The sequence below is a fragment of the Lotus japonicus genome, chromosome 4 (assembly GCF_012489685.1).
Source record: "Lotus japonicus ecotype B-129 chromosome 4, LjGifu_v1.2".
Taxonomy (NCBI): domain Eukaryota; kingdom Viridiplantae; phylum Streptophyta; class Magnoliopsida; order Fabales; family Fabaceae; genus Lotus; species Lotus japonicus.
Genome location: NC_080044.1, coordinates 68568481 through 68690376, shown reverse-complemented (window position 1 = coordinate 68690376; position 121896 = coordinate 68568481). Strand labels below are relative to the sequence as shown.

The window sequence follows — 121896 nt, the reverse complement described above, 5'->3', positions numbered from 1 at the left end:
GGCTAGCTCCACGTGTCCAGCTCCATCCGTGAATTTCGTAGTGCACGGCATGCTGCATTGCTGCCCTTACCTTTTGAAAAATGATTTAACCTCCAAAAACCTCTTCTTAATTATTTCATACTAGTGTTTTTTACCCGCGCGTTGCACGGGAAATATGTTTATTGTATTTGATACATTAATTAATACTTTGATTATTAAAAATATATTAAACAACGAATGAAATAGAAAAGTCAGAATTGATGAGTAAAGTGGACATAAAGACTTCTCTTCTAAGCCCGATTGAGACCAAGAGGAACTCCTTTCACATTCTTCGTAAATATGAAGACGATAACACAAATCATAGATATCAGAAATTATCAACATATTAATCTTAAAAAAAATTAATGTGATAGTAGCACAAATCAGGATTGTGTAAGATATATCATAAAGTATAATATTATTGTGTTTATTCCAACTAAGTAGGGATGACAATAAGTAGGTACTATAGTACCATCTCCATACCCGCGTTTTTAAAAATTACATGTACCCGTCTCCATACTCACGTGGGTAGCAACTCGAAGCTCTCCACCTTTAGACAATTCAATGTCATTACATGAAGCTATCCATCTTTACCAAAATCTAAATCTATGGATGACAATGGGTCTCAAAATCATAGGGTACCCGCAAAAAATATCCACTATGGGTAGGGTAAAAAACCGCTAAATGGGTATGAGGTTGAGTATAGATAATTACCCGCAAAAAATAAAGGGTATGGGTGCGGGTATGGGCACCATAGTACCCAACCGGCCCATATCCGCACACACATGTTATTATTATTATTATTATTATTATTATTATTATTATTATTATTATTATTATTATTATTATTTGGGAATATATTAACAAATTAACTTAAGCTATAGCTTTCAAACTCACTCTTTTTAAAAAAAAAGATTGGGATATATTAATTAATACTCTAAAAATAAATAATAAATAAATTAAGATAAAATCAAGAAATAAATCACCCAAATCCTAATCAAATCTAAAATTTAAAAATGTATTTTTTTTACTCTAAAAATAAATCAAAAATAAATTAAGATAAAATCAAGAAATAAATAACATAAATCCTAATCAAATCTAAAATTTTAAAATGTATTTTTTTATGAGAATTAATCTGAGAATGACACGTATTATTTTTTTTCCAATTAGTGAATATTCTGCACCCTAGAAGATTTTATTTTCCTCAATCCTTTTGCTTTTGATTAAGAAGAGAAAAGCAGGAATCCTTGAAGCATATGACATCTTACAATTAGTTGAAGAACAAAATCAATTCATGAAGAAGATTGAAACAGAAACCCAAAATGAAGTCTTGAAGAACAAAATACCCTCCTTCACCAATTTGAAAGGACTGTGGTGAAAGAATTGTATTTAGTGTATTTGTGAATCTTGGGGTGGAACCCTTGTGAAACAAAAAATCAAAGGAACATTTCAGTCAAGAGAAACAAAAAATGGTGTATTGCCCCATATGTGCGCACCCCAGCAAATTATCTATATAAGTGAGAAAAAATAAAATAATTCTCCCACCCAAAATAATTGTGGGTACTTCACCAATAAACTTATACTAACAATCAATTTAAATTGAACTTAAGAAAATATATAGAGCAAAGTAAGATAAGTCACCCAATTGACATACTAAAACATGAGTATATGCAAAACTAATGAGTTTGAGGAAAACATGAACCAACCTTAAGAATGGGCTAAACATACTCATGAAGATTAAATGTGAGCTCTTCATATGCTTTCATCAATTTGACTGACCTGTGCATCATTACAAAAAAAAATTAGTAAGTTGTGCATCATTCACATACAGTGCAAATAGTATGCTTATACACACAGCTCAAACATGATGAATAAAAACGTACAAAATTTGAGAAATGAATATAAATTCAGGCTATCCTAAGTTTCGTAAATTTCTATAAATTATACCAAAATCTGGTTTAGAATGGCTTCACACGCATGGATTTCTACAAACTATACTAAAATCTGGTTTAAAAAAAATACAAAAGCGGAAGAAGAACAATAGAAAAAACATTACATCAGAATCAAAACATTACGTCTTCAACAATGATTCGTTAAAGGGTCTATGCAAAAATTTGTAAACTTTTGGATCAAAACACACAAAATATGTGAAATTTAAGAATCCAGGATTGAATTACGAACAAAGGATAAACTGAAATGGCACAAACCATCAATCACAACATGATAAACTCTTCTTCACGTAACATCATCTTACGGCATACCTCTGTCGTGATCGCGACATGTGGCAGAGGTAGAAATAGCAGCTATCAAATCTCTGTGTGTCCATGGTAGCTTTGTGGACCTTTAGCACCAAATCAACTCCATTTTCTTAGAATTAGCATTAAATAAATAATAAGATACAATAAGATAAAATCAAGAAATAAACAACCTAAATCCTAATCAAATCTAAACATTAAAAAGGTACTAAATAAAGATAGATAAAAACTACCAAAATCTAGCAAATCACAATAAAAAACTCATAAAATCCTGAATTAAATAAAAATATGAAAATTCAATAAAAATACCATAAAAATTCATTTATACTCTAAATGTAACTCAAAAATAAAATAAAATATTTCATGAAATTAAAATTAAATAAATAATAAATAAGGATAGATAAAAACTATCAAAATCTAGCAAATCACAATAAAAACTCATAAAATACTGCATTAATTAAAAATCCGAAATTTCAATAAAAATTAATTATTATACTCTATAAATAAATGTAAAATAAAATAAAATATTTCCTGGAAGTAAAATTAAATAAATAATAAGATAAAATTAAGAAATAAACAACCTAAATTCTAATCAAATCTAAAATTTAAAAAAGTACTAAATAAAGATAGATAAAAACTACCAAGTCTAGCAAATCACAATAAAAACTCATAAAATCCTTAATTAATTAAAAATCTGAAAATTTAAGAAAATTTAATTAATATACTCTAAAAGTAAATCTAAAATAAAATAAAGTATTTTCTGGATTTAAAATAAATAATAAGATAAATTAAAATAAAATTAAGAAATAAACAACCTAAATCCCAATCAAATCTAATATTAAAAATGGTATTAAATAAAGATAGATAAAAACTAACAAAATCTAGCAAATCACAATAAAAACTCATAAAATCCCGAATTAATAAAAAATTCGAAAATTCAATAAAAATTAATCAATATATTCTAAAAATAAATTTCAAATAAATTAAAAGACCAAATCTTATCTTTTAAAATAATATCAATCAATTATTTTAGAATATATAATATTAAAACATATATCAATTGAAAATTATATCTTCTAAAATAATATCAATTAATTAGGTTAGAATATATAAAATTAAAACATATATCAATTGAAAATTATATCCTCTAACAAATTGACACGTGGAATAATTTTTATGAGAATTAATCTGGGAGCGACACGTCACTAACTTGGCCTGTGGGAGCGACACGTCATGCTAGAAGTTGTTCTTTTGTAATATATATTGATTGATATTGATATTGATAGCATCTCCAATACAAGGTTCTTAGTTCTTATTTTAGAGTTAAGAACTAAGAACTAAGAACTTTATCATTGGAGGTGCTGACATGAACTTCTTAGTTCTTAAAAATAAGAACTCAGTTCTTATATAAGGAGTTTTGCTTTTTAAGTTCTTAGCTTACCATTGGAGGTGCTGACATGGACTCCTTACTTTATTATTTTATGAGTTTTGTTTTATTACTTTATGAAAATAAAAGTATAAATAATGTGGTTGGTGGGACCAAATGAATAGTAGTAAGAATTAAGAACTAAGAACTAAAAGAACTCATGGTTGAAGTAAAATTGCTTGAGAGTTGCTTAAACACATGTGGCAATACGGACCCACATAAATAGTGCTAAGAACTAAGAAATAAAAACTAGCATTGGAGATGCTCTTATAGCTATATTTAATTGTCTGAATTACATTTTCCATAACATGTAGCATGTATTGTTTCTTTTATATATATATATATATATATATATATATATATATTTAATTGTATCTTATTGATAAGTCGGAGAAAGCTCATAATTTAGAAAAATCTAGATTTTGAAAACCAAACTTCACATACACAGTAAAAATGTTAACACCACCAAAATGATGTTGAGTTTGAAAAAATAAAGAATTAACAAAAGAATAAGTATATAAAAACTGAATAAAAACTAAGTTGAAATGTGAATTTGATTAAAACGAAAGTTGCAAAAAGCGAAAGGAGATCTTTTACACAATTATATGTGTGGTCGGATGTTGTGCCTAAAACTTTAATTCTAAATCCTAAACTCTATGATGATAAAAGTATTATATATCCAAGTTTTTTTTTTCTCAGAATTATAAGGATATATTTATAGTATTTACATGATAATATCTAATCCTAAGGATAAGAATGGGAATGGAAGAAACAGTTTAATTTAAGCCCATCATTCAACATAACATTAGATCTCCAAACTTAGCTTTCGAACCATCGCGTGCTAATCCCTGTGTCCTCATGTCTAATAACCACTCTAGTCTTCGAACTTTAAGCTCACTCAACTACCTCGAAATCAGCCTCTACTGCTGACCAATTCTCAATGACTTAAGCAAAATTGTGTCTATGCAAGTATACATTGCGCTCATATTTTCAAACTAAGCATTTTCCACGCTGCTATGTATCTCGAATACCTTCGGTCCATATCTATATTAAAGCTTTTATGAATTCCTTCCTTGATATGTCATAATTTAGTCATGTTAGACTTTCATCTTAGTTAGGTCGAAGCTCTTGGCAGTATAATGTGTTTTTGAGTTGTCAATATTTCATCTAAACTAAAATGAAAAGTTGTGTCCTCCCCTAATGCTCTAGGTTTGAACACGAGCTTTGACTCTTTTCCGTTCACATACATTTTCTTCTACTTTTCTCGAATTCTAAAGTTTGATATTAACATGCATGTGCTCTTTAAAATAATGTTTCACCACAAGAGAATGAGCAACTCGCGACAATGTGACCAATAAGCAAAGGGGTGACGGTTGTTACGACATATTTTGTAATCGTCACGTATTAATTTCTTTCACGACGATTAGTATTCTTTTTTCCCTTTTGTGGTGATCCCTTAACCACCTATATTTTCCTATTTTCCCCTCCGTTTTGCATCGGCTCAACCACCTCATGTTCCTTTTTAATCCCCTTGTGAATTCCACTCACATTTCACCCTAACATTTCATTCTCTCCGAACCTCTATTCATCGTGCTCAATCCCTCTCAACCTAAACCCTTGCTCAACCTCACCCTTAGTTATCGTGACACTCTCGACCTTCAAAATGTGATCCTCTCCGCTCCCATCCCCCGCTAAACCGTTGGTTAACCTTGTCATCGTTGGTGGTTTCGCATTGCCCCTGTTCGTGGCCTCATTGCTTGCTCGTCGGATTTCGTGCTTCGCCTATTCGCGCGTGGCCCCGTTCTTGTTCATTGGATTCCATTCACCTCATTGTTCATGTCATGACCATGTTGCCATGATCGAGTACAACATCATCACCTTTTGTTGGAGTTCGACGTCGCTGCCCTGTTTGGGTTCAACATCATCACTTTGTTTCGTAGCCTTCCTCTCTCTCACATCACCTTGTTGCTGCTGTAGGTACATTTATTTTGGTCTAACTCCTCACTCATGAGAATTGTTTAGGGGATTAAGTTCATGTGTGCCAGTAGTTTTATTTTTTTTGGACAGGTTTATATGAGTTGGGCCAAGTTTGTTGAAAGTGCAAGCAGGCTAACTTGAGGGTTTCATAGTTTGATATTCACATTGTACTGGGTTCACGTTAGCCAGGGATGGTCTGGAAAGAATACAATTTTGATACTCAAATGATAATTCATACGCCGTATCTTTTAATTTGTAATGTTTCGGGATAGTCATTTTTGCTTCTCATCTATTCTGTCAGTTAAGCTAATTTTCCTAATGTTAATAGTAATTCTGAATAAATATATAAAAAGTTGTTTGGAAAGGAAAAAGAAACAGGTTAGACAGGTTTGGCCCCCCCCATAAAACATCCATGGACACGTCTTTATCAAAACAAAAAAATTCACATGTTTTCTTTTTGGTACGTACATCGGAAAATACATATGCTTACATATTCTATTTGAATTATATTGTCTGAAGGAAATACTTATCTTACAAAGTATACATGATTATCATAAAAGGTTGGAAACTAATATTTTAATGTGCAGGGAAGAAATTTAAATCTAGCCTAGTGTCCCGCCAAGTAAAAAACCGATTAAACCCAATTAAATTAAAGTATAAACCTTAAACCACACAATACCTCCATTTATAAATAAAGTAAAATTAGCATGTAGGTTATTTTCATTACCATCAGAGGGCCTCACCACCTCCTTGGCGTGGGTGGTGGCAAGAACAAGAACCACGAGAGCTTTGCTTCATGCAGGTGGGTCATGGGTGGAGAGTGTGAGAGAATAAGATCCAAGAGAGACGAGTATATGAGAAAAAAAGTCGGTGGTTGAGTACACCCAAGAGAAGTGGGAAAAAATGAACTTGCTTCGTCGATTAGGTACATGAGCAAAGTGCGCGCGTGATGAAAGAAGAAATCAACAATGGGGAAAAGGGAGAAAGACGAAGACACGTCGACCATCACATGTTAGCTTTAATGCGCGCGTGATGAGAGAAGAAATCAACAATGAAAAAAAGGGAGAAAGACGAAGACACATCGACCATCACATGTTAGCTTTAATGAATGAATCCATCAGAACTGTTAATAGTTATTCCTCTCGTCTTTTACATTAAGACCTATATATTTTGTCAAGTATTTCTTTGGACAAAGAGGGTCAAAGTAAGTATTGAATACATACATAATTTTTTGTTTTGGTTAAAAACATGAAGGAGGTTAGGCTGATTGGGCCCCCATAAAACATTCCAGGGACAAGTCTTCTTCCTGAAAACAAAAAAAATTCAGAAACCATGAAAAAGGAAGTAGCCCTTTCTTTTCTTCAAAATAAAAAAAGAGGAAAACCTAGGCAATAAATAGAGAAGGTGTCACGCATTACGAAAAGGAGGGAGAGATAGAAGAGCATACAAAAACCCTCTTTACTCTTTTCTCTTCTTCTCATCCTTCTAGGGTTTTAGCTTCATCCTCTTCGTTCTCTTTCTCTCGTATCCGCAATGAGCAACGACAGAGACACCTTCAACATTTCTGATCTCACCTCTGGTACTCAATTACTGCGTTTTTCATCTTCAATTTCATTGTTGATTCATTGTTTATATATTGATTTTGATTTTTTGTTTCTTCTGGTGTAGCTCTCAATGAGGAGAACAAAGCAGACCTTGTCAATGCTCTCAAGGTCAGTATCTTCTTCACTATTACTCTACTTTGATCTTCAATTTGTGTTTATTTTCAATGAATTTTAGATTAAGATTTGGATTTCTCATGTTTTATTTGCTATTTGCTTCATTGATTTGATTTGTTGCTGTTTTTTTTTTTGAATGCGTAATTTGATCAGAGCAAGATTCAAAGTCTTGCTGGGCAGCACTCTGATATTCTAGAGTCCCTTTCACCAGTTGTCAGAAAGAGAGTTGACATTCTCAGAGAGATCCAGGTATATTTTAAGTTCCTTGGATCTCTTCAATTTTTTGTGTTGTGATTATATTTTCTATGTTTTGTGTCTTTTTTTCTCATTTTAATTTGGATGATACTATTTGTATTTGTAAAATGTTGTCATATACATACATATAATATAAGTAATTGATACATGTCAATTTATTACATATAGATGAAGATAACATTGTTATGTTTTGGACCGTCGTCCTTCGTATTCGTATTTGTTGTGTGTTTGTTTTTGTCTATTAGCTCTTCATTTTTTTTCCTGATCTTACAGGGTCAACATGATGAATTAGAGGCAAGTTTTTTTGAGGAGAGAGCAGCACTTGAGGCAAAATACCAAAAGCTGTATCAACCTCTTTACAGCAAGGTAATATTAGCTAGTTGGTCTTTCAATGTCATAAGCTATGGCTGGAATGTGTAGCATGGTTTAGTTGCATATTTTTCTCCTTCCAGCATGCTTTATTCTTTTAATCAGTTTTATGACTTAAAAATCATGACCGTGTATTTTGTTTTATACTAATGTATACGTAATATCTTCGCCTTTAAGTTTTAACTTATCATGACTGGATGCAGCGCTATGACATTGTCACTGGTGTTGCGGAAGTTGAAGGAGTGGAAAAGGAAACCTCCCCTGATACAGAAGAGAGTAAAGGTAATATTTGGAAATATCTCTTCTTCCCTTTGTCAGCTTTTGCTTTTTTTTTTTTATAGCTAATTCAACTCTCTACTTGTATAGAGAAAGGAGTGCCTGACTTTTGGCTCACTGCAATGAAGAATAATGAAGTGTTAGCTGAGGAGGTTCGTCAACTTGTGTTCAACAATTAACTTTTTTTCATCTATGTTTATATAAATTTTGCAACCTAGTTTCATGTTGAGTTATCCTCTCATTGCTTCCTGACAAAATAGATTTCGGAGCGTGATGAAGCTGCTCTCAAGTATCTCAAAGATATCAAGTGGTTCAGGGTAGAAGACCCGAAAGGATTCAAGCTTGAGTTTTACTTTGATACCAATCCTTATTTCACAAATACTGTCTTGACTAAAACATACCACATGATTGATGAGGATGAACCTATATTGGAGAAGGCAATTGGGTATGCTGTTCTTTTTTGCCATTGATGTTACCACTGTTTGTTGTCATGTTAGTTTACAATCATGTTAATAGGGGTTGTTTTTTTCTTGAATAAATTGTTTGCTGCTTTTTTCTTGTAGGACCGACATTCAATGGCACCCAGGCAAATGTTTGACACAGAAGATTCTTAAGAAAAAACCTAAGAAAGGTTCAAAGAATGCTAAGCCAATTACCAAAACTGAAGACTGTGAAAGTTTCTTCAATTTTTTCAGTCCACCACAAGTTCCTGAAGAAGATGAAGACATCGATGAAGATATGGTATTGATGACCTTTTTTATGAACATAATAGTAGAAACAAAATTATGGAAGTAGTTATTTAGGATTTTTATACTACTGCTGTACAGAAAACAAGTTGTTTGCAAAAAGTAATTAATTTTTTTTAACAGGCTGAGGAACTTCAGAATCAGATGGAGCAAGACTATGATATTGGGTGAGTGTTGTTCTTCTTATTTTTGTTAAACACTCCATCCTTGACTTTTGAATGTATTTTGATGGATTGTCTGATACTTGTTTAGGTCGACAATAAAAGACAAGATAATTCCCCATGCTGTATCATGGTTTACTGGGGAGGCCAATCAGGGAGAGGAGTTTGGAGAATTGGATGAGGATGAAGATGACGATGATGATGATGAAGAGGAGGACGATGAAGAAGATGAGGATGATGATGAGGAGGATGAGGAAGATGAGGAAGAAAGCAAGCCTAAAACGGAGGTATAGTATCTTAGTTGCCTTGCAGTGCTGAAACTCTAATTTTTTTCTGAGGTTTGAATCTGAATGAATCTTTTTCCTTTTTTTCGGTTCTTGACCTCTCCTATGGCGACAATTTCAAATTTTGCTCCAGTCATCTGCACATAAGGTAAGATATTCTGATTTGTGATCTAAGTGTAGTGGTATATGTTACTGATACATAGATATGTGATCTTACTCTTGATATTATTTTTCTTTTTAATTTGTTGGACTGAAATTGACATGCATGATTGATTTCTATGTATATCTTCAGAAGGGTGGAAGAGCTCAGCTTGGTGATGGTCCTCAGGGTGAGCGACCTCCAGAGTGCAAGCAGCAGTAGAAGTTCATTAACGCAGAGGGTGAACCATGCAATTGAGTTTCATTTGTGTTGGAGAATGTCTGAAGAGAAAGTGGGATTCATGTGGTTTTTGTTTGCTCAATTCAATTTTTTTTACCAAAATCTTAGTAGTCTAAAATTTAAATCCCTTTTCTCCTATTTTGCGCCAGTTTGGGGAGAATGTCGTTATTTATATAGGTAGGATGCTGTGTTTGCCATTTTGCTTGAATTTGTATGTGGTCTCGTATACTTGAAATATATATTTGGTGGTGCCTCTTCACTTGGTGCTTTCTCATTGCTGTTATCGGCTTCATCAAAGCTGTCCTATTAAGAAATCACGGATCAGCTTTGTTTTGTAAGTCTATTAAATTAAATTTGAAGTATTTAAGCGAATTGACATTAATTCTTTAATTTATAATGTTCCAGGCTTTATTTATCCAGTTGCGTAATATCTAGTCATGTCATGCTATGGTGTTATTTGATTTGGTGAAGGGTGTAAGTAAGTAGGTTGTATGGGGTTACAAGTTTTAAGTAACTTCCTTTTATTTTCTTGTAACCCCATACATGGGCATGAAACTAATGAAATTAATTTGCTTATTGACTGACGTGTTATTTATTCAACGTGTAGAAACGTTGATAATTTGTAATTTTATTTTTTGTCTACGGTATTGGTATATTGTAAATTTGTTATCATATTTACTTGTTAATTAACAAGTGATGGATTCTGTAAAAAAAAAACAAATGATGGATGCTTCAGTTTTAGGTTTTGTGCAGGAACTATTCATGTAACTAAAGAAGCTTCAAATAAATAAATTTATGTCCTGAATGAAAACAGTTTAGAATCTAGTGATAACTTTTTTTTTCTCTATGAATGTTCTAACTTTTTTTTTGATGAAAGTTGTGAAGTGTAACTAAAGCAAGTACTAATCAAACTGTTGATAGATTTCAAAAATAGAGATTAATGGATATGCATGTTCCGTGTAAAGAAGTTTTACACTGACGTTCAATCACATTATGTCACATAGGATTAAGTTGTTACAAATCTTTTTAATTTTAATTAGTAAATTAATAAATTACGGAAAGAAGTTTTACACTGACGTCCAATCACATTATGTCGCATAGGATTAAGTTGTTACAAATCTTTTTAATTTTAATTAGTAAATTTATAAATTGCTGATGTTGCGGAAATCAATTGAGTGGATGTGTAAAATAAATTTACATTTTCAGTGCACCTCTCATTTTCTCTCAAAAATATTATACTGTTTTTTTTGGGTACATAAAATATTATACTGTTGATATAACTATTTAATATTTTAACGGCTAAAATTGTAATATGTCATTAAAAATACTTTGTTTACACCAACCTTTATTTCAGCAACCTCTTCTCCCACCAAATAGTAGTGTCTTTACCGCCACCACTTCTCTTTATCTCCGATCCAACTCATTTTTCAACTATTCTGTGCAATAACTTGTTCTACTTATTGTTGTTTTGGGTTGTTCTTGAATGTGAGAGCTATTGAATAAACAACAATGAGGGTGATTGCGCATTGTCAAGCCTAGCACGAGTCATACATGACCTTAGGCTTCTCCACAACAAAAGCTTGTTTGCGTTACTTCGAGATCTTCATTGATTTGTCATTGCCTGACAACTTTCATTGTTGTAAGTTGTAACCACCATCAAACATGTTTTTGTTCGACACTTTCCGCTACAACCACTATTGCCTAAAACTTCCATCATCTCATCGCATTGACGCTCGCCATCGTCATTGTCTACCTACACCTCCATTTCGCCATCGCCACACAAGACCTCGATGGTGGAACATGTTAAGTGGTGGTAGAGGGCGAAATAGCGATGGTGATTGCGGGGTGTATAACAATGATGAAGGGTTTAATAAAAAGAGTTAAATATCTATAAAAAAAAGCCTAAAGTAAAGGATTAATTCTTTCCTATGTAACAAAAAAGAGAGAGTAAAGGACTAAAGTCAGATTATTCAACAACATAATTTATTTTTGGTCAAAGAGATCAATACAATACATTGATTAAAAGGCCATAAACCCAAACTTTACAAAGACTGTGTGTGTGACAGTATTGGGTTGGAAACTGAAAAGGGAGGGAAATGAAACACCCTATGAGATCGAAACCCTAATAAACAAAACCAAAACCAAAACCAAAACCCACCAAGTTCAGTGCAGTGCAGTGCAGTGCAGAACTGTGTAGTTCACTCCTCCATGACTGGCATGCATCCACATAAATTCAATTCCATTTTCCTTCACACTTCACTGTATAAATAAGTATTCAGGTGACAACTTTCAAGCTTGGAACGCGCTCTGCTTGCTTCTATGGCGAGGCTGTTTCGGAACACTATCCTTCTCAGTCGCTCCCTGTTCGTCCCTCAGGTGAATACAACACAACACGTGCTTTCTTTATTTGCAATCTCCTCTTTTATTCAATTAGTTGATTGATTATGTTTATGCACGCACAGTGATCACTTTTGGTTACCAAACATGTCTTCACTGAAATGAAATTGGTACATACTCAACCATTCATTGACATATTTTTTGCCTTCATTTTCAGGGCTTTAAACTAGGAATATGTGGCACTTCACAGGCTTTGAGCTTTTCATCTAAAGGTGGTTTAATGAAACTCTCTTGCTTTATTCCCTTCTCTTTATACCTGAAATTGAAAGATGATATAGTTTGGAGGAGTTAATTTATACTGAATGGTCATTTATGCGAATCAACATGCAAAACGATTATCATATGCTTTTGAAAAATGTGAATTACTAGCTAAAACCCAAGTTTTAAACTGTTGGTTGCATGATTGTTGTGTATTTGAATGCCTGCCACTAAGCCTGGTCACATTTGACTTAGGAGTTTCTGCCGTTTCTTGTCGCAAATTTATCTCGCTTTTCTTTTTTATACTTGTAGTCCTACTATGACTAATGTGAAAAAGGTAGAAACAAATGAGTAATAAGAGATTGGGGAGAAACATGTGGGGAGTAGCATGAGAGGATGAATCAGCACAGGCAATTGTGTAACCTCATGCCTACGTGGCAGGATGGGAGGGAAATCAGGAAGGGGGTTGGTTATATGGTTAGGAATGAGGAAAGAAATGGAGTAATAGAAGGGGGAAGAGGCAAAAGAGAGAGGGAGGAAAAATGGATGGAGGAACCAGGACTGGTACAGGCCTATTATGTGTGAGAAAATGAAAGAAAATGTTCAGATTGAGTTTACTTTTGCTGGAAATGACTTCATGAATTAAGTATTTTACAATACAGACCAGAGATAAATTTGTAGTTTGAGAATGAGGGGGCTAACTTTTTAACTACTTAACTATCTCCCAGCTTAGCTGATTCAGCAAAAGTTTGGTTATAACAAACTTTAGTCACTACCACATATGCATAGTTACTCTAGTAAGGACTCTTGAATTGCCTACGGGCTACGGTATTTGTATTTACTTGTTCAGAGATTTCATACCAGTTTGATTTCTTGCCTACCTCTGCTATTGATTTCAGTAGCAGATTTGTTGTAAATATTGCACTATTTCAAATCATTCTGCTCTAGTTTCCTATGTTCTTTCAGTTTTTATTGGAGTTTGTACCAATTTGAAGTTAACAAGATGTTGACAACATTTTCATTTCTACATACCTGAAGGTAGAAGGCGCTCTAAATCTGATGGAAGTGACTCAGGTGAAGAGAACATGTCTAAGAAAGACTTGGCCCTTCAACAAGCTCTTGATCAGATTACTTCCGCATTTGGAAAAGGATCTATTATGTGGCTTGGTCGCTCTGTCTCACCAAAAAATGTACCTGTTGTGCCTACTGGTTCTTTTGCTCTAGATTTAGCACTAGGAATTGGTGGCCTTCCAAAGGTATACCTAGATCCCTGCATGAAGAAGTTTCTTGCTCACTTGTCACATGTGGATAAACTAGAACCTTTTTTAATGTATCTAATGGTTACTACTTACTGGTGATAAAGTTTCTATTTTTCCCACCCTTTTTTGTTTTCCTTTTACATTGAGTTTTGTCTATTTCCTTGCAGTCGATTCTATCTGCTACGATGAAGAAATAGTCTATATCAGTTGTTTATAGTTGTTATCATTGGTTAATATTCACGACTCATTATTTTGGTTGACAGTTTCTTACAGATAAAAATGTTTCTGGGTAAAGAGTCATTGTTTGGCTTTCATTTTCCTCATGCATGACACCCACACACCCACACGCATGCACACGTACCGCACACGTACTCATGCTAACTATTATATGTAATTGTTTGATGTTTGTAGGGACGTGTTGTGGAAATATATGGTCCAGAGGCTTCTGGAAAAACTACTCTTGCTTTGCATGTGATTGCGGAGGCACAGAAGCAAGGAGGTTATCTCTATATGCTACTTGACAATGATAATTGTGATGTGTAATGCCTTTTGGTTGTATTGGATATAGGATCTAACTTATTTAGATGTGAGATTGAGTCATGTGCCATAACCTTAACAACTATCATTCTTTTAGTAGTCATGGACTCGTGATTGATTAAATCCCCCCCCCCCCCTACTTAGTTGGGGACTTGGGGTAATACTTTGCATGGACTTCTTAACGAATGCTAAACCCTGGTTCTGAGGAGGACCTTTAACTAATATTATTTGGAAGTGGCAAAGTTGCGATTTAATTCTATAAGAGTTCTCATTTTCTATATCCTTATTTCTACGATGTGCCAGTAATTTGTAGGTGCTACGCTGCAAGCTGATTTCCAGTAGTAAATAGGGTTATGTCCTGTTCTTCACTTCTCGTTACTTTACTAGAGAATGAGAAAAGCATATTTTTTCTAATTTAGGTGTTGACTTTTGCAAAAACTAACCAACCGCATGAAGTGTGTGTGAGCGTGATGCTAGCATTTCTCATGTTTTAAAAGTGAGTTTAGACTTTTCAAGAATTGATTTTATTTGAAAGGTAAAGTAGAGTCACTCTTTAAGTGTAAATATAAAAATATTTTGTCAAAAAATTATTCTTCATACACCCACAACCTATTCTATTTTCCTTGAAAGCTAAACATTTTCACTTCTTTCAAAATCAATTCTACCCAGCACAAAATTGATTTTATTAGTCAAAATTAATGCCAAACGAATTCATTTACTTTGGGACCCCATTTTATTTGCCGCAGATGGGAATTGGGGAGTAAACAAACATGCACTTCAGCACTTGTGGATAATCTCTTCAAGGGTTTTGTAGTTGCTCTATGTGGATATTGATTTGTTTGTTTCATGCAGGCTATTGTGCCTTTGTTGATGCTGAGCATGCCCTAGATAGGACACTTGCAGAGTCTATTGGTGTGAATACCAACAACTTGCTTCTCTCACAACCAGATTGTGGTGAACAAGCTCTTAGTCTTGTGGATACCTTAATCCGTAGTGGTTCAGTTGATGTAATTGTTGTTGACAGTGTAAGAGTATGGAGCTCCTTTTCTTTTGTTTATGTTTATACTTTTTTGGCTGTCATTTGTTTATTATTGTACTGGTAGGTGTATTAATACCCTTGTCTGTTGAAAGACTGAGTAAACCAGGTTATGAATTTCACACTTTCAGCTAGACTGATTTCAGCCAATCACCATTTACCATTGAATTTTACCTAGTTTTTTAAAATACTCATCCACTCATCCTACAAAAGGTATTCAATTTGATATAAGCATGTGTTGGTGGATTCATATATCTAATTCTTGTATTTCCTTATGCTTATCACCTGTATATATAAAGTTAAGGGAGCATGAGATATGTGATTTAGAAACTGAAATCTTGTTCTAGAATGTTCGCATTTTTTTACCAGACTTGGGGTTAACTTTTGTTCATTCTTTAATTAAATAGTTATATTTTGCATTTTGTCTTCTTGAACCCACATTTGCACAGACTTGAGTTTTATATAAAGGTGGAAACTGGAAAGAATGAGTAAAATTTTAGTCTTCCTCTTTTACCTTTCTTCGTACTTCTCCCATTTGTTTTTATTTTAACTCCATGCGGTTTACATTCTGTCATTTAAATCTTGTTTCATTGGTTTAAATATCTCTTATGCTCTAGGTCTTTGTCTACTAACTTTTTGCAGTCTTTTCTCTAATAGGTGGCTGCTCTTGTTCCTAAAGGTGAGCTTGATGGTGAGATGGGTGATGCTCACATGGCAATGCAGGCTAGGTTGATGAGTCAGGCACTTCGAAAATTGAGCCACTCTTTGTCGCTTTCTCAAAGTATATTGATTTTCATAAACCAGGTACCAACTAAAGTTGTTAATTGCAGTATTGCAAGTTTTCATTTGGTCACATTGTGAATATCATTTGATATTAACCTGAGCTATTTAGCACGTATAGGAAATTTTTGTGTTAGTCTGTCCTCCACTAATTTCATCTTGGTCTATGACTATGTTTCCTTGACTTATGCTGAGCAAAGTTGTTTTCACTTATCATCTATTGGTTGAGCCAATTTTGTGTTCATTATTACAAGTTCCTCTATTGTCATTCATATGTTCTTTGTGGATAACTGGATAATATTGAGCTTCTTCTCCAATTCTGTTCTGCTTCTCTACTCTTGCTAATGTAATTGCTTGTTCCAGTTCATCCTTTTTTATGCCAGTAAATGCAGAATTTAAAGCATGACTTTAATGTTTAACCTTAGATGCCAAAAGATATATTCTACATCCGTCTATTTTTTTTTAAATATGAAATTATTTAAAAAAATATAAGGAACAAAATAGTTGGAGTTCATTGCTAATGTAGTCATGCAAATATCAGAGCCTCAAACTCTAAAACTGAGGTGGGATTGTGTGTTTTTTATTTTCCAGATTATCTGAATTGCTTATATATAGTAATTGTTTACTGGCCATATGCCAGTGAACCTAGCTTGTAAACTTATGTTAAGTTGCACTTGGTCTGCCAGGTATAGATCTGATTAGATGTTTTTTCGAGAGCTCTTTGATCCCAAGGCATGTTAATAACTTGCATGATATAATCCTTCACTGTTGTGTGTATCATCTGTAAGAATATATATTCTTTTGTGTATTTATCTATTTTCTTTTGGATATGAGTACTCTTGTTCAGATTACCAGAAATATGTTATTGTCTTCTCATAAACGAAAATCATTTTTACAGGTGAGGTCTAAGATTTCTACTTTTGGGGGATTTGGTGGGCCTACTGAAGTTACTTGTGGTGGTAATGCCTTGAAATTCTATGCTTCTGTGCGACTTAATATCAAGAGAATAGGATTTGTCAAGAAAGGCGAAGAGGTATTAATCTATTTATTCTTCTACTGTCATCCTTCCTGCTTTGGTATTGGCATGTACGTCCAAATGTGAACTTAGTTGACTGGAATCAGCAATGTTCTGTTCTGAAACAGGCTTTCTTTTTTAATCTACAGATCAGGTTGCATCATTTGGTTGGTATGTTTTGGACAAAACCATTTTACATGTGTTTGTTCATTGGTTATTGATCTAATGATGTCCTGTGTAGAAACTTGAGTTTTTCCCTGTTTATCTAGGGTTGAACTTTTTCCCCTTTATCTTTTTTATGTGATCCCTGCTTGTTCAATACTAGGGTGAAACCCGTGCGATGCACCGGTCCTTAATTAATTGGACAATTCTGTGGTTGATCATGTAAAAATTGATCAACCCATGAACTTCGTTTAATCTTTTATGGTTTTTGTTTCCATAGATTATAGGAAGCCAGGTTGTTGTCAAGGTTGTGAAGAACAAGCTTGCACCTCCATTTAAAACTGCTGAGTTTGAGCTTCAATTTGGCAAGGGTATATCTAGGAAAGCCGAGATTATAAAGTTGAGCTTAAAATACAAACTCATCACCAAAGCTGGTTCAATGTATTACTACAACGAGCAGAGTTTCCGCGGCGGGGATGCTCTCAAGGATTTTCTGGCTGAGAATCCTACTGCATTGGAAGAACTTGAAATGAAGCTCAGGGAGAAGCTTCTCAATCCTGAAACAGAAAAGGTGCCAGAGTCAGATAGCGGAGAAGTCCTGGAAGAAATTGCAACCCTTGATTCTACTGACGAAGAAACCGCAGTTGTTGTAGAAGCATGATTTAGTGAAGTATGACTCTTTTCCCTGCCTCAATCTGGAACCACATGATTGATGTAAATGAAGAAAGCCCTTAGAAGGGAATAGGGATGCTTACATGATACCTCAGATGCTTCACTCCTGGAATCTCATAATTGAATTTGGTTCATCTAAAGAGGTTGGTGCACATTAGAGGGTAATGTATGGAGTTATAACTATTGATTGGGAAATTAATAGATGAGACTGACAAAGTTGTTCTGATTTTCCAACCCTTAGTGGAGTCAAATTCTTCATCATTCTAGCTTGTTATTAAATGTTTAGGTCACTGCACCCACCTGTAAATTAATTTTTTGTGTCATTTTATATACGCCTGAGTCATATGGCACGTGTATGGTGACAGTAAAGGACTAACTGGTTAGAAAGTAATGTCCTTGCTCCAGAGTATAGTAATCATCAAATTTTTGTAAGGATTTTGCTGTGCAAGATTGCAAGCTGTGCACATGTATCTCATTGGAATCTTTGATATCTGTGATGTGCTTCCTTTTATCCCTCCGTTCTAGTTTATTGTGACCATAATTTCATAACAGGAGCGATATGAACTGGATTGGATTTTTCATGTTGTGAATCGAACGATTTAAAGGCACTTCATTATTTTTCATACAAGATTTGATTTAAATGCTCAATTGATGGTTAGGATAAGCTATATATTGTAAGTTATTCTATCAATCTATACTAATTTAATTATATGTTTGCCAAGTGTTCACGAAAAAAGCCTCAAAAACAAACTTAGGAAGTCAAATGTATTGTTTTGCCTTAAGAACTCTCAAATGAACATTAAGGATGGAGGAGCCTGAGGTCTCCTTCAATTGGTCTCACAATCATGGAGGCAGTTGGGCAACATGGTTGATGTATGTTGTAGCTTTAAATTACATTTGTGAGCGTGCATGGCGGATGAATCTGGGCGCCTCTTTCTACAAGTGGCTAACTCTCATCAATGTGTGTTTTTCCGACTCGGATTGGGCTGGACCTGCTTAGGTCATCTTCGTGCAATCTGGTTGACCGAGTAATCCATAACTATTCACATCCCCTAAGGTTGAGTCAAGAAATGATGAAGAAACCTTAGAATTATGCTTAAAACTCAGTCAGCTAGTGCTGATCTCGGCTGCAACTACAACTAACTATGGTGACGAACCATGACGGTCCACTACATGATAGTTTATTCTTAACCTGTCTAGCCTATCAGTGTGGGTTTTATTTTAACGAGTAGTAGAGTTAAAAACAAATAGGATAATATATACATTTTTTCCTTTTTTTTAACTCCCTCATCACATCCTTTATCACTAACACAAAGGCTCGGTATTATCGACCACTATACCATCGCTATGAAGTCAGCTACCACTCTTCTGACTGCATCCATGAAGGCAGATTCATCCCATTCACTTCCCTGCAAACATCAACCGTTGGTTGGCTTTTCTTTTTTTCCAACATGTTACTACGTACGCAGTACTATTTTATGAACTTAATTTTCTTTGGGGGTTACATTACATACCTGAATACTCCTTAGCCTGAAGGTTAATCGATTTATGGTTGTCCCTTGTATAATATATGTATTTGTATCCATGGAAATTAAGGTCACATTCTGAACTAGCTTTAAGAATTCCAATAATCGAATTAATAAATCAACTTGAGAACTATCTCCTCTCAAAGTCACTTGCAAGTCTATCATTCGTCCCTCTTGTGATGAGCTCGCTTCTGTCACATCTGAAACCTGAACATGCAATCTTTCCTTTGCGGATAAAAGTTTCATCAACTTCTGATTTCTTAAGTTAAGCTTCACAATATCAGCTAACAAGGCCCTCATTGTCTCCTTTGCTGCTGTAATGATCGATGCTTTGTCTCTCTAAATTAAACCATCCAATTGTTAATTACAGTCTCTCAGTCAATATTGTTTGGAAAAACATGTAAAAGAATTGTTCTTAGTAACTAATTATCGTAAAATAATTCAGATGTGTAGGCCCTAAAACAGTAACGACATCCCACATATACTTCACATTTTTTTAGCACTATCTGTTTTTATCGGTAATCACATCATCTATCACTTATTTTTGTTCTATTTCTGTCTCATTCCTTTTTTAGGTAGCTACAACCATTTGCACATCCAACATTTTTCATATTAAAAACACTTAAGCATGAATTTTAATAACTTAATATTGTTTAATATTCCTGAGCTTCTCATTATTAGTTGTCACTGAATGATTTGTAGACATTTGCATAATGCAGACATCCAACAGATACGGTAAGTTGGAAAAAAAGAGAAGAGAAAAGTAATGAATGTGATATGTAATACATGATAAAGATAAAGAGAAAACTATATGATGTATATTGGATGCGCGCACTGGCTATTTATATGTCTAAATATCATTACACCACCACCATACACTCATGCAAGTATGTATTTTAGGGGTTGAAATATTATGTACATGTTCCCAAAGTATATTTCATTTCTATAGCATCAATTAAATCTTATCATATCAATTAAAACAACTTGTTTGTTACTGTGATACACCGACACTCTTATCTTTTTAATTGAAATGACAAAATTTTATTGATGATGCAGAAAATTAAAATATTATTAGAGAGATATAGAAAAAGAAAGTAAGTAAAAATGTGATAGAAGAAAATATGAAGTGTGTCCCGAGATCGATTCCTGACGGGTGCAATTTATATTTTCGATGTAAAAAAAAAAAAGAATAACATCTCTTCATAAAAAGCTGTCTTTTGACGAACAAAAAAAAACTATGTACATGCATAATGCATTGCTTATGAGAAAATAATATATTGAAGCTTGATATACCTTAGTTCCTGGAGGAAGGAGTGCTCTAAGTGCCTGGAAATTCTTATTGAGATTTTCACGCCTTCTTCGCTCTGATATCACATGATCCAAATGGGTTCTAGTGGAACGTGCTGCTTGCACGCGTTCTCTCATTCTCATTAAATTTAAGCTTCTACAGAATGCAAATGATCTATTCAGCAGGCTCTGCCCCCGAAAGTTGGAACCTGTTTGGGATGTTCTATTTGGAACTATTGTATCTGGTCTATTATATCTCTTGAAAGCCGCAGTAGCTTCTGGATGTACCAATGAAGTACAAGGAGAATTTTGCTGATTATGAGAAGTTGAAGAAGAGGAAGGTGGGGACATAACATGGAGGAATGCTCTTACTATTGCATCATGTTCACCCTCTGGTGTTGAGATTGTTTGACTAGGAACTGTTTGAGTTGATGCTTGAATGGTTTGTTGGTATGGGCTAGTTTGTGTGAGTGGCACTTTGGAAACCATAGAAAGGGTTTCATTTCTGAACAACATGGATGGATATTCATGGCTACCTGACGTAGATAAAGGTATTAAAGAAGATGAAGATGATGAAAGTGGATTCTGATCAATTGATTGGGATTGTAGACAGAGAACTTCTGGAAATAAATTCCCAAGTGCTGTCCGAATGTCAGCCTGCAGGACAAAATTCATGATGTAATTTGTAACATCTTTGATTTAGTATAGGTTTGGATACACGTGAAACAAACATTATGGTGGATAGCTGCAAAAACAGAAGGAATTAACTTGCTTCTGTGCACTGTCCGTAATTTTGGCTCATCGTGTATCCAAAACATACACTTAGTTAACTGTAATGATAATTGGAAATCCAAACAATGCAGACACTTACATTAATTAGACCTTAATTTTCTCTCTATTTTTCTCTTTTGTCACATCTTTCATATATTACATTCATTACTTATCTCTCAGTTTAAGTGTCTGCTGGGTGTAATGCGTGGATGTCTACAAGTGATTATTTTGGTTAATGAAATAGAATTGCATTTGCTTACTTGACATGTACTGGAGAACCCAAGCTCAATTTCTCCTTTGTTGCACCCCATGAAGATTGTAGTCTGCAAATGATAGCAACAACCGCACATTTTTTTTTTCTGGTTCATTGTAAATTTTCAGAAATCAACAAACTATAAAAGAAGTTACTTTAATCAAATCAGCTATATATCCTTGACAGACATATTTTTCTTTGTTGTAGACTAATTAATTCTCTTGCATTGGTAATTAAGGTGATAATTACTTGATAGAATTGTGTCTGCATATCTGTGGATGTGAGTCTTAGAAGGTCCAATTGTTGCAGCTCAAGGTAGGGAAGTCGGTACTTAAAAGCTAGTCCAGGAACACAGCTATAAAGACAAAAAAGCAAAACATGCATTAGAATTTAAAAAGTAGATGAAGAAGAAAACATCTAGTAACTTAAATCACAAAAGAATGATCATAGATAATTTGCTTTGTAATGATATAATCAACATGGAACAGGAATTTGAGCCTTACTCATTATTGACATCAAAAGTTAAACGCTGATATTGGTTAAAACCCCTTTCAGCTACACTACAACTACCCAAAGAAGAGCTTGGTTGGTCACTTGTTACATTGTAAAAACCATCCAAAAAGAACAAACGACTGCAAAGAAAAAAAGATCCAAGTGTAAGTGCAAGTCTTAGAAATTCTCAAACAGCAATGATATATCATACTTGGATAAATTGGAATGTTGATATCGCCACAAACAAATGTAAGTGCAGTGAAAAGACCGGACCAGAGAGCGAAGGAAATCAATTCTTGCTGGTTCAGGAAGGGAAAAGACACCATCCATGTTGTGTCAAGGCTTTTGCATTATGATAATGAGATCAGTGTGTGTATGTTTATTGTTGTTCTATACTAGTATCGATTTGATTGATGGTTAATGCATGTAATATAGCATCTAGTTCTATATATATATGTGATTGTGTTGGAGAGATTTGATGGAAGAATTAGTTATGTGCTGGATTGAGACAGCTTCCTCTTGTCATAGTTCATACTTCATACTATATAATATAGGTGGTAATTATGTGTGAACGTACAGAAAGAATAGATCAAACAGAGAAATTTTAATGGTTTTGGAAAAGTCTACATGACTTCAAGAAAATGGAAGTGTGAAAGTGAAACCCAATCAGAGAAGGGGAACACAAAAAAAAGGCCACACTTGCTTAGGTTTGAATGAGCTAGCTGACAGAATTGTCTGCCTCATCAACTAATTATACGTTGAAAAGTAGTATCACCAAGCAAAACATTTAATCTTAATAATATATAAAGCCCATCCACCAAAGTGGGCCATAATTCTTTCTAATTTCCACATGTCATGTTTTTATTGGGTGTTTTCATTGAATTTCCACATGTCTATTTCTCATTGGTCCAAATCCTTAATTTTTTATTGGTCGACATTAATTACAACATTAAACAATAAATAAGTAAATACATAAATCAATCAATTTGAAATTTGGTCCACATTAATTCGCCAGTAAACATTTATTTTGATTGTTTGACTATTTCAAGCATTGAATGTCGATTACATTTTAAAAAAAAATTAATTTACATTGCAATTAAGCCAAACAAGAAACTTGATTTCTTATTTTCCTCCTGTAACCAAAAAAGAAACTTGATTTCTAGAAAGAAATCCTTCCAATTGATCCCTCGGGCATTCAATCTTGAAGCATCAGGACATCAGTACTTGGTCATAACTTTTTTCGAATTTGAAGCATCAGATTGATTCTTCCCTATTTTATAACTCATAGTCACCTCATCTTCTAAACTGATACATCTAGAAACCCTTCAATTCATGAAGCTTTTCCTATATACTCATTGCCATGTACATGTTGCAAGATTATGAGCTTATGGGGAGCCAAGTAAGCACTACTCTTTGTGGAATTATTAATTACTCTAAATATTCCATATGATTTTGATAAATGATAACTAGGTGTCACTTACATATGTATACCCCTGTTTCATGTGTCTTTAAGAAACCTCCAACAACTGGTGCAATGCATTATGCAACTATTGGCAAATCCTTTGAGAATGATTGTGTGTTTTTAGTTGAGGTTCTGATTTGAGTTTTCATATTTTTTATATGAAAATATTAGGGGTTTATGGCTAAGTGATTCTGTTGCACTAGATTGTGTTTTGCATTGCATCTGGGTGTTCATGTGAAAAATTATTGAGGTGGACTTTGTTGGAATCGAAAGATTGTACTCTTAAATGAAATAAGCTCCCAAAGTCTGCATTTTTGTCTGTCTTGGTTTAATTTGTATAGAACTATTTTAGTTCATTTTCATTTTTGCCTATATGAAATTAAGTGTGGGATGTAGTGTGTTTTTGGGAGGACCATTTTGTGTCCCAAAATAATTTTACCAGAGTTAGCAGCTTCGGTGAAATGGATCAGTTTTTTAATATTATATTGACATACAAAACTTGTGATATAATTTGACCTTTATGAAACTTTATTCATCAAGGAGGCTTTTGTAAACATCCCAAAGGTCGCAATCCGTGAAGCACTAAAAGTTGTTATTGGTATGCTATATCTCTTTACTCTAACCTTAACTGCAATTTCAACACAACTCAATTTTCAAGCAATCACTTTTGTTGATCAATAATGCAGATGTCAGGAACCACCTGTCATAATTCACTTTAAGCGGGCAAACAATTATCAAATCTAGAAACTACTTACATAATTTTCGCTCCAGAATTACAAAATCAATTATAGAAGAACTTCCAAAATATGCACCAACATCTACCTGACAAGAGATTTTCTTATTCTAGCATATAATTTCTTCCTTTGTTTACATTTGTTGCACCGAACATGTTGTTTAGTAGGATGCTATAGAAAACTGCAGAAGTGGTGTTTGACATCAGTCTGGTGAATACCAGCGTTTTGCAGCCGCGAAAGCAAGAGTTTCAGATCAGAGGTTTGTAGAGTTATTTGATAATGAAGCAATTATCCTTATAACTTTCATGTCTGCTTTTTTTTTCTCCTTTTTTTACTAAAATATGGTGCAACGCAATAATCATTATTATTTTTTAGAAAGCAGAAGAATATATTAATCACAGCTTTGATAACAAAGTAAAAAAAGGAGACAAAAAAAGCAGACAATGATGATTAGTAACATAAAAAGGCTAATCACCCACAGTAAAATATAGTCCCCAAAGAAGACGAGAGGCCTACAACCAACTAAAAAGTAAGGAACCCACCACAATTCAAAAGATAAAAAAGCTAAAGACTAGAAGATCATGAAAGCTCAAAGACATACCACCGCACCCACACCAAAAGAAAAAACAACCGAATTTGATCAGAAACACCAAGCCACCAACCATCACCCCTTAGGGAGGTCTCAGCGCAAGGATCTGGGCCGCAATTTGATTCATAGCAACCTCATCTATACACTCATAACCCAATAATCATCATAAGTGACATATAAGATTTATGAAAAAATATACATGTTAATTAATTTGGTCATATATAAAAAAACTACTATCTAAATTATTGTGCAACGCAAGATTCATCATAACTAACATATAAGATATATTACAAAAAAGTATAGATCTTAATAAATTTATTCATATTAAAAAAATTAAAACTAAATTACCGTGCAAAGCACGGGTCATCATACTAGTCAAGACTAATGATTCATTGGTACTCATATTTCTGCTTCATCTAATTTCTACTCATTTTTGTTTAAATTTTTATTTATATTATCTATCACATCATCTATTATATCACTTATTTCTCTTTTTTTTCTTTATATTTCACTCTTTATGTAAGTTGAAGAAAAATGTGCACAAGATATTATTCTTTAATAAACTTATACTTAACTCCGTGTTTGGATATAACTAATTATGGTAAAAATTAGTTAAATTTACTTGAAAGGGTAATTATTTATGTTTGGAAAAATAATTTGTGTAATGTTTGTAGGGTGGTGGTTGTCGAGGTTGGGTGAGAGGAGCAAGAGGAAGAGGACGAAGGGAAAATAGGAGAAGAATGATTAAAAGTGACTAAAGAAATTTTAGAAGGACTAAAAGTGAGGTAAAATGTTTGCATAGACCGGTCATGTAACTATCATTACTTTATTTGTACTCATTTGCAAATAATGCCTATCCAATGCAAAAATCCTTCATTTTTGTAGTTAACATAAGCTGGTCAAATTTCACATTGCATTGCATTACACATCGACTAGAAGGGCTTTTGTTCTGACCAGCCCAAATGCCCACTAGGCTTCAATATCGGTATAAACGACCCAAATATTTCACAACCATATGAACATCATGTTAGCCGATCGGGACGACTAAAACAAGACTCATCTCATCATATAGTCAATCGATCGGAGCAAAGCCAACATAATACTAAATAACTGCAAGGTGACTCAAGTGTAACATCATCACGAAATTCGATCATAATTGCTTTATTTAGGCCCAGTGTCTCGACTACAAATCTTACCATGCCTATAAATAAAGATTTGCTCGTTCGTTGACATAAGTATTACTTATTTTGCTACTCGAATATTCTTCTAAGACTTTAAGATTTTCTCTGTGCTTATAAGAAAACATTTTCTCTCTGTTCTATAAGTTGATTTAAACGTTAAAGTGTCTTTTGCAAGTACACTCATTTCGACATTTCGTGCCTCACTGTGCTCCGCCATGAAGATTGCTACCGCGCACAGGGGCATTCATTCCACGTGCCCCACACTTAGATTAGAGGTGCTCATCGTTCCACTTCAAGAAGAACACTAGTTAAATATAAAATAATTTAAATAATAATTGAATATTTTATTATATTTAATGTTGATTGATGAAATTTGATTATTTATTACAATTTTTTTTTCCTTGATTGATTATTCAGTTCAGGAGAAAGTTATTATTAATTTACTTTATATGCTAGATACAACTTTTTCATATGCTAGACACAACTTTTTTAGAATGAAAATGTAAAAATATTATAATTCAAAAACGAAAAAAAGAATTTTGATATCTACAATAAATAGATGCATAAATTCATATTAAAAATTCGTGCCTAGAATGAAGAGAAAAAAAAAGCCGAGTCCACGTTCATGCGTGAAAGGATTTTCAAACTGGTCAAGACACGCGCTACTTCTCTGCTTGACTCTTGCATAATTTGTTTGGTTCCGATGTTAGGAACCTTTCTTTATAAAGAACCGATAGTACTTATTTTTAATTCATTATATATCGTCAAATATTATAATGTGAACATACAATATTGTTAGGGGCATAATCATGTGCAATATTAGAACATGGTCTTAGAGTCTCAACCTTGATTAATCTGAGTGTGGTTTTGCTCTAATGTCAGTGCGTATAAAATGTTACAATATCTAGGCTTAAATAAGTTTTTCGTCCCTAACCTTTCCATAATACCTGGTTTTCGTCCCTCGCCGGAGCAAAGGTGGGGTTTAGTCCCTAACATTTGCCAAAACGTTTGGTTTTAGTCCCTCCGGAGCTCTGGGTCAACGCCGGAGCTCCGGTGGCCCATGTGGCATGGCCACGTGGATTAATGAGGTCATGTGTTATTTTTTTTTCTTTTAAATTCTAAAAAAAATTAACTATTTCTTAACACCATAATTAAAACTCTTCATTCTAATCAATATCTTCTTCTTCAACTGAGTTATCATCTTCAGTTTTGTACTTGACCAGAATCAAATCTGTTGTACACCCCAAGCCCCTTCCCATTCCACACAGACAGCACGCATCAAGCCACCACTCCTCACCACCACATCAACACCCAAAGAAAAAAAAGGGGGAAACATTCAAGAGAGAAGAATATCCGAAATTGCAACCCAAAATGGCACCACGGATCTGAGCATCGAGTAAGAGAGAAAGAGAGAGACCGCGAGCAGAGGGAGAAGGAGACTTGAACATAGTAGATTGGAACCCTAATTTCTGGGTATTGTTTGAGGTGAGAAGGATCTTCTCTGTTGTGTCTTGAAACCCTAATTTATGGGTATTGTTTGAGGTCCAGATGAGGTAGGAGATGAAGGCCTCGAAGGAGAGTGGTCTTCGGTTTCTGGGTCTACGTTTCCTCTTCTCCTTGTCGTTCTTCTGAATCTGGCGCTCGCGGCGGCAAGATCTAGTGCGATCACCATGCCGCTGTTGAAGATAGATTCGAGGATCCTCATGCTTGTGTAGATTGCTTGTTGGAGACGAGATATTTCAATTGATTTGAACTGTATAGAAGTTGTGTAGCAGAGTTATTGTGGAAAAGGGTAGCTCTTGGTGGTGGATGTGTTTATGCGTGTTCTGTGGTGGCTATTGTATCATGGATTTGGTGTCCTTAGCATATGAAAGTATACTTGAATTGGTAGAGTTGGTGATGAAAGTCCTGACACAATGGAGCGAGATTGGGTTTTGGTGTGTTTGCTGGAATGTATATTGTTGCAGAATATAGGCTGGTGATAGTGAGTTAAAACCTAGATTTGGGTTATTTTTTAATTTGGATTCTGGAGATGGTTGTATTAATTTACTTGTTTCTGGAAATTTTTAGTTTGCTAATTTTTTTTTGTTTCTCCTTTAACAAAGATCTTGAATGAAGGATTGCTAATTTTCCTTCCTTCCAACGTGAGTCCTTTTCATTTTCATTTTTCTGGGTTTAAATGAAAGCTTTGTGCCTATGCTGTTAAGAAATGGTTGAAGATGATGATTTAATTATGGTGTTAAGAAATAGTTCATTTTTTTTTAGAATTTAAAATAAATTTTTTTTCCACCTGGCCTCATTAAACTGACGTGGCCATGCCACATGGGCCACCGGAGCTCCGGCGTTGACCCAGAGCTCCGGAGGGACTAAAACCAAACGTTTTGGCAAAGGTTAGGGACTAAACCCCACCTTTGCTCCGGCGAGGGACGAAAACCAAGTATTATGAAAAGGTTAGGGACGAAAAACTTATTTAAGCCCAATATCTAATATTGTGCAATGATTTATGTTTTCCCTGCTTCAACCTTCTGAGCTAGCGTATCAGAAGTTTTTTCGCAATTCTGTACCGGTGACGAAGTGGTGGAGGAATTGTGTAGCTTGTTATTGGTGTAAATATAAAAATTAGAGAAACTCTAATTTCATAGAACATTTCTTTTGTGAGCTGATATGAAGAATAGAAGTGTCATAATTAAAGTCTCAGCTCATGAGTTGAAGATTGCGGATCTTTCATCGTCCTCTTTCAATGCAATTGTCAGTGCTGCAACATCACTCATGCTTGGTCTATCAGTTGGAGAAGGATTTACACATTGTAATGCAACATGCAACAAGTTCATCATCCTCTTCACAAGACCTTGTGAAATCAATGAGTTGTCAAACTTCAACAGTCCATTCGTTCTGATCACTGAATTCACCCATTTCGGCCAGATTGAACCCATTGTTCTGAACTATAGTTTTCCTGTCTGTCAGAAGCTCCACAAGGATCACACCATAGGCATATGTATCAACTTTTAAGGTGCTATTGCTATCTGCATGAGAAGTTGCTAGACTCTTGTTTTTTAGCCTCCTAATTCTGTGAGAAATTGCACTTTGAACTTTTTTCTTCAACAACCATCAAACCATATCCGCTTATGCATGGATCCATATTCTTTCCAAACAAAATGTTACTTGGTTTTTAAGTTACCATGAACTATTCCACTTCCATGAAGCTCCTCATGCATATAAGCCGAAGCCTCAGCTACTTTAGCACCAACCTTAAATTTAAATCTGCTTCCCCACTCAATAGGGACCCTGACATATCAATCAAAATGTAGCTCTGAAGAAAAAAAGCAAGAAGACTTTGGATCACAAGAGGCAAAAGAGCATCATAATGTAAAAACACCAACACAATGCTTTGGATTCATTATTTAGCTCATGTTTGGAAACTCTTCTGCAATTATTCTGAAGTCAGTCAATTCAGCGAAGAAGCTTCTGTGAGTAGTTTCCAGGTTTTATAATTGATTCTGATGAAGAAAAAACCAAACATGCTATTAGTATTTGGTATGTATGCAAATTTTGGTTTTTATCCTCATGGTATGTTCTGGTTTTAAAGGACAACCATTTGGTTAAGACTACTTACCTGATTGCGTTCGGAAGAGACACCCATTCTCCAAGTATTCATATACCAGTAGCTACTCTTGTGGCGAGCAATAATATGCAACAAGTGCAACTACATATGGATGCTTCATTTGACTAATCTTATTCATCCTTCTCTAAAAATCTTGTTTTGAAATTCCCCAGTCATTGGTCCTCTTGGCTGCCAAAAGCAGTCATTGGTCCTCTTGGCTGCCAAAAGCACTCCATTGTCTGGCATCACCTTGAAGAGGCTTCCATGATTTCCTCTCCCAATCAATTCAGCAGGAGCTCTGAGCAAGTCCTCAATTTGCAAGTGCTTCAACGCAGGGCTTGAGAAAACAACAAGAGTTGACGACGATGATGACAAGGACGATGACATGTTCATCATCCCACTTTCAAGGGATGCCATTGAACTCTTGGAACTTTTTTTGGTAACATCAAGGAAAAACAACAGAACAAAAAAACTAAGCTACTACATCCTAGGAAAGCAGGGGAACCACAACGGAAGGCGGAATCGCCCAAACCTTCCAACTCCAATTCTCACGGACAGCCATTTTAGCCAAGGCATCTGCAATCTGGTTTCTCTCCCTTGGAACGTGAACAATTGTTACACTCCAATTTCTTGCCATTATAGTTCGACCTGCCATGATCTCATCACTATGCCAGAAATTGCTCACATCCCCGCTGCCCATCAGGACCTCCTGCACCTGGACACAATCAACGAAACACATAATGTTTCGATATCCAAGCTCCCAAGTGTGTTCTAATCCACGCAACACCGCCATTAGCTCAGCCTTGAACGCGTCACCCGCTCCAAAAGCTGCTGCGAATCCGGAAATCCATCTACCATTGTTATCTCTGATAACTCCTCCTCCACCCATCTTATCCTCTTCCCGGAACCAGATACCATCAGTATGAAGCATGATTTCCTGGGCACCTTAACTCACGGTGGGCTCGGCCTGAGGGACGCCACCTCCCCAACGCTGGAAATCCCCAACATCCAGAGCAATTCGTCGTAGGACATCACCTGGCTGCCCAGTTCCCCTCTTAATTTTCAAAGGAAATTTCTCTTCCCACTTCCTTCTTTTCAACAATTAATTTTTGTTCACGCAACAAAATTCATTCTTTTCACTCTACTTCACTGTTAACTTCTATAGAATGAAAACATATTAAACCCTGCAACTTATCTGTTTCGTTGGATAGTTTTAATTTAATTGTGCAATTAACAAACAGAACTCAAATAGTTTATAAATTCCCAACTCACTTACCCAGATAATCTTGGGCATTGGAATATGGAAAATGAAATAACGGATGCAAGTAGAACAAGACCTTTATGTTAAACTGCTGCTCATGGAAGTTTGCAACTGTTCTTTTTTATGTTGACAAATAGAAATGGCAACTCATGCTAGAAAAAACAAATACACCCCTGCATAGGTTAGACATAGGAATTCTGAAGCCGTAGGGAGACACAATTACAACTGATTGTCACACAATGCAAAATATCTTATTGAAGTATATACACCTTCAAAACCATCTGCTCTAGCCCTGCTGATTGTATTACAAGTAGCAGCACCATTATGCACTAGACCAACTATGGGTACTACAGTTTCTAAGATGCACCTGTATTATCATGCCTCAGAGAGTCTTGAAGCCGGGCATTCTTTCTTGCACATTCCAAGATAGTTTTATCAGCAACAATGAAGTATGAGGCAATGGATGCTGTTCACCAACGAGATACAATGCTAAATTCAATATGTACTCAAAACACATTGCAATATGTTTAAAGCTAATTGACTAAGTGTTACATTCATTTTTTATTGAATTGTGAAAACGGAGCAATATTTGTTGAAATCATACCAGCAGATATGATGAGTGCCTGAGCAGTATAATTGAGGTTTGCCTTCGCCCATGGAATCATGCGAACTGCAGCCAACTGCAAATTTGAACAATGCAACATGAAATGAACTCTAACCATTAATGGCATAGAATGACATGATAGTGAAGTGAATGTATATTAGGTTTGATCTTTCAACATGATTTATCATCATCAACAAACGCCCAACGTTTACAATTTGCCAGATAGTTGGATACCGTTAAAAGCAGTAACCAAAAAAGTAATTTGGTCTTGAACTCAAACCAGTCAAATTGAAGTTGAATGTATCATCATTATTTTTAAGACAATAAAACAAGTGTATCTGTACTAGAGCAAGAGACGATTAACATTCTTTATTCTAGCATTATACTTGTACAATATAATTTATTGATATTGGCAAGCAGGGGCGGAGGCAAGAGGGACTATGGAGGCCATGGTCACCCCCTGCGTTTTCAATTTATTTTACATTAATAGCATTAATAGACCTTATGGCCCCTGTAATTTTATAAATGTCTTTATCCAGTCTAGTAGTGCTTGGAGGTGAGAATTCTACTTTTATTTAGTGGGGTTTGAGTTTGACTAGCTATTGTGTACTATTTTTATACAAGTTTTTATCCAATGAGCTCTTTGACTTGCTAAGCAAATCTACTATCTAATGGGTTTTGATTAGTTACCAATCTTCTCTCATCTTTTTCCTTTAAGCACCTGTACAATTCTTTAATACTAAGATTTAAGCTTGAGTGGGAGGTGCCATATGGAGGTTGTAAATCTACTATCTATTTCTTTCTTTTTTAATACTAAGAAAAATTGAAGCCATATTGCTTAGATGGTATCTGCAAAGGGAGGTGCCACAATGGAGGTTATTTATGTGTTAAACTCTACGCTAGCAATTTGGCCTCGGCACATTTAGTATATACCATATGCTAAACTTTTTGAAAGATAAAAGAATAACGCTTTTACAAATTACATTATCCTATCCTGGCAAAATGAGCAAAATGAAAAATTACATACCGTCGGCACAGCGCTAGCAACACATGCAATGGTAGCTGCTTTTAATCCAGCACGCACACCCTCTGCATATATATATAAGATAGTAGTTTTGAAATTAAATTAACAAGATCAGATTAGATCAAATAATAATAACTCTCCTATGGATCCGAATTTTAGATCGATGAGATATTTATTATTAAGATCCAAAAATGAAAACCTACCATTAGTACATTGCTTAGACCTCAAAAGCTTGCTCTCCTCAGCTGGAGAAGCAATAAGGAAAGGTGTTTTTGTTTTGGAGACCCACAGATCCCTGAGTTCGGACGGGATACCCATTCTTCTTCTTTGAAATTCCAAAACCAAATTGAATTCAGTAAAGCAAACACGATAAGACCTGTCAAACACATCACGTGTGATGCTGAACTGCTGCTATCTCCCTCTAAATCTCTACCGCTTGATCTACCCTCATCAACGGCCAGAGACGAGTTTCCCATCCTTGAGGACAAGGATGCTGTCTTAGAACAAAACCTATTTAATCAAAACTCAACCCAACTTATTTAAAGTGATAATTTTTTAATACTATTGTGTAAATAAATACAAAAAATATATATAAGATATTATTTTTTACTATTTATAATTTGAGCTTGTCAACAATTGGTTTTATCAAATACACTTTTATTAGGGTGCGGCGCTGTGATTCGCAACACTTACGACACTTAAATCTCGGGAGTAACTAATAGTTTTAGGCACGGGAGTGCTTTTTTAGCTAAGATATTGGTTGTGGAGACATGTCTAATGCATGTTTTTAGGGAGGTGATTTGTGTGTCTAATTGTAGGAATGTGATTGATGTGCTTCAACCTGCGATTTAGATTATTGGGCTCGCAATATCGTTCAGCGGGTTAAGGAATTACTTGGTTGGAACTAGGAGGTCCGTGTTGCTTACGTCATGCGGGAGTGGAATAATGCAGTAAACTTCTTGGCTATACAAGCTTCGAGAGCGTCTTCCTCAAGGCGTGTCTAGCAGCTTCCGCCTTCTGATGTCATTGCGTCGCTCTACCTTGACGCCCTAGTTTAGTTTTCTTCTTGTAAAAAAAAACATCACTTTTTTTTTCTTCTTTCGTTTTCTTTCGTTTGTAACAAAAAAAAACACATTTTTTCTAATCATAAAATTTTCAGCTATCAACTTTGAGCACTTATAAGCTTTTTAGCTAGCTTCTTATATTCCTCCACTAATTTTCTTTTGAAACAAGATTAGGGTGAAACTAAATCCAAAGCAGGCAAAGCTAGCAGTTTCAAATAGCACAAAACGAACATGTTTCACTCGTCCACACACTACTGAGTGAGAATTGAGTAGCTGACAAAACAACAACACAATTACACAAGTGTTTGTTCTGTTTAACGTTTGTGTAAGTGAACTCATCATCATCATCATCATCATCATCATCATCTTCATATTCTGATCATTGGTCAATCCCAATGGATACCCTTCTGCAAAATGCTTATTCCTCACTTTCTCTAACACCTTCTTTGTCTAAATTTTCCCATTACCAGGTTCGTTTTTCCATCCCATCCAATCACAAACCCAGAACCTTCAAATTCAACATGGCTCTAGCTGCACAAATCCCAGGTGTTGAGCAACAGAGACTCATAATACCCAACAAGCACGGTGAAAAGCTAGTCGGTATATTGCATGATTCTGGATCCAAGGAAATTGTAATCTTGTGCCATGGATTTCGGTCCTCCAAAGTTAGTTTCTACTTTCTTCCTATGTTAAGCTTCATATTCTTTTTACCCCAGTTGTTTTCATTGCTTCAATTTTCTTATTTTCAGGAATCTGATTCCTTAGTGAACCTTGCTGGTGCATTGGGAAATGCCAGAATCAGTTCTTTCCGCTTTGACTTTTCTGGAAATGGGTAATCATAAAATTTGACTTTAACCTTGAATCATGAACATATGCAACAAGTGGCTCTTGGTTGATACAGTAGGTATTGTGAAACTGGATTAACATCATGCTATAGGTGATAGGTAATAGAAAAAAATAGTTATATGATACATTGATACTTTGTATTCTTCTAATGTTCTGCTTTGAAACAACTTATAGAATTGTAACTTTTGTGCTTGGTGGCTTACTAGAATAAGTTGACAATAGCAGCAAGAAGAAGATTATGTACACAAGACCAAGTTTTTTTTTTTTATAGTATTTAAAGTTTTATGTTGATTGAAGTTGTATGCGCTAATTATAGCTTTACTATAAACTATTACTTTGTGATTGCATATGAAAACTGGATGGAATAATATGATCACTAAAACATTACAAAAGTTATGGATCATTAGTCTTGCTTCACTTTATTTTAGGGAAAGTGATGGTACATTTCAATATGGCTACTATTGGAGGGAGGCTGAGGATTTACATGCTGTAACTCAACATTTCAATGAAGCAAACCGTGTAGTTAGTGCAGTTGTTGGGCATAGTAAAGGTATATTGACTTGTTCTCCTTATCGGCAAGTGTTTCTGCCAACAAGAAAATGATGAAAAAGATATGTCAAGATAGCATTTAGGATATTTGTGCTGAGTCTTATAATGACTATTCAATTATATTCCATTATATAATTGATGGCATTATGATAATTATTCTTGTTTAAGTTATTTCGTGATGGTTTTGTTGTGAAGATAGAAACTTTGAGTGATTTTGTATGAAAAGAGTTGTGTTATTTCTGAAATAAAACCAGGATCTACTTTCGTCTTAGTTGGTACTTGCTGCTGAGCTTATATTTCTGAGCTTCTCAGCAAAAACCTGATACACAGGAACTTGGTTAGTCTTTTCATTTTAACATGGTGTTGAGGCGAAGTAATTTTCTAAAATAGGTATTATATAGGTTTGGTGAAAATTCATAAACCCCTACTCTATGTGGGTGGTCATTTATTTTCCTTTGTAATCCGTGAAATCTGACTTATTAGTGAAACTTTGACAGATACATCTTCTCAAATGGCTTCTCTCAATTTTTTTTTTGAAGTTTGTATGCATAATTGAACTATTAATAATTGTAACTGTATCGTGATGTAGGAGGTGGCGTGGTGCTTCTTTATGCTTCAAAATATCATGACATTAAAACAGTTGTCAACATCTCTGGACGTTATGATCTGAAGACAGGAATTGAAGAACGGCTTGGAAAAGATTTTATGGAAAGAATTAGAAAGGATGGTTTCATTGATGTGAAGAGATTAGGTAACTTATCATTTAATCGGACACAAGTTTCAATTCCTTAGTGCAGGAGCATGTTGTAAGAGATAATTGAACAAATGCAGTGTCTATTGATTAAAGATCACTTGTTTTCTACTTTGAACTTACTGTTTGTGTATTTTCTCAAATCAGTAAGTCCAAAACCATGGCTTATTTTACTTTTACAGTTTACTTTAAACTAAAATTTGGAATTGGGGATTATTATATCATATAAGCTGAAACTTTTTTACTCTTATGATACCATGGTGCTGGTGCATTCTCTTAAATGTCTGTTAACAGAACGGGCCATAGAGGAAAGACAAAAGACGGGAAAATGAAAAATCTATGCAATAATTATTAACAAATGTATTCAATACTTGAAAATTGGTAGGAAAACATTATAGATGGCACATGATATGTCATTCTCAGTTTCTGACTGTCTAACAGATGCACAAATTTATTTTGTTATTGTATGACCCTTTGAGGACATGAACTGTTGCAGGAAGTTTTATTTTCCGTGTGACTGAAGATAGTTTGATGGACCGATTAAATACAAATATGCATGAAGCATGCCTTCAGATTGATAAAGATTGCAGGTGAGGGAATTTTTTACTGGTCTCTTGCTTCACCCTCTTGGTCTCTTTGGCATCACAGCCCCTTTTTTTGCATCTTTTTGTTGATTAATTATACGTGTTGAATTTGCAGTGTTTCTGTAAAGCAGAAGCAATGAAAGTTAGGATAATGTGTGTGTAGGGCCAATAATTCCAAATTCTTCAAACGTACATACTCATTTTAAGAGTTTCAAGTTTGGTTGAGAATTAAATAAGAATGAAATAAATTTTGTAAGTAATGAACATGCAATGAAGAAGAAGGTTCTGGAGAATCAGAAGAAAATCCATCACCATCCAAGTCAAACATACAAAATCAGCAATATTTGATGTTGTATAAATTCCGGAATTGGTATTTGCTAAATGGAACTCCCCCTGCCAATTTTATAACTTTTGAAAACTAGGGAAATTCGCAGATTAAATATTTACTTGTAAATTAAAATGGTGTAATTTTGATTTTCTCCCTAATCAAGTAGGGTATTTTTTTTTTGCATTTTTATGTATGGTTTTTAATTTAGGAACAAGACTTGCTTTAGCTTATAGTGCAGTTATTTGAAGAAGAATAAATCTGTACGAGAGATGATGAAGTTAGGATGGTGATACTGCAAAAAACTGTCCTCATATAACTCTGAAATCACCACCATCTCGTATAGAAGTTCTAATCTCAAATCACATTATGTACGACAGGGTGCTTACAGTTCATGGTTCTTCAGACACAGTTATCCCTGTTGAAGATGCACTTGAGTTTGCCAAGATTGTACCTAACCACAAATTACATGTCATAGAAGGAGCTGATCATTCATACACTAATCACCAAGATGAGCTAGCCTCGGTTGTTGTGAACTTCATAAAAGAAAACTTGCACCAGGAGTCCTAGATGTCTGTCTTTCTTTGCTTGCAGGATATGAACTTATTTTTTTTGTTTGAGATTTGATTTTTCTAATCATGTAATTGATAGAGGTGCAGTTTCGAGTCAACAGAATTTGCTACTGATGATATATTCTAATGGAATAACCTGCCTATGATGTTCAACATGTTTGAGCTCGTATATGTTTTGCTCATTAAATTAGTGAGTTGCTTAATAGGGAGAAAATCATGGCGATACCAATTTCTGCTAGAATTTTATTTGGCCTTCAAGTGATTGATTTATTTTTATTTTATTATAATGAGTTGAATGTATGACTTGAATATTTCCCTTTGGACCCATTTGTTAATTAGGTCCATTTTGAGTTCTTTTTTTGGGGTCACAATGTGTTATACAATGAAATTTCAATTTTAAAAACTGAAAATTGAACTGTTTTGTAAGAACAATTTTGAAACTGTTCATATCGAACGAGTTTTTTCTTTTCCTGTTTATAGTAACAAAAAACTGTTTCATAAAACAGTAAGGCAACAGATCTAAGTCATCAAATCTTCGGTAAACAATCATATACTCATTTGCCTTTTGCAAGTCCAACAACCCAATGAACACGTTCCGAGTTTGAACAGAACCTACCCAGAAGACAGCAAAAGGTAAATGTGGTCTAGTGCACACTTGAGGATGCAGTAATATATCTGCCAGTGTTATTTGCCCCAAATCTGATGTGCAAAGTTATTTTGAGTCTATGATATTGATCTCATGGCAGTGCAAAAGAGATTTTTTTTTACCATATAACTATTCCTGTATCGAATTGAATATTGAAGATGACACCATTGCACTGCTTTGGAAAATACTGATCCTAACCATGTCTGATGGTCAAAATACAGTATGTTACCATTAATTTAAAAAATCTTTACAGCAACATGATGCAAGGACATAAGAAAACAAAACCGATTGGACAAGTCGCTCTACCTTATCCCAAGCGATAGATTGAACACTTATTCGAACCATTTGTCAAACTCAAGCAGCAGTTAATCATTCAACCAACTGATTTAACCATTTCACATGTTACATCACTTGCGGGTATTCCTACAACTTGGAGGTAGGATAAAATTCCCCTTCTATAAACAAGGGAAGTGACAATAATAAGCAAGGCTCAAGTTTTTGTGCATGATCTTCTTGGATCAGCTCCTCAAGCTCAACATTCAGCTGCTCAACCTCCGCAGATATTCCAATACATTACTCTACCAAATCAAGTAGCTTGTTGTGATGTTACTCATCCTCATCGCCACTTTCAGCTTTGTCAAAATAAATCTCGCTCCCTTCATTCTAGTTCACCAAAGAAAATAATAGGGCAGAGAAATGAGAGGAAAATGTCAAGAACCAATTATCCCAAAAGCTTAAGCTGTGAGGTAAATGACACATGAATGATTTTTTTATATTTCTAACACGCTCTCATAGGCAAAAACCAACTTTGGCTTGAAGCATGGACAATGTAGAGCTCATCTACCTTGTGCTGAAATTCAATTTTTTTTATTAGAATAACCGGAGGCAACAAGGATCAAACTCTAGATCACTTGGTCAAAAAGGCTCAAGAACCAATTATTCCAAAAGATTAAGTTGTTGGGTAAGGACACATGAATGTTTTATATTTCTAACCGACAAAAAGAAGATTATTGTAGATGATCACTTCCTGAGAGTACTTTTGAAGTTGTTAGCTGTATATTATTGGCAAAGATGCCATTTAAACTGCAAGCATTTGGTATTTTCCTACAGAAAGAAAGTATTTACCTCTTCCCATTCATCATCTGAAGAAACAGGGTAACTCTGTGTTGATGAGTAGAGAGTTTTGTCACCATCAATCTCCTTTTCATTCTTCATATCCTCCTGAAATCAAGAACAAAACTTACAAATAGATTTATAAACTATCCAACATAATTACCAATAGAATCATATAGAAGAGGCAAAGCATCATACTAGCTCAGATTTCAGCAACCCAATTAGCTCCTCTAAGTCTAACATATGGTCTTTCAGTGCCTGGAAAAAGTTAGAAACTTCATGAGATAAAATAACAAGATCTCAGATAACCATAAGCCATTGCTTAATTACCTCACGTCTTTGAAGCACAATAGATCGAGCCAATGCCTGTCTTCGTGTCAACAAGCTTTTGGGTCTAAGAACACGCGGACGGAAATAGTTCTTCCCACGATAAACAATAACTATATAGCCTTTGGTATCCTTATCTACAGATACTAGTACCCCACCACTCTCAGCTTCCAAAGCTATTGCAATTTGCTTAACTTGGGCTAAATTTCTCCCTTTTACATTTATCTTTACCAATTCACGATATTTCCAGTGTAGATGCATGTTCTCTATGGTGCCAGCATAAACATCTCGCCTCCCTGAAATAAAAATCTCATACTTCTAAATTTGTTGTATGAGTCATTAAGCCCTAGACAAAAGCAGCTACTCATAAAGCTATAATAAATTGGTTGTTGTCCTTACCTAGAACTAAGTATGGCTTCATACTCAGACCCATCTTCCTATATAAAAATCTCTCTTCATTAGTTAATGTTTCCAGATCACTAGGAAGGTCTGCTGGGTCCAGATCACCTTGCAATTTCGCTAAATCCTTATCAGCCTTCCTGTACTTCCCTTTTGTCTATGACCATAAAAAGTTAGATAGATGTGTTGACAACAAATAATTTCTGGGAAGTAATTTCACTTGATTCCTATGTAACTTACCATAGCTAGTTTAATCTCATGATTTTTTATTATAGAAGAAAGTCTATTCAAGGCAGAATCTCTCGTCATTTTCTCAACTTCTTGTTTACTTGGTTGGTGCCCCCAATTGTTGGTTGCTGCCCTAGTCTCAGCAAGCGTGCCCGCCAATAACGGCATTGGAGATGCTTTGCCATCTGGTATTGTAATAGATGAAGCAATTTCTCGCGCTTTCTCTTCCTCGTCATGTTGGATGAGGGTTAGTTTCTGTCTCTCAGTCAGAACATTGGTGACAGCAGGAGGCAAAAAGTCATTGCCCCTGTAAAATACAATAAATTCCTTATTTCTAGAGAGTACAGTTCCCCCAGTCAATTTCTGCATGCATGAAATGCAACAACCGTAAGTCAGAAGAAAGGAACAGTTTATTCACTTTGATATGCAACACAGAAAATAAGGAACCAGAACAGCTGTCAAAACATATAAATGTCAAGTGCCAATAGTCATAACAATCTTATGAAACTAAACAAGTGTGGTAACGCCTCCAAAATGTGTAAGCCATGAGCATTAAAAAATGCAGGCATCTTTAGGGTATTAAGTACGTGCGTTTTTTTTTTCTAGGATCCAAAACTCGATAAGAAAATGCAGAACAATGATGGTTTGTATGCAATAAACCTCCTTCAACTATAGGTCACTTGCAGCAAATCTCTTATGGTACAAATTATAAGTCAAGTCCTTAAATGTTACCAAACCATGTAAAGTACATTGACTCCTTAGTCCTTATTAGGTGATTTTCTACATGTTCATGATGTGTAAACTTACCACTAATATGCACAGTTTGGTAAGTCCAAGGATTTGGGTTTTGAACAAAGGGGTGTTTTGCATTTTAGTTGGAATGGTTCGGTGCACTTTATCCCTTATAATGATATGAAAAAAAAAACACAAATTTCATTGTATTAGTGATCCAAACCAAAACAAATGCATTTAAATGCCATTAAAGTCACCCATGTTCGGCTATTTATCATCTGACTTTTAAATGAAGAAAACAAATAACAGAAGCAATTTGAGCATTAACTACAAAATGCAGACACATGAACTTTCAACTGATAACCCCAGTTGAGGGAAGGTTAACAAAGTTATTTGTCTTATGATTCGAAATATGGTTATCTATCTGGAAAAAGATATCAAGGTTATGAATGAATTATGTAGTCAAATGACCGGTGCCTAGCATTTTTATCAACTCATTAGTTGGGCGGCATAGTCAAACTTTGGCAACTCCCTGAAACATTAAACTCAGTTGTTGCTAGAGCAAACAACAAAGATAAAAAACAAAAGAAGCATTTCACAGAAAATGAAGTAGTTGTCTGACTTTCCTACTTTGGGATGAAAATAATGAAATGCAGATACGCTTTATGACACAAGACAAACCTCATTTTTTTGTTTCCTCTTTCTTTATGTTCACTCTTCAATTGGTGCATTGGACAGAAATTTAATGGCTTTGGAACCCCAGCCACACCCCCACAATTCTCATTTATAAGATATAAAGGTCTCATTAGACTCAACAGCTAAGCAGAAGGGTAGATTTACCCTGAGTTCTTCAGCCATCCTCTCGTTACATGTATGGGGAACACCTCGTTTGATGACTATTTTCGCAATAGCACTTGTTTCCCACAGCTTTACCATGGCTCTAGCTAGACCTTGCAGTTCTCTATTTCTTCCTGCAGCAGTAAGCAGATATTATCATTTGTAAACACAAATTTGCAGGACATAAATGTAACCAGATAGTTTATTGCATACCAAGGGCAAAGTGTGGAGCCGTTGTTCTTGCAAGCCTACGAAAGGCAGTCATTTCCCTGTCAGTTAAACAATGCTTTACCCCATAAGGAAGAAGTCTGAATGGGGGTTTATATCCTGGAACCACTGCAGCTAAAAGGTCTGCATCAACAGGCAACGGCACACGGCCTGTCCAATCTATGAAACGTGGGCCCAGCTCATCTAACAATTGGTTAAGGTCAGTCAATTCCATAAATTCTTCTTCAGTCATGTCCTTCAAATACTCTGCAGAGTCCCTGGTCAATAATTCTGTAGTTGTTCTAACTGGTTCTTTCACACTTAGTTGAGCATCACTCCAACTTCCAACATGCACTGACTGATGAACATCCTCCTCCTTAGCCTGATACATCTTCGAATACAATTTCACACAGGGAAGCTTGTAGGCCATTCCCCGATACAACACTATGGAACTACCCGATCGCCACACCACTATACCTCCAGTTTTACTCTGATTAAGCAAGAAAACATCGTCATGAATAAACAAACAAAAACTCCACCAGTTCAAAAGTTCTATGATAAAACAAGTCATAAAAGCAATCATTTCATCGAATATGAAGGGTGCATTTCCAATTTCCATCTTTGAATTCTGAATTTGATGACAAATTAACTACATGGTCAAAATTGAAGAGAAACAATGAGTGTTAATGCTGACCTCTAGAATTTGATGAGCCCTTTTCATGTTAGCAGCAAGAGGGGCTTCAAACTTGAGCTTCACCACTTCACTATCCCTCCACTTTTGATGAATGGAAGCAACCAATTCCTGCGTGATTCCGGTCACTCCAACTTCAAACCTCTCCATCATCCTCAATGCAATTTTCCTGAGCCTCCGCAACTCATGTTCAGGAATCAACCTCTCCGCCAACTCCGCATTGCTTCTCTTTTTCCTCACTCCACTCCCTCTTTCCCTCAAACCTTCTTCTGATTCTCGCACCGCGGTCGAAACCTCACCCTCAAAACTCTCTCGTAAGGGTTTGCCACTGTCCTCGTCCTCAGAAGCATCAGACTCAGAATCAAAACGTGGATTGTGCGGATTTTCTGCTTGAAGCCAAGGAGATAAACGCTTCGGAAACTGAAAATCCAAACTGTAACTAGGTGGTGAAGGCTTGTTCTGAAACTGGTCAATCTCTTGTTGTTGTGCATGCTCTTCTTCTTCTTCTTCCTCTTGTTGTTCTGGTTCACGTTGCCATGGGAATTTCTCTGTTTGGGAACCCAATTTGTTGGACCATTTATCTTGAATTTGGTCGAAGAAGCTAGGTCTTGAGGTGTTCTTCTTCTTCTTCTTCTTGGGTGCTTCTGGAGTTACAGGCTTCAATTGTTGGGTTTCAATTTGAGCTATCGGGTTCGAACAGGAAACTCGGAATTTGAGAGTGGAGTGGGTTTGAGGTTGGAAGAGGAGAAATTGCAGAGAGGAGGAGCGACATGAACACAGTGGAATTGGCGGTTGAAGCGCCATGGCATGGTGGTTATGGTGAAACTGGAAATGGAATGGACAAGAACGTTTCTTCTTCTACCCTTTGTTTTCATGGAGAGATTTTGTTTAGGGCTGGAACAACAGAATTATAGCTCATAACTTGGCCCAATATTATCAATGATGTGAAGAACCCAACAATGTTTTTTGTGGGCCTTTGGCAGGCCCTGCTTGTTTCAAAGATGCCATGTGTATGGTTTTCCTTCCATCTCTGTTGGCTACATATCTGCTCTCCCCATGGGTCTCTAAACGCCCTCGCCGTGCAACCTCCGTCGTGCCGTCGCCGCCACGCTCCTCTCACGCCACGCTCTTCTCACAACCACCACTGTGCCACCTGCAACCACTCACCACTGCGGCCTTCACCAACCACCAACCGAAGCCACCGTTGTCTACAAAGGTTGAAGCAGATCGGACTTTGGGTTGAGCTTTGGAGCCATTGTTGTTCCCGTCTCCGCCGCCGTTCCACCGCCATCTCCTCTGTGGTTGGGCGAGGGTTCATCTGACCTATGGTTCAGTGTTACAGGCTTGGTCCTCTTGGGCCTGTTGCAAGTAGTTCTATTTTTAATCTCCTATTTTCTAACTTTGGGTTAGGTGTAGAAAGGAGGCATGGGCTCAAGTGTTAGGAACTGACTTGTATTTCTCTGACTTTGCCAACCAGTTGTACTACCCTTTCGGGTTATGGGTCAGGCCCATGTTATTAATGAAATGCTTACCTTTGACCAAAAAAAAAAACCTAAAACATGATTTTGAAAATGTTCACCTTGTTTTGACCAAAAAAAAAATGTTCACCTTGCTGTTTTTTAGGGACTATTGTATGATTTTAGCGTTTTACTTCATGTTTTATGTTGATTGTGTCGGTTGAGTGTACATGTTTGACTTTCATTTTCTTATGTTTTATACATTATCGTAGCACTTTTTGGAATTTAGTCTCACATGTTATAAGGATCGCTTGACAACCTTCTGAACTTTAATTTAATTCTAAATATTATTGACAAAAAAATGTTCATCTTAGTGCAAATCAGATTTGGACTGGTGAACTCATTGGATATGAACATTTTTGTCTTGAAAGAAGTTTGTGTTTTAAAAAATTTCAAATTAAAATTTCAAAACTTATTAGAGATGTCTTTTTTCCCATTTTAGTTTTCAAGTCACACATGTTGCTTAAACAATTTTTTTCTTCTTCTGAAAATTTGGCTATAAAGTTATTTCTAAAAATTGAAACAATTTTTAAATTCACAAAACTGAGAATTGAATCAAATAAGTGCAACACTCTTGTTAGTGTGTCGGTTGTCATCAAGTAAGAACCAAATAGTGTCGACACAATTATCAAAAATTGATATTTATCTATTTTTTTGTTTTAATTTGCCATATAATTTATTTTGTAACAACTTTTTTAAATTTATAACTCAGTAATTTATAGTCTAAATAGGGAAATGAACTAAAAGCTACTTAACCATTTCATTTCGAAGGGTACCCGAGTCTTAATTCTTAAAGATATGCATACATTAATAATATATCAGTTTTCAATAGCTTGAAAAATAAGGTAGCTAGGGAGTAGGGGGTAGGGACGAGGAAAGAAAATATAGGATTCAATTCTGGCTGTGCGCATAGAGGAAGCATATATAATCATCATCACGTGAAAAAGGGACCGGCGTTTGACATTAGAAACCTTGTTACATATCCGAAAACGATTCGTTTACATCTGACATACTGGCATACATGATAGTATGATACATATATATCCAACGTGTGGATAAAATGAGGAATTCTAGATGACAGTTAGCTAGGTACGTAGTATATATATATAGTAAATAGTATATACCATGCATGTATATGAAGATGGTCTAGACTCCAGTACTATAAATAATCTGGGTGCCCACTAGGGTGCACAAGTAGCACTTTGGTCCACCGGTGCACCAGCTTTAAACACCATTAGATCCTAGAATTTTGGAATATTCTTTAATTGAATGGTTAGGATTAGATGAGGATTAAAAGGGCAAAAATGGGAATTGACAACCCTTCTTCTTTCTCCCGGCTCCTGTTGTTTCTCCCTCGCCGGCGTTTTGCTTCAACGCTTGAGTTTTGGGTTTCAACGCACCACTGTCGACCTGTTCCGTTTGTCTCCAGTCTCAGGTAGTGGTTCCAGCGAGTGTGTGGTGATGGGTTGACCCGTGAACGTTTTCAGATCCACTGATTCTTGTGGGGATGATGTGGGACTTGAGGAGTGTCTGGAAAGATTATTTCTGGGTTCGAGGAGGAAGCGCTTGAAATCAGGGTTGAGATCTCGCTCAAGAGCTTTGTTTTTAATCAGGGTCAGGATCTCGCTCTAGAGCTTCAGTTACACATTCGATTGTTGAAAACCACAAAGTTACTTGCTTGCTCATATTATAATCTGAAATGATTGATTCTCTTTTTGGGTAACCTAATTTGCTTCTTCTCTTCACTGGTTTGTGCCTAGGTATCACTCACTGCTCATTTCTTAGATTATCATTTCACAAATTCTTTTATTGATAATCAAATTGGCGACTTTCACCGCATATATCTCATTTCCCTTCAGATCTGGATTCATTCGTTGTCTTAGTGTGGAAAAATCCTTTTTTTCTTTTCCAATCCCATTTGTTTCTCTGTAAGATGATGGGCTTTGGCAGCATGTTTTTATTCTACTGTTTCAATGGGTTAGATATGGAATGTGAAATGTTATGGGGGGTTTCCATCTGTGTTTGATTGTTTATGCTTTTGTTCTTTGACATGTTTGGAGATTAATTTTTGTGTTAAGATGGTGAGGGAATTCAACGCAAGTAAAATGCTCTTTTAGAGCTCCAGTGATCGATTGGGGAGCTCCGATGACTGGAGCTGTCATGCCTCTTTCTGGTTGTTCCGGGAGGCAGTGAAGGAGGGTACTCAGGGGTAGAGTGGAAGAGAGAAGGAAAGGAAGGGGAAAAGTCTAAAATATCCCCTGGTGCACCGGTGAACCAAAGTGCTACTTGTGCACCCTAGTGGGCACCAATAATGTGAATGCATTGATCAGTATTCTCATTTCCTTTTTTATTTAGGATCAGTTTGAAAGAAAATTCTCAACAAATTAAACACTCCGGCTTTTTTAATTTGGTTTAGGAAGAAAAAATTAGTATAAAGAAATTAAAGATGTATGCTTCTTACTTATGAATACATGGGGCACCCCTTGTGCATGCCCTCTTAAAATCAGTGTGTAATCTAAGATTACATTTAAAAAAATTGTGTCGTCTAAAAGACACGTTAATCTTTAATGGGAAGCATTAATTAGTAGAATTTGCTTCCGCGAAGCTATGCATGGTGGAAGGTCAAAGATTGTTAATAACATACTGTTATTTGATAGCTCCTCTCCCTGCAAGATCTATATGTCAAAGATTGTTCTTTGAACGCCATTTTTTGTCCGTCAATTAATTTTTATATGAAAAGTCTTAATTAGCTTAGGTCAACAGAGTCGTGTTTACTGTTTAGATAATTTATTTAATTGTAGATAGTAATCAACAGAAGAACAATGTAACACATATTTAGTGAATAGTTATAATAATAATTAGCTAGTGAATATTCGTTTGCGTGCATGGCTCATATTTGAATGGGGTGAAGGCAATGTGCTTGTGGTATTATGCACTTTACATATTATGTAATATTGTTGGGCAAAAACAATTGGTTAATTAAGCATTTCAAACTAAATAGAATGTTAACAATGAGCTCTAAACCAATAATCTAAAATGAATGTAGAGAGACAAATACATTTGTGGGTGTAATGGAATTATATATATAATTAACTTGACTTTTCATTGATATCATATATGCTGCCATAGATGCATACACACAAAATCTTGGCCTGAAGAAAACCTAGTCTCTTGTCTCCATCAGATCCCAACGTTGTTAATTTCTCTTCCATGAATCTATCATAAAATCAAAGTTGAGTGCAATGTAGTTTGATGAATGACCGATTCCAAAAACAAATCTTGCGAGATCCTTTTACAAATCTTGGGAGATCCTTATGATAATTACGGAATTTTGACTATCCTCAATCCTAAAATACCAAGTGGTAATATATATAAAAAGTTAATGTGCTACATATTACTTTTTTTTTAAAGCCAAATACATTAATGTGCTATATATATATATAGATATATATTTTATGGAATGTGCTGCTACATATTACTATTGATGAACCTTGAGGAAGATTGATGACATGTGACCAACGTGAGATTGTTCAATCCCATTTTGGTCCCAGAAAAGGCCCACAACATTAATGATAGAAATCTATGTTCAATTGCGGAGAATATTTGTGATCAACATGATTCATATATAATCAAATGAAACTTCATGGTGTTTTACAACGGGAGAATGCAAGATATTATCTATCATCTGGTACCATCGTATCTTTGAATTTGACATTTGGCTACCCTACCACTTCTTTACTCATGACGTGTCGGCTTTTGGTTTTTTACTTTCCAAAAGACATGGGATGGTTTAGGACTGATTTGCTTGACTTGCCCCGAACCTAAGCCTCCAACCACCAGCCAGACATGAATGAGCATTCATGCCATATTTAGAGATGAACAATATACAACTTCACAACCAAAGGGATTTGGCTCAGCGACATATTAATTAATTAGGTATGTAAAGCTTGAAAGTGTTTATATATATGAATACTCCATAAATAGATCTTCGACTCGATTCCTTATATATTCTACTGCTATTTATGGAGCATGGTTTAGAGTGTCTTATAATTAACGAGGACGGAGAAAGTGAGCTCTACTATTAGTTACGAAGAGAAAGCATTATATATTAATTAGAAACCAATGAAATTGCTTAGGTGGATGTGTTTAAACCAATCATGGTGCGATAAGATCTCCAATGCAAGGTTCTTAGTTCTTATTCTTAGTTAAAAACTAAGAACTGAGTTTTTAACCATTAGAGGGAGATGACGTGAAGTTATTAGTTCTTAAAAATAAGAACTAGTTCTTATATAAGAGCATCTCCAATGCAAAATTCTTAGTTCTTATTTTTGAGTTAAGAACTAAGAGCTGAGTTCTTAACCATTGGAGGAGATGACGTGGAGTTCTTAGTTCTTAAAAATAAAAACTAGGTTTTTATATAAGAAATTTTACTTTTTAAGTTCTTAGTATAAAAAATTAAAATTTTTCCTCTCATTCATTTAATTTAAGTATTGAATTAGCATTTAAATTTAAATCAAAATTATATGAAAATAAAAAAAATGTTACTAATATAATGGTATCGTGGGACCAGATAAATAATGCTAAAAACTAAGAACTCATGGTTGGAGCAAAATCTGCAAAGAGTTGCTTAAGCACATGTGGCAGTACGGGCCCACATAAATAGTTCTAAAAACTAAGAATTAAGAAACTAGCTAGCATTGGATATATTCTAATTGTCAAATGAAGAAAATTCGTATTCAAACGGGCAGCATAGTTTCAACACCATTGTATCGTACTATCTCTCTCGCATTTCTCATATATCAAATTAAAGGAGGAATGAAATGAAGAGAAATTTGAAAATGAATTAATTTATACATACTTTCTCATTTTACAACTTCCAATATGGGATGGGCACCGAGAGTGACATAACTAAGAGATTGAAGTAATAAAAATAATGAAGTGTCTTTTGAGTATGTACTATTAGTATGTACGTCTCAATTTCATTACCGTTCAAGCAACTCCTTTCTATATATAGCGCCTGCTTGCTCCCCCTCCCTCCATCCACATTACCACACACCAGAACACCCAAACTAATTCATCTTCAATAATGCTAATTCATCTCTATCTCCAAATCAAAGGGGCTGAGAACTACCCTTTCTATACCTACTTGACACTTCTACTGATAACCATGATATCCACTGTGGGCAAAACAGGGCAATGGAAAACTCTGCCACCACTAGAACTACCCACCGTTAACAACAATATATCCCAAAAGCTCCATAACGACTGTGAAACCATAACATTGGCTTCCCGGGACTACGGCAACATCGTGCATGAACTCCCAGCAGCCGTGTTTCATCCATCTTCAACACACGACATAGTCAGCTTGATTAAATCCTCGTACGACAGCCCTGTCGTCCCTTACCGCATAGCGGTGAGGGGACAAGGACATTCCACAAGGGGACAAGCCATGACTCGTGGTGGGGTTGTGGTTGACATGGCCAAATTCAGAACGCAAAGAAGAAATAATGGGGTTGTTATAACTAGTGTCTCTGATGAAGACCCTTTGATTAATGGTTACTATGCTGATGTTGGAGGGGAGCAACTGTGGATTCATGTCTTGCACACCACGCTTGAACATGGACTTGCACCGGTTTCGTGGACTGATTATCTGTATTTGACGGTGGGAGGGACGCTTTCCAACGCCGGAATCAGCGGCCAGAGTTTCCGATATGGACCTCAAATCAGCAACGTTCATGAAATGGATGTGGTCACAGGTATCATGTTTATTTGTTGCACATAATTTAGGATTTTTGTTTTCTATGATATACTAATTAAGTTTGGATATCTGTTGTCACGTGGTACTAAAACAATTACTGCTTGTTTCAGACCAGGATCATTTTCTTAAGTTTAAAAGCATGGTTGGGAAGTGAATTTTTTCGAGTACAGCTTAGCCCTTCAAAGAAAAACACTTTTATATTAGAACAAACCTCTTCTTAAAAATATTTTACCTTACACTGTCGCTACGATAATAACCAAACACACAGATAATTTGGCAACGTGAATATATTGATAAAATAATAATGAATAAAATTAAAATTTACTTGAACAGGAATATTCATGTTATGCCACATTAATTCTGTGCATATTACAATTTGTGTGGTTGTGGGATCTAAACATGAGTAATCTTTGTCTCCTATATGTGTGTGAATATGTGTGTGAATGATGCAGATGTTTCCACAAGTTAGAACATTAATATTACGAGTGATGATATATACACACCTCACTTTCTCTTCCATCTCATTTTCACCTATTTTTCTTCCTATCTCTTTGCATTTCCTGTCACATCACATATCATATCACTAATTTCTCTCTCATTCCTTCACCACCTCCCAAGGTGGAGGTGGAAATGATTGGTGAATAAAACATTATTGTTAATATTACACGGTCATAGACTCATAGTCTCCTATTAATCTTTGATTTACTTTTAGTCTAAGTTATTAGTCAACCTATTTTATATATATAGAAGACTTAAATAGATGCATGTGGAATGTGTGCATGCATATTTCTGATCGATTTGGTTCAGGAAAAGGAGATCTCGTTACCTGCTCCTCGCGAAAGAATTCGGAGTTATTTCACGCAGTTCTTGGAGGTTTGGGACAATTTGGAGTTATAGCAAGGGTAAGAATTGCTCTTGAGCCAGCACCCAAGAGGGTAAGAATGAGCTAAGTTTCACACTTTTATAAATTTTCACTTCATTTTTTATCTATCTCTACATTTTTCAATGATATATCACGTATATCATGTTTCTTGCTAACTCTTTATTTTCTTCTTCTCTTTTCAATCTACTTTATTTCCACCTAAAAGAAGGTGTAAATGTAATTTTTTCCCGTTAGAATTGACTAGGACTTTGTCTTGTACGGGTAATGATATATACACACCTCTTTTTTATACACTTCATTTCCACCTATTTTTATTTCTATCTCTCTCCTCTTATCATCTATCACATCTTATACTTTCTTACTCTTATTTTTTCTTTTCTTTCTATCTCTCTCTTCCTCCACCTCATTCCACCTCATTTTGAGGTGTGAATAAATAATTATTGGTCTTGTACTAGCTTTATTCCTCCAACATTTTATGGGGTCATGTCATACTGTCTTGTTTTATGAGAGAATTAAGGTATAGATCGATGTCTTTGACTCTTTGTCCAAAATCCACTGTGTATCTTTATTTTTCTTAGCAGTGGCACCCACGTATCTTACGTTTCACTTTGACACTTCATATTATTGGTGCATTAATTAGTCATCCATGAAACATGTTTCTCTTTAAGGCAATCGTCCATGAAAGATGCATACTAAAATGACATATAAAGGGAGAATGAGTTTAATAAATCTAGTTTTAGTTTTTTTAGGTTTTATTTTAAAAATTTGTTTTTAACTATACAAATTCACAATATAGTAAATTATATATCAGCGCGTTGTAAACTTTGTAAAATTTACAATAGTAAGTGGTGGTGATGAAACAATGATGGAGAGGTCAGGTAACAATATTGGTGGAGGTGGGTGTAATCTTTGGCTTCGGTGCTGGAAGGTGGGTAGAGAGTAGTCATGGTGGAGGTGGTGGTGAAGAGTGGTGGCGATATGGTGGTGGTGGAGGGGTGGTCATGAAGGGGTGGTAAAGGAAATGGTACGGAGGTGATGGCAGTGGGAAGTCGGTTGTGGTGGCGATGGTGAGAGTGGTGGAGGTGATAGGGTATAATGGTGGCAAAAATATTACATATTATTGAACTAAATATCATAATCACAAAATCATAATATGAGATTATAAAAAGTAGGTTGAAATCATTTTAATATTAAGTAAAAAACTATTCTGGTTTTTTTTTTACAAGAGGAAAAAATTGACTCCATATTTGACAAACATGCTTGGTTTTGAAATAAATAATTGAAAAACCAAAATCTGAAATTTAATTACTACCCGGTCCAAACGCGCCCTAAATGGTGAGTTCTTGTTCGCTTGCAGGTTAAGTGGGTTAGAGTGCTTTATAGTGACTTTTCTGCTTTTACCAAAGATCAGGAACGATTAATCTCAATTAATGGAAGGAAACAAAGTAGTGCATTGGATTTTTTGGAAGGAATGCTGTTAATGCACAAAGACTCCATAAGTAATTGGAGATCCTCTTTCTTCCCTCAATCTGACCATTCCAAAATAGCTTCTTTAATAACTAAACATGGCGGCATCGTCTACTGCCTTGAATTGGCTAAATATTATGATGACCAATCCCAAGAAACCGTGGACAAGGTACGTTCTACTCATGAGCCTCCTTGTTTACCTTAAAAAAAGTAAGTTTAAATGAGGGAATGACCAAACTGATTCTTAAAGTTGTTAGGTGCTAGCAAATTTGTTCATAGAAGAAAGAAATATTTTGTCCGGTTCGTGAATCGTTAATTGTGTAAAATGTCGGTTAATAATTTGACCCATATTTTATTTGACTATGAAAATTAATTTGACCGACAACATTTTACACAACTAACGATTACAAGGGTATTTCTTAAGTGCGGGGCGAACTTGACAGCGTCTAACACTTTCTGATCGAGAGCAATACCATCACTCATTTTTGGAAGATCATTTGCAAATTGTAATTACTAAATCTCAAAAATATTTTTAATGTTTGTTTCCTTGTCTCTGTAGGAAATTCAATTTTTGCTCCAAGGCCTAGCCTATATCCCTGGATTTCACTATGAGAAAAATGTCTCATATGTTGAGTTCTTGAATAGAGTACGAAGTGGTGAGTTGAGGCTTCAACAACAAGGACTCTGGGATGTTCCCCACCCATGGCTTAATCTGTTTATACCAAAATCTCAAATCCTGAATTTTGATTCAGGCGTATTCAAGGACATAATTCATAAAAGAAACATCACCAATGGAATTGTCTTGGTTTACCCCATGAATAGAAGCAAGTAAGCCTTGAATATATCACACTTAATATGTGTCATTAATTTTATGTTGCAGGAAAGTGCTAGCTAGTTTAACAATATTTTTTACCACACCCACTAATTGATTGAAATTCATACAGCTACACTATCTATATATATATATGTAAAGCACACTTGTGCTTTTTGCATGCAATAAATGCATTAAATTATAAAACCTCACACACTTTTATATTAAATACATTAAAAAATATGTAATTTAATAAATTAAAAACTGAAAAAATTTGTATTATAAAAAACTATTCAACTACTTATATTAAATAACAACATTCATAGACTTAAAATTGACTTGAGCTTTGCATTTAACAAATTTAAAAAATCAAAATTAAAAACAAAATAATATTTATTAATAATTAATTTAGATAGAATACTTTTAAAATAAAAAAATTCTATATATATATATATATCTATATACATATGTAAAGCAGACTTGAAAAAATAACATTAAACATATAAAAAATAGTAAATTTATTTTGAATTAAAAACATTAAATAAAAAAATTGAAAACTAAAATAAAAACTACATCAACTTTATTATTCATTATATTACTTATTAATTGTTAAACTTTTCAATTTCTCATAATTAAAAGTAAATATTAAAATTTAAAACTTTTCAATTTCTCTTATTTAAAATGAAATATTTAAATTATTTAAATTTTAATTATTCATTACAACTTGAGGTGAATTTTTAAAAAATAATAATAATTGAAATTGACTACCTTACATTAATCACAATAATAGATTGTTAATAATAATTTGTTTATATTCTTTACATTATAAATCTTATTAGTTATTAATCATAAGTTGAGAAATTTTAAAAAAATAAAACTTATTACTATTTATTACTTATAAAAAAATATTTATTAATAATTAATATCGAAAAAATAGTTGAAAATTAAAAAAAAATGTCTCTATAAGATATTATTATTACTATATCGAATGTGTATATTATTTGAAAAAAAAATTTAATATGATTTTTGATCTATTATATAGAAGTAAAAATAACTGGAGGAAGCATAACAGAGAAAAATAATTATAACAAAAGTTGAATAAATTTAAATTTACTAAATAATATTTTACGATACTAAAATTATAACTTTTTATAATTTTTAAGTTAAAATTATTTCAAGTTCAAAAAAAAGTTAAAATTATTTTATTGTTGATAAAAAGTATAAAAAAAAATTATGTTATTATAACTTATATTAAAATCGGATATATGATAAATCAGCACCTCTGCAGTTGAAACCACAATAATAAACCTAAAAACAGATAACCCAAATCAATAAAATATATTACAACCAAAGTTTTTAAAATTAATTTAATACTAATACAAAAGAAATTTAATTACACTATAATAATTTTTATACTATATTAAAAAAAAATAGTGTAAATAAACCCGTGCAACGCACGGGTATTATTTCTAGTAAATATGTATTTCACTTACAATTTAGTGTGATTCACATGAATTTCAATCAGTCAATAATAGAGTATTAAAAAAGTGTTCAGACGAGATGTTGCTAGTACTTCTTATGTTATGTATTTTAAATCTATAGCCATTAAACTCCTTTTTTTTTTCAATTGAAATATAGAATTGAATAATCATGAATACCATGAAATTATTTAATTCCAGGTGGGATGATAGGATGTCAGCCAGTATACCAGATGAGGATGTGTTCTACACTGTTGGCTTTTTACACTCAAGTGGATTTGATAATTGGGAAGAATATGATGCTCAAAACAGAGAAATTTTGGAGTTTTGTAGTGCTGCTGGCATGAAGGTTAAGCAATATCTTCCAAATCACAGAACACAGGAAGATTGGAAAACCCACTTTGGCACTAAATGGGGGAGCTTCTTAGAAAGAAAACTTAAGTTTGATCCAAGAATGATTCTATCACCTGGACAAAAAATCTTCGCCTGAAATTAAAATCAACGTTTTAAATATTTTCTCCAGTGAACAAAGACAGGGTATTATGGTGGATAAACCACAATAAGAGATGGTAGCTTTTACATGAGCTGTGTCTGGTTCCTTCATATTGCATTAGCTTTACAATTAAACGATAATATTGACGTGTTCCGTTAGTGATTGATGAGAGCCTTTAACCATTCTGTCTTTCTTCTTATAAATTTTGAAGGAGGCCTAACTTAACCCAAAAGCTAGCTCAAGAGTTAAGGTTTGCACAACCATATATAAGCAATTGCTTGGCCACATCTCTAGCCAATGTGGGACTCTAACACACCCCCTCACGTCCAGTGTAGAACATCTGGAACGTGGAATGAAACGGGTGGCCCAAATATGGGAGATCTCCACAAATGGATCTAGGATAGGGGCTCAGGCCCATGGTCAAACAACCATCAGCTCTGATACCATGAAGGAGGCCTAACTTAACCCAAAAGCTAGCTCAAGAGTTAAGGTTTGCACAACCATATATAAGCAATTGCTTGGCCACATCTCTAGCCAATGTGGGACTCTAACAAATTTGTTAGATCTTGAGTGCACAACAGAACAAATTTGAACTCCGAAAACTTTTGGAAAGGACTCCTACAACAATTTCTCAAACAAGTTTACACATGTTAAATGGCAAATAGAAAATGTATCTAGAATAAATTATAATGATATAACCGTGATAAAAAAAAAGGAAATTTTTTACTTGATATATTGGCAAATGGACTTTCATGTCTGCTTTACTCAATGATGGCAATGAATCGGGTTGAGGGGTGCAAATTTGATCAGATCTGATTAATAATCATCTTCAATTTGCCGATGACACATTCATCATTTGCAATAGCTGCAAGGAAGAACGACTAGTTTTAAAGGATATTTTAGATTACTTCACCTTTAGATTAGGTTTGAAAATAATATTTTTCAAGATCAATACTTATTGGGTGTAAAATCAAGAGATTGGGGTAGAGGGTTGGCTAATTTAGGTTCATTTCCAATATCTTACTTGCGGAGACAAATTTTGGAAATCAAGTTCTAAAGAAGATAAGAAACAAACCGTCTTTGTGGAAATCAATGTTCATAATGTTCATATTTTTATGCGAGAAGTTTGTGTTGTTAAAAGCAATGTTGAATTTTGTGCCATTGTATTTTACATCTATCTACAAAGCACCAATTGGAGTAGTTTCTGAAATAAAAAAAGCGCTAATGCATTTTTTCCTATGGTTTAACATGTTGAAAGTCATTCCTCCGAAACGTTTCCATTGTTTAAACTTTTATTTTTGGGTTAAAATGACTATTTTCAAAGAGGAGTTATCAACTTACATATGCGTATTACACTAGTTAATCTTACACCGTTAAGAGTATTTTTATCCACATTCACTAAAGTTTCTACACTTTTTTGTATCATTCTTTACAATTCTCCGGAGTGCCGCATCATCTAAACTACTTTACTATCTTTTTACTTCAACCCAACAACTCTTAAAAATTTCTTCACTGAACCTCAAAATCAACATCACACTCTTATATTTTATTATTTATCTTCATTTTAATTAATTATATTTCTAAAACTTAGCTTGGAGTAAGGGAGCCCGCAACCAGATTTGTGAGTGCGACTGCAAGGACCTTTTGAGTGCAATTGAAAATCCAAATACCGTAAGGTTTGTTTAGGAGGTGCATCATATTGTTGATTTACTTGGGAAGGATGGGACAGTCGCTGTCAGGTATATCCCGCGGTCAGTGTAATATTGCAGTGGATTACTTAGCCAAGTTCTTGTCGCGGCCAACGCCTTTGATGGTGATAGAGGCTCCTTGCCCGGACATGCAGACTATGCTTTTGCGTGATCCAGTAGACTTCAGTTAGTTTTGGTTTTTTTTGTCTAGTCTTCCGATGTATCGAAAAAAAAATAGAAAATAGAAAATTTGAATTATAATTTTTATGAAATGTTAGAAAAATACAATGTCATAAATTAAAATAATGATAGTCCTTCCAACATGCACTAAGAGAAATTTTTTTGTAGTAAGATACTCTTCCAACCGGCGTGTCAAGTTCCATGTGCTCCAATAGTGTGAAACACCAAGAAGAGAGTCTCTTTGATGTGAGACCCCTGCCTATTGGAGTTCCTCTAATAAATGTGAGTTACAAGATACAATTAAAAGCATAAATAAACAACTTAAAAAAATAATAGTAACATACTTAAGTGGTTGTTTTTTAAAACAATAATTGTTTATATTAAAAAAAAACACAAACGGGCCCATATTGTTTTTTTTTCTTCTAGAATTAGTCCATTCCCACTCAGCCTCTTTTCCCCCACTCCGTTTTCCCTCACTTTCTTCAAATTTTCCCGAGAAAATGAGAGAAATTTTCGACTGTTTGGTGACTCCTCAAGCAAGCTTGAACTTCAGCGAATCAATGTCTACTACAACGAAGCCTGTGGTAGAAGGTACATCCTGCGTGCCTTCCTCACTGACCTCGAACCCAGCACCATGGGTTCCGTCAGATACAGCTCAAACCCTTTCAGGAAAAGCCCGTGCCATGTTTCCCTATATCTGAAACTCACAAATCATCCATGCCCATGTTGTCAAATAATTTTATTCAATCCATTGTTTCAGTGCAAACTGCGGTGGTTCTTAACTTCTTGTGTAATGAAGTCAGTTGCAGGTTGCACACCATGTGTTTGATTCAATGCCCAGAAGGGTCATTGCTTCTTTGAATGCAATGTTGTTAGGCTTTTCTCAATATGGTTTACTTCATAGGTTGTCGCGTCTTCTACGTGAGCCGTGAGGTGATGATTAATGGGGTTCGTCATGATACACTCACCACACGGCTTTCTGCATTTGAAAAATGCATATATCAAATAAACAAGGAAAAAAATTGTATATTGAGAGAATTGTATGCCCATAGATTCTTTTAATAAAAAATGCGCCTAAGTTTTAATAAGTGAAAATTATATTATATTTGATATACCAAAAGCCCTCCTCTTCAACTAATTAAACACCTTTCAGTCCTTTAGGCATGCATCCTAGCCCAGCCCTCCAATGTATCCCTACGGTCTCGACAACCATGAGATTAATCACCAGAGGCTCTGAAATCACGTTAAGTGAGTAATCTTATTCCAACAAATTATTTTCGGTATGCACGACCAAGGATCAAACCCTGGATTAAATTAAATACTTAACAACCTCAACTACGTGTCAGCTTTGCTAGACCTCGTTTGTCACGCCTCGTTTAAGATTTTTTTAATCAATTAACGTGTTAATATAAATATAAATATAATCACAATGGTCAAAGAGCCTTCATTTTTATGTGAATTATTCTTTGTCTCGAATAGTAATGAATTTAATATAAACAAGATCATTTGGAGAAGTAGCTATAGATAAGGATAATTTGTACCCGTAACAACATCCAATTCATGAACATTGGAAATCTGAGGACCAAATCGAAAGGCTCGGCCATTGATGCCACCATTGGAGAGAGTTGCACCAATTGATAAATACAAGTAATCAGTCCAAAGCAAAGGGTGTAAGTCCATGTCTAAACGTTGCACGAAGCACATCAATCCAAATCTGTTCACCCCCAACATCTACATATGGAGTCTCCTTATCATGATGCACAACAATCCCACTCCCATTTCTATAGTCATTCAGCGCAGTCATGTTCACCACAACCCCGCCACGCGTCATGGCTTGTGTTGTAATAATTATTTAAGGAGTAATAATTACATAGTGTTCCAAAATGACAAATGTGTTGCATTGAATGGATTTGAATGAAGTCCCACATAGAAAGTGGAGCAACTTTTCAAAGCATTTATATATCATTAAATGCCAACCATTCAACAAAGAGACAAAGAGAGGATATAGTGCCACATGTGCATGGTTTGGTGGTCCCAAACTTTTATGTCACATGTTCCACTCACACCACCCCTCGCCGGTGTCGCCACCGGCGTAGAGGCGCTAGTGGCGGCTTGTAGACGGCACGTCACTTGAGCATGATGCATCGACGGCGACGGCGACGGCAACGCAGTTGCCGTAACGTCTGTTTGTTTTGCTCGTTTTTGAATTTGAATTTTGCAACTGTTGGTAACAGACACAATTCATGAAGGGTCGCAACCTTATAAATTGTTCTGTTTTGGCCTATAAATATAGTGCATGTTCAGAATTCAAGACACACAATCATATCCTCTGTTTTCCAGAAAACCACTTCCCTTCATTTCGAGTTTTCATTAGTCTTGTGCAAACTCGAAGCAAGGCTGATTATCCTGGGTATTCTTGCATCCAAACTCTAAGACGAATTCAGAGAGTGCTTGAAATACTTTAAGGAAAGTGATTTCATCACGATCAAGCCTATTCATTTTTAGAACAATCTTAAAGTAATTTCAAATGGCTACCGATGCTTCTGTCTCCAGTATCAAAGTTATGAACCAGGATCTTGTTAAACTTGATCGCTTCGATGGAACGAATTTCACTCGCTGGCAAGACAAGATAATTTTTCTCTTGACTGCACTGAAAATATATTATGTGTTAGATCCTGATCTAACACCAATTGCTGAACCACAAGATGATGATTCTGATGAACTACAACCGGGTACGCAATCTATTTGCAATTTTTTTTATGACATATATAATTTTGAACACAAATAGATCCAAGTTTATTCCGCTGTGCGTGTTGTGAACAGTGTTATAGAACTTTCAATTGGTATAGCATGAGTTTTGGGTTTAAATTATATATTTCGCTATACGTGAGTAAAACTTTTTCTGAAAAAGTTGGTGTATCTTGTGTGCGGATGCGCATACTCTACTCATTCAAATCCAACCAGATCTGCATGTGTTATGATGTGTGCCTGTTTCTTTCATCCATACATGCAATGTGTATTATAAGTTTTTTATTTATTCAAATGATGATTAGTTCATGCGAATGCCCATTGGCCGCTGTTATTCTTCGAAGTTCATGTTTATAGTTGTGATATATGCATATGCAAGTAAAAGAAAGTCATATGATATATAAATATATCAATGTTTGATTCCCTGTGCATTCGTACTGAAATTGTGAGTTTGTATATGTGATATACATTGGATATAATTTCACACAGGGAATAGAATTTTCAGCATTGTTTCATGTTGATGAACCATGTTAAATGGGGCCATGTTAATCTAGCCAGCGGTGTCTGTTTTCAAACTCTTATGGAGATTGGGGTCGAACTGTTCGGTCTCTCTTTCTTTTGTATTTTAACATTGATTTTAAAATATACTGAAAGAAAACAGAACCATCTTGTGTGAAAGTTAAACACAAGACATCAAAGAAACAAGACCGTTCACGTACGGTTGTGATGTTTGGGAACCATCGTGACATTTGAAAATATTGAAATGTTTGAGAAACGTTACCTATTTGATTATAGTCTGGTTGAGAAAAAAAAATAGTTTTGTTTTTTTTTTATTTCTCTTGTTACGTTTGAGTTTAACTATATATTTTAGTTGAAGAATATATGTTAAATAAAATGTGTTGATCCTTAACATGTATTGTAAAAACTGAATATATGTTGATATATATCATATGTGAAATTGTACATGTCTGATGTTTTTACACTAAAAATTGATATTCATGTTGATGAATACATGTTAACTCTTTGATATAAGTTTGTTGAAATTTTTTATATCAAGTGTAGGAGTTATTAGAATTTAATTAACAAGTCTCCTGGTTGTCAGGTCGTTCCTTGTAATTAAATTATGTACTATTGATAACATTATTAATAAAGTTTTCAATTCTGCTTATATGATTGATTCTGTTTTCTTATGACATTCTAGATTAGCACATATTGGTATTAGTACTATGAATAGACTAATTAAATCCAAATTAATCTCATGTAACATTCATGATTTTGAAAAATGCGAAATATGTGTTAAATCTAAAATGATCAAGAAACCTTTCAAAAGTGTTGAAAGAAAAATCTAATTTACTTGATCTTGTACATTCTGACTTATGTGAATTTAATGGCATGCTAACCCGTGGGGGAAATAGATATTTCATAACATTCATAGACGATTGTTATAGGTACACTCATGTTTACCTATTGAAGCATAAAGATGATGCTTTCAGTGCCTTTAAATCATACAAAGCAGAAGTAGAAAATCAATTAAATAAAACTATCAAAGTTTTAAGAAGTGATATGGGTGGAGAATATTTCTCTACAGAATTCGATTCTTTTTGTGAAGAACATGACATTATACATGAATGTTCTGCACCGCGTACACCACAACAAAATGGTCTCGCTGAAAGAAAGAATCGAACCTATCAAGAAATGATAAACTGCATGCTAATGCATTCTGAATTATCATTTAATTTATGGGGCGAGACACTTTTATCCGCATGTCATATTATGAACCGGATACCCCTAAAAATGACCGGAATATCTCCATACGAAATATGGAAGGGTAGATCACCCAATATCGGTTATTTTAGAGTGTGGGGGTGCGTAGCATATTACAAAATTATGGATCCAAAGATAACAAAATTGGGTCCCTGTGGAATTAGATGTGCGTTCATCGGATATGCCACAAACAGTAAGGCATATAGACTTCTAAATCTTGAGTCTAATGTCATAGTCGAATCCAGAGATGTGGAATTCTTTGAAAATCTTATAATAAAGAATAAAGACTATGAAACGCACACTAATGAGGAATCTCGAGATATAGATTCTCAAGAAGTTCTAGAAATACAACCTGAACCTAGAAAAAGTAAGAGAATTCGAAAGACTAAGAACTTAGGTTCAGATGAAATTGATTCTCAACTCATTTCCTTTTACCTTGTTGAAGGTAATTGTAAGAATGATGTGCATAAAATTTCTATTATTCTACAATTAGAGGATGATCCTAAAACATATAAGGAAGTCATGGCTTCAAGGGATTCCTCTTTTTGGAAAGATGCAATCCGAGATGAAATGGATTCAATCTTGTCTAATCAAACCTGGGAACTAGTTGATCTTCCAAAAGGTTCAAGACCTATTGGATGTAAATGGGTGTTTAGGAAAAAGTTTCATACTGATGGAACATTAAACACCTATAATTAAGGCTAGATTAGTAGCCAAAGGATTTAGACAAAAAGAAGGTATTGATTACTTTGACACATATGCACCAGTTGCAAGAACAACCACAATTAGAGTATTGTTTGCATTAGCCTCAATAAATGATCTTGCAGTACATCAAATGGATGTTAAAACTGCATTTTTAAATGGAGATCTAGATGAGGAAATTAACATGGAACAACCAGAGGGTTACATACTTCTTGGAAATGAACAGAAAGTGTGCAAACTAGTAAAATCTTTATATGACCTAAAACAGGCGCCAAAACAGGGGCATCAGAAATTTGACTCGGTCATAATTTCAAATGGATTCATTTCGAATTCTTGTGACAAATGTCTATACACAAAGGTGCAGAACGATACTGCAATATTTCTTTGTCTTTATGTGGATGATATGTTGATTATGAGCAATACCATGGATGGAATTCTAGAAACAAAGAATTTTCTAAAGTCCTCTTTCAAGATGAAAGATCTTGGACAAGTTGATACCATTTTAGGGATTAAAGTTAAAAGAAATAGTGGGGGTTAAGAACTTAGTCAAATACATTACATTGAGAAAATGTTAGATAAGTTCAAACACCTACGATTTAAGGAAGTAAATACTCCCTTTGATCCTAGCGTCAAACTTGAAAAGAATAAAGGAATGGCAGTGGCCCAGTTGGAATATGCAAGCGCTATTGGATGTCTAATGTATCTAATGCAATGCACCAGACCCGACATTGCATTATCTGTTGGTAAGATGAGTAGATACACTAGCAATCCAAATGGTGAGCATTGGAAGGAAGTTACAAGGATATTTGGTTATCTTTCAAAAATCAAAGATCTTGGACTTCATTATGACAGGTTTCCAGCAATACTAGAAGGATATACCGATGCTAGTTGGATATCGAGTGCTGGAAATCATAAATCCACCACTGGGAGGATATTCATATTGGCTGGAGGAGCAATTTCTTGGAAGAGCAAGAAACAGACGTGTATTACCCTCTCCACCATGGAATCAGAATTCGTGGCTCTAGCTTCTGCAGGACAAGAAGCTGAATGGCTAAGAGATCTCCTATTGGAAATTCCATTGGCTAAAGAAAATGTTTCAAAAGTGTTGATACATTGTGATAGTCAAGCCACCCTAGCCAGAGCATACAGTGAAGTATATATAATGGGAAATCTAGACACATAGGTCTGAGACATTCTCTTGTGAGAAAGATGATTAAAGATGGAATTATCTCACTGACTTATATACGAACAAGCTATAATCTAGCAGATCCTTTTACTAAGCCACTGGCCAGAGATTTAGTAAAGAATACCTCGAGAGGTATGGGATTAAAACTCCTTGAGTAAGAGTTCCAACAACGGTAGCAACCCAATCTGAAGTTAAGGAAACCTTAACCTAAGATTCAATGGGTAACAACAAATCTTTAATTTGGATGACAATGCAACATTAAGCAACAATGTTGACTATTAGATATTGAGGGTTGAGTATCAATATACTCTTAATGAACTTCATGATCGAAATATGTGGTTTTGCGAAAATCACATACGATATGAACTTCACCTATATGAATTTCGAGATGGTGCCGTCTCAAATGAGAGTTGGAGTTTCTCTCATAAAAATTCACGAAAACAGGAAAGCACATGGCCATAAAAAGTGCTAGGCGAGGAAAATGTAGGTGAAGGATCACAAACGAGTGTGTGTATTTTTATGCCGGTATGATCATTAGGAATATAGGTTCAAAGCACAGCTACCTAATATTCTGATTATACTCTGCACAATATTTACTAAGGTTTAGTTCAAATCGAAAGATACTAAACTGTATTAACACTCAGGTGTTTCTATTTCTGGAATAGGCATTGTCATTTATGTAACAAGTGGGGGATTGTTGTAATAATTACTCAAGGAGTAATAATTACATAGTGTTCCAAAATGACAAATGTGTTGCATTGAATGGATTTGAATGAAGTCCCACATAGAAAGTGGAGCAACTTTTCAAAGCATTTATATATCATTAAATGCCAACCATTCAACAAAGAGACAAAGAGAGGATATAGTGCCACATGTGCATGGTTTGGTGGTCCCAAACTTTTATGTCACATGTTCCACTCACACCACCCCTCGCCGGTGTCGCCACCGGCGTGGGCGTAGAGGCGCTAGTGGCGGCTTGTAGACGGCACGTCACTTGAGCACGATGCATCGACGGCGATGGCAACGTAGTTGCCGTAACGTCTGTTTGTTTTGCTCGTTTTTGAATTTGAATTTTGCAACTGTTGGTAACAGACACATCTGTTGGTAACAGACACAATTCATGAAGGGTTGCAACCTTATAAATTGTTCTGTTTTGGCCTATAAATATAGTGCATGTTCAGAATTTAAGACACACAATCATATCCTCTGTTTTCCAGAAAACCACTTCCCTTCATTTCGAGTTTTCATTAGTCTTGTGCAAACTCGAAGCAATGCTGATTATCCTCGGTATTCTTGCATCCAAACTCTAAGACGAATTCAGAGAGTGCTTGAAATACTTTAAGGAAAGTGATTTCATCACGATCAAGCCTATTCATTTTTAGAACAGCTTGGCCATAAGCCGAATGGCCTTGCCCTCTCGGGGCTATAGTGAAAGGACATGAAAGAGAGTTTGAGAATTTTATCAATTTGGAAATGTCGGTAATGGACGTTGGGGTGAAAACTGCAGAGGAGTTTCTGTGAAATATAAGACCATAATCAGAAGAGACTTGTGAAAGGGTTGCAGGGTCACGGCTGAACTTGTTGGCTATGTCTTTGGGTGGCGACCATGGGTATGGTGATAGTGCAGCATGTGTGAGCACTATGATGTTTAGCCATAGTAGAATCAAAACTTTCGGCCTTGCTATTTTTAGGAGAGAAAAGGGGTTAATTTGGTAACCCAACATTGCCTTTTGAGTTAGTAGTAATCAGTAATGACTTATCAACTCTGAATATCTAGTTCTGTATATATAGGAACACTTGTTACAGTTGGAAGGAGAATCAACGACGCAATCTTTTTTTATTTCTCGAAATCAGAAGTTAATATAATGGGCCTAAAATCAATTGAGAAATTTTATTGTGTGATGGTGTTGTACTAATTAGCTGTCCTCTAAAAATTAAATATAGAAAAATTAGCCGGAAAGAGACCCTTTAATTTTGTTTCACTTGCTTAGTTAACATATCTTCTCGGGAAGCATAAAATTAGAGTTAGTCCTCGGATCCAAAGGTTTTGATTGCACGTAGTATTTGTTGACAAAGTGATTGAGGTTATAATTTTCAGATCCTGGTAATGGTTCAAATGCAAAGTGATTGAGGTTATAATTTTCAGATCCTGGTAATGGTTCAAATGCAAGAAAAAGGACTTCATTTGCTCCTTATATGAATGGTTTTTGAATCCAAAGCTTTGTTTGGGGATGGGAAACTCCTGGTGCCAGTAGTGGCGAAAGGTAGAGTTCGTTTAGATGGTTCTCTGTTGCTGATTTCGATGCTTGTTGGAAGCCCCTGAATCGGTGATAGGTCTGGCCCTGCTCTCCGTGGCCTTGGGACCTTTGGCTTCATGTATTGTCTAGCTGGGGCTGGTTGCTGATGCGCACCCTGTGGTGTTATTCTGTTTTTGCTGTTTTTATCCATATATGTGTTGAGTTGCTCTCTGGCGTTCTCTTCTTTGAAACTTGTTTCAGTTTATGAATTTGAGCTTTTTCTAATGTACATACATTGTTGGAAATTTGGTTTTTCTCTATTTATGTTGTCAGATATGTATTTGTAGATAGATAGATAGTGGTAACCCAACAATATAAACTGAACTACAAACTACTTCAACATTGGTAACCCAACAAAACAGAACATAACAATACTTAGTGGGCCGAGAAAATAGCAGAGGATTAACTGGTGGAGAGTGCTTTGGGTAGGAGTGTGTAAAAGGATATGTGTCTGGCTAGGCTGAGAAGCTTGGTACAGATCTAGGTGGGTTCACAAGTAATCTCAGTAGTTCAAGTTGGGGGAGAGCTTGTTGGTTTTGGAGCATGGGTTGGTGGTGGTTTTGGCTGTGCTTATAGAGAAGAAACTGGTGATAGGATGAGTTGGGTTCATGGTTTTTGGTTTATTTTTTTATGGGTAGACAACCCCATAAGAATGGTGGTATTTTGGTTTTTTAGTCTCGTGGAGACTAATGCTCTTGTTATTGTGGGTGATATGATGTTGGTTATGATTATGGATGTGATGGTAGCGATTAAGGTGGATAAAATTAGGATATAGGTGTATTGTGGTCTTTTATCCAGAAAAAACAAAAAAAACAGGGGAGGCTTTGATTGGTGTTGAAAGTGGACATGTGGGGTGCCTTTCTACTCCATCATGGTGAAGCTTGGAAAATGGCTCCATTTTGTTGAATAAAATTGTTTTGACTATTGGTCGGTGGGTTGAACTATAACTCTTTCCTGTTCTCAATCTTTTGATTCTTGTTAGTAAATTGCTTTTTGTTTTAACAAAATGTTTTCTATTGTGTTTGGTAACTATAAAACAAAAGAATTTCATTCGAACACGATCATAAATTACACAATGATAAAATATATTTAGAAAAATGATACTTGATATTTGTAATATGTGATGTGATATGATCAAAATGAAAGAAATCTATATCTATATACTATAGAAAAGAAGAACTCTGTGAGACCCACTTAGATGAGTTGGCACTCCTAGGCTCACTCTTATCCACCCTCCCTCATTAGCTGACAAGTGTCAAGCTCTAAATTATTCTGACAAATTTATGGTGAGACAATTTCTCCTTAATTTTGGTTTTGTGGCTCATCATTGACAATCTATTGAATAATCATAAAAAATCTCATTAATTGTTGATTAATTTTTTTTAACTGTCCATTTATGCTGAATCAAAAGTCATCACCCATCATTAACTACTTATGGAATAGTCATTCAAAATACTATTAATTGTTGTTTAATTTTTTTTAAACTCTCCATTAATGCTGTAACAAAAGTCATCACCCATCATTGACTACCTATGGAATAATCATTCAAAATCACATTAATAGATGTTTAATTCATACATAAGGCTTAAAAACAAAAACTTTCTCACTTTTGTTATACGTATTTTGTTTTTTTTTTATGTGATTAAAACTGATTTTGCTAACCTTTCAAAAAGTACGTTTTTGAAATCAAGATTCAAATTTTAAAATTTTGACAACCTATAAATTCAAATTTTGAATATTCTTTTTGGAACAATATTCTCCTTCCTTTTTTCACGTGCAAACAACATAAACCCTAATTGTTTTCATCTATATAAACTCTCTTATGTAATTCTTCTCCTCTATCATTCCATTATTTAACCATCATCTAAGAGCTTTGAAATAACTATTGTTGTGATGACTGGGAAATTGAGAAGCAAATGTTGAAAAAGCAAAAAAAGTTCAGGTATTGCTTCTGATTCAACCAGTTTCTTGTCATATCATAAGGGTATAGTTACATTTCTATGAACATTATGAAATGATCTGCAACGTGTGTGATTTATTGAAATGATTTTGATTGGAGTGATGTTTTTCTACTTTTCCTTCTGTAATTTCATAGGCCTCATCACCATGGGACTTTTATTGCGAATTGGAATTGGGGATGGTTAGCTTATATGAAAGATTCTTCAAGAGTGAATACAACAAGTGAGGTTTTTGCCCTCTTCCTACTTTCTGTTAGATTTTGCTGAATTTTTTTGTTTGTTTTTCCATAGTGGCTTGGTTGAGTTTTGTTCTACAATTAAAAACCAAAGAAGAGATACGAGGAAGGAGAGGTAAGCCTTATGAATTTTTTGATTCACATTTATTTTGAGCAAAGCATATTGAAACATATAACTCAGGAAACATATACATCTTTACATTTTAGGCATGAATCTTCATCTACTGACCTTGCTGCTTGATTTAATGTTTAGCATGTTACAATTTGGTTATACTCTTTTTCTTTTGGTGTTCACAGATTTTGGTTGATGATGACAGTGTTGAACAGTTGCGGCTTACATAATTAGTATTAAGTGATGTAAGTTAAAATAAAATTAAATACTATTATATATGCACATGCTATCACTATAGATAGTTATGTATTGTGAATTTCAATTTTTACTCTTATTTCAGGATAGTTCAGATCCGTTCATGACAACTACTTCTAGATTAAAGGCTGATGCATCTTCTTCCAACTTAGCAAAGATTGTCGTTTTATGTTGTAATTTATTTATTTATTTGTGCACTTTGAGTTATATACTGTTTTGTGTTTAGATTATGGTGTGAATATTATATTTTTTAGGTCATATAGAATTTTTTAGGTCATAATATTATATTTAAGTTAATGGAGTTCTTTTTTTATAAAATGTAAACAAAAATTGAGATTTGAGTTTGAAATTTTAATTGAGTACTAAATAATAGTAATTGGAGCCTAATTTTCAGTCAGATTTTAAAACACTTGATACATTTTTTTTTTTAAAAATAAGCAAATCAATAATAAATATAATGGGTAGATATTAACTTTCTTATGCAAAATCAGATTTAGTTTGTGATCAATATAAATAAGAGAAATCCGTTTATTTAATGAAAAGGAAATGAATAATCAATTTTAAAAAAATCATTTTGATTGGGATACATTTAATTTCAAGGTAAAATAAATTAAAAAATGTCAATTCTGTTTTAGTGAATAAATTTGATTTCTCCTTTAATAATAATTAATGGAGTTTCTTTAACTTTTTTATGTAATAAATATAAAATTTAGAATAATTCCATAGATTACGGTGTGGATATTCAATTTAATATTGAAATTTGAGTTTGAAATTTGAAATTGAAAATTGGTTGTGAATAATAGTACTTGCGTCAAAATTTATGGTGTGATATTAAAAAAAATGTAAATGCTTAATCCTTTAGTTTTAATGAAAAAAGAAAATAAATATTGAATTTAATGAGTGCAGTACATAATCAACTTTCTTAAGCAAAATCAGATTTAGTTAGTTATGAGTATAATTAAGGCAAATCCGTTTTTTAAGTAAAAAGGAAATGAATAATCAATTTAGAAAAAAAAAACATTCTAATTGGGCAACATGAAATTTCGGAGTGGAATGATGAAAAAAAGAGTCAGTTCCGTTTTAATGAGTAGATTTTGATTTTTCCTTTCATAATAATTATCGGGGTTTCTTTTACCTTTTTTAGGAAAAAGGTAAATAATGGAATGATCTCATAGATTAAGGAGCGAATATTTAATTTTATTTAATTAATTTATTATTTTTAAAATTGTAAAAAATAATTTTGCGATTTGAGTTTGAAATTTAAAATGGGTACCAAATAAAAGTAATTTGATCCAATTTTTCACTCGAATTTTAAATTATTTTGCTCAGACACAGAATACGCTTTTCTTTCCACCCTAAATCATTTGTAAATTCATTCATAATAATTAATTAGGTTTCTTTTAATTTTTTAAGAAATAAATATAATTTATAGAATGATCTCATTGATTAATGAGTCAATATTCAATTTAAGTTAATGAATTTCCTTTTTTAAAAATTGTAAAAAAAAAATTGAGATTTGAGTTTAAAATTTAAAATGAGTACTAAATAATAGTAGTTGAGGCCAAATTTTCAGTCAAATTTTAAAACATTTTTCTTAAATGAGTACTATATACTTATGATTAGATTACATGGTAAAAAAGTTCGACGGGGAAAAACATTCTACACAAGAAATAGTTCATGTAAAAACTAATAATTTTTGCTGACTCTTCATTCCCATCCTTCCCTTATGGCTCCTAGCTTTTACCACTATTGCTAACTCTTGGGAACAATTTTTAATCTAATTTAAGTATATTTTTTATAATTTTAAAAATATTTAGGATTAAATGTATATAAAGTTTTTGTCAAATTTTGTAAGTTGTGTAATACTCATTGTGATTTTGTTTGGTTGAATGCTCATTTTTCAATTTTTCATATCTTAATTCAAGGCTTAATAGCTTTTTTGGTCCCTCACTTATCACAATTTTGCACTTTTGGTCCCCAATAAAAAATTAGAACTTTTGGTCCTCCACATTGCTTATTTGTTTGCAAAAATGATCCATATTTAGACGAAAACTGCAAAAGTGTGTAAATATGAGAGACTAATTTTGCTAATTTTTTCCTAAAGGGACCAAAAGTGAAAAATTGTGATAAGTGAGAGACCAAAAGAGCTATTAAGCATAATTCATTAATCGTGCTTAAATAATGAAATCAATATTCGCCGTGCAACGCACGGGATAAAAACGCTAGTATTATAGAAAAGAAGATCATTGTGAGACCCACTTAAATGACATGGCATTCCATGGTTCACTCTCACCAAACCTTCCTCATTAGCTGACAAGTGTCAATCTCTCTTTCATTCTGACCAATTTATTGCAAGCCCATTTTTCTTGGAGTTTGTTATTGAGGCTCATCATTGACAAGTCATTGAATGACCAATATAAATCTCATTAATAACTAACTTTATTTTTATTTCAATGCTTATTTGATATTTAATTACAATATATATTACTCCATTAAATAAAAAATATTAAAAACGTACTTTGGATAACATGTTAATAAAACATTTTGGAATAATGAACTTTGTCTACGTAAATAACTTTTACCATGTTTATTTTTTTGAAAAAAGAATAATTAAGGTTGTTTCAATAGTTAAAAAGGAAAATTTCTTACAGATTTGAATTTTTTATTATGGGATTAAAACTGTTTTTGGTGGCCAAGATTTAAATTCAATTTTTGTTTACAACCTTTCAATTCATGGTCAAGATTTAAATTCAAATTTTTTTAATTCTTTCATTCTGACCAATTTATTGAGAAAAAAATAATTAAGGTTGTTATAAAAGTTAAAATTGGAAATTTTATGAAGATTTGACTTTTTTATTATGTGATTAAAAACGTTTTTGGTGGCCAAGATTCAAATTCAAAATTTTTTATTGAGAAAAGAATAATTAAGGCTGTTACAAAAATAAAAAACGAAAATTTCATCAAGATTTGACTTTTTTATTATGTGATTAATATCTTTTTGGTGGCCACCATTCAAATTCAAATGGTTTTAGCTTTGACAACTTTTCATTTCAAATTTAAAAATATTCTTTCTGGAGCATTATTCTCCTTCCTTATTTCACCTTCATACATCATTAACTCTAATTCTTACTCATCTATATATATATACTATCTTATGTTATTCTTCACCTTCATCATTCCATTCTTTTTCCAGCATCTAATAGCTTAGACATAACATTTGTTCTGATGACTGTCAAAATCGACGATATCATCAATATCAATGCCTCCAAGGAGACTGTACTATTGTTGCAGAAGTGATATTCTATACATTTTTAAATGAATTAATGAGCATTAATTATTTATTATGAGTAGCATCATTCTCTCCATTATCAAATATTTTTCAAACTTATAGATCAATGAAAGCATTAAATAAATTTTAAAATAAATTAGTGCTAGAAGATTCATACCTCTATTTAAATTATTTATAATGGACGTAACTACAATTATGGACGGAAAATTAGAAAATACATTCTAATCATTAATATATTATTACAAAATTTATCACTGCATTAACTCATTACTTACAAAGGTATAAATGCTTTTTAATAAACATAACTAAGGCACTACATAATCCTTCCTAATATTTTTTGTTTACCAACCTAATGTATACTAATACATTGTGCTATCATTCAGATCTTCATATAAAGGATGACGAATTACATAACTTATGTGGACTGGGCGAGCCCCTAGAGGGGCAACGCCCAACATGTATCCCGCCCTGAGGCGGGGCCCTGGCCTTCAGATGGGCCTTGACCTCGGAGGCCCAATTGGTCCAATAGGTAGTACCCAAGCTCTATAAATAGGAGGTAGTTATCAGGTGTAGGGGACTTTTGGCTCATTTGATGGAATAACACTCGAAATTCAGCACACTCTCTCTCATTCTGACTCTCTCTTAGCACAATCCCTCTACCTCTAGGTACTATACCTCTCTTCAATGTTCATTCCCAGAACATTTGGCGCCGTCTGTGGGGACTGTAAACTCTCTACTCCCATTCACGTGGATTGATTGTGCATGAAGTTACCTCTGATTGTGATTAGGCAATTCTCTGGTTTTCTGATTTTGATTCTGTGATTAGTGATTGGTTTTCCGATCGAGTTTGCATCGTTTCTGGTTTAGATGGAGACTCGACGCAGGAGGCAACATCATTCACCAATGCGACAGCGGATTTCGCCGCCTCGGCGGCCTCATCGTGTGGTCCTGGATTCTCCGGTACAACAACCGGCGGTGACGCAGGAGCAATGGCGCCATTTGATGCGCAGCATTGGCAACATCCAGCAGCGGAATGAGCATCTACAGGCTCAGTTAGATTTCTACCGCCGCGAGCAGCGAGGTGATGGAAGCAGAGAAGCAGATTCCGTGGCTGAGTTCCGTCCGTTCTCGGAAGATGTCGAGAGTGTGGCGATTCTGGATAACATGAAAACGTTAGTTCTGGATTCTTACAGCGGAGATTCCGATCCGAAGGATCATCTTCTGTATTTTAATACGAAGATGGTGATAATTGCGGCGTCAGATGCGGTGAAGTGCAGGATGTTTCCATCGACGTTCAAATCGACGGCGATGGCGTGGTTCACAACTTTGCCGCGCGGATCGATTTCAAATTTCAGAGACTTCTCATCCAAGTTTCTAGTGCAATTCTCGGCGAATAAGAATCAGCCGGTGACGATCAACGACCTATATAATATTCGCCAGCAAGAAGGAGAATCACTGAAAGGGTACATGGCAAGGTACAGCGCAGCGGCGGTCAAGGTTGAGGACGAGGAGCCTCGAGCTTGTGCTTTAGCATTTAAAAACGGTTTGCTACCGGGAGGGTTGAACAGCAAATTGACACGTAAGCCGGCGCGTTCGATGGAGGAGATGCGTGCTCGCGCCAGCACTTATATTCTTGATGAGGAGGACGACGCTTTCAAAAGAAAGCGCGCGAAGTTGGAAAAGGGCGACACGTCGCCCAAGCAGTGATAAAAGGAGGAGTTTCAGATCGGTGGCAAGGCGGAGGGAGGAGTTTCAGATCGGTGGCAAGGCGGAGGGGAAAGAACAAGGTGCGTTCACGAGAGAATGACAGATCGAGATTCTTCAAGGCGCATCCAGCGATGGCAGATCGGAGCAACACGGTTCAGACCGACCATGAAGAGCGTCAACAGAGGTGAAGCTTCAGATCGAGGAAGCATGTAGGCGAGGGAGAGCAGATTGGTAATGACGAAGAAAAGAACGAAGGCGAGGAATCTGTCCAGAGCACAATACATGAAGAGCAGAGCCAATCCCGAGACGTTTTTTTTTTTATGAGGCGTTGGAATTCTAGCGATCACGTTTGCTTTGGCGAGCACGCGTTGGCTTTGGCGAGCACGTTTTGAGGTTAGGCGGCGAGCAAGTGTTGTTGGCGATGGAGTTCGGCGGCGGGAGAACGTCGCTGGCGTTGGAATCTGGCAGGCACGTTTTGTTTTGGCCGTGGAAGTTTGGCGAGTAAAGGCGTTGCTATGGTTAAGATCGCTGGCAACAAATTTTCCAATTCCTTCAAACTTTTCCTCCATCTTTCATTTGATTCCCTTCTCAGTTGTTGTATTTCCTAATTTTCTTATTTTGAAGTTGATATTAGAAATTATATTGTCTTCACTGATTTTGATTCAGACAGAGAGGAGCAAATCGGATCAAAGAGAAGGAGTGGGTGAATTGAGGCACACCATTAAAGTTTTATGAAACTTGGAAGACTCTTCCATAAGCGGTTTGTTATTGGGTGGGACAAGCTCCTGATGGCGCGATTTAGTTACAAAGTGAAACAAGTTTCACGATGAACTAAATTAGCCCCGGAAAAGCCCACGTAACCACCGGATTCATTGGCGATGTGTGGGGTACAAATTGCCCATTCTACTGAGCACCGCTTTGGTAATCCAACTGGCCATTGGAACCCAAAGCACTTTGAGTCCCGAAATGGGACGATCACACCAAGGGTGGCGACCTACCGCTAGGGTAGTGACCTCATGCCAAAGGGTGGCGACCAAACGCTATGGGTGGCGACCTGTAAGACTCAGTTTTTAGACACACAAAAGTCGCCAAAAGGGTGGCGACCTCACGCTAAGGGTGGCGACCTACTGCAAGAGGGTCGCGACCTACCGCAAGAGGATGGCGACCTACCGCTAAAGGGTCGCGACCTACCGCCAAAAATGAGGGTAGCGACCTACCGCAAAATGGTGGCGACCTACTGCAAGAGGGTCGCGACCTACCGCAAGAGGGTTGCGACCTACCGCCAAAAATGAGGGTAGCGACCTACCGCAAAATGGTGGCGGCCTTACGCTGAGAGTGGCGAGCAAGTCAAACTAATTTCTTATAAGGCTAAAGCAAGATGGTGATGGCGATGCGGCAAGTGAGGACACTCCTACTCCTCATGACTTGGACAGAGTCTGGTGGACTTGTAGACTATGGCGAGTGAAGGAGCATGCGTGCTGGGCGGATCTTCTCCTAGGGACGATGCGGCGGCGACTTCAGCTTGAAGACACATTGTGCTCTCATGCTTCGAGCTCGGTGTCTTGTGGACTGGTTGAGTCCCTTCGCCATATTAGGGGGCTCGCCCAGGAAGCAACTTGATCCATGAAGATGCTGCGAGGGGCGGATGCGGGGGAGATTGGCGGGAGACCATGTCATCAGGCGAGCCAGCTTCTATTCAGCGAGTCACGTCATATAAGGCGGGCCACCACGACTCCTTAATCTTGTAGGCGTTTGTACACCATCTTTCTAGGTCCCGCGTCAATCGGAGATTCATGTATTTGCGTATTTCCTTGCGCTATTGGCGGTTTGTGTTTCATTTGCGCCATGTCGGCGACCTACACGCTTTATACATCCTTTGTTGATCCCGCCAAGTAGCGTGGCTAGGTGATCTTCTAGGCGGGGAAGCTATTGCAACTAGAAACTTGGGAATAGTTCCTGCGCGTTGGTCGAAACCGCCAGCCGAGGAACGCCGTACCAAGTGGAAAGTGGCAACGGGCGACTTGCTAGGGGAATCACAAGGGGACAGAGATTGACGGTCACAGTTTGGAGACACACTTCGCTCTCCTGCTTCGAGCTTGTGGACTTGCGGACCAAGGGCGCTCGCCCTTCATCTTTTGGCTGTCAAACCCAATTGTTATTGTTTGTGGGAAGGCGCGAAAAGCCTCGCCATTATAAAGATCAAACACCATCGCCTGGCAGGTGACACCAACAACAAAGTTCAGTCGCTCGCCGGGGTTACCGCCAGTCGGTGATTGAATGATCAGCACATGACCCATGCCTGCCACCTTTTCCGCCGGCGAACGATCATACACCTGCTCCAACTTATCGCCAATACGAAGTAATCGTTCTCGCCGCTTGTGGACTAGTGGACTTGCCAGCTCGGGTTGCTCGTCAAGTCAGTGGACTGGGTAACTGAAAATGCAAGTTTCCTTTTGCTCAAGCCATGTTGGCAGTGCAGATTCTGGTGTACTGTAAGACATATGTAAAAGCATTTAAAAGACACCCTTAGCTCTCGTACCTCGAGCTCGGTGTCTTGTGGACTAGTGGACTGGGCGAGCCCCTAGAGGGGCAACGCCCAGCATGTATCCCGCCCTGAGGCGGGGCCCTGGCCTTCAGATGGGCCTTGACCTCGGAGGCCCAATTGGTCCAATAGGTAGTACCCAAGCTCTATAAATAGGAGGTAGTTATCAGGTGTAGGGGACTTTTGCCTCATTTGATGGAATAACACTCGAAATTCAGCACACTCTCTCTCATTCTGACTCTCTCTTAGCACAATCCCTCTACCTCTAGGTACTATACCTCTCTTCAATGTTCATTCCCAGAACATTATGTATGATTGAGATTGAAAAAATATTGCAAGGCAATGGAAGGTCACTCAAGAAATTTCCATGTTTACCAAAAATTTATAATTTTGAAAATAGATTCGTTGCATATGAGTTGAATTATAATAGGGATGAAATAGTAAAGATTCATGATGAATTGGTAAGTTCTCTTACTTCAGAGCAAGAGATTGTTTATAAGAATGTTTTGGATGTTGTTTTGTCTGATAACGGTGGATTCTTTTTTCTATATGGTTTTGGAGGAACTGGAAAAACATTTGTTTGAAATACATTATCTGCTGCTTTGCGTTCAAGGGGCCTTATCGTCTTAAATGTCGCATCTAGCGGAATTGCATCGCTATTGTTACCTTGAGGTAGAACTGTTCATTCAAGGTTTTATATTCCTATTTCAATAAATGAGATATCAACCTGTAATCTTCGTCAAGGTTCCCCAAAAGCTGAATTATTGAAAAAAGCAAGCCTAATTATTTGGGATGAGGCACCTATGTTAAACAAACATTTCTTTGAAGCTTTGGACAGATCTCTAAATGACAATATGAAGACTCAGTCTACCCATGGTTATGACATTTCATTCGGAGGTAAAGTTGTGGTACTAGGAGGCGACTTTAGATAAATACTTCCAGTTATTTCCAAAGGAAGCCGGTCTGAAATTGTCGGTTCAGTTACCAATTCTTCATATCTATGGAAGCATTGCAAAGTAATGAAGTTGTCTGTTAATATGAGATTGTAAAATGCTACATCGACTTCTTCAGCAGCAGAAATAAAAGAGTTTGCAGATTGGTTGCTTCAAGTGGGAGATGGTACCGTTAAAACGATTGATGAGGAAGAAACACTTATTGAGATTACTCCAGATCTTCTTATTGAACAGTGTATGGAACCGTTGCTTGAATTAGTTAATTTTCCATATTCGAAAATTGCGCATAATTTGCAAAAAAATCCATTCTTTCAAGAAAGAGCGATTTGCACCAACACTTGAAAGTGTAGAGAAAATCAACAACTTTATGTTAGCAATGATTCCTGGTGATGAAACAGAATATTTGAGTTGTGGTACTTCGTGCAAGTCAGACGAAGATTCGGGTGTCAATGCGGAATGGCTTACATCTGAATTCTTTAATGATTTCAAATGATATGGAATTCCAAACCATGCAATTAAACTGGAAGTTGGTGTCCTTATCATGCTCATTCGAAACATAGACCAAGCTGCAGGGTTGTGTAATGGCACTTGAATGATAGTCAACGCTTTGACTAAATATATAATTGTTTCTACTGTTTTAAATGGAAACAAGATGGGTGAAACAACATTTATTCAAATGATGAGTTTAACTCCATCTAATTCTAACATTCCAATCAAATTTCAGCGCAGACAATTCCCTGTTACTTTATGCTTTGCAATGACTATAAATAAAAGTCAGGGGCAATATTTATCTCATGTTGGACTATATTTGCCAAGACCTGTCTTTACTCACGGACAACTATATGTTGCATTTTCTAGAGTTAAATCTAGAAAAGGGTTGAAGATGCTCATCATAGATGACGAAGGAGTTGTATCTAACACTACAAGCAACGTGGTGTATCAAGAAGTCTTCGATAATATATGACATGTAAGTGCTTATTTATCTTACAATTAATTTCAATTTAAATTTTAATAATAGGAAAACTGATATGGTTTTTCTTTTTATTGTTGATAGCATAAAAAAATATCAAGCATTTTATTGATCATTTAATTTGAAGGTTTATTGACGTTTCTATAAAGTTAGTTTAACATTTCCAAATTATACACAATTTATTTTTGTATTGGTTACTGACTATTACACTTATATTTTTTTTTCTGTGTAGGTTCTATAACTCAAATATGTTTGATTGACAACAAGTTCGGTTATGAAGTTTTAATTTAATCATGGACTACAACTTCTAATAAGGGTTCATGTTGTTGTCATTGTTATGTTTATTTTATTTCAATTTCTATGTAATGCATTACTTAAAAACTTGGTTTTTATTACTATTCAAGTGTTGACATTGTGAGGTATCTACAACCTCATCAAATTAATATATATACTGTGGTCCATTCATCTACATGTTTGTAACATAAGTTCGGTTTCATATCTGTTATCCTTACTGAAAAGAGTCTAAACTAAGTTAAAGCATATTACTACTTATTCATCTTTACAATAAATTTAATCGCCGTGCAACGCACGGGTAAAGAACACTAGTAGAAATAAAAAGTAAATGGAGTGTACAAGAATTGTATTTAAGTCAATGCTTTGAGTGTTTAATAGTAGGAATGAGTGTAATGGAAGGGACCCTTGGATTTTCTTTAATTCACTTGTTTAGTTGCCATGCTGGAATTGCACATTATTATTTATTTTATATTAGTTTATAATGGGGGTACTTCAGAATAATTTAATGTCCAGTGTTAAGTGTGACCATTTTAAAATCAACATATGATCTGTCAATATGGGTTCCAACCCGCGAGCCAGCTCGACGAGTTGGCTAAATGAGCCGGGTTGGGTTGGTTAAATTCCAGCTCGAAAATAACTTGGGTTAGTGCAACCCGGCTCGTTTAACCCGCGAGTTAGACGGGCCAACCCGTCGGGTTAGATTGATTTTTATTAAAAAAATTGTTTTATTTGTCTTTAATTTCAAGTTTGTTTTATTGATTATTTTTAGATAGAAAAATGGAAATTTTCATTTCTTTAAATTTGAGTCGATTTTTTGTGTTTTATTTATTGTTATTCTATTATTTATCTCATTTTAAATGTGACAGTAAAATAATTGTGTTCTCAAAACCTGTAAACTAAATTCTTTTTCTATATTTCAAATGTGAGATAAAAGTAATTGCGTTAATAAACCTCTTTCTTATGAGTTGGTACCAATTTCTCTAAGTATTTTTTTGAAATTATTTTTTTAATAACATTTTCTAATCCAATTTCTCTATTTTTTATATTTATTTCACTCAACCCGCGAGCTAGCCCGCCAACCTGCGAGCTCGTAGCGAGCCGGGTTGGGTTCATATTTTCCTGGTTCGTTAAGACCCCGGGTTGACACAACCCAACCCGTTTTCAACCCAACCCATACAGGCTGACCCATATGGGCCGGACTGGCCCATATTGACAGCTCTACATCTGTTTTTTACAAGCAAAATGAAATTCATTAAAAGATTAGGTGCAAATTGTACTAAAAAAAAATTTGCTGGTTGGTGTACAAATAGACCTAAACATTTTATAGTAAACTATATAGCCCTAAATATTGAATTGAGCTACTTGTTTACATCATTTGAAAGAGTAACACATGCATGTTGAAATACAATTTTCTGCCAGCCTCCAACTACAAGAGAACAGATACACCCTCATTTAACATCCACCCGATGAATCATCATTCATCAGACTTAATTTTACCCCCTTTATTTGAAATTAATCTTGACTTTCAATTTAGTTTCGTTCTAATTTTAATTTGGAGTCATATTGGTATTTATGGTTGTGCAATCAAAAGAGCATTTATTTAAATTTTGTAGTTTTGTTTATGATTTTTCCTTGTATGTAGAGGAAATGACGTCCTTTAAGGGGAAATCTTTGAAGAAGAGGAAGATTTTGGAGTCCTAAGGTGCTTCTCAAAGCGCTCCTGGGCATGAGATGTCCACTAAGGTCTTGTTCAAGAAAAGAGCTCAGCCAAACTTTAATACTGAGGTTGAGGGAGATGTTCAGTCCCGGCGTAGTTCCGACTATATTCAATCCAAACCTCCCTTTTTTGAAGGCCCCCATAATCAATCTGAAGGTGTTTCTGGTTCATCTTCTGCTCCTATAACTTCTACAGGTAATTTGAAAATGGGATGACTGTTGTTCTCCCAAACCCGGTTCTCCTTGTTTTCCGAATTTCACTGAGCCACGGGAGCAGGTCAATACCATTTGGGATAAGAGATTTGCGGCTGAAAATTTGATGGATCGTATTTATCTTCTCCGGTGGATAGATCGAAGTATGGGACACTAGGAGCTCGGGCTGCATGTCGATACAGTGAGGTGAGATTACTTCAAAATGTGTTCTCACACAAGCCAAATTTATTTTAATAGCAGAATAGAAATACATAGTACATGTATGCGATGCAGAGTTTCTCATTGTGTACCTCAAATTACACAGCGAGAAAAGTAAACTGCTTTTTTTATTTGTGTACATCACATTAGCATAAAATAAAACATCAAATTAAAGACAGGAACTTGAAACCCAGCTTATTTCTTTTATTCAGTTAAAAATCCCCTGTCCAGGTGCCAGTAGTTTGTTGGGATCAAATTGAAGTTTTCTCTGTTGGATAGTTTTCCATTTGGGGCCATAGTATTCAACCCATTCTTCCTGTGTTTTGTTGTGGGGAGTATATTGCTTGGCGCCTATTCCAGCATCCTCACAAAACTGCAATACTTGTTGGTTTTGAGCCAAATATAACTCCAAATTATCAAACCTAGTTGATGGCAGAATAGACACGATATAGAAATCTTCATCAGGTGTCATTGCTGACGTTTTATCATCCCACCTGTAAATTCATGCATTTTAATTCATTCTATTAAACCCCACAATACACATGCCAACTAATGAACCAAATGTACTTCTTGTTATGATATATAGTAATTCCATCGGTGAGGATCGAATCTCCAACCTCATGAAGGAATTAGTCACTGCGATTTGACCTTGGATACTAACAGTAATTAATATCTTTAATTAGTGTACTCATAAAACTTACTTCTTTTGGTTCGTGGCGTAGACTAGGATACGCCTTGCCGTTATGTTTTGCTTAAGAATTATGCCCTTGAACACGCCTTCATCGAAATCCATGATTCTAGATCCTGGAACATAGAGATCTAACCAAGGATGTGGTACATCCCACAATCCTAGTGGCTTGAGTGTAAGCTCAATAGTACGGATTCTGTTCTGAAACTCTTCGTACGACGCATTCTTATCAAACTTAAACGTAGGAATGAACTTTAAACCATGAATCAAATCTTCAATTTCCTACATATCCAGGAAATTAACAATAATTAAGACACGCAAGTCTCAATACCAATCATAAAAAAATGCATCTCAACAAAAGAAACGAAAAAAGAGTATGATTAATTAAATTAATTACTTGGTCAACTTGATCTTGAGTGTTATCGTCGTAGTATTTGACAAGTTCCATGACGTAGATGATGTCATATTGGGTTACCAGTGAAATTATACGAGGTTGATCAGATTCTGGATAGAAGGATAGGTCTTGTGACGGTTGATTCAGCATAAGTACACCTTCTACAAAATCAGCTTGATTATTTCCATTTCTTCCCTTGAATGTGATTAAATGTTCTTGATCTTTAGAAAATGTGGAAAAATCGTTATACAACATGTGGACCCACTTCACCTGAAAGCGACAAAACAAGATATTTTGTATTAGTTTTAGTATCATAATGTAGATTAATAATGTGTTAGTTATATATTGTAACTTGGATTTATGTGTTCACAATTAGACCTTGTTTGTAATAGGAGGTGGTTTATAGTCGACTAATAAGCTGTTTTGAGTTTATTTTCATAAGTTGTTCATATTAACTTATGAATTCAACTTATTTTAATAAATTTCTCGCAACCTATTAAAAAATTTGTAACCATATTACTGGTAGACCTTTTATGAAATTATTGATGAGATTATTTAATCTATGAGATAAGTTTAATAAGTCCATAAATAATCAAGTGAATAAATGAAGATGACACTTGCCCTAGTGGGTGCAGGCCCAAGAGGTATCCTTGCTCTGGTTATAATGCCAAATTGACCCAAACCTCCAAGAACGGCATAAAATAAATCTGAATTTTTATTGGCAGAACAAGTCACAAGGTCTCCTTTTCCTGGGGTACAAGAGTATAAACATGTGAATACATTGTTTCCAAAGGAAATGCATATATCAAATAAACAAGAAAAAGATTGTATATCGAGAAAGAGAGTTGTATGCCCATAGATTCTTTTAATAAAAAATGCGCTTAAGTTTTAATAAGTAAAAATTGTATTTGATATTATACCAAAAGCCCTCCTCTTCAACTAATTAAACACCTTTCTGTCTTTTAGGCATGCATTGAAGTAAGGGAGTTGACATTTCTACACCAAGCACCCCAATGTATCCCTAAAATTGGCAACCATTAAATTAATCATCCAAGGCTCTGAGATCATATTAAGTGAGTAGGTTTTTCCCAACAAATTATTTTCAAATTGCACAACCAAGGATCGAACCCTGGATTGAATATTTAAGGACCTCAACTATGTGTCAATTGTGCTAGACCTCGTTCGTCACTCCTCTTCTTTTAAATTCAAAACATCTTCCATGTGATCATATTTATGTTTTTATACGTGTAAGATTTTATTTTAATCAACTAACGTGTTATATTGAATTTTATTTGATTGAGTAAAACCGTTTACCTGATTTTCCTTCTCCTAATATAAAATAATCACGATGGTCAAGAGCCTTTAATTTCATGTGAACTGTTCTTTGTCTCGAGGTTATAAGACTTCCATAATAATGAATTTAATATAAACAAGTTCATTTGGAGAAGTTATTATCTATGGATAAGGATAATTAGTACCCGTAACAACATCCAATTCATGAACATTGGAAATCTGAGGACCAAATCGAAAGGCTCGGCCATTGATGCCACCATTTGAGAGAGTTGCGCCAATTGATAAATACAAGTAATCAGTCCAAGCAAAGGGTGTAAGTCCATGTACAAACGTTGCACGAAGCACATCAATCCAAATCTGTTCACCCCCAACATCTACATATGGAGTCTGCTTATCATGATGCACAACAATCCCACTCCCATTTCTATAGTCATTCAGCGCAGTCATGTTCACCACAACCCCGCCACGCGTCATGGCTTGGCCATAAGACGCATGGCCTTGCCCTCTCGGGGCTATAGTGAAAGGGCATGAAAGAGAGTTTGAGAATTTTATCAATTTGGAGATGTCGCTAATGGATGTTGGGGTGAAAACTGCAGAGGAGTTTCTGTGAAATATAAGGCCAAAATCAGATGAGACTTGTGAAAGGGTTGCAGGGTCACGGCTGAACTTGTTGGCTATGTCTTTGGGTGGCGACCATGGGTATGGTGATAGTGCAGCATGTGTGAGCACTATGATGTTTAGCCATAGTAGAATCAAAACTTTTGGCCTTGCTATTTTTAGGAGAGAAAAGGGATTAATTTGGAAACCCAACATTGCCTTGAGTTAGTAATGAGTAATGACTTATCAACTCTGAATATCTAGTTCTGTATATATAGGAAAACTTGAGGAAAGTGCCGATAATTTTTTATATATTTTTTGTTACAATTGGAATGAGAATTAATTTCGCAGTCTTTTTTTATCTCTCGAAATCAGAAGTTAATATAATGGGAAAGTTAACAAATTAACAACTCTTAAAATCATTTGAAAATTGATAACACCAACTCACCAAGTCACCAACAACCACAAAAAGACAAAACTGAGTTAAAAAACCATCAAACAATTAATTGACTAACCAGAATTTAAATAAAAGCCGGGTCCATCCGATTCAAAAGATTAACAGTAGTATGAAAGGAACCATTGAAATTAAAGCAGATAGAGAAAAAGAATAAAATGGCTCATAATATCTCTTATCTCACGTAACAATACTAAATGTAACATTATTTGTGTTTATATCTTTTTTTATGTTGAATATAATGATAATGTACTGTCATTGTAAACATGTAAACATTTTTTACACATGCATCCAATGATAGGTTGTCAAATTAGAAAATAAGTTTTTAATTTAATTAATTAAAATAAAAAAAAGATCATAAATACATTTGAATACGTGTCATTTAGTTATTAAACATTTGTATAAAAATACTTTACACTAACCGTGCACAACCATTAAACTTTTTTATACTCCCTCTGTTCCTATTTATAAGTCACAAAAAACTAATTCTCTTAGATTAAGAAAAGTAGTTAGTAATAATAAATTTGTAAAGGAAATGATTAGCTTTCCTAGACTACCCTTATTTACTTTCCTATGATTTTCTCTCTCCAAGTTAATATTTCAAAAGTTCATCATCTCTTTCATATTAAATATAAGGGTGAATTTGGAAAAAATTATTTAATGCTTCCTAGATATTAGAAAGTGACTTATATTTAGGAACAAATTTTTTTCAAAAAATGTGACTTATAATAAGGAACGGAGGGAGTATTTAGTAAACACAAACACTAAATTGACTTGTAACCAAAAAAAACGCGTGATTGACTATGTGGTTACTACTGTTATGGAATGTGAGCTGCTCTGATTTGTCTCGTTAAATTTATTGTGCGATGATGTTGTACTAATTATTCAACTAAAAATTAAATATAAACAAATTAACCGGAAAGAGGCCCTTTAACTTTCTCTCACTTGCATAGTTGACATATCTTCTCGGGAAGGATAAGATTAGAGTTAGTCCTCGGATCCAAAGGTTTTTATTTTATTTTATTTTATGTATCTAGTTACTAGTAGGATTTAAACTCGGGATTTAGAAAATTTTAATCCATCAAGTACCATTTAGGGGTTATCCATACCAATGGATCCAAAGGTTTTTGATTGAACGTAACTACCTATGTTTCAATTTAATTTATAGTCATATATTTACTTAATTTTTTTAAGATTAAAAAAAACAATTGTACTAGTAATAAATATGTAAAAAAATTATTAATTTTTCTAAATTGTCCATGAACTTATCTCTCTATAAACCTTTTAAGAGCATACTATATCTTTCATATTAAATATGATTATATGAGGGTAAACTTGAAAAAAATAATTAATGATTCATATATATTGGAGAGTAACTTATATTTTAGGTGAAAAAATTGAGATAATGTGACTTATAATTTGGAACAGAGCGAGTAACTATTAATCTTACTTTGATGTTTGAATCTTTTAAAGAGACAGACTCACTTTCTCCAATCCCTCGACCTTAATTCAAAGCCATCCTTTTTATTTGTTTCTCTTTGTTTTGATCTTCAATTCTAATTTTGAGTTTTGTTTTTGAATTATGATTATGATTATGATTTTGGTTTTCCCATGGTGACTCGTTCTCGACGGCCCGTTGTTAACGACAAAGCGACCCTATCCTATAACCTTAGGACATCAGAGAGCCTTAACCATGTGGAGCATGTCCTCTATGCATTCGATGGTAAAAGAAAAAGTTCCTTGCACTTTGAAAACCCTACTTCTATGAAATGATTTGCAAAAGTATGTTGTCATCTTAGGCCACAACTGTTATATATCTTTTGTGGAAGTTGCATTTTAAGGCATGCTATTGTGATTGGACAATTGAGCAATGATCTTAGTTAGGGGTGGAAATAGGCGGAGCTAGATTATGCTTTAATTACTTAAATAGATCTGGCACACTTAACATATTACTTGTCATCAAGGATGGCTTCACGTTATGGTATATGGGGGCATATGCTTTTTTTGGTAAATCGGAAAGATAAAGTGCACCCGCCAGGAATCAATCCATTGACCTCCCCCTACCCAACTTATATGTCCCCAACTCCTACCACTTGAGTTATCCTACGGGGACGCCCCTACTTCATTTTCAATCTTTGATGCTACTCCCTCCGTTCTAGAAAGTTTGTTGTTTGCACCATTTTTCAATATCCCAAAATGTTTGTTGTTTTAGAAAACCAATGCATTTTTTACTAATTTTTTCCACCTCTACCCTCATTTAATACATTTTCTCTAATTTATCATCTTTCATATTAACCAACCACAACTCTTATCTATTAACTACATTCTTCTCTATCTAAGTATAATTTAATAGTTGCACATCATATTAGTAAAATTAAATAAGAGAAATCTAGTCAAATTATGCTATCAATAATTGTTTTCTTACTCTTTGTGTCACAACCTTAAACTACAAACTTTCTGGAACGGAGGGAGTAATATATAACTATTCCCTCCGTCCCTAATTATAAGCTAAAGTTTAGACTTATGTTTTGTCACTAAATATAAGCTAAAGTTGTAAAAGCTAATATTTCTTTCCATATTTACCCTTGCATTTATTGGTTTTTTAATTCCAACATTTTGAAATTAAAACTCACTTTTATTCTCTTTCCTCCTACTACTACTACACACTTAAATAGGGGTAAATATGAAAGATTGTACCATTTTTTAAAAAACCAAAGCATCAATTAAGGCTTTCTTAATAAACGTGATTTTTACAACTTTAACTTATAATTAGGGACGGAGAGAGTATAACACTATTAATTGCCCCCACATATATTTGAGTGTCCCCATCCTTTTTCTTTTTCATACAAGACTAGGAGTAATTAATATTAGGTGTGATTCATGTGTTTTAACTTATGTTTTTAAACAGCTCTTCTTCTATTGGTATGATAGTAAGTTGGACCACATCTTTACGAGTCATCAATAACAATTGCTATTTTTCGTCTTCATATAACAATGATATTCTTTTGTTTAAGAGACTAGCTATGACATTGTGATGTGTGTTGAAAATTTAAAATTATATATTTTCCTTGAAATAATTGAAACCATAACATAAATATTGAATGCACTATAGTTGATATATTTGTTCTATAGTTTTAAGAGTAATGTAATATTCTAAGATTATTAAACTAATTAATTATTGTTTTCATTGATTTTTAACTCAACAGTGAAAAAAAAATCTCAAAAGAGAGAAAAATATCTAATAATGTTAAGACTTATACCATATTTTTTTAGAATTTGAAAACTCGTGAAGTCTAATATTTTTTTTAAACATTTTTTAGTATTATGTTATATTTTTAATGTTACATGTTAATATGTATACATTGCCCCCACAACTTAAAATTTATGGATCTGTCACTACTTGTCATAGACTTTCTTCTAGGCTTAAGCTTGGACCTTTTGAAAGTCTAGTATGACCTGATAACGTACTTAAAAGAGTGCTTTATAATAAGACTAGACTGGAATTTTATTTATAAACATGTCAACAATCTTATAGGCTAATAAGCTAAAATATATTAAAACCATAATATCATCCATGTTAAAGTAAATAGATCATCAATCCATTTCTAAAAAGATTTATATGGTTAAATTCTTATATAGTCTAAAATGTTTAAACATATAAATAACTTAATAAAGATATTTAAGATTTTATTATAAAAATCCAATGCAGAAATCATATAAATAATAAAATAATTTTATATTAATTATATTTATTAAAATATGTCGGCTTTTTAGGTTTATAAGACTTTTTGAGTGACCTACGTATGTCCTCTCTTTTTTAACTAAATAGGCTTTTTAAAAAGTCTTGACTTCACCTAGTTATTAAGTTGGTCTAATCTTATGTGAGTCTGTCTAGACCGTCTCGAGACTTGGTCCAGGCGTACATGGAACCTTTAGTAGGCGGGTCAAACTAATCTGGAGGCCCATCCTTCCACAATCACGCCGGAGTCAATATTACAGTGGGATCTCCTTCAATCACGAAAACAGTAGGATCTCTTTCAATCACAAAAACAGTCGGATCTCCTTCAATCACAGACAGTCGAACACCTTGCAATCACGATAGGATCAAGGGAGAAGTCAAGGCGTCCATCCTAAGTAGCGCAACTTGTCTGCTTTAGTCAACCGATTGTGTAATAGACGTAGGAGTTAGGGTTAGAGTGCTCACCCACTATAAAGGGGGTCTGAAAAATCATCTTTTTCATACCTAAGCAATAAACTTAGTCTTACTATACTGACAGAAAGCTCATTCGTGAACACTGTCTATAGATCTTTATCGACAGTCTGACCTACTTCCATCCCTAATCCTAGTAAGGCCATGCTAGTTTTTTTTTTCTTTCTAAGTTTCAATAAATTCATTGGGGTGAATGGTCACTTTCGTCCCTAAAGTTACAGGCGTCGGGCATTTTAGTCCCTATTCTATTGAAATGTCGTCCGTGGTCCCTAAAGTTGCAAAACGTCAATCACTTTAGTCCCTAGCTCGGATTCCGTTAGTGAACGTTAACGGGAAGGGTGATTTGGCACGTTAAGTGCCCTAATAGACTCGCCACGTGGATTTAAATATTGGAATTTTTTTTGGGAAAACTTAAAAAACTTCAATTTAGTCCCCAACCAAAATCCTCATATCAAAAATGCTTCAACCTCTCTATCATCTTCTTCCTCCCCATCTTCTTCCCAGGCTTAGATAACAATCACAACACAAAATTGTCATCCCAGCAAGCAAAATGTACTGTATATGTTTATGATTTCACAAAAGAACATTGGCACCAAAACAAAAAAGAATTATAAGACACACAATAGATAGATCTAACAGGAAAAAGCTTTTAACCCCAAAATATACTGTCCAAACAACAATCCCAATCAGATAGGCGTTGAATAAATCTTTCAAAGTAAAAGAGTAGAATTCAATCAACCACAAGTAAATGAAATTGTTCAATATTTGGTTTTAAGATACAAAATTAAATGCAGATTTTTATTTTATTTAAAAAAAAAATACATATAAAATATGTATTCAAAGTTAATTACGGATGGTTTTAAAAAAACAGTTTTTAATCTTTATTTGTTTTTTAATGCATATTTAATATTGAAAAACATGAAGATTTAATATTGAAAAATAAAATTTATGTTCAGATTTAATATTTGTTATGTATATAAAGATAAGAAAAAATAGTTGTTTTTTAATGCAGATTTAATATATTGAACGGAATTGTAAAAACAAAATCTTTATTTGTTTTTTTAATGCAGATTTAATATTGAAAAACATGCAGATTATTTATTTTTTTAATGCATACTTAATATTGAAAAACAAAATTTGTATATTTTTTTATTGACATGATCTGGGGGTGACACATGGCAAAACCTTCTAGAAAAAACTTTCCTTTAGTATATTATGTAGAATAGATGCATATTTAACAGAGGTATTATATATTGACATTTACTAGATTAAATGGAGTGTGAAATTGGGTGAGTGAGTGAGTGGTAAATTGAACACTAAAAAAAACCTTGACCAACTTTGGGCTCAACTTCTCATGTAGAAATTTCAAAATTTGCTTTCTTCATTTACTCTTTAAATATTTATTTAAAATTTTATCTGTTCTTTTAGGCCTAAGCTTAGACCTTTTGAAAGTCTGATCTAGCCTAATAACCTACTTAAAAGACTACTTTATAGTAAAACATTTGAGTAGATAATAAACTTATAGGCTAACGGCTTTTTATATATTTATATATATATATATATATATATATATTAAAACCAGTATATCATCGATGTCAAAGTAAAGAATAAATAGATCATCAAACCATTTCTAAAAATGTTTATATGGTTAAATCCTTATTATATAGTCTAACATGTTTAAACATTTTTATATTTTATTATAAAAATCCAATGTAGAAATAATGTTAATAGTAAAATATTTTTATATTTATTATATTTATTTAAATATGACGGTTTGTTAGGTTTATAAGGTTTTTTGAGAGACCTATTTTTAGCTTTTTTGAACTAAATAAGCTTTTAAAAAAGTCTTAACTTCACCTATATATTATAAGTTGGTATGATCTAATGTAAGCTAGGCCATAGGTCATTATCGACTATTTAGCATACTTCCATCCATAATACTTCCATCCCTAATGCTAGTAAGGCCATGACAATTTTTTTTGAGTTTCAATAAATTCATTGCTTAATTGGTTCTGTACTTGTTAGCCCTCAATTTTGTCTGATGTTAATCTATATATATATGAAAATAAGGTTTTCTTCTAGAAAGCCTATGCCACATGACATCTCCAAAATCATTCATTTTCCCTCCAAGAAAAAAAAAGACATCTCACTTTTTTGTTACAGCATATTTCATCTCTCATCCTATTTAATTTCATTTATTATTAATTATTCCTTATCCTATATGATACACTTGAATGTATATTTTTAAATAGTATATTTTTCAAAGTTTGTGACAATTCAAGTAATATGACGAAATCTATTAAAAAAAATGATTATTTCGAAATCTTTTTCTCATTTTTTTAAATTTTAAATATAAAAATTACCTTTTCTAAATTCAAAAATGAAAAAAAATTAAATTAAAATTTTATTTTTTTTTGGCTAAAATTTCTACAAATCAAACAAATAATTTATATTTGAGACACACATCATTACTAAACGTTTCATTACTAAACAAATTCCCAAGGTTTTTTTCATTAGCGAACCTTATTATTCTATTTCCTCCAAAAAGCTAGAGCATATTCTGGAAATTTTTCTCCAAGAAATGGAATATTCCACAAATTTATTCTATAAATATTATGTTCACAATCAAATTATTCTCATGTGATTATTTTGTTAGTTTTTTTTTATGTTTTGCAATATATTCATTTTCTCTCATTCACGTTTTCAACATTCTTTTCTTTCTCTCCATTTAAAAAAAAACATTCTTTTCTCTCATAACATGAAGAAAAAAATTCTCTTCCTCACTCATTTTTGCCTCATCAACATCCAATGATCAAAGGTTTGTTCTTTCTATTGACAATTAAGATTTTAATTTCTTTTTTGTTTCTACTGCGCAGCTTCTATATCTTATTTTGTTTCATTAATCTTATTCAAAAGTATCTTTGGTTCAAAGGGGTTTGATATTTCTAATCATATACCACAAGAAATTGTACAGTTAGGGTTGTTTTGTTATATTAATTGTCAATGTTAATGTTTTTTTCTTTTGCAATCGTATAATATGTCTATTTAAAAATTTATATTGTATATCCAGATTCCTAATGTGTTGTTATTTGTTTTTTTTTTCTACATGCAGATAAGACACAATTCAAACCTCTTAAAATTTACTGAAAGTGTGTTGCTATGTTATGTTCTTCGACTTTGCTTTATTTTTTCTTATTCTATGCTATCGTGTGTGAATCACTAGATTTGACCATGTGCCCGAAGGTTAGCTCAAATGGTAAGAGTTAGGGGACATAACGGTTGTGAGGGTGAAGGGTGAAGAGTCCAGGGTTCTGATGATTAATTTACTAATATTACTAACAATTAACATTTGCCTATAAAAAAAACTAAATTTGACCATATCATTACCGTACCAATGATCTTATTTTGGGTTTAATGTCTTCATTTTCCTTAAAAAAAAATTATGCTTCTTTTACGTATATTATTATATCATTCTATAGTGGTTATAATTAGCAATTAATTCTACGTCAAGCAATGTGAAATATTGGTTACCTTCAGTTAATTAATAACGCACTCTTGCATAATTCTCCACGCTCAGATGGTATCTCTATACTTTGCAATCAGAAAATATTGGCACATATTTGTGCAGTATGTCCCAACATTAGTATTGGATTTTTTTTTATAGGCACATTAGTATTGGATAACTTTTGGACAATAATTATGAAAACCATTGACTTGCATGTGGGATGGTGCGGTGAAAGGAATCAGAGTGCTAGAAGCATCGCTCTAAACCATTCTAAATTGATAACCAGGTATCATATTTTAGGTAATGATATTTATGGTATGCGTAATTCTGACTAACAAAAATATTTTCAATTATATTATATTGTTAACTCCATTTGTTTTTTTTATACCATTAACTACTCATTTCAAATATTGAAAATTGACATTAATTTCTCATACTAATTACTACATTTTATTTACTATAATAACTAAAAAATTAATTTTTAATTACAATTAAAATTTAGAAAATGTTATTGATTCCTATTACTAAATAAATTTCCTTTACTATAATTAATTATCAATTAAATTTAATCAAAGTTTGACTAAATAACATAAATGTTCATTTTAAAAGAACATAATTGTTGCTTTAAAAACTATTCTTTTTTTTGGTACATCGGAAAATTGCTTTCAAAAACTATTCACGTTTTCAAAAAATTAATATTTTCAATAAAATAATGATTTTATGCAAAATTAATCAATTTAATGCTAATTAATGTACAACATTTCAAACTCTTATTTACTTATCAATCTAACCATTATTACTATATAATGAAAAAAATCTGGAAATAAATAGTTTAGTTAAACTACTTTAGAGTGTGTTTGTTTCAGCTTATTTTTTTAGAAAACTACTTTTTTTAAATGTAAAGATGTTTGTTTCAGCTTTTTGAAAAAAGAAAATTGAAAAATACTCAAAGCTAATTATTTGGAAAAGATATCATGAAAATCTATTTTGATGGATAAGAGAGAAGATAAAAAAATAAATTCTACTTGGTATAGCCAAACAAAAATTAGATTACACAAAAACATACAATGAGTAAGTCATGCGAAAGGTGTAGAATCTTTTATATGGTTGGCATCTCGAGTTACTGGTTAGATTGGAACTAGAGAAATCTCAACAATCATAAATCTTCAATTCTATACGCGTTTTGAAATATAAATTCATTCATCTTCAACACAGATTCATTATATAAATAAAGACTTTCACGTCCTTTTCTACTACATACACTTTCTTCTCCTCCTCTTCTCCTTTTATATGGAAAAATAACACTTAATCCTTATCATTTTTTTCAATTTCACTAAGTGCATTGTACACTTCTTTTAATCTCTTTACCCATGAGATAATGTATTCTATCATCTACATTTATTTTTTTCCCATGCCTTCTACTTCCCCAAAGAAAGCAAACATTTGTACAAGTGCTTTGTGTTATTCTTCTCTTCTATTTTCCCTACTATAATTAATTGTGTTATCTTTGTCCCCGTAGGATAACTCAATTGGTAGGAGCTGAGAGACTTATGGGTTGGGTAGGGAGAGGTACAGAGATCGATTCCTTGCGGGTGCAATTAATCTTTCCGATGTAAAAAAAAATATTGTGCTATCTTTTGTCCATGATTTCATTTAATCTTCCCCTGATTTTTTTCCTCCAAGGATTCTACTTCTCTAGAGAAATTCATCATTTGCGCAAGCATGTATGCACTTCTTCTCTTCATTTTTCCATGATATATTTTGTGTTATCTTTTTCTTCATGATTTATTTTTCCCATTTTCTTATTTTTTTAACCGGCCATGCATGATTTTGTCAACGACAATTTCCATAAAATTGTGCATCATTTGCTAATTTTATGATACTTTATGTGGAGTTCTTTTCTTCTATCTTCTCTAATTTCATTCTGCTCTGGTATTTTCCTCAGTCATTTGGGAGTCAAGGGAATGGGTATACGGGACACTCAGTCAAATGTTGCGAGATATTGAGGATGGACAGGTAGTGAGGCCAGTTCAAGGGAAGACACAAGGATGTCTTATTTCAATAAAGGAGTGATGAGTTAGGCCAATTGCAAACATATGAAGGAAAAATATGCTTGAGAGTTCTAGAATAGAAAGACACATGCAAAATGAATATGAAACATGAACAAAATTTGTGAGTTAAAATAAATTTTGATTTTTTTATTTTTCACATAAAGGTTTTGTTTCAAACCATAATTTTACACGCTTGAAAATCCTTCAAAAACTTTAATCATTTTCTTTTTACGAGAAAGAAGATGAAGTAATGCAAACGATCATCTTCTTTGTTTGCTCAAAGGATTAACCTAGAGTTTTTTTTGATATATATATATATATATATATATGGGGCGTATCAAGTGACAACAATGTTTATTGTGAGAGATGAACACATTAAATCGTGACTGTTTGATCTAAGATCAATGGTTAAGATTAAAACATAAAGTCACATGACTTTTTTAAAAAGTTACATGATCATTAATTAGCATTTAATCTTAACCATAAATACGTTGGAAATGTAATGATGAGAAAAAATAATTTTTTACATTAAAAATTGGAAACAAAATACATAAGTACCTTTCAATGTTCCCGTAGGATAGCTCAAGTGGTAGGAGCTGGAGGACATATGAGTTGGGTAGGAGAGATCCAGAGATCGATTCCTGGTGGGTGCAATTTATCTTTCCGATGTACCAAAAAAATAAGTAACCTTCAATTAAAGTTAACTTTAATAAGAGAGTGTTGGGTTTTTTGTCATACTAAAAAGGTGTTGGGTGCTAACTTACTCTTTCAGAAAATCAAGTAGGAGTAAGTTAGCATTCCCCATATATATAAAGTTGAGAAACAACCCCTCTCAACAATGATATTGTAACCAACACTGTCAACATAAAACTGACAAAAACCAGCAACTACAACAAAAATCTCTAAAAACAGCAGCAAAACCCCTAACGTGACAAATGTTTTCTACGTTTTATTTATGTTGTTTACTCTTTTTCACGAAATCTGCTTTAATGCACAATTTGATTCTTCTCTTTTGTATGCAGAATGCGTGAGATAGGGGATGTATCATATGTGAAAGTCTCTCTTATATGAGAAAGATAAGAATGATTTGCAGCCTTTAGATTAATATAAGCGACTGAGATTAAAAGATCAACTTAAGTAAATCACGTGTTCTCTTTTACTTCCTTTCCCTAATCCTCGTGCTTTGAACTCTGAACGGTGCCTATATTCCTAATTTGCTAATCTCTGACTTCCTTTCCCCAATCTTCAATCTTTTTCCTATTCTCCTTTTCAGATCGATTTATTATGCCCAGAATAGTTGATTCAATTGATTTGCAAGTCAATTGGAGAAATTTATAAAAATAGAAGCATGACGAGGGTATGCGTAGCAATTGAATTTGTTATGGAATTGTCTGCACGATTGCAGGGGCGATGAGGAGGAGACAACAACTCGCAGTGGCAATTTCTCAGATGAACAAGTGAAGAACGCAACAGAGAAAGTGGCGGTTTGATGATGGTTCAACAACATCGAATTAGGGAATAGTTCTCAAAGGATGAAGAGCAGACACGTGACTGATTTAATTAGCTGTTTTGATCTCAATCGTTCATTTTGATCCAATGGTAAAAAATCATTCTTATTTTTCTCACATAAGAGAAACTTTCTCATATGATACATCCCGCGTGAGATAATAACTTAATAAAAGTAAAATATGTAACGGGCGTTGCATTTAGAAGAAAAATTATTTTAGATTATTTTTACATAATTTTTATATAATTATTTCAATAATTTTACTGGTTAAATATATTTAAATTTTTTAATGTGATATAGTCATCTACTTAAATGATCTTAATATAAATATTAAATAAATTTTATAATTTGGTTGCCTCATTATATATTATAAGAGTACTTCTTTAAAATAATATTATATATTTTTATAAATTAATAATTATGAAAAAAATTACTAAAGTAAATTTATCATTCAAAACCATTGATGACACATTTTTTTATTACGATTTTAAATTGAAAAATCTTATGTAAAATTATCATCCAAAAGATATTATGTAAAATTATCATTCAAAAGATTTTTCTCAATTGACATTAACATCTCTTAATTGTTTAGAAAACTTTAATATATAAAATTTTTCAATAATCAACTATATATATATATATATATTCTAACAAACATTTATATATTTATGTAATGAAAAATTATACAAAATTGCATAATTATAATATTATACAAATTTTAGATATTACTCCCTCCGGTCCTTTTTATAAGAAAAACTTGGACAAAATCACACAAACCAAGGAAACTAATATTTTTTATAAAATTAACTACTATGCTTAACCAATGATGTTTTTTCATTTTTACAAGAACAATCATGCTAATTACCATAAATGTTGATCATACCTATAGGGTGCTTGCAATTTCCCTCCATATTTTTGTATTGGGAATAAGTCCCTTTGCATTGGTATTGATTATTTGACTTAATTTTATAAGAATGTTTCTTATAAAAAGGACTAAGAAAAATCTCTAAAGTGTTTCTTATAAAAAGGACCGGAGGAAGTACTATATAGTAAAGTAACCCGTGCATTGCACGGGTAATTCCGCTAGTATTTTAGTTAATCATGATTTTCAGTTTAATTTTAGTTTTAACCTTTATATTTTAAAACGTCAGTAAAAATGGAGATCCATCATGATGAACCACCCAAAAATAGAAAGCACAAACAATGCAGGCTACATGCTTTTATGATGATAAAGGATCATGATTGAAGGGAAAGCCGAAATTTTAGAAAGAAAAAATGGCATGGCAAACCAAGCTAATTGTCTGGTTCGATCTGTTACATCACCTGTATGAGTAAAGTGCTTGGCAACATCACCGCCTTCAGCTACTATACTATAAAAGGAAAAAGGAAGAGAAAATATCAAGTAAATTGCATTGAGAGCTAAGAATTCAAAATTAATTTCTTCATTAAGATGAGTTAATTTCCAGTCCTTTAGTCATTCCTCTCTGCATCTTTGTTCATATATTAAGATGTGTATTTTTGTTCATATACGGCCAGAGCATGGCCGTTAATCTATTTTTTATTTGAAATAAAAAACAGTTTAACAAAATCAAAATAATCATCAAGATAAATAGAGTTGTGCCGGTCGACGTCGTGCTAAACAGTGTCGTGCTATTTAGCATTTTTCTTATAATTATCTTGTTCTCTATATTCTATTGTGGTTGCATACTATTTAAGTGCGCTGTATATTAATATTTAGTTACTATTTTCAGAATTTTGTTGATAAAACAGCAAAAATTAAAAAAAAAATTAAAAACGTAAGAGCCCCTTGGATTGGTTTTATTTCACTTGTTTAGTTGCCAAATCTATCTATAACTTTATTAAAGCAGTAAGAGTTATGAGAACCAATTGCATATGTGTTAGTTCCACAAAAATCCTCTTTTTTTATTGGTGCAATTTTATAGTGGAAATCCTAGGTGGCTTCCTGATATTGCTTCCCTCCATTCCTTGGCCACATGTCTTTTCCTCCATTTTTTCGATTTTTTTAATTCAGCATTATTAAATGCTTCTATTTCACATTCAACTTTATATATATCTCTCTCCCAATTTATTACTCAATTTTCAAATTATGAACAATCTTAAAAAAAAAACAATCTTCATTATAATCTTGGTTTTACCACTCTCTCTCTCCCATTTAAATCTATTTCCAATACTTCTTATTAATCCCCTTTCATTCTTTCCCTTAATTTCGGTCCTTTACAAAAAAAATTAATCTCCCCCCCTAAATTGCTCTAACTATCCGGTGATCAATACATTCAGAAGCATTTAGAAAAGAAAAAAAAAACTAATTTCCTTCACTAAATTATTAAAAGCTCTTAAAATATCTGATTGTATTTCAATTAAAATTAAAATGAAAAAGATATTTCCCCACTAATCTATAACTTTATTAAAGCAGTAAGGGTTATGAGAACCAATTGCATATGTGTCAGTTCCACAAAAATCCTCTTTTTTTATTGGTGCAATTTTATAGTGGAAATCCTAGGTGGCTTCCTGATATTGCTTCCCTCCATTCCTTGGCCACATGTCTTTTCCTCCATTTTTTCGATTTTTTTAATTCAGCATTATTAAATGCTTCTATTTCACATTCAACTTTATATATATCTCTCTCTCCCAATTTATTACTCAATTTTCAAATTATGAACAATCTTCATTATAATCTTGGTTTTACCACTCTCTTTCTCTCTCTCTCCCATTTAAATCTATTTCCAATACTTCTTATTAATCCCCTTTCATTCTTTCCCTTAATTTCGGTCCTTTACAAAAAAATTTAATCTCCCCCCCTAAATTGCTCTAACTATCCGGTGATCAATACATTCAGAAGCATTTAGAAAAAAAAAACTAATTTCCTTCACTAAATTATTAAAAGCTCTTAAAATATCTGATTGTATTTCAATTAAAATTAAAATGAAAAAGATATTTCCCCACTAATTTCGTTCATTTACTCCCTCCCTCATCCTAAGTTGTTTTTTCCCAATAACAAAAGAACAGTCTAGATTGTATTCCAAATCTGTTCTGAATCTCTTCATATTCCCCCATATTTAAAATGACTGTCATTATCTGGACTCATGTTTAGATTTTCAAACTCTTCACCGATTCCAACCCTTTTTTCTTCCCAATTTCTAGATACACTCTCAATCAATTAATTCAATTATGGTTTTCCAGACTCTCTCTCTCACGCTTACAATTTCATTTGCTTTGTTCCAAGAACAGGCAATTAAATTGTTCCATTGGATATGCAGTCTATCTCTCCCTATTTAAGCCCATCAAATGGTAAACTTTTCTCATTCATCTGCTGCTTAATCTCTAGCAATCGAACTGAGTGTAATCCTTCAATTTCTTTGCTATGGCTGTTAAGGTTGATGATCTCTCCATCATTGATTCCTCCAAAGAGGCTTGGAATATTGTCGTGAAGGTCATACGTTTGTGGGTTAGTCCCAATTTCGGTGGTAGGAAGCTTCCCTTTTCAATGGAATTGGTTCTCATGGATGCTAAGGTACTATTTTTTTGGGTCATTTGTTTCCGTTTTCCTATTTTTTCCCCTTTTTTCTTACTTATTTCCTGTCAATGTGTAGGGTACAAAGATTCATGCTTCTGTGAAAAAGACTCTGGTGTATTTGTTCCAGCCTCTTTTAACTGGGGGTCGGGTATATAATATTTCATATTTTGGCGTCGGTGAGAATGGTGGTGAATTTAAAACAACTTCCCATCCATTCAAATTGAACTTTCATAAGCATACATCTGTGAGACTGGAAACCAAAATTGCGATATCAAAGAGTCCTTACTCTTGCACTCCTTTATCTGACATCATGTTCCGAGATCCTGATTCATCCTTTTTAGTTGGTATTTTTTTTCCCATACGTCCTCTATTGACACATCTATCTAATGTCTTCCAAATTTTCTGACAATAAAGTTTCTCTGTACAGATGTTATTGGAATTTTAACAGGGTCCAGTGGTGAGCAAGAGTTTGAAAAGAACGGAAAAATTGAAAAGAGAGTTACTATTGAGCTGTGTCAGGATGGGTAGTTGTTCAATCTCTTTATATCATAAGGGGTTTTTTTATCAACATTTTTAAATTTCATCCCTCCTAATTATTGATTTTTTTTTATGAATTTAGGGTTAGGATGGAGTGTTGTTTTTTTGGAAAATATGTTCCCCTAATCTTGGGTCAGTTAGCATCTGGAGACATGACTAATGCAGTTGTTTTGGTCAATTATGCAAAGATTAAGCCATTCAGAGGTTGTATTCTTTTCTTTTTTTTGAAATTATTAATTCTCTATTTTGTTATATTTACCGTGAATTTCATTCCCTTTCTATAGGGAATCCAAGTATTCAGAATGTCTATGGTGCTACCCAAATTTTCATCATCAAGCTGTGTGAAGGTAGTTTTTATTGATGCATTCTTATTATGTGTTAGTTGTTTGACATAAATTATGAGTTTATTCCCTATTTGTTTATTAATTTTCAAATTGCAGGATCTTATCAATGATTTTGGAGTAGCTTCTGAATCCCAAGTTGAGGATTCTCCTACCGCCCAATCTGAAAATCCAAGTTCAATTGTTGTTGCTGCTGTTGGAAACCCAGTTCCTGTAACTGCTACAATAGTTAATGTAGTTGAAACCTTATATATCATTCCTCTTTTATTAAACATTTTTCATTAACAATTCTTTGATTTATTAATTATGTTTTTAATGACATCGTCTAATAGGCTGTTAGTGAAAAGGTTATGAAGTCTGATGATTCTACAAAATCTGAGGGTCGTAAATCTGCTGTAGAGCCCGTTGCTGATGTTCCGTCTGATGTATTGGGAAAGGAAATACAGGATTCAACTCCCTCTGCTGTTGCTTCAAAGAATTTTGTACCTTCACATTTTTAAGACCTTCAAATTATTCTTTTCAGATCTTTTGTTTCATGGTAAAGTTTCATCTAATCAATTGATTATTTCATTTTTTCAGAGTAACATTGAGAATGTTTCGCAGACTGTTCCTCAACAAAATCGCAGTTTACCCCTTGCTGCTGTTGGGATGGGTGCTAGAAAGGCCAAAAATAAGGTTAAGAATCCTCCAATATTCTTTTATGTAAATGTTAGTCTCCTTGATTTTTTAGTAATTTTTTTTTGGATTTTATAACAGAAATTAGCTGATGGTGTTGTTGCTGGGACTGTTTGTCATACTGATGATGATGATGATGTAGCTGTGGGCAGCCAGTGTTCCCCTCCTACAAAACGTAGTTCTCCCTCAGATTCTGAACCCCTTGGATCATCTAATGCTGGAAAAAAGCTTCTTAAAGCTGTGAAGAAGGAGAAGATCTGAAGACATCAGTTTTAGTTTCTTTTCATGTTTTCCTATTGTCCTTTTGATTTAAGCTTTTATCGTTCAGACTGGAATACCCCATAATTTTGATGGCGTTTTAAATATGGGGGCCATGTTTTGTTTTGTTATTAACTTAAAATGCTCATCGAGCTGTTGCACTATGTTGATCTATTTCAATTTTGTTATGATAATTTTTCCAGTGTCCTTCAATTTTTTTCTTTCGTGAGATATGTCCATTTGTCTTCATTATTTACATCTTCATTTTAGAATCTTAATTCTTAGATTTCAATGTTAGATTTAATTCTCCGTTATTCTTGATAAATAATTTATCCTTTTGATTGTTTTTTGAACTGTTTTAGCCCTTTGATCCTACCTTTTCTATTCATGATATCAAAGAAATTTGAATTTGAATCCTGTGTATAAAAGATTGTATACTTCCATAAATACCCGATTATTATAAGAATGAAACACAAAAACCAAAATTAACAAGTTTTTTAACTATTTTAAATTCCATTTCACCGTATATCCTTTCAGAAAAATAAGGTCTATAAATTATAATAGAATTTTTTTGTTATAATCAATTTTAAATCTTTGAAAATTTCCATGTTCAATTCCATCTAGGAAATCAAGAATTCAAGTCTTAACAAACAATCTATTTAATAATATTAAATTCCTTATTTCAACACCCCAAATTCGTTCACTTACTCTTTCCAATCAAGAATTCAAGTCTTAACAAACAACCTATCTAAGTGATGTTACTAGATCTAAGTGATGTTGGTTATCAAATTTTGTGATTGTACTTCTCTGAATGATTTTGGATCAATAAGCCAACTTTATAAACATTCTAGCTATGTTTTTAATTTATGTTATGTTAATTTTTTGTCATTGTCGTTTTAGTTGATTTCGTCCCTATATAACTGAAGTGTTAAATTTAGTTTCTTATATCTAGAATATATGATCCGTATAAATATACTGATTTCATGTTGAATTATTTGAGCCGTTTATATCAAATCTTAATTTTTTTTGTTGTTAAAATCTGGTTTCAAGTATAACTCATAAAATCCCGTTTAAAAATAGACCAATCTTCCTCACTCTATATTGTGTAAATCTTAAACCCCATAAAATATTTGTATCTATTGATTCCCTCCATTAATTTCATTACCTTTTCCAAGTTTAATTTGTCCATAATATAAAAATTATAAATGTCTTCGTGATCGAGGATTCTTTTTTTTATATGGTTTTGGGGGGACAGGAAAAACAATTGTGTGGAATACCCTTTCTGCTGCTTTGCGCTCCAAAGGGCTGATTGTTCTGAATGTGGCATCAAGCGGAATCGCTTCATTGTTGTTACCTGGCGGCAGAACTGCCCATTCTAGATTCTCAATTCCGTTAGATATCAATGAGCTATCAACATGCAATGTTCGTCAAGGTTCTCTTAAAGGCGAATTGCTTCAAAAGGCGAGCTTAATTATATGGGACGAGGCCCCAATGTTGAATAAACACTGTTTCGAAGCTTTGGACAGGACACTGAATGACATAATGAAAACACAAGCAACTTACGGTCATGATATTCCATTCGGTGGTAAAGTTGTTGTCTTAGGAGGCGACTTTAGGCAGATTCTCCCTGTGATTCCGAAAGGTAGCCGATCTGAAATTGTGGGATCTGCAGTGAACTCATCATATTTGTGGAAATATTGCAAAGTATTGAAATTAACCACAAATATGAGGTTACAGAATGCATCTTCTTCTGCTTCCGCTGATGAAATTAGGGAATTTGCTGATTGGATTCTTGAGGTCGGAGATGGAACTGCTAAGACCATTGATGATGATGAGTCGACAATTGAGATTCCTTCAGATTTGTTGATTAGTTCATGTGAAGATCCATTGCTTTCATTAGTCAATTTTGCTTATCCAAATTTTGTGAGTAAGCTGGAAAATTATTCCTTTTTTGAAGAAAGAGCAATTCTAGCTCCCACTCTTGACAGTGTAGACCAAGTTAATAACTTCATGTTATCACTGATTCCTGGGGAAGAAAGAGAGTACTTAAGCTATGACACTCCATGTAGGTCAGATCAAGATTCAGAGATTAATCCAGAATGGTTCACAACTGAATTCTTAAATGACATTCAATGCTCAGGGATTCCAAATCATAGGATTGTATTGAAGGTTGGAGTCTCAATTATGCTTCTCCGAAATCTTGATCACGCTGCAGGATTGTGTAATGGTACTCGAATGATGGTGACACATCTCACTCAGTATATCATTGTAGCAACTCTTTTATCTGGAACAAAATCTGGGCAGAAAGTTTATATTGCTAGACAGAGTTTAACTCCTTCTGACCCTAGCATTCCTTTCAAATTCCAACGAAGGCAGTTTCCTATCACCTTAAGCTTCGCAATGACTATAAATAAAAGTCAAGGTCAATCCTTATCCCACGTCGGTTTGTATCTTCCAAAACCGGTTTTTACACACGGTCAGTTGTATGTTGCTCTATCAAGAGTAAAATCTAGAAAAGGGTTGAAGATATTGATTTTAGATGATGAAGGAGTTGTTTCAAACAGGACAAATAATGTTGTCTACCAAGAAGTTTTCGACAACATCTGACAGGTTAGTTAAAATCTGTCATTACCATAAATTAATTTATTAATCTTTCTGATCTATTCTTTACATTCCTATATTTTATATGTCAGGTTTGTTTTCATCTACATGAGCTGTATTGGCAAACATGACTCATTGCAAGGAATTCAAATTCGATTTCAAACTGTGTGATGTATACTGAAATACCTCATTTGTATGTTATCTTTTAAAGTCCTAATTTCGTTGTTATTCTTTGTTCTTTTAGCCTAAAAAATACAAGCTCAGAGTTTTCAATGTGGACTTATAATACAGGTAAATGTTTTGAAGTGATTGTAGAAGCAGTTATGGACAGCTTAAAGGAAGCTAATTTTCTGGACTATTACTCAGGTCAAATTAGTCACATTTTTATGTCTATTTTGGCTTCCTACCAATTTTTAATCTAACTTTTCTTCTACTATTTTCCGCTGCAGTGTTGTTGTTCATGTTGTGATTTCATCTTCCAGAAGATTGCTTCAAGCTTTGAAGATTGCTCACAACAGAAGATTGCTTCAAGCTTTGAAGATATTATTTGAATATGGCTCCAATTTCAGATCTAAGCTATAGTTTTTTTTTTTATTTCTACATGTATTTTAGTTATGAAAAAAAATTCCTCTCCATGTCAACACTGGTATTTAGGAAACTGCCCCCAACTTCCTCTGATTTGTTGGGGTTATTCCAAGTTTTCATTATCAAAATAACATTTCATATAAGGGGAATAGAATGATATTACTATTCAAAAATACTTATATAAGCTTTGTGCAGTGGGAAATTGATTGATTAGGTTTATTTTGAAACTTATCTTCTATACAATTATAATCGTCAGGGGCATTCATAAATTATCCTTATGAGTTTTTGGTGAATTAGCAGAAATATATAGATGCAAATAATGTAGGGATGTCTCAAGCAATTGTCCCTCAGGGGAATAAGAACAATCTTAAACCATGAAAAAACTGATGTACTAAATCCCATATCCATTCATTAGCCATCTTAATTCTAATTGCATTTCAAATCATCAATCCAAAGTTTATATGACATTAGTATATATTGATGTGTTTATTACAACAGTAAACCTCGCCGTGCAACGCACGGGTGAAAGGTACTAGTATGACTTATGATATGATTAGACCTTAGTCAATTAGTCCTTGTACTGAGATTAAAAAATATAGTCAAATGTTGCATTTTGCACCATATTTATTTTATTTTAATAGTGACAAGGGGTGACTGATTAATAATTTAATGTCAGCTTGCATTAAATTTAGCAGGTTGCTGATATTCCACTCATAGGAAGATATTTTTATCAAGCTAGTTATATACTAGGAAAAAAATATTTAGGTTAATTAGGACTAATTTCCGGGTATCTCTTAGTGATGAATAGAAATTACATATTTATGGATATGACTATTTCCCTGATATTTAAGGATTGCCTGATAGATGCTCAATCTTATTAATAAGAATATATAGATCAAGACACTCAATAATAACATATTAGAATCAACTAATATTACTGGAATAAAAAGTAAATAGTACTCCACACACCCTAATAATGTTTGGCCTTAGTATAATACTACTTACACACCCTGAAGTTTCTCTCCCAAACTCTAATGTTTAAAATTAATCCTCCATCTTCGGCCACCGTTTTTTCTAGCCAGCATCAGTGTTTCAAATTGCGGACCGCAATATTGCGGTTGCGGCAAAGGCGGTGTCCGAAACGGCATCACACCGCAATTGCGGGGTGATTTAAATTCCCCTGTAGCGGCCGCAACATAACCGCAACTCACCGTAACAAGGTCGCAACACACTCTTTCAAGCCGCATCTGACCTTTCTAGGCCACAAACTCTCGACTTTCTTCCGATGTGAGGTTCAAATACGCCGTTATGATGAATTGCTCTGTTGATAAGGCCATTTTAGAGTAGCACTGGTATGTGTTTGATGCAGTTGGGGAAAGTGAAAAGAAAATTAGAGAAGAAGACTTGGTGTGGTAAGTCGTGAGATTTGAGGGAGGGGCGTGAGTGGGCCTGAGGTAGGTGGGAGGAAAGTGAAAAGAAAATTGGGGAAGAAGACTTGGTATGGTAGGTGTGGTTTTCTTTTCTCTGTGGAAGGTAGATAGATGAGAGTGGAAGCAGTAGAAAAGTCCAGAATAAGGGAATAAAAATTAATTAAAATGATTAGACAGATTTTTAAGAGTATTTTAACAATGCTTTCATTTTAAAAAACTACTAGTATATGTTTGATTGTTTTACTTAAAATTAATATAAGGATCATTATATTATCTTTCTATTTTTGAAGTGTTTTTTGAGGTGATATTATAAATAAAAGATTTATAATAATTTGATATACTTTTTTCTAATTTTTGTGAATTTTATTTTAAAAATCACGCCGCAATAGCCGCAACCCGCATTGCGGTAGCCGCATTGCCCGCATCCGCAACGACCGCAACCGCAATTTAGAACACTGGCCAGCATAGCCCGCCGCAACCACCACTTGTCCCCGCTCCCCTCTCTCTATCTATTGTGTCATGTTCATCCACTGATTTTATTCGGCATAAAACTCTATCCTGCAGCGGCGAGTGACGACTTGCAGCTCGAAACTCAAATATCGCACTTTTATGGAACTCGAAATTTTGGAAGCTTAATTATAAAAGTGAGAAAATACACTTTTTGGAACACATATTTAGCTTTCAGAACCTAAGTTTTTCTATTGTGGAGTTCAACTTTTGGAAGTGTTATTTTTTCGTTGGTGAACTTTAGAAACACAAATTTTAGTTTCTAGAAGTGCACTAACAAACACACTTCTGAAAAGTGATGCAACTTTCCCAGACTTGCGGATAACTGCGGAATAAAACTCATTATAGGTAAAATTACCCGCACGTGTAGATATTTGCAGATTTATTTAATGGATATTTCCACCATGCATTTATTAACGAGACAAGTACATATATTGAGATATTTATACCCATGATATTCACCTGATATATGAATACTAAAATTATCTTGAGGGAGAATATTTTTTGCACAACCAAGTATAGTAAGAGCATCAACAATGAGAAATATTTTTTTTGGGTTGCTCTCTCACAAGCAACTGTGTTAGCAACTCACCCACCGTTGGGGAGCAACTTTTAATTGTCAAGTCATAGCCAAAGTTGCTTACCACAGCAACTCCCTATTGTGGGACCTAATTTTATTTTATGTGATGAATGAAATTATTAAATAAAAATAAATAATAAAATATAAAATATGAGATTATGGGGTCCATTTCAGAAATGTTTAAGAATTGTTGGATTGAACTAAAAAATTAGTAGAGTTGTTTAAAATGGTGTAAATGATGTGTTATTATGGTAATTGTAAAGACAACAAACATTGGCCTATAAGAAAACAATTCAAGTTATCAACTCTCATGAGTTGTATGGAAGATGATCCTCTAATAACACGCCTAATTTGTTTCTATTTTTTTATAAGAGAAAAATGATGATGCACCGACAGTGTAAAGTTTTTTTTACATGTCCGGCAATTAAATTTTAAGATGTGTAATGTCAATTAATGAAATTAAATAAAAAAACAAATTTTCTTATATCCTTAAAATCTGATTGGTTGAGGTCCAGTAAAAATCGTTGCCAATAAAGGAAATGTGCATGAATATTTTATTAGAAATTGGGAGGTCTATACTCAACCACAAAAGCTAGCTCAAGAGTTGAGGTTTGCACTACCTTTATAAAGGCTATCTATGCTCTATCTCTAGCCAATGCGAGACTTCTAACACACACCCTCACGGCCAGGACTGAACAACCTGGAACGTGGGATCAACAACAACGGGTGGCCCAATTATGGGAGGTCTCCACAACAAATAACAAATGGATCTAGGATAGGCTCTGATACCATATTAGAAATTGGGAGGTCTATACTCAACCACAAAAACTAGCTCAAGAGTTGAAGTTTGTACTACCTTTATAAAGATTATCTATGCTCTATCTCTAGCCAATGTGAGACTTTTAACATTTTTCGTTTATAATTTTTGGTCAAGATATATGGAATAGAGAAGGTCCTGCAAGATGTTTGTTTTCCAGAATAACATGGATTGGGCTCGACCCATGAAATTATACGCAGATGATGGCAGACCAGAATAAGCCCAGCCATGGTCTGAGTACTAGTGGAAGCGAACTGGGCCAGGCCCATCAAAGGGAAAAAGAGGAACCAATGCTTTGGTCTTGCATTGTGATTCTGAGTTCAACTAATGCAAGTGTACCATTGTTATTGTATTGGTTTTTATTTTTCCTTTCATGTTTCTCAATAATGATTAATTTTGTATAGTCCCCCATTCTTTAACAGCTTGCTTCCTGTTAGGGGCATTAAAGCATATTTATTATTTATTCCTACAATTGTCTTAGGTGTGCAATTTCTCAGTGAAGCAAGGATACATCATACATAAGGAGCAAGATGATAGTGATATGAAGATATATAATTCCTTTTGATGAAGAACATTAAGATCTAAAGCTCAGAAAATAAAGAAGAAATCTTAATGAGAGCAAACAGCTCAATTTTTTTAGTGACATATCATAATGAAAAAATTACAATTTACACTAACAAATCTATCACTGGAATTAAGGGTGATCATACATGTGACATCACAATACTTTATATACAATTGAGGATAACAATATAACTACTAGGCTACTAACCTAATTTACCCTTAAGAGAAATAAAAGACAAGATCAAGTGAAAGCAATCCAATTCATCATACAAATTTATTTCTTGAACTGCTTATTCAATTACTGTACAACAAATTAATATAAAAAAGATTAAATAAGAAACAGGAACTTAGAACCTACCTTCTTATTTTTTTCTTAGCTAATTGAAAATCCCTTGTCCAGGTGACAATATTTTGTTGGGATCAAATTGAATTTTTCTGTCTTGGATGGTTTTCCATTTGAGGCCATATTGTGCCACCCATTCTTCCTGTGTTTTGATTAGGGGAAGATATTGCTTCATCCCTATACCAATATCCACACATAATTGTATTATTTGTTGGTTTTGAACTTGAAGTGCTTCCAATGTTTCAAAATTAGCTATACGCAAAAAAGATATCACATAGAAAACATCTGCATCAGGTGTAACTGCTGACATCTTGTCATCCCACCTGCAATTCATGCATTTTAATTAGGAAAAATGCTACGCCAAATTACAGGTCTAGTGTGACATTCACCCGACATGCAATTTAGCGGCAGTTTGTAACCACTCTGCTAATGATAGTGGCAGTTAATTGCCACTAAGTCATATGTTGGATGAATGTCGGTCAGAATTGTATGTTTACCTATTGAAATTCTTTAATTAACTCTATTAATTAATCCCCACAATTTTTTTTTGAAAGATAAGCCCACAAATTAACATATACATAGTATTCAATATCTGTAATCAATGTCATAAAACTTACTTTGTTTTGTTCATGGGGTAGATTAGCACAAGCCCTGCTGTTATATTTTGCTTTAGAATTATGCCCTTGAACACACCTTCATCAAAATCAGAGATTCTAGATGCTGGAACAAAGAGGTTTAACCAAGGATGTGGAACATCCCACAATCCTTGTGACCTGAGAAGAAGCTCATCATCATGAACTCTGTTCAGAAACTGTTCGTACGAGACATCCTTTTCGAACATAAACGTAGGAACAAACTTTAATCCCTGAGTCAAAAGTTCAATTTCCTATAAATCCAAGAAAACCACAATAGAACATGTAAGTCAAATCTTTCCAATAAACTATAATCATAAAAAAATGCTTCCAAACTTAAGAAATGAAAAGAGCATGATTAAATTAATTACTTGGTCAATGTGATCTTCAGAACTATCATCGTAGTATTTGACAAGTTCTATGATATAGATGATGCCAAATTGGGTTATTAGTGAAGTTATGCGTGGTTGATCAGATCCTGGATAGAATGATAGGGCCTGTGACGGTTGATTCAGCAGAAGTTGGCCTTCAACATAATCAGGTGCATTCGTATCGTTTCTTCCATTGAATGAGATTAAATGTTCTTGGTCTCTAGAAAATGCAGAGAAGTCATTGTACAATAAACGGAGCCACTTCGCCTGAAAGCAATTAAACAATCCATTTTGTTATTAATTAAGGATCATATGATTAAACATTTTTCTATGTTTGACTTGTAATAATGAAGTACTAGCAAGAACTGATTGTGATTGTGACAACCTAACAAGAAAGATTCATGTATAATATCTGTTTTTCCTTTATTCAAAAGACTAGCTAGTATATTTGTCAAAGCCTCTGTTTTCTCTATCTGTTGAGGGAGTCCAAAAAGTTTGTTTCTATTATTTGTTTATGTAAATAGTCCACTAAATTATTTTCAAATGCTAGAATAAAGTCCCCGCAATTAAATAGTTAAAAAAAGTTAAATGTTTTAAAAGTAATTTTAATTGATTAATTGTATTAATTGCTTTTTTTTTCTGTGAAAAGAGAAATAGGAACTGAGATGAGAATGATACTTGCCCTAGTAGGTGCAGGTCCAAGAGCTATTCTTGCTCTGGTTATAATCCCAAATTGGCCCAATCCTCCAAGAACGGCGTAAAATAAATCTGAGTTTTTCTTTGTAGAACAAGTCACGGTGTCACCTTTCCCTGCAGAATTAGAGTATAAACATGTATATTATTAAGTGTTGCAAAAGAAAACATATACATTAAAGATGTATGAGTTATGAGTTATGACCATAAGTTTCTTAAAGGACAATAGGGCTTAATTTCTTTTTCTTTTTTTATAAGCAAGTTATTGTATTAATGCAGAGAAGAAATACTAGGGGTATTTCAATTCTAAATACAAGAAAAAAAAAGTAGAAAAAGATTTCAAGAAATAAGGGAAAGATGAAACAAAAGACCAATAACCCACCCCTCTAAAACTGGACACGCAGCCTCACCAAAAAGCCCAAAAGGGCTTAATTTCTACAATAAGTAAAATATAACAAAATCCTTCATTTTGAACCAGATTCCTTTTGCACATTCAGGAAAATTATGGTAGTCTTTTTAATAGATAACTTCTTTTCTTTTATGTAGTTTTTTTTTTTACATCGGAAAGATAAATTGCACCTGCCAGGAATCGATCTCTGCACCCCTACCCAACCCATATGTCCCCAGCTCCTACCATTATTATTATTATTAAATAGTAAAAACTAGGAAATTTCCCTTAAAACAAAAATATTTTTGGAGGCAGAATAGACCTCTTTTTCTAGCATATGGTGTAGTAGATCACTCCTTAGACCTCAAAAAGAGTTTACTTCTAATTTATTAAAAGTGGACTTTCTTTAAATTAAACAGGGAAACAAATACAATTGTTAATGTGGAGAGATAACATTCATTAGAAAGGAAAATACTACATTGCGATACAAAAGAAAAAGAATTAAATCTGTTGTGCCAACAATTTATTGGCTCAGGTAGGTCCACATAAATAGTTAGTTAATAACGGTAACGGTGTGGTATTTATGTCGCAGCCTATCTTAATTTGATTTAATCAAATCATTGACATGGAATCCTTATAAATATACGATGAAGTCACGTGACAATAACATTAATTTTAATTTTATATATTAAGATTGTCAATGGACAAAAATGCTAAGAACCCCGAAATTAATAAATAAAAATACTAGCGCAAAATCAAGACATTGCACATCAAAACAAAACCAAAAAACCAAAGACATTTTTAAAGACATTCTAGCATATATGCTTACGGTGGACGATATTAAAAACAAATCTTTTATAGAAATAGAAATGATTATGATTACTATTTTGATAAAAAAAAATTAAACAAATTCCATTATTTTTTACTCCAAAATATAAAGTAGACAAGTTTTATTCTTTTCTGATAGAAATACCAATAGACTTCATTATTAAACTTAATGAAACCATATACATCAACACTTCATTCTCATGAATCATTTTATTAATCAATACTTAAATTCGATTAATAATCAACCATCTATAGCAATTATATTTTTATTATATATAGAGTCAGAATAAATTTTAAATATCTATTAATGTTATAATTTTCTTTGTTTCGTTATATACTATATTACTTTTAATTAATGATATGGTCAAATTTCACTGGATAAAGAGACAAATTAAATCTTCTACAAAGATATGATGTGACTTACATTGAGATATGGCTTGGATCAACGTAATACGTTGAATCTGTTTTGATTGAATAAAATCAACTTATTATCTTTTATATATGATGTATCTTATCTACCTCAAAAAAAGAACATCTAGTCTTACGGAGTTTTTGTTAAACAATATATATATATATATATATATATATATATATATTTTGAATGATTAAATTATTTGAGGGCAACCCCCTCAAGAGATAGGACACTAGCTAAAAAAAAAAAACCTCCCAGGCAAGTTAAAACATAGAGAATATTGTGCCTCATTAAAATATTCCTAGGAAAAATTCAATGAAAATCTAGGTAAAAAAAAAAGAGTACAACATGTACTCTACAGGCATGTCAATCAACATGATTATTATAATACCCCAACATGACACCCCACACAAATAGCACAACCCCCACCAAAGGCTTAATCCAACAACCATGGAACCCACAAAATAACCTTGACATATGCTGCTGCAGCCAAGTTTAAATATTAATTCAAAGAATAACTCCAGTTTAAAACCTAATAATAACTTCTTATTACGGATTTGTCTAGGGCAAATCCCAAAAGTGAGTTTAGTGGTGTAATTGGATTGGGTTAAAGATTTTGGGTGTTTAAATATTTGAACCAATAAAAAAATTTAGTTTGAGTTTGTTCGAATTTATTGAAACTAATATAGTTACTAACTATAATACTCAATTAGCTTCAAAAATCTTTTAGTTATGATTTAATTATGAATATAGTTTTTTTTACGAGTTTCATGGATATGCATGGTCGGTGTAAACCAGTTTTACACTGACAACCAATCACAACATGTAATGTAAGAGGAATAATAACTTTCATTTTAAATTTTAATTAAAGCAAAGGTTTATTTGATGATGTGGCATAATTCAATTGAATGACTGTGTAAAATCTGTTTACACTGACGGTGTATATCTCTTTAATTCTTTTTTTAGGTTGTAGATTGCCCACTTATTACATGTTATTGAATTAACTAACATGTGATTACCAAATTATTCAGTTGTTTTTCTCTACAACTATGTATTCTTCACGTGAAACAATCATATACATAGGCGGAAAACATCTAGAGCAGTACTTCCACACTTGATCTCGAGACATTATCTAAGGAGAATCAAACATATAATTAATATAATCTAAATACTAAGTTATTAAAGTTATCAAATAATATCTAAACACTTTTTTAAGTGTGTATAATTTGTGTGAAAATGATACCTTTATATTGCCTTTCGAAAACTTTTATATGTGATTTTTTTTTTTGTCTTAGTCATACAAATTTCACTATCATAAATTTAAAATTTAAAACTCATTAAGAAAAAGTTATTAGGGAAAAGAATAACCCGTACCCGTAACAACATCCAATTCATGAACATTGGAAATCTGAGGACCGAATCGAAAGGTTTGGCCACTAATCCCAGCATTGGAGAGAGTTCCACCAACTGATAGATACAAGTAGTCAGTCCAAGAGAGGGGTGTAAGTCCATGTTGAAGCGTAGCATGAAGCACATCAATCCAAATTTGCCCACCCCGAACATCTACATATGGAGGAGTTTCCTTATCAAACACCACAATCCCACTCCCATTTCTAAACTCATTCAATGCAGTCATATTCACCACAAGCCCATTGTTTGTCATGGCTTGTCCACGAAGCGAGTGAGCTTGCCCTCTTGGAGCTATAGTGAACGGAATGGGAAGAGTTTTTGAGAATTTTATCAATTTGGAAATGTCCTTAACGGACGACGGAGTGAAAATCGCAAACGGGTTTTTGTGAACTATGTGGCCGAAATCGGTTGAGGCTAGTGAAAGGATCACAGGGTCACGAATAAGTTGCTGGGCTATTTCTTTAGGTGCATCTAGTGGTGACCATGGTTGCGATAGTACATGTGTGTGCACTATGGTATTAAGCCATAGCAAAATTAAAGCTTTTGAAAGTGTATAGTGCCTTGCCATTTGTGGAGAGAAATTAAAAGGAGTTGAATTTGGTAGTGCACTATTTATTGCCTTGAATTGGTTATGAGAGTTTTCTTGTTACCTATATATAGGAAACTTGAGGGTATGTAAACGACGTCGTGCATATACTATTGCGCGCGCTTTGCACGCCTTGTTAACTGTTAAGTTGTAAAGCATTGGATCTGTGAATTTTCTTTTTCATTCGCACGCATTGGTTAGAAACTTGGATTTTCTTTCACCACTTTAGTTGCCATATCTTTCTCGACAATCATAGAATTATAATTAGTACTTGGACGGAAATTAAATATTATAGTCAAACGTTGAAGATATACTGCACATTACTTGTTTTGGTTTTATTTGTGTAGTGATGAGACTTCATATTAATATATTAATGTCCAGTGTTACGTGTGACAATTTGTAAAAGTCAACAAATTAATCTGTTAAACAGTTGACAAACTATGTATACTATATAATGAATACATATATTCTATTGTCAGAAAAATTCGATTGTCAGACAAATCTTCCTGTAAAACTATTTCAGACAGAGAAATTATAATGAATATATATTCGATTGTAAGAAAAATTCGTGTATATATATAAGTGAGGAACACATGCTCATTATATTAGTGGTTTTGTGAAAATTATTAGTTAGATGCGTCCCAGTACCAGGGTTGTGAGTGTACCTCCATGAACACTTTTTACAACATATATATGTGGTTCATTGACTAAATTCTAGTTCTAAATTTTATTTATTTTGAAGTTGTAGTCATCTTAATTTTTTGTTCTTCTTAATTTTTCTCTTATTGTCCTGCAACGGGAAGTAACATAATGGAAGATTTGTACACAACGTACCTAAAGTCCAGTCGAAGACCTAACCTTTACACTTCATCACGTATAAATGTGGTAAACGATATATAGTTGAATATAGTCGAGTTGTGCTTGGAGAATGGAATTAACAAAAACCTTGCATGTGCTGAACCAAAACGAACAGCAATAAAACTGATAGGACAATAGTATATAACAACATGCATGTAGTAAAAATGGTGATATTAGACAGTTTCTTTCGGGTCTCCTAATATACACAATGATATCTTTGTATAAGGTTGCACCGCCCCTATATTACTTCTATTGCTATTGTAGGTTAACACATGCTATCATTTTTTTAATTTTGAAATTTATCTTTTTACACCATTGACCCCAAAATTTTACTATGGCCCCAATTATATTTTAGATAACTGTAAGATGGCCATGGGATTTCATTTATTCTACTATATATGACGCCCTAAAACCTCCAAAGTCACCGGTGGAAATCATCATCGTCGACGGAGGCTGCGTTCGGCCCATGCTCCCTCCTCGAGTGCCCATTCCACCCCCTCCCCCACCTTTCGTGAGAAGAAAAATTAGATATGAAGGTGAAATTGAATTTGGGGACCTAAAACTCTACAAAACTATCTTTTTCTATTTTCCTATTTCACACTCCATCCATTCTAAAGTTGAGTTATATCAAGAAAAGAAAATTATAGCTATTGATTAAGAAATTGATGAGAATCATAATACGTGGAAATAGGAGGTGGTAGGCGAGAGATAAATAATCTTTGAGCGAGCAGGCAAGAGACGCTTCTAAGGGTTTTTTTTTCCAACCTTTTTTTTGTTACAATTGGGAAAACTTGTCATTTTTTCCTGTCCTAAATGATACTAGTCCATAACCTTAATAAGGTCGTGTTCATCACGTAAACATATCCCTGATGGAAGTCATTTTGATTTTCGGTTGTTTGATATTGTAAACTATATTCCTTCATTTCCTTGTACCATACGATGCAAAAATTGTTTTTATAATGCAAACAATCCGAGTAATACTCACATTTAATTTTGTAGAAGATGCTAGGAAAGAAATTGAGGCGGATGAGGCTTCCAGCATTTCTTTTGGGCTCGAACCTCAGTATTTTAGGCCTAAGAAAAACAGCCCAAAAACTAAATAAGCTAGACAAAAGGGCTGTGTTGGACAAAAAAGACAAATGTGTAGATGTATTTTGACACCTATATAAAAATGCATATTTTGACCCCAAAAAAATGCATACCATAGCAGCAGCAAAACAATACTTTACTTTCATGTTTGTTTTGGTGTTAAAGCAACACAAATGTGATTTCACTTATTTTAAAACATCATTGGAGAATCTAAAATTTGTTACGTTAAATTTTAACATGAATTGAAAAAATAAGATTTTGACATGTTGGCTTTTACTTGAGTTCAATAGAATTTCAAAAACAATTCACATCTACATTTTAGCGAGGCTCACGTGGCATAACATCATCAAATTAAAATTGAACAAACATGCACACACTTTACCAAGATCATAACATGCAACAAACAATTATACTTTAATGAACGTTGTTCTTCCTCATCATGAAAACATTAAGAAACAGTAGAGAAATAAAGTCCAGTTCACATTCAATATTTCAAAGCAATAAATTCAAGAAAATAGAGAAATAAAAAGAAGTTCAAGCTTGAAACTCTTCAAATTACTTTGAAAATTTGGGGTTAAGGAATCCCCATAGCTCAAAATTATAAAACACTAGATATTACTACCCGTGCGTTGCACGGGTTTATTTACAATATTTTTACATTACATAAAATTATTATAATTTAAAAAATAAATATACACTAAAAAGCATTTTAATTATAAGATATAAAAATAAAAAAATAATTGTGTTAAGACATTTCAATATATAGTATTAGTGTTCTCTTTATGAAATATATAGTATTAACCAAATTTAACAATTAACATTGAAGTAATTTTAAAATTTAACAATATGATAAATTTTTAAGTTAATTTGAAATATTTTAGATTAAGTCATAAATTTTTAATATCATTAAATTAGTTGTAATTAATAACATTTTTTTATTGTTTACCGAGAAAATTATTTGTTTGGAGAGACAATAATAATATTCCAAATAGGTGCACGCCTGTCAAGACCAACAACATAATTTAGAACAAATAAGAAACAAAACCTAAACCATCCGTAAGGAAAATCAACTAAATAACAATTAAATAGTTTAATACATTAAGTAAGTGGTTATACATCAAGGAAAGAAGGGAATTTGAAGTTCTATATAAGCTAAGAGATAAGATGCATAAACATACAAAATTCCTAATGTATGCTTAATTTATGTAAATTAAAATTACATAGCAAAATTTAGATCTATGAATATATACCTTGAAATCCCACAGAGAGACCCCAAAATGACCCCGAACCTCATAAGTCATCTTAGATCAAATTGCTAGAGCCTAGAGAGCTATTTAAGATCAACATATGAAAAAATGAAAAGATAGACGAATTAGAGAATTACCCAGTGCTCTAATTTTCTCAAGGTTCCCTTTGATGGAACATGAATTGTCTTTTCACCTTCAATAGCTTGTTAGCATATAGGAACGTAATTCTATTTATAGTCCAACCCTAGCAAACCTCTTATGCAAATAAAAAGTAAATCTCAATTAGGAGAAATTAGGAGAAATTAGGAGTAGGAAAAAAAAAAAGGAATTATGCAAATAAAAAGGAATTGTCATTGTTTCTGAATCTCGTACTAATCGGATAACATCGTATGATAAGATCCAACTTATCACTCAAAAGCTCCAATCACATGAATAATAGTCCAAGATGTTTAATCAAATCGTTCATTTCAAAATATGAATGAAATTTAAAATTGAAAAGAAAAAATTGAGCAATGCAAGAGATCAAATGATTTTAACATCGTATGATAAACCAATCAAGTTTTGATACATTCAGCTCATATCAGTTGTTAACATGTCAAGAGTACTTTGGGTAGACAATGTCCGTAAAAAGCTAGAATTTTGAAGAATTTGGAGGGGAACAAAAAGAACTTGAAGAATGGGTATGAACTATGAAAACGTGCGTTTAAATAATGATTGAATAGGAATTATAAAAGGAGAGAGGACTCACCCAATAATTTATCCATAACGCAGATAGGCCCAATGCTATTCAGCCGTTTTTATGAGTAATATAGAGGTAGTGGAGCTAGAATGAAGCTGCACACCCCTTGAAATTAGTAAATTTACATTTAAAAAATTGCAAATTTTAGCAGGTGAAGTGACAATTGTTAAGGCCCCAAAACTAAAACTGATGGAATTACAAAGTGGAATCTTAACGGTAGAAAGGACAAATAAATGACCATTTATATTAAAGTAACCGAATGAAATTACTTGTGCCATTATATCAACCTGCGTTGGAGATGAAAGGTTGATTTGTTTTTATTTTTTTATTTTTTTTAATTTCATCTTAAAGCAGGTGATGAAGATAAAGGTGGGGAACTTGATCATCTCATTATTGCTATTTTTCCAAGTTTTTTGTATTTAATACTTAGCTCAAGTGAGCTTTACTAATATATATAGATACAAAGACCTTAAGAGGTTAATTACCAAAATAAATATACTTCTTATAAATGTACCGGTGCTACTGGACTAGCTTGTATGTTGTCTGTAAGCAGTGCAAAAGGAATAAATCCCTGCTCTCTCATACTATGCACTGCACTTGATCCAATCAAAGATGAAATGAATTTACAAGATAGAACATGCATAAAAATGAAGGTGGATTCCATCAAAGCATTACTTGAGCTTAAATAATATCACCCTTCAGTACTTTTAGTCACAAGAGAAGATTAGATAATATAGAACCAATCAAAAGAAAACTTTTTAGAAAAATTACTTCCATAAACTATAGTCTTGACTCACATCGGGTTCAAGGCAACTAGCTAAACAGAAATACATATTAAAATTTACTTCAAGTGCAAGGGACATCATGCTAAAAGTGAATACAGTAGGAAAACACTTGGCAAATCACACTCAACAGCACAATTATGCAACAAAATGCATTCAGTATAAATTGCTACTGCACTTCATTTCATTACACTTGAACTTATAGCGACAATTTATCAAACACATGGTGGACACTTAGAAATCACATCCAAATAGAAGCCCATCAACCTCAATACTTCTTAACCAAGCAAATAAGTTGACTTAAATGCAAAGAATCGAAATTATAGAACCCTAAACTTGAGTGGTCATGAAATTGTTGAATTAAAATACTTGCAGCTACTCAAGAATAAGGAAAATTAGGATAAGAAGCATGTCAGTGACTTAAATCCTAAGCAATGTATCATGTTTGGAATATAAGGGTCACATACCTTGTCAAAAAAACAATGTGAGAATTGGAGATGGTTTGGGTCGACGTACGTGCAGAAAGCGGAGTTTTTGAGAGGAAGTTTGGAGGAGTGGAGGGTGAGATAGTGTGAGAGGGAAACTCTGCAGCTTTGAGTTATTGGGTTAGGCGCGCCATGTAGTGGGAAAGTCGGATAAGTGCATAAGATTTGTTCATTCAACTATTTTTCTTCAACGATTTAATTTTTTTTACAGTCATTTAAGCATTTAATTATAAAATTGGTTTATGAGATAGTATCTTTTGTTGTTTATTTACATGAAACCATCTCAATCATAACATATATTTTTCAAATTTAAGAGTATAAGGCATGGCGTAGTGGTTAGCTCGCTTCATCTTTTAATTATGAAGTTGGAAGTTCGATCATCTCTTATGTAAATTATCGCTGAGTGCGGTCACAACAAAAATCTTGTGTTATTTATCAGTATAAAAAACAAATAAATATCCCCAAGTGGATATCTTTAACCATCATTTTCCTTGAACAATATGGTTGGCCAAAACCATGTCTCTTACTCTTTTTTTTTAACTTACTACCTATATGTATGGAATCATGAATATAGTTTCTCCCCTACCCAAAAAAAAAAAGTACTTTAAATCTATACTACTCTAAATATGGGAGCACTAACTATTTTGGACAAATTAGTCTCATCTCTCCCTTCAACTCTTCTTTCCCTCTTCTCAATAGTCATCAACCTTACCACACCCTTTGCTGAAGCTGCCCTCCGCTGGCAACTGTCGTGAGTCCTGCAATGTCAAAAGTGAAGCTTCCTTACCGACTAATCTCATTTCAACCACCGCCGAGCTCCACTATAATCACTATTGTGCTTTGAACCACGTGAAACCAGCTAAGTTCCTAAACCTCACTTTCCATCTTATCTCTCTCAGGACCCTGCCCTCTACCCCTCATTACCCTAGCCTCCTCCTTGCCCTTTTCACTCCCTTCATTTTCCTTTCCATCTCCTCAATAGTCAACAACCTTATGAAATCCTTAGCCGAAGGCACCCTCCAGAGACAGTCGAGATAATGTCGACAATGAAGTTTCCTTACCACTCGAACTCATCCCGATCACCTCCGAGCTCCACTATAATCACCATTATGCCTTGAACCAAGTGCAACAACGTAAGTTCCAAAACCTCACCTTCTTTCTATTCCCTCTCATACCCTCTCCCCTCCTTGCCCTTTAGTTCCCATCCCTTCACCCTCCCAATCCCCCACCCCCACAATGAAGCTTGCTTTCCAATCGAACCCATTCCAACCACCATTGAGCTCCACAGTAACCACCATAGTTCCTTGAACCAAGCGCAACCAACTGAGTTCCTAAACCTTAACTTTATTTCTCATCTCTCTTAGACCTTCTCCCCTACACCTTCTTCCCTTTCCCACTTTCTCTTTCCTCGTCCTTACCCCCTTCTCTCCACCCCTCCCCCACACTCCCACTTCCCCCACCATCTCATTCCTCCCATCAAACTAGAACCAATCATACAAGTGGGTACATAATAATAAAAAAGCATTGTCGTTGCAACTGTCAAGATCAAACCTTCACGAGATGTTGTTCACCCCAGCCTCCTTCTGCTATTGCAATTTTCAATCCGCCTTTTCGATGTTCATCTCCCCTGCCATCACGGAGCACACCACCGCGAGCTCTAGGGGCAACAGAACCCCAACCTCAATTGTGCCGGGAAGACTGTAATCACTACCCTTCTCTTTCATCCCTTTCACATCTCTATGTTCTTTCATCTTTCTAATGGCTTCTATTTGTGCAAGGAGGTTTTTTCAGTTTATATTATACATTTAAGAGATAAATATGAAAATGGTCCATAAACTATGAGCGAAAGCTAGTTTTAGTCCATCGTCGGCATAACTTCCGGAAATAGTCCCTTCGGGCAGCGAACCACCGTGCTTGAGATTTGGTCCGGCCATTTCTGGCACGGTGGTTCGCCTCACCGGAGAAACTATTTCCGGAAGTTATGCCGGCGAGGAACCAAAACCAGCTTTCGCTCATAGTTGAGGGAACATTTTCATATTTATCCCTACATTTAATCATTCATTCAATTATAACCACACATTTAAAGTATATTTCAAGAATCTCAAATCAGGTTCAATTTTGTTCAATGACCCATCCAAATAAGCTACTATCACTAGCTAAGGCCTTCTACTTCAACAGTTCACTTAGTGTGTGTTTGATTTCAAATCTGAAGAGGTCAAACGTGGATCTAAATATCTAAAAGCAACTATTTCTTGCTTCTGAAAACGTGGATCGATGTCAAACGTGGATCTGATTGAGTTTTCCAAACACACACTTAAAATTGTTTCTTCTCTAATATAGAAGAAATCAACCGATTATAATTTCCAAACATTCTAAGATACCATGTGCTCTTGGATCCGCCATTTCGGTCATTACTTTTCAACAACATCGTTTCTCGGCGTACGTATTATACTATTATTATTACTGTCCGTCATTACTGTCGTGTGAGTGTCCACATGTCTGTTTGAACTTTGAACACATAAAATTGCGCACATGGCTTGATTCTGCAAGCACCATAGACCATAGTCCACGGTGATGATGGTGATAACTGATCAGTACTGAAATTCTGGATAACAGGTCTCATGAAATCTAACTATCTAAGTAACTTTTTTAATACAACCCAAAAACTTCTGAATTACTGGTTCTTCCATATATGCAAGGTTTGAGGATGAAAAAGAAGAGATTAATTCCATGCATATCATGTAATCTAATACTAATATTATTTAAAGCATGAACATAAACAACAACAGCAAATTAACCATGACAATTTTTACTTTATGGTACAACAACCATTCTTCACCATGAACGCTAATTTCTTCGAAAGGGAAGAAGAGTCTCTCCTTTCAGTTTCCTCTGAGCATCTCCCTGTAACGGAGAATAGAGTCCATCCTCTGCAACTTCAGCTGCTTCTTAAACCTGTTGATGAAGTCATCAGCTCTCGCATCCACCTCTTCATCTTCTCCCCACGACGTCGTCTCACCCTTCCCAATCGCCGTCGCCGGCCTCCGCCGCTCCACCGCTACTTCCTCCTCTTTCCTCTCGCACGTCCCAGAAACCACCCTCTCACTCGCCGATTTCTTCATATCCACATGGCCCGTGTCCGGACCCGGATCCACCCCCTCTCGATGCATCGATTCTGATCTGTAGAGGCGCGAGAAGCTCATGGATCGAACCCGCTCTAACACCGAAGGAGGCCGAACACGTGTCGACACAACCGGGTCGGGGCGTGAGTTTTCAGGTTCGGGTTGGACGTGCTCTGTTTCTGCAACTGCAAGTGCAGGTTGAGTTTGGAAGAGGGAAAATTTAAACGAGGTGACTCGCTCTAGTAACAAGGAGGGTGTGCGAACGAGTTGAGGCTGAGCGGACTCGGACTCGTTCTCGGGCTGAGATGGTTCGTAATGGCGGAGATTGAAGGACCTGACTCGGTCAAGCAGAGAGGGTGAACGATGGAGTTGGGGTTGGTCGTTCTGAGTTTTTTGTGCGGTGAGGCGAGAGGTGATTGCGATGGTTCCGATGACGAGGTTGACGAGGATGAAGAGGGAAGAGGGTGTGATCCAACTAGCTATGAGAGTTGCTGGATCAGCCATGTTTATGTAGATGAAAGCTTGAAAACACTACCACTTGTTTCTACTTGCACGTCTTGAAAATGTGGAGTAGAATGATATAGATAGACATATTAGTGATACAAGTATCTGTTTGTACTTATAGTTACACTACATAACAACCAAGTGGTAGCCCTTCATCCAATAGAAAAAACGTATTAGCCCACTCATTGACTTTAAGACTATAGCTAGATTAATCCGTTTAATGGAAAAAATAATTTCTGAACCCACTATTTAAGGATGTGTTTAGTTTTCAGTTTGGAAGTTCATTT

General features: G+C 34.3%; 13 protein-coding genes and 1 long non-coding RNA gene across 16 annotated transcripts; 8 read left to right on the top strand and 6 right to left on the bottom strand.

The window, feature by feature from the left end:
• The first annotated feature begins 7085 nt into the window (after positions 1-7085).
• On the top strand, positions 7086-10254 carry LOC130714230 (nucleosome assembly protein 1;2). The gene is made up of 12 exons (XM_057564126.1): positions 7086-7255; positions 7345-7388; positions 7548-7643; positions 7923-8015; positions 8222-8300; positions 8385-8446; positions 8555-8739; positions 8858-9035; positions 9164-9207; positions 9293-9488; positions 9619-9633; positions 9778-10254. The coding sequence occupies exons 1-12, from the start codon at positions 7210-7212 to the stop codon at positions 9844-9846; spliced, it is 1107 nt and encodes a 368-aa protein (XP_057420109.1). The 5' UTR covers positions 7086-7209; the 3' UTR covers positions 9847-10254.
• Positions 10255-11909: 1655 nt separating this feature from the next.
• LOC130714482 (DNA repair protein recA homolog 3, mitochondrial-like) lies at positions 11910-18412 on the top strand. 2 transcript variants are annotated; one of them, XM_057564376.1, is made up of 8 exons: positions 11910-12240; positions 12419-12473; positions 13498-13715; positions 14130-14217; positions 15108-15286; positions 15949-16095; positions 16970-17104; positions 17529-18412. In XM_057564376.1, the coding sequence occupies exons 1-8, from the start codon at positions 12184-12186 to the stop codon at positions 17907-17909; spliced, it is 1260 nt and encodes a 419-aa protein (XP_057420359.1). In that variant the 5' UTR covers positions 11910-12183; the 3' UTR covers positions 17910-18412. The 2 variants fall into 2 exon arrangements, with proteins under 2 accessions (XP_057420359.1, XP_057420361.1); XM_057564378.1 differs by having other exon boundaries at positions 11911-12240; positions 15108-15280.
• An 842-nt stretch (positions 18413-19254) lies between these two features.
• On the bottom strand, positions 19255-22579 carry LOC130713235 (putative transcription factor bHLH041). The gene is made up of 7 exons (XM_057563022.1): positions 22461-22579; positions 22261-22389; positions 22007-22112; positions 21765-21863; positions 20740-21390; positions 19435-19785; positions 19255-19329 (listed from the first exon to the last, which is right to left on the bottom strand). The coding sequence occupies exons 1-7, from the start codon at positions 22577-22579 to the stop codon at positions 19255-19257; spliced, it is 1530 nt and encodes a 509-aa protein (XP_057419005.1).
• An 8557-nt stretch (positions 22580-31136) lies between these two features.
• Positions 31137-33082, bottom strand: LOC130715351 (early nodulin-93-like). Its single transcript, XM_057565436.1, has 4 exons — positions 32909-33082; positions 32709-32770; positions 31682-31757; positions 31137-31543 (listed from the first exon to the last, which is right to left on the bottom strand). Exons 1-4 carry the CDS (start codon positions 33021-33023, stop codon positions 31434-31436), a joined length of 363 nt encoding a protein of 120 aa, XP_057421419.1. The 5' UTR covers positions 33024-33082; the 3' UTR covers positions 31137-31433.
• An 839-nt stretch (positions 33083-33921) lies between these two features.
• Positions 33922-37551, top strand: LOC130715269 (uncharacterized). 2 transcript variants are annotated; one of them, XM_057565348.1, is made up of 7 exons: positions 33922-34094; positions 34240-34434; positions 34519-34601; positions 35044-35165; positions 35754-35915; positions 36412-36505; positions 37205-37551. In XM_057565348.1, the coding sequence occupies exons 2-7, from the start codon at positions 34291-34293 to the stop codon at positions 37392-37394; spliced, it is 795 nt and encodes a 264-aa protein (XP_057421331.1). In that variant the 5' UTR covers positions 33922-34094; positions 34240-34290; the 3' UTR covers positions 37395-37551. The 2 variants fall into 2 exon arrangements, with proteins under 2 accessions (XP_057421331.1, XP_057421330.1); XM_057565347.1 differs by lacking the exon at positions 33922-34094 and having other exon boundaries at positions 34111-34434.
• A 698-nt stretch (positions 37552-38249) lies between these two features.
• On the bottom strand, positions 38250-43456 carry LOC130712038 (CRM-domain containing factor CFM3A, chloroplastic/mitochondrial). Its single transcript, XM_057561863.1, has 9 exons — positions 42580-43456; positions 41892-42375; positions 41682-41812; positions 40122-40472; positions 39882-40038; positions 39486-39778; positions 39354-39413; positions 39168-39263; positions 38250-38705 (listed from the first exon to the last, which is right to left on the bottom strand). Exons 1-9 carry the CDS (start codon positions 43378-43380, stop codon positions 38649-38651), a joined length of 2430 nt encoding a protein of 809 aa, XP_057417846.1. The 5' UTR covers positions 43381-43456; the 3' UTR covers positions 38250-38648.
• A 5723-nt stretch (positions 43457-49179) lies between these two features.
• On the top strand, positions 49180-54980 carry LOC130713234 (cytokinin dehydrogenase 3-like). Its single transcript, XM_057563021.1, has 5 exons — positions 49180-49849; positions 50659-50786; positions 52092-52370; positions 52761-53029; positions 54692-54980. The coding sequence occupies exons 1-5, from the start codon at positions 49180-49182 to the stop codon at positions 54978-54980; spliced, it is 1635 nt and encodes a 544-aa protein (XP_057419004.1).
• Positions 54981-62717: 7737 nt separating this feature from the next.
• On the top strand, positions 62718-63248 carry LOC130713233 (secreted RxLR effector protein 161-like). The gene has a single exon (XM_057563020.1). It carries the CDS (start codon positions 62718-62720, stop codon positions 63246-63248), a length of 531 nt encoding a protein of 176 aa, XP_057419003.1.
• Positions 63249-67699: 4451 nt separating this feature from the next.
• On the top strand, positions 67700-68307 carry LOC130710305 (uncharacterized). Its single transcript, XR_009010354.1, has 3 exons — positions 67700-67857; positions 68040-68099; positions 68195-68307. It is a non-coding gene; the product is annotated as an uncharacterized LOC130710305 (long non-coding RNA).
• Positions 68308-79985: 11678 nt separating this feature from the next.
• On the bottom strand, positions 79986-83215 carry LOC130714468 (cytokinin dehydrogenase 2-like). Its single transcript, XM_057564362.1, has 5 exons — positions 82552-83215; positions 81695-81822; positions 81077-81343; positions 80693-80961; positions 79986-80485 (listed from the first exon to the last, which is right to left on the bottom strand). Exons 1-5 carry the CDS (start codon positions 83177-83179, stop codon positions 80200-80202), a joined length of 1578 nt encoding a protein of 525 aa, XP_057420345.1. The 5' UTR covers positions 83180-83215; the 3' UTR covers positions 79986-80199.
• A 14769-nt stretch (positions 83216-97984) lies between these two features.
• Positions 97985-100039, top strand: LOC130713232 (uncharacterized). The gene is made up of 9 exons (XM_057563019.1): positions 97985-98222; positions 98302-98569; positions 98653-98749; positions 98845-98966; positions 99047-99109; positions 99228-99316; positions 99436-99585; positions 99683-99778; positions 99860-100039. The coding sequence occupies exons 1-9, from the start codon at positions 98073-98075 to the stop codon at positions 100037-100039; spliced, it is 1215 nt and encodes a 404-aa protein (XP_057419002.1). The 5' UTR covers positions 97985-98072.
• Positions 100040-100791: 752 nt separating this feature from the next.
• LOC130713231 (uncharacterized) lies at positions 100792-102643 on the top strand. Its single transcript, XM_057563018.1, has 2 exons — positions 100792-100816; positions 101259-102643. Exons 1-2 carry the CDS (start codon positions 100792-100794, stop codon positions 102641-102643), a joined length of 1410 nt encoding a protein of 469 aa, XP_057419001.1.
• A 4563-nt stretch (positions 102644-107206) lies between these two features.
• Positions 107207-112815, bottom strand: LOC130715939 (cytokinin dehydrogenase 3-like). The gene is made up of 5 exons (XM_057566097.1): positions 112162-112815; positions 109149-109276; positions 108467-108733; positions 108081-108349; positions 107207-107786 (listed from the first exon to the last, which is right to left on the bottom strand). Exons 1-5 carry the CDS (start codon positions 112763-112765, stop codon positions 107498-107500), a joined length of 1557 nt encoding a protein of 518 aa, XP_057422080.1. The 5' UTR covers positions 112766-112815; the 3' UTR covers positions 107207-107497.
• Positions 112816-120720: 7905 nt separating this feature from the next.
• Positions 120721-121703, bottom strand: LOC130715504 (pathogen-associated molecular patterns-induced protein A70-like). The gene has a single exon (XM_057565612.1). It carries the CDS (start codon positions 121607-121609, stop codon positions 120866-120868), a length of 744 nt encoding a protein of 247 aa, XP_057421595.1. The 5' UTR covers positions 121610-121703; the 3' UTR covers positions 120721-120865.
• Positions 121704-121896: the final 193 nt, after the last annotated feature.

Bases quoted from the DNA above. Each gene is read 5' to 3' on its own strand.
- LOC130714230 (XM_057564126.1), top strand. From the start codon at position 7,210: ATGAGCAACGACAGAGACACCTTCAACATTTCTGATCTCACCTCTG. The intron at 7,644-7,922 runs GTATATTTTAAG...CTGATCTTACAG, and splicing joins ACATTCTCAGAGAGATCCAG to GGTCAACATGATGAATTAGA. The intron at 9,036-9,163 runs GTATTGATGACC...TTTTTTTAACAG, and splicing joins AAGACATCGATGAAGATATG to GCTGAGGAACTTCAGAATCA.
- LOC130714482 (XM_057564376.1), top strand. From the start codon at position 12,184: ATGGCGAGGCTGTTTCGGAACACTATCCTTCTCAGTCGCTCCCTGTTC. The intron at 12,241-12,418 runs GTGAATACAACA...CTTCATTTTCAG, and splicing joins GCTCCCTGTTCGTCCCTCAG to GGCTTTAAACTAGGAATATG. The intron at 15,287-15,948 runs GTATGGAGCTCC...TTTCTCTAATAG, and splicing joins TTGTTGTTGACAGTGTAAGA to GTGGCTGCTCTTGTTCCTAA.
- LOC130713235 (XM_057563022.1), bottom strand. From the start codon at position 22,579: ATGGATGGTGTCTTTTCCCTTCCTGAACCAGCAAGAATTGATTTCCTT. The intron at 22,390-22,460 runs GTATGATATATC...TTTTCTTTGCAG, and splicing joins CAACATTCCAATTTATCCAA to TCGTTTGTTCTTTTTGGATG. The intron at 19,330-19,434 runs GTATGTAATGTA...TGATGTTTGCAG, and splicing joins TCAGGCTAAGGAGTATTCAG to GGAAGTGAATGGGATGAATC.
- LOC130715351 (XM_057565436.1), bottom strand. From the start codon at position 33,023: ATGGGTATCCCGTCCGAACTCAGGGATCTGTGGGTCTCCAAAACAAAA. The intron at 32,771-32,908 runs GTAGGTTTTCAT...ATATATATGCAG, and splicing joins GTCTAAGCAATGTACTAATG to AGGGTGTGCGTGCTGGATTA. The intron at 31,758-32,708 runs GTATGTAATTTT...TCAAATTTGCAG, and splicing joins TTGCTAGCGCTGTGCCGACG to TTGGCTGCAGTTCGCATGAT.
- LOC130715269 (XM_057565347.1), top strand. From the start codon at position 34,165: ATGGATACCCTTCTGCAAAATGCTTATTCCTCACTTTCTCTAACACCT. The intron at 34,602-35,043 runs GTAATCATAAAA...ACTTTATTTTAG, and splicing joins TTTGACTTTTCTGGAAATGG to GGAAAGTGATGGTACATTTC. The intron at 35,166-35,753 runs GTATATTGACTT...ATCGTGATGTAG, and splicing joins AGTTGTTGGGCATAGTAAAG to GAGGTGGCGTGGTGCTTCTT.
- LOC130712038 (XM_057561863.1), bottom strand. From the start codon at position 43,380: ATGGCGCTTCAACCGCCAATTCCACTGTGTTCATGTCGCTCCTCCTCT. The intron at 39,779-39,881 runs GTAAGGACAACA...TTTTTATTTCAG, and splicing joins GAAGCCATACTTAGTTCTAG to GGAGGCGAGATGTTTATGCT. The intron at 39,414-39,485 runs GTAATTAAGCAA...AACTTTTTCCAG, and splicing joins TTGTGCTTCAAAGACGTGAG to GCACTGAAAGACCATATGTT.
- LOC130713234 (XM_057563021.1), top strand. From the start codon at position 49,180: ATGCTAATTCATCTCTATCTCCAAATCAAAGGGGCTGAGAACTACCCT. The intron at 49,850-50,658 runs GTATCATGTTTA...GATTTGGTTCAG, and splicing joins TGAAATGGATGTGGTCACAG to GAAAAGGAGATCTCGTTACC. The intron at 52,371-52,760 runs GTACGTTCTACT...TTGTCTCTGTAG, and splicing joins CCCAAGAAACCGTGGACAAG to GAAATTCAATTTTTGCTCCA.
- LOC130713233 (XM_057563020.1), top strand. From the start codon at position 62,718: ATGGCAGTGGCCCAGTTGGAATATGCAAGCGCTATTGGATGTCTAATG.
- LOC130714468 (XM_057564362.1), bottom strand. From the start codon at position 83,179: ATGTTGGGTTTCCAAATTAATCCCTTTTCTCTCCTAAAAATAGCAAGG. The intron at 81,823-82,551 runs GTACTAATTATC...CTTGTACCCCAG, and splicing joins TGAATTGGATGTTGTTACGG to GAAAAGGAGACCTTGTGACT. The intron at 80,962-81,076 runs GTAATTAATTTA...CTGGATATGTAG, and splicing joins CTCAAGATCAAGTTGACCAA to GAAATTGAAGATTTGATTCA.
- LOC130713232 (XM_057563019.1), top strand. From the start codon at position 98,073: ATGGCTGTTAAGGTTGATGATCTCTCCATCATTGATTCCTCCAAAGAG. The intron at 98,967-99,046 runs GTTGTATTCTTT...CCCTTTCTATAG, and splicing joins AAAGATTAAGCCATTCAGAG to GGAATCCAAGTATTCAGAAT. The intron at 99,110-99,227 runs GTAGTTTTTATT...ATTTTGGAGTAG, and splicing joins CATCATCAAGCTGTGTGAAG to CTTCTGAATCCCAAGTTGAG.
- LOC130713231 (XM_057563018.1), top strand. From the start codon at position 100,792: ATGTTACTAGATCTAAGTGATGTTG. The intron at 100,817-101,258 runs GTTATCAAATTT...TTCGTGATCGAG, and splicing joins ACTAGATCTAAGTGATGTTG to GATTCTTTTTTTTATATGGT.
- LOC130715939 (XM_057566097.1), bottom strand. From the start codon at position 112,765: ATGGCAAGGCACTATACACTTTCAAAAGCTTTAATTTTGCTATGGCTT. The intron at 109,277-112,161 runs GTACGGGTTATT...CTAATTCTGCAG, and splicing joins TGAATTGGATGTTGTTACGG to GGAAAGGTGACACCGTGACT. The intron at 108,734-109,148 runs GCAAGTATCATT...AATTGCTTTCAG, and splicing joins TTGGACCTGCACCTACTAGG to GCGAAGTGGCTCCGTTTATT.
- LOC130715504 (XM_057565612.1), bottom strand. From the start codon at position 121,609: ATGGCTGATCCAGCAACTCTCATAGCTAGTTGGATCACACCCTCTTCC.